Source organism: Callospermophilus lateralis, chromosome 6 (genome assembly GCF_048772815.1).
Source record: "Callospermophilus lateralis isolate mCalLat2 chromosome 6, mCalLat2.hap1, whole genome shotgun sequence".
NCBI lineage: Eukaryota > Metazoa > Chordata > Mammalia > Rodentia > Sciuridae > Callospermophilus > Callospermophilus lateralis.
Genome location: NC_135310.1, coordinates 126,676,715 through 126,818,847, shown reverse-complemented (window position 1 = coordinate 126,818,847; position 142,133 = coordinate 126,676,715). Strand labels below are relative to the sequence as shown.

Sequence of the window (142,133 nt, the reverse complement as noted above, 5' to 3'; positions counted from 1 at the left end):
ATCCAAGGCAATGAGAACCCACTACCTGTAGTCCCAGCTACTCTGGAAGCTGAAGCCAGCCCAGGGGTTCCAGGGCAAAGTAAGGAGACCCCCATCTGAGCGGGGAGGGGGAGAGTTCTCAGAACTCTGTGAATTCAAGATGGGCATCCTGAGATATTGTTAAATCCTTACTGTCAGGGGAGCTGAAATCCAAATCCTAAGGGAGATGGATGAATCCCAATGATGAGAAATTCCCACAAGTGGAAAAATATGGAAAGCAAATGAAACTTTCTGGTCTATGAAAGAAGGCAGAGTCCCAGCTGATAGAGGGGCTGTAGTAGTAGAGAAAACTGATCAACCTGCTAAAATAGAAACACCTGAAAAAAGAATCTTCACGACTTCGTCTGCTCCCCCTCCCACCTGTCATCCTGTTTTGGAAGACTCCGCCCTTCACTGAGGTTACCCACCAAATCCTGCAAAGAGCATGGTCCAGGGTCAAAGAGTCTCCCCAGGTTGCGGAGTCATATACCGCGACAGAAGCGCTGACCCTCTGCACCCCTCGTGTAGGCACTTCATGCTCTTCTGGGAGAGCTTAAATCCCAGGGACTGTGAAATCCGCTGCGCCCTTTCGCCACCACTGGACCTTTCCTTCCACCAACCTTCGACCTCTGATCAGTTCCTTGGTACCACTCCTTAGTGAAGTGACTGGGGACCAAAAGTAACCCCTACTGTTAGGTGCAGGACAGGCTGAATTATGTTGTCTGCAGGGCAGGCTGAACAAATGTTAGCTGCAGGATGACCCACGCACCCCAACCCCCTCTGTCTGGTCCTTTATCACTTGTTTGCCTCAAGGATGAACACTCAACTCCACTCAAGGATGAACACTCGACCTCCACTCGTCTTGTGCAAGGAAACCCACATCTGATCCCTGCCCTGTCTGCCTGAAGGCAGAAGATGACATCCTTAGCAACTACTGTATGATCCAATCATTGTCTGCCAACAAGGCAGCTTGCAGACCCAGAGACCCCATTAGATTTTGGCTATAAAAATTCCCTCTTGCCGGGCCCCCCCTCTCTTGCTCTCTTTCTTCTCTTGCTTTCACTCTTCCTCTCCCTCTCTCCTCTCCTCTCTCTCTTTGCTCTCCCCCACCTCCACCCCCATTTCTTCCCTGTTTCCCCGTTCTTTCTCTCTTTCTCTCTTTTTTTCTCCTCTTTTGCACTGCTGCAATAAAGATCTCCTGGTCCATCCAAGTGTTGTGGTCACTTTCACCTCCCACACATACCCTCTACACTGGGAGTGTCCAAGCTTCCAAGCTCTATTCCAGCCGCATTTTTTATTTTTTTCAATTTAAAATTAATATATTGTCTGTGTATGGAAAATAAGTTGATACATTCAGGATACAGTTGTATCTATGCATAAAATATAAAAGGAAATGGAGCATCATATGACACTTTCCATGAAAGTGACATTGCTAAATTACAAATCAAACTACATCTCAAATGCTCTACTGGAGAAGAGAAAAAGTCTTGCCAAATTCACTTTCCTTGCAGGATATAAACCTCCTTTAGGGAGAACCAATCAATCCATAAATGTAGAGACGGTGCAATGTTGGTTTTCTGTATAATAGAAAAAATAATAACCAACAAATTTTTTACTATATTGTCAAGGACAATACTTAAGCAGGATATTTACTGCGTGACATTTATCAAATATGTAAGAAACTGGCGATGTGGTTGTGGCTCAGTGGTAGAGTGCTTGCCTAGCATGGGTGAGGCACTGGGTTCAATTCTCAGCACTACATATAAACAAATAAATAAAAAAGATCCATCAATAACTAATCTAATAAAAAATTTTTAAAAAGTAAGAAACTATAAAATCAGCAAGAGATATCTTCTTGAAATGTGTATTTCTAGAAAGCACAGTCACAAAAACACATGCTATGCAGAATACAAATAAAGCAGAACCTGCCAATGTGGGGTATAAATATAAAAACATTGCTTACCAAAAATATATTCCAATGTCCTAATATGCAACATTGTAGTACAGGCAGAATATAAATAATTTGCTTCTAATGAATTACTCTAATTTACTCTAATAAATTAGAGTTTAATAAATTACTGATAAGGTTGCATTTGAGAGTAAACAAACTGGTGAGCTGTAGAAAGAATTCTGTTTATCAAAATGTGAAATTTAATATTTGTAATTTTTTTTTCAACCAGGTGCTGTGGTGCACACCTGGAATCCCAGTGGTTCTGGAGGCTGAGGCAGGAGGATCACAAGTTCAAAGCCAGCCTCAGCAACTTTGAGGTGCTAACCAAGTCAGTGAGACCCTATCTCTAAATAAAATACAAAATAGGGCTGGGGATGTGGCTCAGTGGTTGAGTGCCCCTGAGTTCAATCCCCAGTATTAAAAAAAAAATTGCAGAAGGGAAGTGCTTGATGAAAATAACCACTTTGGGGCTGGGGATGTGGCTCAAGCGGTAGCGTGCTTGCCTGGCATGCATGCGGCCCGGGTTCGATCCTCAGCACCACATACAAACAAAGATGTTGTGTCCGCCAAATACTAAAAAATAAATATTAAAAAAAAAAGAGTTTAAAAAAAAAAAAGAGAAAATAACCACTTTGGGCTGGGGATACAGCTCAGTTGATCAAGTGCTTACCTCAAATGCACAAAGCCCTGGGTTCAATCCCTAGCACCACCAAAAAAGAAAAGAAAATAACCACCTTAAGTAAAAACTGTTTCTTCTCACCATAAACAAAACCAAATAAACACTCCACTAGTTGCACCTCACCTTAGAATATATTGTTGGGTTTGTTTTTAGCAGGAAATGTTTCAAAACTCAAAATGCAGCAGACATCTTAAGGAGCTATAGTAAAAAAATTAATTTTTTTCAAGAACAAAAAGTGTTCCTAAATATTAATCACTAACTAAATATTAATCACCAACTCCTCTTGCTCTTAGAACTTCTAGTTGCCTCAGAGTTCAAGGGCCCATTTTGGAAAATGTTCATTTGCTACTGTAATTGATCTGTGAGTTGGTAGCTGCTGTGGATTTGCTCCATCTGACAGAGGTTTGCAGAATTTTTTGGAAAAATGATTACTATGATGCCTGCTACAGTCTTGTGCTATTGGTAATTGCATAGCTAGATGTGTCACTCTGTAGAGCCATCAGTGCTTCCCAGTCCAGGACAGTCATAAACACTGAGATGAGCCTCGTGGCTCCTGTAACTAATGAAAATGGACTTCACTGAAGTGTGCCAGGGCAGAAAAAAACATCTAAATTCTGCCACTGTGCCACAAATTCAGGATTCTCTATTCTCAGTGTGCTGTGGCTCTTGTAGAGAAGAAAAGCCTACACATTGTATATTACCTGTGAGTTTTCAATTATCTATTGCAATATATTCTTTATTCCTCCCATCCCAGGTCCTTTATTTGCTGCAGTGAAACTTTAGTGAGGGGTGCTAGGGGTCGAGGGATCCTACCCTGTTGCTGTTAGTTGCTGAGCTTTAGGGAATTGAGGGAACTGCTGTGGGCCATGGGTTGTTTAATGTGCCTCTAGGTTCTATGTGGGAAGGCAGATCACCTTCACCAGAGGAGTCAAGGCTTAGCAAGGAAGGAGAGGAATCAACATCATGGTCATTGTTCAATCCCCTAAAGCATTTGTCCACATAGGAAACACTCAACCTGTTATCAAAATTCTGCTTTATTTTTTGAATCATTTCTTGCATTGTTGCTGTTTTCTTGGCATGTTCTAGCATTTGTGTCATATCTAGATTGTTATGCATGTGACTGTTTCTTGGATTTTTCTGTCTCAGCTGCTGCATTTGAATTCTGCCCTTTCTTCTTGTTTTATTACTTAAGGATCTGGAAGCATTTCCTCAATAAAGGATTTTCCCATCGTTTTAGAATTAAATATAAATGGCTGCTGCATCTGGATTTAGGTTTAGGTGCATATAAATTAGGTGCTTACAATCCAAGCCTCTTAAACTTTTCCAAGTGCTCCAAAGTCATAGAAACCACAGCATTGGTCTTCCTCCAACCCAATTCATTTGAGAAAGATAATTTAAGGAGCTGGAGGTGTGGCAACATACATTTCCAGATGTTTTTTGCTAAAATGAATGATTCTGGAGTTTTGGGGGTTTGATGATGATGGTTATCAGGATGGATTCCACACTGACTTTGCTCTTTTTCCACCCTGAGAATGATCCTCATTAGGAGCTGTGAAGCATTTACAAATGTATTTTCCTGGACAGTTCAGTTTGTCTCTGACATAGAAAATCAAATCTACGTTGGGACTTCACGGGTTGTTGGATCTTGGGACTTGGCTATGGCAGACGCTTGTGCCCAAGCAAGACAGAGCTGGGGGATAATGAGGAGCAGGGATCCTTGCCTGCTCTTAGCCTTGTGGCCTTGCTCCAGGCCAGCAATGAGGGAGCAGGCGATTGCTGAAGTCTGAAGGCACCGCAGCTGCTCACTGGCTCGGCAGCGAGGGACTGACCCCGCCCGCAAAGGGCCAGAGCGCTTCCAAAGGTTGCGGTCCCAACTGGGTGTTGACAGATCAGTCACTCTGAGGAAGGGAGTTCCTTGAGCTCTGTATCCGCGCAATGCAGCATAGTGGCTGGCAAGTAGAGAATATTAAATGCCTATCAGTTGAAGGAAGAAATCCGATTAAGTACTGCGGTCTGCACTATGCAGCGGAGAAACCAATGCCACTTCCAGATCTTGCTCTTGCGGCTGCTGAGTTGTTTCTCTCCTCCTTTCTTTCCACTTTCCGGTATCCCTAGGACCTCCTGCTCTAACTCCCACCTGGTGGCCCCTCCCTTTGCAGAGCACCCCTACCCCACCTCCCGACAAACATGGACTCTGGACTCTTCCAGAAGTCTGCATTCTCCGGGCTGAGATGTTTCTTCCCAGGTTCTGGAAGTGTCAGAATCCTTCCTTGCCTCCCTAAGTGATGGAGAAGAAGGTATTTGACTAGGCCCTTCTTCTTCCTGGTGAATATGCGAAGAGTAGGACACTGGTCACTGAGAAATCAGGGGAAATTCGAGAGACAGCGTTTGCGATTTAATTTACTGGAGATTGCCACTTCTCAATAGGAGGACGTTCCCTCAAAAAGAGGCGCGGGTCGGGGGTGGGGGGCAGACAGACCAATTCAAGAAAGGATCTAAAGGAAGAAGAGAGGTCAATGGATTCTAGTGCTAGAAAACAGTTGATGAGAACCCAAATATGATGCAATCAGCGTAGGAAAAGTGGTTTTCCTCAAGTTCCTCGACTGTCGCATTTGCCGCGATCCCACCGCTCGCCCACAGCCCCTGCATTGGCGCCGCTCTGTGGCCGCTGTCTCCGGGCTGAGTTGAGGTTCCCGTCCTCCGCTCTGACTGAGCTGGCCTTGCTCTCCTCGTTTGCTCGCGCTCATTCCTCGTCCATAAATATTTAACATTTAATCCCTGCAAACCTGGTTTGCGCTACAGTATGCCAACCCAGGAGATCCACGTCTCCTTTCCCCCTGAACCTCTAAATGCTCTTAGCTCCAGCTTAGTACTCAGCTTTGCGGTCCTAGTCTCTGGCTTGGTGTTCTTTCCTACTCAGGCTTATGTAGTTGCTCCATCTTTGAAAGCTAATTTCAGATGAGAATTTTCTGATGAGAATTTTCTCCTTCAGAAGTTTGAAGTATGTGTTGGAAAATATCAGATCCTGTGATGTCTGATCTGAGACTTTTGTTTTCTCCAGAGGAACAGGATGGCTATATTGCCCTCTACAGAGCTTCAACACTTCCCCATCTCCAATCGCTCTAGGCCAAAAGTAAACCTTAAGATACCTTTGGATCTTTGTGGCTAATGTCTGCAACCAAACTTCTTATCCTGTTTCTCCATTAACCTCAGGGACTGTGTTTGGGATATTATCTATATTTGTTCTGTGATACAGCTCTGATTGCCCTCTCAGATGGCCTCTTTTCCCTTTAAAGCAACTGTTGCTGAGTTTCTTGGCTGAGGGTAACTTGATGACTCTGGGATGCTGGGGTTTGTTGTTTCCTTTTGCAGCCACCTCTGTGTTTACAAAATTCAATTTTGGAATCATATTCATCTCTCTTTGAGCACTTCTAAGAAATTACTTACAGGTTAGGCATGGTGGCCCATGCTTATAATCCCAGTGTCTTAGGAAGCTGAGGCAGAAAGATTGCAAGTTTAAGGCCAGCTGGCAATTTAGCAAGACCCTGTCTCAGTTGGATGTTTGAGTTGTGGCTCAGCGATAGAGTGCTTGCTTCATATGTGTGAGCACCGTTTGATCCCCAGCAGCACATATAAATAAGCAAATAAAATAAAGGCCAATCAACAACTAAAAACATAAAAATAAAAATAAAATTTTAAAAAGGGGCTGCAGTTGTAGGTCAGCAGTAGAGCATTTGCCTATCACGTGTGAGGCACTAGGTTCAATCCATATAAAAATACATAAATAAAATAAAGGTATTGTGTCCATCTACAACTAAATAAAAATTTAAAAGTTGGGGCTGGGGACATAGTTCAATCTGGATTCAATCTCAGAAAGAGAGAGGCAAACAAGAAAAGAAATAACTTAGATTAAAAACTACTTATGGGATTGGTTAATTAACATGGTAAAACACTGTCTATTTTTCTATATCTCACTGAAGTTTTATCCCTAAACTCTGAAATCACTTTAATCTTCTGGCTTAACTACAAATTGTTATACCAGGTCACTATAAACTGCATTCTGTAAGTCTCTAGAAAATAGTACAAAACAGCTTTTTCCAATTCATATGGGTAGTTCTGGCTGTATTAGTGGGCTTCTAGTAGTCTTCATTTTTTTTTTTTTTTCTTTTAAGAGAGAGCGAGAGAGAGGGGTAGAGAAAGAGAGATTTTTTTAATATTTATTTTTTAGTTTTTGGCGGACACAACATCTTGGTTTGTATGTGGTGCTGAGGATTGAACCCGGGCCACATGCATGCCAGCTGAGAGCGCTAAAGCTTGAGCCACATCCCCAGCCCTTAAATGAATCTTTTAAATATATCACTGGCTTATATCAGCTTTTGGAACCTTTGCTTTTCAATCAGGGGTCAGTCAGTTCACCTAAACTTCATAATATTAACCAATATTGCAGAATTTTATCTTATCAATTGGTAGCCTTCTTCTCTGCAGAAAAAAAAAAAAAAAAGATACAAAACATAGCTCCTAGAATCCCCTTCCCTGTTCAGGTTTTCCAGTGAAAGGTATTTGCATGAGATATAGGGCAGAGAAAAGGGGGAAAGATCTCTATCTACCTGATGGTTACAGGTAGAAGAGAAGGCAGATGTGAGATTCTTAGTAACTTCTCTACTAGGATTTGGAACTACCTGCTTTCCTTTGCAGACTGAGATGAAAAATAAGTTTAACTTATTCCTTCTCAATTTGCTTGCCTTTTATTGCATTTTCTTGCTTAGTATAGGCATGTGTGTGTGTGTGTGTGTGTGTGTTTGTGTGTGTGCGTGTTGGGAATTGAACTCAGAATCTCACATGTGCTAAGCAGCACTCAACCATTGAGCTACAATTCCAGCCTCTATTCTAATTTTCTTAAAACTATCCTATTCCCAGTGTTATTTTGTGTTTTATTTGGTAAATCATATCGTGGACCTGTCATTGATTTCACATTTTAAATATTATTTTATATATAATACTAAGGAATGCTGATTCTCCAGACCCAGATACTTAATCTTTCCCAGTCTCAGAGTCACAGCCTCTGAATTTCTCTGTCCCTGAAACTATGTTTATAGTTTCAAGAGCTGTTCTAGCCCTGTAGTCCTGGTTCTACCTCACATGCTGAGAGGTAGGGAGCTAGAGTTCTTAGCTGGATACAATGGGACACCATGGTCGAAGGTTTAAAATAAACCCTAATAGTCTTGGAATTGTGATTTCAAATGTAGTAAGTAATTAGTCTCAAATACTGCTTTCTCCCCACCACACTGCTACCCCACAAACTCCTTGGCTATTGATTTCATGATCACAAAAATAGAAGGATCTTTTTTTTTTTTTTTTTTTTTTTTTTTTTTTTTTTAATTAATTTTTATTGTAGGTTGTTCAAAACATTACATAGTTCTTGATATATCATAATTCACACTTTGATTCAAGTGGGATATGAACTCCCATTTTTACCCCATATACAGATTGCAGAATCACATCAGTTGCACATTGATTTACATATTGCCATTCTGGAGTCTGTTGTATTCTGCTGCCTTTCCCATCCTCCACTATCCCCCCTCCCCCCTCCCCTCCCCTCTTCTCTCTCTACCCCCTCTACTGTAATTCATTTCTCCCCCTTATATTTTCCCTCCTTTCCCCTCACTTCCTCTTGTATGTAATTTTGTATACCCCTGAGGGTCTCCTTCCATTTACATGCAATTTCCCTTCTCTCTCCCTTTCCCTCCCACCTCTCATCCCTGTTTAATGTTAATCTTCTTCTCATGCTCTTCTTCCCTACTCTGTTCTTAGTAACTCTCCTTATATCAAAGAAGACATTTGGCATTTGTTTTTAAGGGATTGGCTAGCTTCACTTAGCATAATCTGCTCTAATGCCATCCATTTCCCTCCAAATTCTATGATTTTGTCATTTCTTAATGCAGAGTAATATTCCATTGTGTATAAATGCCACATTTTTTTTATCCATTCGTCTATTGAAGGGCATCTAGGTTGGTTCCACAGTCTTGCTATTGTGAATTGTGCTGCTATGAACATGGATGTAGCAGTGTCCCTATAGTGTGCTCTTTTTAGGTCTTTAGGGAATAGACCGAGTAGTGGAATAGCTGGATCAAATGGTGGTTCCATTCCGAGCTTTCCAAGAAATCTCCATACTGCTTTCCAAATTGGCCGCACCAATTTGCAGTCCCACCAGCAATGTACAAGAGTACCCTTTTCTCCACATCCTCGCCAGCACTTGTTGCTGTTTGACTTCCTAATGGCTGCCAATCTTACTGGAGTGAGATGGTATCTTAGGGTGGTTTTGATTTGCATTTCTCTGACTGCTAGAGATGGTGAGCATTTTTTCATATACTTGTTGATTGATTGTATGTCCTCCTCTGAGAAATTTCTGTTCAGGTCCTTGGCCCATTTGTTGATTGGGTTATTCGTTATCTCATTGTCTAATTTTTTTAGTTCTTTGTATATTCTGGATATTAGGGCTCTGTCTGAAGTGTGAGGAGTAAAGATTTGTTCCCAGGACGTAGGCTCCCTATTCACCTCTCTTATTGTTTCTTTTGCTGAGAAAAAACTTTTTAGTTTTAGTAAGTCCCATTTGTTGATTCTAGTTATTAACTGTTGTGCTATGGGTGTCCTATTGAGGAATTTGGAGCCTGACCCCACAGTATGTAGATCATAGCCAACTTTTTCTTCTATCAGACGCCATGTCTCTGATTTGATATCAAGTTCCTTGATCCACTTTGAGTTAACTTTTGTGCATGGCGAGAGAAAGGGATTCAGTTTCATTTTGTTGCATATGGATTTCCAGTTTTCCCAACACCATTTGTTGAAGATGCTATCCTTCTTCCATTTCATGCTTTTAGCCCCTTTATCAAATATAAGATAGTTGTAGTTTTGTGGATTGGTTTCTGTGTCCTCTATTCTGTACCATTGGTCCACCTGCCTGTTTTGGTACCAGTACCATGCTGTTTTTGTTACTATTGCTCTGTAGTATAGTTTGAAGTCTGGTATAGCTATACCGCCTGATTCACATTTCCTGCTTAGAATTGTTTTTGCTATTCTGGGTCTTTTATTTTTCCATATGAATTTCATGATTGCTTTCTCTATTTCTACAAGAAATGCCGTTGGGATTTTGATTGGCATTGCATTAAACCTATAGAGAACTTTTGGTAATATCGCCATTTTGATGATGTTACTTCTACCTATCCATGAACAGGGTATATTTTTCCATCTTCTAAGATCTTCTTCTATTTCTCTCTTTAGGGTTCTGTAGTTTTCATTGTATAAGTCTTTCACCTCTTTTGTTAGGTTGATTCCCAAGTATTTTATTTTCTTTGAGGATATTGTGAATGGGGTGGTTGTCCTCATTTCCATTTCAGAGGATTTGTTGCTGATATACAGGAATGCCTTTGATTTATGCGTGTTGATTTTATAGCCTGCCACTTTGCTGAATTCATTTATTAGCTCTAATAGTTTCTTTGTAGACCCTTTTGGGTCTGCTAGGTATAGAATCATGTCATCTGCAAATAGTGATAATTTGAGTTCTTCTTTTCCTATTTTTATGCCTTTAATTTCTTTCGTCTGTCTAATTGCTCTGGCCAGTGATTCGAGAACTATGTTGAACAGAAGTGGTGAGAGAGGGCATCCCTGTCTTGTTCCAGATTTTAGAGGGAACGCCTTCGTTTTTTCTCCATTCAGAATGATGCTAGCCTGAGGCTTAGCATAGATTGCTTTTACAATGTTGAGGTATGTTCCTGTTATCCCTAGTTTTTCTAGAGTTTTGAACATAAAGGGATGCTGTACTTTGTCGAATGCTTTTTCCGCATCTATCGAGATGACCATATGGTTCTTATTTTTAAGCCTGTTGATGTGGTGAATAACATTTATTGATTTCCGTATATTGAACCAACCTTGCATCCCAGGGATAAATCCTACCTGATCATGGTGCACAATTTTTTTGATATGTTTTTGTATCCGGTTCGCCAGAAGTTTATTGAGGATTTTTGCATCTAGGTTCATTAGAGATATTGGTCTGTAGTTTTCTTTCTTTGAAGTGTCTTTGTCTGGTTTAGGAATCAGGGTGATGTTGGCCTCATAGAATGAATTTGGAAGTTCTCCCTCTTTTTCTATTTCCTGAAATAGCTTGAAAAGTATTGGTGTTAATTCCTCTTTAAAGGTTTTGAAAAACTCTGCTGTATACCCATCCGGTCCTGGGCTTTTCTTAGTTGGTAGTCTTTTGATGGTATCTTCTATTTCCTCAATTGATATTGGTCTGTTTAGGTTGTCAATATCCTCCTGACTCAATCTGGGCAAATCATATGACTTAAGAAATTTAACGATGCCTTCACTATCTTCTATTTTATTGGAGTATAAGGATTCAAAATAATTTCTGATAATCTTCTGTATTTCTGAAGTGTCTGTTGTGATATTGCCTTTTTCATCCCGTATGCTGGTAATTTGAGTTCTCTCTCTTCTTCTCTTTGTTAGCGTGGCTAAGGGTCTGTCGATTTTATTTATTTTTTCAAAGAACCAACTTTTAGTTTTGTCAATTTTTTCAATTGTTTCTTTCGTTTCGATTTCATTAATTTCAGCTCTGATTTTAATTATTTCTTGTCTTCTACTTCTTTTGCTGTTGTTTTGCTCTTCTTTTTCTAGGATTTTGAGTTGAAGTATTAGATCATTTATTTGTTGGTTTTTTCTTTTTTTAAGGAATGAACTCCAAGCAATAAATTTTCCTCTTAGAACTGCTTTCAATGTGTCCCATAGATTCCGATATGTTGTGTCTGTGTTTTCATTTATCTCTAAGAATTTTTTAATTTCCTCCTTGATGTCTTCTATAACCCATTGATCATTCAGTAACCTATTGTTCATTCTCCAAGTGATGCATGATTTTTCCTTACTTCTTTTATTGTTGATTTTCAATTTCATTCCATTATGATCAGATAATATGCATGGTATTATCTCTACTCCTTTATATTGTCTAGTAGTTGCCCTGTGACATAATATATGATCTATTTTTGAGAAGGATCCATGTGCTGCTGAGAAAAAAGTGTAACTGCTTGATGTTGGGTGGTATATTCTATATATGTCAATTAAGTCTAGGTTATTAATTGTGTTATTGAGCTCTATAGTTTCCTTATTCAACTTTTGTTTGGAAGATCTGTCCAGTGGTGAGAGAGGTGTGTTGAAGTCTCCCATGATTATTGTATGGTGGTCTATTAGACTCTTGAACTTGAGAAGAGTTTGTTTGATGAACATAGCTGCACCATTGTTTGGGGCATATATATTTATGATTGTTATGTCTTGTTGGTGTATGGTTCCCTTGAGAAGTATGTAGTGTCCCTCTTCATCCCTTTTGATTAACTTTGGCTTGAAATCTATTTTATTTGAAATGAGTATGGACACTCCTGCTTGTTTGCGAAGTCCATATGAGTGATATGATTTTTCCCAACCTTTCACCTTCAGTCTATGTATGTCTTTTCCTATCAGATGCGTCTCCTGAAGGCAGCATATTGTTGGGTCTTGTTTAGTGATCCATTCTGCTAGCCTGTGTCTCTTAATTGGTGAGTTTAAGCCATTAACATTTAGAGTTATTATTGAGATATGGTTTGTTCTTCCAGCCATATTTGTTTATTTATGTTACTAAACATGGTTTGTTTTCCTCTTTGATTATTCCCCCCCACCTTTACTGTACTACCTCCCGCTGTTGGTTTTCATTGATATTTTCCATTTCCTCTTCCTGTAATATTTTTCCGAGGATGTTTTGAAGAGCTGGTTTTCTAGCTGCAAATTCTTTTAACTTTTGTTTATCATGGAAGGTTTTAATTTCATCTTCCATCCTGAAGCTTAATTTCGCGGGATACACAATTCTTGGTTGGAACCCCTTTTCTTTCAGTGTTTGAAATATGTTATTCCAGGATCTTCTAGCTTTCAGCGTCTGTGTTGAAAGATCAGCTGTTATCCTGATTGGTTTACCCCTAAATGTAATCTGCTTCCTTTCTCTTGTAGCTTTTAAAATTCTCTCCTTATTCTGTATGTTGGGCATCTTCATTATAATGTGTCTAGGTGTGGCTCTCTTATGATTTTGCACATTCGGCGTCCTGTAGGCTTCTAGGATTTGGGATTCTGTCTCATTCTTCAAGTCTGGGAAGTTTTCTCGTATTATTTCGTTGAATAGATTGCTCATTCCTTTGGTTTGGACCTCAATACCTTCCTGTATCCCCATGACCCTTAAGTTGGGTCTCTTTATGTTATCCCATATTTCTTGAATGTTCTGCTCATGGTTTCTTAACAGCTTTGCTGAGCTGTCTATGTTCTTCTCCAGTTGAAATACTTTGTCTTCATTGTCTGATGTTCTATCTTCTAAGTGTTCTACTCTGCTGGTAGTATTCTCAATTGAGTTTTTAAGTTGGTTTATTGTTTCCTGCATTTCCAGGATTTCTGTTTGTTTGTTTTTTATAACCTCTATCTCCCTGTATAATTGATCTTTTGCTTCTTGGATTTGTTTGTGTAATTTATTGTCGAAGTGGTCGAAGTGGTCTTTCATTGTCTGATTTTGCTGTCTAATGTCTTCCTTGAGACTCCAGATCATCTGAAGCATGTATATCCTGAATTCTTTATCTGACATTCCATCTGCTGCAGATATTACCTCTTCTAAAGTTGAGTTGACCTGCATTGCTTGTGGTCCTTTCTTTCCTTGTCTTTTCATACTGATCGCGTTTCTTTCTGCTTGGTGAAACTGTTGTGTTATTGATTTTTCCCCCTATATATTTACATTGCTCTTGTATAGCTGCAAAGTCTCCCTCGCAGGCTTTGGCGGTGGCTCTGCCCCTCCTCCAATTGAGGCAATGTGCCTTCCACGCCAGGAGGCCGCTGTACCTGTACTTTCGATGGGCCTGTTCTTTCGGTGGTCACAGGTCCGCCTACCTTGCAGGCGTGAGCAGCGGCTTTGCCCCTCCGCTGGCCACTAGGCCTGTTCTGTCTGTCGGTTGCAGATCTGTCTACCTAAAAGGCGCTGGTGGCGGCTCTGCCCCTCCCCCGACCGTGGCGATGTATCTGGCGGGCCACTGGGCCTGTTTTGTCGGTGGTCACGGTTCCGTCTACCTTGCACACGCGTGGAGCAGCTGTTTCATTAGTGCCTGGGCACACTCTCCTTGTTTGCCTCCCTCAGGCCCTAAGTTTGTAGAGCTTGGGGCTGAGAACCCCCAGCAAATTTGCTTACCTTCTGGTAGCCACGCCCCCGTATCTGGTGCTAGAGACCTCAGTTGTCAGCACTGGTGGGGGCTGTAGCTGGGAGACCCGCGCCGCGCGGCTCCCGCCGGCTCCTGCGTCAGCGCCGCCTCAGCTCCCGCCGTGCCGCTGCCGCGGTTCCCGCCAGCTCCGTCCGGCTCCCTCGCCGCTCCTGCTAATTTAGAGTCCGCTGGGAAGGAATCTCTTTGGCCGATCTTTGGTGACTTCCCCTCTCTGCTATGGCGGGCCCCTGGCTCTAATTCTCGGCAGGTCTCCTTTCAACGGAATTTTGCTAGAAGATCCTCAGTAGGTAGAATGTAGCTGTTTTAATTGGTGTTTCTGATCCCGTTAATGTGGAGATATTGAAAGTGCAGCTTCCTCGCCAGCCTGGAATGCAGGAATGCCAGCAGCTTATCCAGCAGGTGAAATTTCCCACTTAGCCTCAATCAGGTGGTCTCCAAATACAAAAGGCTTTGGCTCTACACCATTTCCTGGCTTTCAGTATGCTTACTTCTCCCTGATAGTTTTTTTTTTCCAGCTCCTGTGTAGTGCAGAAACCTGGGGCTCCGGATCTAGGATTGGAAGCATAGAAATCCTCAAAGAATGGCGGACTCCAGAAACCCTTTTTTTTTTTTTTTAAGACAAAGAAGGCAGCTTCAAGCTAGTCTTGGCATGATTATAGTGAACTAAGAGGAAGAGATCTAAAAAAAAAAAAAAAAAAAAAAAAACCTGGAACCTAGTTCTGTGGCCTAACTCTTAATAACTGTCATGTGGTAGGTAAAATAATAGTTTCTGAAAGATGCCCATGTCCTAATCTCTGAAAACGTCACCACTTCCTAACTGGTAGATGGTGTGATCAGGAGAAGGTAAGTAAGTAAGGTGTTTATCTCCATTTGTTCATACTTAAGTTAAGAAATTTCCAGGTGGGCTGAGTTAAATATTCTGGTATTTAGTCTTTCCGCCACTGTAAACATCTTGATAGATATTTTTTTTCATAACTTGGCCTTATTCAAAGATTTAAGTGACTATTGCCCAGAAATAATTTATTCCTGGGCTCCTCACTCTCTTCAGATCCAATCCACCTTTCCAGGAACACGCTCTTGCCAGGCTACACTCCTCACTGTCCTTTGGTCATGCCCTTGTTCTTTCTACTTCTGCACCTTTGCTCTTTCTCACCCTCTTACCATTTCTCAAGGGTTAGCAGTAATCTCTACTTTCAAATAGAATGGACATTATTTATTTCTCTTAACTAGAGCATTCTCTAGGGCATTTTCCAGACACAGTTTTCCTCTTCAATGTGACTAATTTGGCCTAGATTATATTGCATTCTAGATCTAGAAACCAGAATCCAGATTCATGCCAAATCCCATGGAAGGCTTTAATAAACACCAGTATCCAGGGTCCCTTCCAGGTCTACTGAATCAAATCTCCAGAAGCAGAAAATTTTGGTCATTTAAAAACGCTAGGGAATCCTGAGAAACTAGTCAATGGACCTGTGACTCACATTCACCATACCATACTTCAGTACCTTTAAATATCTGCTTCCTTCAGTCAGTTAACCTCTGAGTTTCCTTTCTTCTCTCCTTCTCCTCTATGAAAGTCAGGCACCACATCCTGGCAGTTTTCCCAGATGTTCCTGTATATTCCCAGCCCACTTGTCCTTTTCCTCTAATGGACCTTTTTATCATTTTATCTCAAGGATAAAGACTTCCTACTTTTTTTTCCCTTTAGGCATTCCTCCACCCCTTCCAAATTATAACCTTTATATTTGCATTTTTAACAGGTGTTGACAGCTTATTAATTGGAGGAATTATAGTAGGTATTATTATTTAATCTCTCAAAGCATTGTCTTTCATGCCTCTACCAAAACAAACAAATACATACATACATCCATACTTAGGGTACCAACAGTACAGAATAAAGTTTTAAAATTCTGACATAAGATTGTCTAAATATTGTCTTAGTCTATCCTTCAATTTAGTTGGTTCATTGCCAGAATATAAAAATACCATCAACTTGATGTTTTTTCATATGTTTAACAGAGGGGGAGAGAAGCCAATAGAAAGGTCAGAGATTTATGTGTCCAGGAGTTCACTACTCTCACCTTGGACATTTTGTTTAACATTTTTAGTCTTTATTTATTTATTAGTAAAAATATAATAAATTCCTGTCTGACAACTATACAGGCTCATAAGGATCAAGTGAGTTCACGTGTATGAAAGTGTCACAAAAATTACATATACCAAATGTTATTGCAATAGACTAGATGTAGAATTAGAAATAATGTTTTGAAATAACTGATGATAGCAAAATATACTGAAAACATCAGTGCAGGGTGTTAGAAAGTTCAAGGTACTTATTTTTTAATTTTATTTGTTAATGAGTGTAGTTGGTTATGATGAGTTCTAAGTTTCCTTCCAGTCCTAAAATTGAAGATGCCTAGATACAGTCACCCAATACTTTCACTAAATGGCAAAGGGTAGCCAGGATTTCTATCAAATGCTTAGTTGTTTATGCTACTAAATTTTGAACTTAGTTTCTGGAAATGACTTTATTAACTTTCTTACAGACTCTTTCAGAGTACCTATGGGCATCTATGAGATCTCTGGCAATAGTTCCTAACAGACCAAATATATGTTCATCACATCTCTTATAAAAATTCTCTGGGACCTATAAACGTTAAGCTAAAATGTCAGGGTTTGCATACAAGATATATGTTGCATTCTGTCTAATTATCTTCTCACAGTTAAATTTAATCATATAGCGCTTGAAATTTGAGGGGTTTTATTTGTTTGTTTGGTTTTATTGTTGTTGTTTCATACCAGGGATTGAACCCAGGAACGATTAACCATTGAGCCACATCCCTAGCCAGCACTTTTTGTTTTTTTATTTTTAGACAGGATTTCGACAACTTGATGAGATTGGGTCTGAACTTGTGATCCTCCTGCTTCAGCCTCTCAAAGCAGCTGGGAAACTTGAGCTTTTCATGAATGAATTTGTGTCTGCTCTGCTCTGCTCTCATTTGACTGGAAGGATGGCATTATCTAGAGGTATAATATTACAGAGGCTTTTAAAGAAATTTTTTGGGAAGGTGGTACTACATAAGGCCTTTGACTGATAAAAACACAGTTATAATCAATGGCAAAAAAGCAAACATTTTAACTGTTGCAGTTAGCGTATTATTCTCTTCCTGCTAAGAAAGTTACTGTTCTGCCTTGCTTCCTGAACTGGAATTTTCTAAACTCTCATCCTCAATAAAATAAACTTTATTTGGAAATAATTTTTCCTAAAACACTAAGTATAAACATATCAGGACTCCAGAAGCGATGTCCCAAACAGGAATAGTATTTGGAATCAAAGGAAACCTGTGGATAAGATACTGGAAACTTGTGTGAAAGTTTGGCTGGGCTTGCCAGAGAAATTTCACAATCTCAGCAAATCTTAAAAGAAGTGCTGGTACTTCAAGTCTTAGAGATTCTGTATGCAACCTATAAAAAGGAAACTTTCTGATGGTATTACATGGAAAATAACAAAGCAACAGGATAATAATCATAATGGCTGCACTAAAAGGGTACTTGCTACATTCCAGGCACTGAATACTTGAGTTAAATACTTGAGTTATTTTTTGGTTCAATATTGACCACAATCATTAAAGAAGAATGATTTTTTTGGACAGGTGCGGTGACGCACGCCTTTAATCCTAGTGGCTCAGGAGGCCGAGGCAGGAAGATCATGAGTTCAAAGCTAGCCTCAGCAAAAGCAAGGTGCTAAGCAACTCAGTGAGATCCTGTCTCTAAATAAAAATACAAAATAGGGCTAGGTATGTGGCTCAGGGGTCGAGTACCTCTAAACTCAATCCCTGATATCCCCTGCAAAAAGATGATATTATCCGTAATAAATAAATGAAATCTAGAAAATGAAAGTAACTTGTTCAAGAAAATGAGGAAATGAGGTTAATGGAGATTGTATAACTTGACCAAAGTAACACAGTTATTAAGAGTTAGGCCACAGAACTAGGTTCCAGGTTTGTTTTGTTTTGTTTTGTTTTTTCTAGATCTCTTCCTCTTAGTTCACTATAATCATGCAAAGACTAGCTTGAAGCTGCCTTCTTTGTCTTTAAAAAAAAAAAGATCCTTCTATTTTTGTGATCATGAAATCAATAGCCAAGGAGTTTGTGGGGTAGCAGTGTGGTGGGGAGAAAGCAGTATTTGAGACTAATTACTTACTACATTTGAAATCACAATTCCAAGACTATTAGGGTTTATTTTAAACCTTCGACCATGGTGTCCCATTGTATCCAGCTAAGAACTCTAGCAACCTACCTCTCAGCATGTGTAGATCTGTCCATGGTTCTGAAAGGAATAAACTGACAGGCAGGTCCAACCAACACCATGAATGTTATTCTTTTTTTTTTTTTTTTTCAATATTTTTTTCAATGTCAATGGACCTTTATTTTATTTTTTACTTATATGTGTGCTAAGAATCGAACCCAGTGTCTCACACATGCTAGACAAGTGCTCTGCCACTGATCTACAACCCCAGCCTCTTTTTTTTTTTAATATTTATTTTTTAGTTTTAAATGGATACAATATCTTTATTTTATTTTTTATGTGGTGCTGAGGATCGAACCCAATGCCTCACACATGCCAGGCGAGCATGCTACCACTTGAGCCACATTCCAAGCCCGTAAATGTCATTCTTATTGTGGAAAACTGCCCATTGCAGAAAGTTCTATCTTCATTATTTACAAAGTTAAGGTCTCTGAAGTATGAGGACAACATACAAAGACCTACAGGATACTCTCTTTTTTCTTCTCTATATCAAAATGTACAAAACAAAACCAAAACAGACCACATATGAAAGAGAAGTTTATATCAAAAATTTTAATCAGAATATAAAGAAAAGAATTCAGCATTGGTGTGGGGAAAAGAGGAAAAAGTATTTATATTTCAACTAACTTTATTTATCCCCTCCCAACTTTATACTGTTATTTTTAACCTTGTCAACATAATTTCTCCGAAAGTTAACCTTAATTTCAATTTACCAATACATTTGCCTTTAGTTTTGTTCATATTTTCTTTTATCTCATACTTTCCACCAGGAATCTCCCCTTTTTTCCTGAGGTACATTTTTTTTCTTGGTACCAGGGATTGAACTCAGAGGTACTCAACCACTGAGCCACATCCCCAGCCCTATTTTGTATTTTACTTCAACTCACTGAGTTGCTTAGGGCTTCTAAGTTGCTGAGGCTGGCTTTGAACTCACAATCCTCCTGCCTCTGCCTCCCAAGCCACTGGGATTACAGGCATGAGCTACTGCACCTGGCCTGAGGTACATTCTTCAGAATTTCTTTTAGTAAAGGTCTGTTTACATCAAATTGTCCTTATCTGGAAAAATCAATCAAAATTTGATTTCAATTATTAGATTTTAATTTCTAAATAGATTTGTCTTTTCAAATATTTCTAGACATTATGTAGTTTCTTATTCACTGAGAATTATCTAAAGTTTACTTTTAATCATAAGATTAGCTATATTATATCCTATTCTTATTATTTTAATTTCTGAATTACTTAATTTAACTGTCATTTTTATTTGCTTCTTCTCTCACAGCACTTTTTCTCTAATTAACTTAATTTGTTGTTACTTTTGTTGTTGTTTTTAACTAAGTCTCTTTTCACTGCCAAAATCTTGAGACACTAACATACCCATTCCAGTTTCCCACACTGGTCTAGATTTCCAAACAAGCCTCCCTATTCCTCCATTCTCATCTACCTCCCCTGTTTTGCAGCAAAGTTTGGACCACCCAGCAGTGCCTTTGCCCTTTCGTACTGCCCTCAGGGATCTCTTCTTCTACTCTGGACTGTTCAGAGGGCGCCTGCAGAACAGCCTAAATGGGAGCCTGCCCCTTCCGCCCAATCAGCTCCAGCACTCCTGAGGCAATCCCTTACCAGGGATGCTCTTCCAGGCTCTTGGGCTACAAATGGTTCTTTAGAGAATTATTCTCCCATTCCTGATTAATGTGGCTTGTGGGATCACCAAAAGTGGAATTGCAGGCTGGGGATATGGGATCCTGTGCTGGGGTTTTTCAAGAAGTAGGGAGGTGCAGCTTTATGAAGTGAAGAGAGACTAATATGAACCAGAAGACTAGCTTTAGTGCTATCATGGTCACCCTTGGGACCAATTAATTGATCATATATATTTAGTAGGGGAAAGCAAAATAATATTTTTTTCTTTTTAAAAACTCTTTTCAAAGACACTAATATAAACTTAGGCTTTCTTCTCTGGGACCAGAGATAACCTCATCCTAGAATCTTCATCTGTGTAAGTAAAAATATCTCTTGGGCTCAGCTTTCCCTAGAAGCAGCCAGAACTCACTGAAGATAGAACTGAGATCTTTGACTGATAGGGAATAAAACTGATGGCACCTTCTTGTCTCCAACTATGGAAAGATGTTTTTATACCTTCAAAGTCCATAACTTAGTCACCTGTGGAGGCAAGGTTCCAGCTCCTTCCTGGGTCCTAACCTGAAGTTCCAAATTTCCCATTTCTCTTCACTGATCTCACTGTTCTTCCTCCTCCACATGCCTTTTTGGACCACTCTCTAAAAGACACACTGGTCAGGTAAACTCTGGCTATGTCCCACTTAAGAGAGACGGGGAAGGGGTAGAGGAAGGCTGGAAGGGTAGCACCTGATGCACAAACACAGATTTAGGGAGTCTAACTTGACTGGGAGCTGACCATTGCCATTCCAGGGCCTGCTGAGGGCTGGCCACTCCTCTTTGGTCCACTGTTGTGGGCTGGAGTTTTCCTTGTTACGTATCATGTCCCTTCCCAGTTGAACACAAGGAGAATGAGAGAACTAGACAGAAGCAATAAAATCCTCTCTTTTCAGGTTCCCTGTTTGGAAAAGTTGGGAGACCAGATGTAGAAACAGGGAGACCTGGGCTTGATGTAAGGCTGGTTTGAGTCTACCTGCCTATCCTCTCTCCTTCACAGTGATCAATCTCCCAAGAAAGCCCCAAGCATGCCCTCAAGGCAGAGAGAGGTTCCTCAACCTGGTCCCCTAAACGCTGGATTGGGGACCCAAGCTTGAGGGTGGGAGCAGAAGAGGTCACAGGCAGCAGAGCCCCATCTTCTGGTCACATTCACAATGTGGTCAGGGTCTTTCCTGTTGGTCCAGATGGGTTTCTGTGGGCAGATGGCATTAGCAGCTTGGTTTCACAGAAGAACCCAAGTGCTGGTACTCAAATAGCATTCAGTGAGTTTCAAGACTCCCAGAGAGGCCAGCCTAACTTTTGAGTCAGAAATGGAAGCTCAGCCCAGTTTGCTCACACTGCAAACTTTCCTTCACCAGGGGAAGATGAAGACCCTTGGGTCCCTGAGTCCAGGGCCACAGCTTGCAAGCCAGGGACACTTGAATTCCCGGCTCTGCTAAAGCCTCTCCATTTGTTCATCCTCTGCTAGCTGAGGGAAGTAAGTCCACAGCTTGGTTTAACTGTTTTGCTTTGGTGAAATAGTTTGGTTCTTTTGAGGATGGTTGTTGCTTGCAGTTTCTTGTTCTCAGGTTTGTGGCTAGATGATATCTATTTCTATTGCCAATTGAGATAGCAGCTTATTTCCTCCCGAAGTAGGGTCACATTTGCTATTTGTGATTCCGTTGCTCAGCAAACGATATTGTCTCACAGGAGTTTTCTAGAGTGCTAGGCCAAAAGGTTTTGTCCTATAAGAGAGCAGGGCCCAAGATAGACCTGAGCTTAGTAGGCAGATTTGGGGGTCTTAAAGTGGAAAGCCAGGCTTCCTACTGAGTGGGAAAGGAGATTTCTGATTAAAACAGGGTGGGACCTTGCCCTTAGTATTCAGGAATCTGGAGCATGATGGAGACCCTAAGCTGGGCACTGGGGATGGGAGTGGAAAACCTTTATTCAGATAATAAAGCCCTGTCAGGCTATGCTGGAGTTTTTCATCTATAAGCCCAGATGACTAACTGAGCTTCAGTGTAGATATGTCTGTCTCTTGTCCTAAAGACTAGAGTCTCATTACAGGAAAGGAAACTGTGAGCCTCAACTGTGGATGTGACTTTGGATGTGACTCACAGTTGAGGATGTGACTCACAGTTGAGGCTCACAGTTTCCTTTACGGAAGAATCCAGGTAGTCCATGCTTATTCAATGTTTCAAGTCTCTCCTAAGTGACCAGCTTGGATTCAGATGAGCCAGAACTGGAAACTCAATGCTCAGAAGAAGGGTTACTCACGCTGCAAACTTTCCTCTGCCAGAAGAGAAAGAAGAGCCTTAGGTCCCCAAGCCCAGGGCCATCACTCACCAGTCAGTGACACCTGAGGTCCAAGGTCTATTAAAGCCTCACCAGTTGTTCATCTTCTGCTAGTTGAGTCTGCAGGTCACTTGCAGTTTCTTGATTGGCATTTTTAATATATTTTCCTTTGTTTTTGAGTTGATGCTTAGATGACACTAGCTTTGTCAGTTTTATCATCCTCAGATTAATTTTTAGCCTCTCCAGTTTTTTGTTTGTTTGTTTGTTTTTACTGTTCAGCATTCACAGTTAATTATATCATCCCCAGTTTTGTCAATTTTTAGCGATCATTCTTCTTTGTAATCATTTTTCCATTTTTTTGCTTTCACACTCCAATTCATCTGCTGAACTATTCATATCAATAATTCTATGTTGTTCTTGTATATAATTTTATATACATGTGTCCCTCTTTCATAAATACTACCTATTTTATTACATCTTTTTTTTTTTTTTTTTGTGTGTGTGTGTGTGTGTGTGTGTGTGGTGCTGGGGATTGAACCCAGGGCCTTGTGCATGCAAGGCAAGCACTCTACCAACTGAGCTATATCCTCAGCCCTACATCTTTTACATATTATTGATAATAGTGATAGGACACCTGTTGGGTCTCCTTCTTATCTGTTTTCATGGCATCATGAAATTTTCTCTCATAATTCAGTAGTGATTTTACATTTATCTTGGTAATTTTTGTTAAATGTCCATCTTGCTCTTAACAATGTAAGCTCCATATCACAAAGGTCTTCCTTTACTTCTTCTTGCAGCTTTGGTGTCTAGATGATCACTTGATGTGTCAGAGACCTTGAAACTTGTTAGATGATGGATGTTAGTAAAATGTGGACAGTGAAGTCACACTGCTCCTTGATGTCCTCCTGAGCTCTGAGTCCTGTTACCTCCTCTCATAGCACATTTCAGAACAGATCACTTGTATGGGGTACAGAGTCACACCCACCAACTGATGGGCAGGGAATCAATGGAAAATGAGTCAACAGGGCCCCTGAGAGAAAATCCCCTGGTTCCAGCTAACTTCACCAGTCTTCTTAACCTCTCTGAGTCTTCTTTTCTCTGTCTATACAAAGGATCACATACTGGGTCCTCATGGACATAATAAGTGTTCACTACTGGGACATAATAAGTGTCTGGGACACTTATTGACTGGGAAATAATAAGTATTCACTACTCATAACTACTATCAAATTGATTATACATATCATTTAGGTTATTTTCATTCATTTGCTTTTTTTTAAGTTTTTTAAAAAATATTTATTTTTTAGTTGGACACAATATGTTTATTTATTTATTTTTATGTGGTGCTGAGGATGGAACCCAAGACCTCGCACATGCTAGGCAAGCGCTCTACTGCTGAGCCACAACCCCAGCCCCTCATTTGCTTTTATAAATCAAAATTCAAAGGCTATCCTTGTTACATATTTTTTAAAGTGTGTGTGATGTCGTCTTAGGATAAATTCCTTTTTTTTTTTTTTTTAAGAGAGAGTGAGAGAGGAGAGAGAGAGAGAGAGAATTTTTTAATATTTTTTTTTTTTTAGTTATCGGCGGACACAACATCTTTGTTTGTACGTGGTGCTGAGAATCGAACCCGGGCCGCACACATGCCAGGCGAGCTCACTACCACTTGAGCCACATCCCCAGCCCCTAGGATAAATTCCTAACAGAAAAATTTAAAAAAAAAATACTTTTAGTGGTAGAAGGACACAATACCTTTATTATTTATTTATTTATTTTTATGTATTGCTGAGGATAGAACCCAGTGCCTCACATGTGCCAGGCAAGCACTCTGCCACCAAGCTACAGCCCCAGCCTGTTAGTACAAAGAGACCAAGCTGGGTGCAAATTTCACAGATCATTTCAGCCTTTATTCAGGAATGGAGCTATACCTATAGGAATGGATCCACTTTCCTGGTGGAAAATGAGTCGTTGAACAAAGGAAGGGTCTGGGTTTGTGTAGGTTATACTGAGAGGTGACTTAATTAATGAGTGTGTCAACTTGGAATTTGGAATTTGGGGTCTGTTTTACTGGGCAAATGGGAGGGAGTCTAGGGTCAGCAGTCTCTGGGGTTTATCTTACTGGATCTGATGGAGGGCCTGGGATCAGTGGTTGGTATCTGGAAAGGATATGTTTATAGAAGGATTAATGCTTTGGCCCCTTCCCCAGACTGTCTTTCTGGGTTTGATGGACACCTCTTCCTTGGGATTTGTTTTATCACAGAAAAAGAATGTATTGGAAAGGATCAATGCTCTCAACGTATGCCTTTCCTTCTCACTCCCCTTTTCCCAGGACTCACTATTTTGGGGGTTTGTCATTTTCCATATCTAATACAGCCCCTAAGAGAAATTTTTGCTGGGCACAAAGCATGACTATATAGTTCCAGCTACTGGGAGGGCTGAGGTGGGAGGATCACTTGAGCCCAGGGGTTCAAGACCAGATTGGGCAACACAGCAAGACCCCATAGGGAGGTAGGAGGAAGGGAGAGAGAGACTGAGAGGGAAAGAGAGAAATTCTTGTGTCAAAATGTAAGCATAATTATATTACTGATACATTTTTAAAATATACTCTTTAGAAATTTAAGCTACTTCTCCCTATGGAACTGGAAATGCAACTCCTGGGATATTTGGAGTTAAGGAGCTAGAGGAGAAGGCAGCTGGGGAGGTCCCTCATCTCTGTCTCTTCCACTCTCCTGTGGCCTCCTGTCTCTGAAATAACTTTTCTTTTTTCTTCCTGGTGCTAGGGATTGAACCAAGGGCCTTGTGAATGTGAGGCAAGCACTCTATCAACTGAGCTATATCCCCAGCCTGGACTATGGAATTTAAATCATGTCACAACTGTGAAGATCTGGCACAAGACACAGTGATTTAAAAAAAAAAAAAAAAAAACTTTTTTTTTTTTTTAAAGTGACAGTGCCATGGTTTGGACAGTACCTTCAATGATTTAATAGCCTGTGTGTCCAAGTAAATGATCACTTTATTTGCTGTGGAGTGAAGTCCTAGGGTACTTTCAGTTTCTCTCTGACATATCTAAATTTTAACATCAATTCCTTTAAGGAAAAATCTGTATTTAAAAAAAAAAAAAAAAAAACAAACTTTTCTCTGCAGTAGATCTTGCAGAGGAATTTGTACTATTACACTTGAAAATTGTTATTTATAACCTTTTTTTGGCAGCTCAGTAGGAAAGCTTGTTTTAAACATGGTAGTGCTAGAAATTTTACAAGACTTTTACCGAGCACTTAAATAAGTATAAATGTGCATAGAGACAACTAGTAAGCCTGTCCTGGGGAAATAGTCAGATCTTGAATTGTGTTTTGGCTTAGGAAGTAACAAGTGACCAGAATCTGCAGTGGCAACAGGCTTTTTTAAAAGACACTTACTTATAAAAGATACTGTATCAACTGCAGCTAGCTATCTGTAGTTATCTAAGACTGAGTAAACTTTTTTTTCTTTTTTAATATTTTTTTTTTTTTTTTTTTTTTTAGTTTTTAGGTGGACACAATATCTTTATTGGTGCTGAGGTTCTAACCCAGGGCCTCATGCATGCTAGGCAAGCACTCTACCCCTGAGCCACAATCCCAGCACCCTGAGTAAACTTCTTATTTTTAGAAAGTGGAAGTCTGGTTTGTAACTTTCCTTGTACTTAATTGGGTAAAAGTCTTTTTCACAAACTACCATCTATTTGTGAACTTTGTTAATCATCCTTTTTTTTTTCAATTTTTTTTTTAGTTGTAGATATACATAATACCTTTATTTTACTTATTTATTTTTATGCAGTATTGAGGATCGAACCCAGTGCCTCACGCCAAACAGGCGTGTGGGGCGTCACTCTGAATGATCCACACCTGCCAGTCCTGAAGCAGGAGGCTCTGACCAATCATTACATTTTGTATTGACCTGGGCATTGTCCCAGCCTGGGAAGTAGAAGGCCTGTCTTCAGGTGTAGGTGTGTCACCCTTGGGGTTGAGCTATACTCACCTATTCTTTTGTAATACTAGACCTTTGCCCTGTTTGGGATACAATGTTCCAGGGTGTGTCCCCTTATGTTGTTCTGCCTTTGGGTGTGGCCTTCCTAGTTGTCAGTCAACCTGCTGACAGCTGAGGTCCCAAGGTAGACTCAACCCCCCTGAAACCTGATCCTCTGCCTCATTTGAATGACTTCTCAATAAAAGTGTTCAGCACATGCTCTCTCTTTCCGCAGACCCTTAAGGTCAGAGGAGCCATCACAGGACCCAAAGATGTTGTGCCCACCGAAAATTAAAAAATAAATATTAAAAAAATTCAAAAAAAAATTAAAAATAAAATAAATTTCTTATTTTATAGTTCAAGAAATATGGGGTTGTGAGGCACTGGGTTCAATCCTCAACACCACATAAAAATAAATAAATAAAATAAGGGTATTGTGTCCATCTACAAATAAAAAATTATATAAATATATACATATATATAATATAAAGAAATATGTCTTATAGGGCATTTGATAAATATCATATTCAATGAATAGTTTATCTTGGGATAAAGACTTATTTGACTCCTTACATTGATCAGGAAAAAACAAATAATGCAGAGTAACAGACTAGGATTAATACCAGCAATGGATTGTTACGTTCCACGACTAAACATTCAGGGTCACTCCAGGTGAACTGGGCTGCATTAAAATAATCACACAGAGACAGAGTAATACCTTTTTCTTTGTGTCCTGTGACAGCTTCTCCCACCTTAGGGGTCCCTGGAAAGAGAGAGAGAGGAGCACGTGCTGAACCCTTTTATTGGGAAGAAGCCATTCAAACGAGGCAAGTGGTAGGGTTATAAAGGAATAGGTGAGTGTAGCTCAACCCCAGTGGGTATGCCTATTCCTGAAGCCATGACTCATTATCCAAGCAGGAAAAAGATAGACCACTCCAGACTACAATGATCTTTCAGATCCCAGTGGTGCAGCAGGACTTAAAAGGTGCGTGCATTTGGAATGGCTTTCCACAATGGATTTTTTTTTTTTTTTTTTTTTTGGTGCTGGTGATTTAATCCAGGCCTCACATATACTAGTCAAATACTCTACTACTGCCCAGCCCAAAGATAAACATTTTTTAACACTTAGAACTTTGAGGTGATAAATCATGTTTTTATTAATATCTGTATGCTTTAGTTATTAAAATACATATCAATTAAATTTTATTAGACATGCTATATTTTAAGGATATATTTTAAGACTCACATAGACATAATCAAGATTTCCATATGAAGAAAATTTTAATATACTTCAATTTTAGAGTCTCACGGTATTAGGGGAGACTGAAAACTAAAAGCACTCTACATATGCACTGTCAAATATGATAGCTACTAGTTATGTGTCACTTTTGAGGTAGGTATTGGGGATTGAATGCAGGGGCACTCAACCACTGAGCCACATTCCTAGCTCTATTTTGTATTTTATTTAGATACAGGGTCTCACTGAATTTCTTAGTACCTCGCTATTACTGAGGCTGGCTTTGAACTCAAAATCCTCCTATCTCAGCCTCCTGAGCCACTGAAATTACAGGCATGTGCCACCTCACCTGGCTAGCCATGTCATTTTTAAAATTAATTAAATAAAATTTAAAATTCAAGGGGCTGGGTATGTAGTTCAGTAGTACAGTACATGCTTGGCATGTACAAGGCCTTGGCTTCTATCCTCAGTATCACTAAAAATTCAACTGCTCAGTAACATTAATCACATTTCAAGTGCTCAATAGCCACATGTCTAGTGGCTATCATAATAGACAGTACAGATATAGAACAATTCCTTCATCACACATAATGTTACTGGACAGCATTGCTCTTGCTGCTTTGTGGGTTTCTGGTCAAGTGCACTATAAGGAAGGAATCAATATTTTTTCTCCTGTATCAATTTCCCATTGAGATATGAATATATATTAAAGCGCTATGTAACAAAACCCAAAGAGTCATAATGAACCTGTCTGACGCCTTCAAATACAAAATGTATCCAATTCCAAACAGGAAACACCTATCTATCCACCCAGTTCTCTGACTGAGGAAACTGGCATCAAATTTTCGGGGAGTAAGTTCTCTTCTAGAAAGATCCAGAAGCAGAGTTCCACCCTAAGTTTTGGAAAGCAGTCCAGCTCAGAGAGAAGGATTCTGGAAATTGAAGAGGAAGCAAGAGGCAAGGGGCAATTAGAAGATTCTCTCTGGTTTACTCAGAAGAGTCATTCTCTGTTAAGAAACCCCCACCCCTGAAATCACTGAGATCCTTTCACAGGATCCACACTGAGGACAAACTAAACTCAGCATTACCAAGACAATAGTTACCTTTTCCCCAGTTTGACATTTGTAAGGTAATTCTACCTGCACTTTCGCAAGAAACAAAATTGTGGCACCAAACTGCAATCAGTTAATTTGTTCTTCACCACTATTTCTTATAGGAAGAAAAAGGAGAAAGAAAAGATGGGGAGGAAGAGGAGGAAGAGGAAGAAGAAGAGGAGGAGGAAGAGGAAGAGGAAGAAGAAGTTTCAAATAGCTTGTTGAAACTATAAAAATTAACTGTATTATATAATCATTCTTGATTTCCAAATATTTAAACTACTGGATGCAATAAAGTGGGATCTATGCATTAAATACTTATGCTATAAACCAAAATTCTATGCTTGTCTCAGGAAAATAATTTGCATGAACTGAAGTAGTCTCTTTCTTATGAAATGTCATTTTTACTTAAAAGAATGAGTGGTACACACAGACTGTGTAGTTCAGTGGTAGAATGTTTGCCTAGCATTTTAAATGAGGCCCTGGCCTAGCATCAGAAAAACAAACAAAAGACAACAATAAATGATATAGAAACTCTCTTGGATACTGGATAGATTGGGGGTATTTAGAAGACACTTGGGGTATTTGAGCGAAAGTCTGTCATTTCAAGAAAAGCAACCGACAGTATATTTCTTTCCTAAGATAAAATTTAAGCATTCTGAAAAAAATTGAATTTTTGAAATCTATCACTTTAAGCTTGACAGCTTCCACAAAATTGGGAATTTTTCTCATGGTATCTGTGGTGTTATTAACAAATGTAACTTTTTTTTTTTTTTTTTTTTTTTTTTGGCAATGCTGAGGACTAAACCCAGTGGTGCTTTATGGCAGAGCTATATCCTCCATCCTTTTTATTTTGTATTTTGAGGCAGGATCTCACAAAGTTTTCCAGGCTGTCCTCAAACTTTCAGCCTCCCCAGTAGCTGGAATTGCAGGCATGCATCACTGTGCCCAGCCAAATTTAACCTTTTGTTAATTTGTTGAGATGGGTTAACACTTGAAAGATTTGCATACTCAGTGAACCAACCCTTACTTTTAAAAAGTCATCCATTAGTACAAGATCCGTTCAATGGGCATTACAGATCAACCGATTTTAATGTAAGAGAACAGAAATATTTCATAATAAGGTTCCAGGTTGTAACTAACCTTTATGAAATTATCACTTGTATGGTCTTAGTGTAGTATCAAAGATGGATATACATAATTATTACATTGAATAAACTATTAAAACTAATCCTCTCTTTTTAAACTCAATATTTGTGTCAAGTGGATTTCTTTCTTTCCTTAGGTTTTTTGGGTTTTTTTGTTTGTTTTGTTTTGTTTTGTTTTGTTTTTTTAGTAAACATCAGTCAAAGCAAGAGAATAAGGCGAGGATATAGCTTAGTGGTATAGGGTTTGCCTAGGATGGGCAAAATCATGGGTTCTATCTCCATCACTGCAAAATTATAATTATAGTTTAAAACATAAAAATCTTCAGCACTAAAAAAAGAAAAAAACTCTAAGAGAAAGAATGTAGAAGCAAATATAAATGACACTTGCAAAAATGTAAAATGATCACACTTCTGTTTTGAAAACTAATTATTTTTCATAAAAATATTATTTCTGCTAACATACAATGGTTATTTATGTTATTCAAATGAATTAATTTTTTCAAAATTCTGTTTTAATAATTTCTAACATGATAAATATTGATATAATCCACAGGGGGGGAAAAAATCCCTTTGTATGTGTTCTAACTAGTTCTCTGAATATATTTATAGAGATCCTGAAACCTAAAAGTTTAAGAACTGAAAAAGCACACATTCACTGAGCCAGGGCTCAGAGAGGCAATGTAACAGAGTGCTCCACTCAGGATAGGAGTCAGGGTCGCGTCCCAGGTCCTCTGACATGGCTCTAGTCCTGCCCTTAAGTGTCTAGAAGGAGCAAGTCCATTGTTGACAACCGCCTGAGCAGTTTCGTTTCTTAGTCCTGGTCTAGTCCTTCTTCCTGGAAACCCATGACGCGGCCCCACTTCTTACTCCCATTGAGTGTAGTGATTCTAGAAAAGCCAATCATCGTCTCGACGAAGTTTTCACAGTTGCGATTTCGGACTATAGGATTATCTCTGAGCTGGGAAATGGAGCCCAGGGCGAGCCTAACCTTCCTCCTCCTGCTCTGTGAGAGCCTGCTCCTGACCGAGATCCGGGCGGGTGAGTGCGGAGTCCCGAAAGAAACAGCCTCTGCGGGGAAGGAGGGAAGGGATGGCCCCATGCGGGTACAGGACCCCGAGAAATTGATTCCACGCAGCCCCAGACCTCTTCCGTGGTCCCCGCCGCCGCCCGTGCCCTGCCCTCTCTCCTCGCCCCCTCTCTTCGCCTGCGCCAGGAGGAGGGTAGCGCCGTGTCTGAGCAACTCCCGGGTCCCCAGGTTCCTTCTCCCTGAGATATTTTCACACTGCGGTGTCCCGGCCCGGCGGCGGGCAGCCCTGGTACGTAGCAGTCGGCTACGTGGACGACACGCAGTTCGTGCGCTTTGACAGCGACGCTGCTGATCCCAGGATGGAGCCACGGGCACCGTGGATAGAGCAAGAGGGACTCGAGTATTGGGAGGAGCAGACTCAGCGCGCCAAGGACACAGCAAGGAGTTTTCGAGTAAACATGCGAACCTTGCGCGGCTACTACAACCAGAGTGATTCTGGTGAGCGACTGGGGCCCGAATAGCAGGTCATGATCCTCATCCCTCACGGATATGCCGAGGTCGTCCAGAGTCGCTGGGAAGGAGATTCACCCCTCCTCCCCTTGACCTGGCCCGGTCTCAATCTAGAGAAAGCCCATGGGGATGCGCTTCAGTTTCGTTTTGGGTTTGGTCCTATGGCCCCAGAGATCAGTGGGCGGTACTAACTTGGGGCAGGGCTACGTGGGTGTGGCTAACGTAGGGACCCGACCAGGTTCCCACACACTCCAGTGGACCTACGGCTGTGACGTGGGCCCAGATGGCCGCTTCCTGCGAGGCCATGATCAGTTCGCCTACGATGGCACCGATTACATCTCCCTGAACGAGGACCTGCGCTCCTGGACCGCGGCCAACACCGCGGCTCAGATCTCCAAGCACAAATCTGAGGCTGCCCAAGAGGCTAAGTACCAAAGAGCCTACCTGGAGGGGGAGTGCGTGGAGTGGCTGCTCAGACACCTGGAGAATGGGAAGGAGACCCTGCAGCGTGTAGGTAAGAGGGGCTACAGGAAACTCTCGCAGTTTCCCTCACGCTGGGGTTGTGCCAGCAGCTGAAGACCCTCAAGAAGGAGAGGAAAGGACCCGAGGTGTTGCGCAGTGGTAGAGCGCTGCCTAGAAGGCGGGAGGCTCAGGATTCAATCCCCAGCCCTCGAAAGGGGAAAAAAATAGAGAAAAATAGGTTCGAAATCAGAATTGAGAGACATAAAAGTAGCCTGGGTTTCCAGATCCTGTACCACGGAGTAACACAATAGGATGGCTACTTTTCCCTCAGGGACAGTTAGGAATCCAGTCTCTCCGGGATTAGAAGAAGACCTTTCTTGAAATAATTGATTAGCGGTTCTCTTTGAGTTGGTTCCTTGACTCTGTCAGAAGCTTTGGGAACACCTGGGGATACTTTTTCTCTGGCCTTATTCCCTCTCTGCCCCGAAGTCAGAGTCTTTGGAGGTCTGACTTCAGCTTTTCTGATTCTTTCAGCCCCTACCCAAGTCAGCATCAGAATTCCTTCCCTCTTGACCCACCCTCAAAGACCTAGAGTCTTCTACTCTGAACTATCTCACCCTAATTTTAGAACTTCTCAAGGAAAAGGAACTTAACCCAGATGCCTATGTCCTGGTAATAGGTTTTGTGCACCCTTTCCTCCCTCCAGTTGTACGTTCTATTGTCAGAATGTTCACACTACTCTATTCCCATGATAAATGCAAAGTGCCTACGTTTTCTGAATCTTCCTGTCAGACCCCTCAAAGACACACATGACCCAACATTCCATCTCAGACCACAAGAGCACCTTGAGGGGTCTTGGGCTTCTACTCGGCTGAGATCACCCTGACACTGCAGCACTTAGGTATGAGGGGCTGCATGATGTCTTGTAGATCTCCTCCCTTGCTTCCCCCAAGAAGGGGAGGAGAATGGCACCATGCTAGGACACCACCCTTGTCCAGAGGGAAGTGAGTGGACCTGGATTCCCAGATGCGGCCCCAGAGAGGAACTGAAGGCTACTTTCTCCTAGGACAAGTAAGCGATGCAGTCTCTTTCTCCCTGGCTGATGGGAAAGATAATAACTGACCACAGTTCCCTGGCAGCAGTCTTGACATCAAGGACACACTGTCAGGCCATTTCTGCCTAGTGTCTTTGAAGATGTGACTCAAGCCTTTCTACATCTCTCAGCCTTCACCCTGATCAGAACATGAAGTCCCTCTCAGAGCTGAAACCTCTTACACTGCATTACCTCAACCTGATTTTAGAACTTTCCAAGGAATAGGAGATTATGCCAGATCACAGAGTCCAGGCTTTGTCTAGGTTTTGTGCTCCCTCCCCACCCCAATCATGTTGTCCATTCTCCAGATGGTTATGGGAGTGGCTGCTTCAGTGGCCCAGGAGAGGTAATACCAAAATGTCTGAGTTTCCCTATTTTTTTTCTCAGAACCCCCAAACACACGTGTGACTCACCACCCTAGCCCTGAAGGGGATGTCACTCTGAGATGCTGGGCCCTGGGCTTCTACCCTAAGGAGATCACCCTGACTTGGCAACGAGATGGGGAGGACCAGACCCAGGACATGGAACTGGTAGAGACCAGGCCTGCAGGGGATGGAAACTTCCAGAAATGGGCAGCTGTGGTGGTGCCTGCTGGAGAGGAGCAGAGATACACTTGCCATGTGCATCATGAGGGGCTGCCTGAGCCCCTCACCCTGAGATGGGGTAAGATGAGGGCCCGGAGCCTGTTGTCACGAAGCAAGCAGGAGGCTTTCTGGAGATCCTCAGCAGGGTATGGACTGAGAGCCTGGGGATCAGGGCCCCTCAACTGACTTCTCTTTCCCTCACAGAGCCACCCCCTCAGGTCACCATCCCCATCTTGGGAATTGTTGCTGCTGTGATTGTCCTTGTTGTCACTGGAGCTGTGGTCTGTTTTGTCTTGTGGAGAAAGAAAAACACAGGTAGGGAAAGTGCAGGGTCGAATTTTTGTCCCACTGGTGGTCTCAAGTACCTGGTAGAAGTGTGCCCTGCCCTGGTAATGGGAAGTGATATCTACCCACATGTGCCTATTCAGCCTAGACTGATGGGGTGACCAGTGCCCCAGCAGAGCAGTTTCCTGCTCAGGAGGTGTGAGCTACATGGGAAAATGAAAATTCTGAAATGATCAGTAAGAAATAAAGACAAAGATTAGATTTAAAAAACGGGATTCCTTGGCATTGGGCTTGTGGCTCAGCAGTAGAGTACCTGCCTAGCACGTGTGAGACCCTGGGTTTGATCCTCAACAGCATATAAAAATAAATAAATAAAATAAAGTAAATTGTATCCATCTACAATGAAAAATTAAATATTTTTATTAAAAAAAAATGTGGAGTTCCTGATAGGTCTTCCAGCCCTGATAGGAACTGAACTGAACAAACGAAAAAGGCCCCAATTCTTTTTTTTTTAATTAATTAATTAATTTGTTCTAATTTGTTATACATGACAGCAGAATGTGTTCATAGTACACAAATGGAGCACAATTTTTCATTTCTCTGGTTGTACACAATGTAGAGTCACACCATTCATGTCTTTATACATGTACCTAGAGAAAGGATGTCCATCTCATTCCATCATCTTTCCTACCCCCATGCCCCTCGCTTCCCCTCCCACCCCTTTGCCCTATCCAATATTCCTCTGTTCCTGCCATGTTCCCACCTCCCACCCCCATTATGGATCAGCATTCACTTTTCAGAGAAAACATTTGGCCTTTGGTTTTTTGGGATTGGCTTACTTCACTTGGCTTTATATTCTCCAGCTCCATCCATTTACCTGCAAATGCCATAATTTTATTCTCTTTTAATGCTGAGTGATATTCCATTGAGTATATATACCACAGTTTCTTTATCCATTCATCTATTGAAGGGCATCTAGGTAGGCTATTGTGAATCGTGCTGTTATAAACATTGATGTGGCTGCATCACTGTAGTATGCTATTTTTAAGTCCTTTGGGTATAGAACAAGGAGCGGGATAGCTGGGTCAAATGGTGGTTCCATTCCAAGTTTTCTAAGGAATCTCCATAGTGCTTTCCAGATTGGCTGCACCAATTTGCAGTCCCACCAGTGATGTATGAGTGTGCCTTTTCCTCACATCCTCTACAACACTTACTGTTGTTTGTATTCTTAATAGCTATCATTCTGACTAGAGTGAGACAAAATCTTAGAGTAGTTTTGATTTGCATTTCTCTAACTACTAGCAATGTTGAACATCTTTTTATATATTTGTTGTTGCCCTAATTCTTTATTTAAGAGAGAGTACATCAAAGGCAGGGATGAGGTTTCAGTGTGGGAGGAGTCTTGTTTCTGGGTTTGGCAGTAAACAGGTTCTTTGGTGTTTGGCAGATTACGCCCATCTCCGGGAGGCTGTTTGATCCTAAGGCTGGGAGCTAAGACATGGCACCAGCATGATCTGGGCTTTCTTGAATGGGTGAATTTCACCCAGGAATTCCCAGAGAAGCAGCTTCCCTGCCTTAATGGCTCCAAGAAACCCATAATTTATATATGGCCTCCAATACTGGACTTGTTTACTCTTTTGTAAAGCACATGGGAAAAAAATGGAGAAAAATTTCCCCTGATTTTTGCAGTGATAGGGAACTGACTCTTACACCTCTGGCATTTAGAGGCCAGAGGGGAATTTCCCTGCTGAGGACAGACCTCCAGCAGAGCAGTTGGCTCTATCACTATACATCTATTTTCTTCTAGTCTCCTGGTCCTTCCCTACATCTGTAGTCACAGTTCTAGAAATGACCCCAGTGTCCAGGACTAGGGGGTACCTCTAAGACCTGTTTTTAACCTGCTCTCTCACAGGATGCTTTCTTCCCACAGGTATAAAAAAAGGGCCCTATGCTCCAGCTCTCTGTAAGTATGAAGAACAGTGAGCCCTGAGACCCTTGGGATAGTGGTGTAGTTGGGAGCTGATCCATCCCATAATTTCTCCATTATCCACATCTCCTGTGGGCTCTGACCAGGTTCTGTTTTTGTTCTGCTCAGGGAATGACAGTGCCCAGAGCTCTGATGTATCTCTCACGGCTTAAAAAGGTAAGACCCTGGAGGGCTGGAAGAGAGAGAGGGATTGGGAAATGGAGAGACTCCTGGGTTACAGGACTCTCCTAGGAATTTCTGACATTTTGAATGTTTAATAGGTTGTTCAGAGTGTCTGCATTACAGTGAGTGATGTGAATTTGTTCATAATACCTTCATTTATAGAGTGAGACAGGTAGCTGTCTTCTGTGGGACTGAGCAACACAGGATTTCTTCAGTTCTCTTCCTGCTCCCTACTACAGTTTCAAGAGGTCCCAACTTCTCTTTCTGACTATGTGTCTGTGTTCCTATCATCCTAATGTAAGGAAACTGAGAGGAGCGCATCCCTGATCACTAAGACCCCTCCCCATACTGCCCTGTTCTCTTCCTCAGTCAACTTTCCTGTGTAGCAGATGTGAGGCTAGAATGTCTTCATTTGTGAGAAACTTGAGTTAACTCCCCTGCTGGGCCATGTGGCCTCAGGCACCCATGCTGCTAGTCTGCCCCACTCTTCTAGGGTTTGAGTGACTGTCTTTGTGCCTGGGCGTGTCTTCCTAAAGCCCCATGGGTGGAGCTATGTTCATCTGTTCCTTTGTAATATAATCCCTTGCCCTGTTTAGGATAGAGTCTTCCATGGAAGTGCCTTGGGTGTGTACCCTTCTCTTACTGTGCACTTGGATGTGGCCTACCTAGATGTCAGTCAACCTGCTAACAGTGGACATTATGAAGATAGACTCAGGCCTGGGGATGTGGCTCAAGTGGTAGCGCGCTCGCCTGGCATGCGTGCGACCCGGGTTCGATTCTCAGCACCACGTACAAGCAAGGATGTTGTGTCCGCCGATAACTAAAAAATAAATATCAAAAAATTCTCTCTCTCTCTCTCCTCTCTCACTCTCTCTTTAAAAAAAAAAAAAAAAAAAAAAAACAAGATAGACTCAGCCCCCTGAAACCTGGCCCCTTACCTCATTTGAATAGCTTCTCCTCAATAAAAGGGGTTACCACATACTCTTGCTCTCTCTCTTCCTTCGGACTCCTAAGGTCGGAGGAGCTGTCACAGTGACCCCAATGAAAAAGTTATTATTTTTAAAGAGATGAAAAATAACTTGTTTAATGCTACATAGGTAGAAAGTGGCAGTATAGTCTTTAAAACCATTTCTGACCACAATGACAGACACTGTCTTCTGTTCTTATTAAAATATTAATAAATATTTAAATATTGCAGTACATACAAAATGTCAAAAATTTCCCCTCTAGCATTTACTACCTTTTCTGAATTTTGGATTTACTGTCATCACCAACAAAATATATATATATATATATATATATATATATATATATATACAAGTAAGGACAAGTTACTAAATTACAAAGCCAATATTCTGGATGCAGTACAAATGTTAATTAACTTAGTCATTGATACTTAACTACAAAACAAATTGCTTTATTTTTTTAACAATGAAAAGTGACAGCAACACTATAAATTACTTGTGACAAAGTCATCAATGGAGAATAATAAAAACAAAGCTAATTAACAGGCATTGTTTCAGTTCAAATTAGTAATTTCCTTTAAACAGGAATACTAACATTGATCTAGTGGTTCTCAACCCTGTCTGCACATTAAAGAAATGGAGGTCACTTTTCTTTATCCATTTTTGATTAACCATAATAGAGTTCAACAAGTATCAAATATTGGAAGTTATTTAAACTCGAATTGAAATTCTCACTACTTTTTACTTTTACAAAACTTAAAAAATAATACTAGCTTTCAAAGAATCCCCACATTTTAATTTTGCATAGATGTTCAAGTCAGTTATTTGTTCAACTAAAAAGAGTCAGTAAGATGTATTAGAAATTATTTTATTAATAAGTTATTATAAAATGATATTCATGAGCCACAAACTTTTTGGTGCAGATGAGAGAAAGATTTGAGTATTTTCCATGCATTTCTAAAACTTCTAGAATCCTTTTTTGTAAGATCAGTTTCTTAAAAGTCAGAACCTAAACAAAACTTGCTTCTTTAAAAATATATGCATAAATATTTTGCCTACCACTCTGCTATATTGTTGACAAATCCCTATTAGTAGATCAGTAGTAACTACAGGCATTTATCTTCAAAACAACCTTTTCTCGTTTTTTAGGTTTGGAAATCAAGTATAGAAAACAACTTTTTCCTAAAAAATACATGAATTCACTTAGAGATGTATCCTCAAATTCAGGAAATCCCATTTCTTCAGCTCTTTATGTCAGGACTCCACGTAAATCTCAACCACTTCATTCTTGCCGTCTAGTGTTGCTTCTTTCTGGTTGTTTTCACTCACATCTTCGATGTCTGACAGATCAACAAGTGGTAAAGGATTTCTCCAGCACTAGAAAGTATTATACAGCCAAAATTCTTCATTGTGCTGGAGCGGTGCGGCCCCCCAGTCTTGCCGCGGAGGCCCTGTGTGCCCCGCCCCGTGGTCACCACCAACCACAGGGGGCTGGGCGTCCTGGGGCTCCTCCCCTGGCCCCCGGGGGCCCTCCGGGCAGCAGCGACAACTGTGGCTCGCCCTTCTCCAGGCCGCGTCCCTCATGCTGCTGTCCCTGCTGTCCCGGCGCTTGCTGGACGAAGCCAAAGGCTCTGACATGGCCCCTGCGTGGATTTTGCGCTTTCGCGGTAGCCCATGATGCGAGGGCCCCAACGGCGGGATCCAAATCTAAGGCGTTGGCTCCTCCGTGAAGTCGCAGAGCTGGAGCCGCTTCCAAGGCACGTGGAAGGACAGCGGCTCAGCCGCAAGCCGCTTGGCCATGGGCCTAAGGGTTCCAGCGGAGTCGGCCTGCCAGCGCTGGTAGCCACAGGGTGGAGCGAGGGAGGGCGAGGCCCAGAAAAAGGTATTTGTGCCTCTTGTGTGGTTATTTTGGGCAGCCCAATTAGCCCAGTTCAATTGAAGTGACCCCTGAGCCTTTTAGTCCTGAACAGAAACTTGGCATTCACTCCTGATTTAGTTTGTTTCGCTGGGATGTAGCTGCTTCTTTTCCTAGGGAAAAACAGAATCTGGATATTTGTCCCATGAAATATGGTTGATGTGTTAATTAAATTGTGGGAGGGCTGGAGATGTGGCCCCCGGGGCTCTCCGGGCAGCAGGGACAGCAGTGGCTCGCCTTTCTCCAGGCCGAGGCCCTCACGCTCTCCACCGCTCTGGGAGCTGCTGTCTCTGCTCTCTGCTGTCAGAGTTGGTGTTCCTATGATGGCTCCTCTGACCTTAAGGGTCTGCAGAAAGAGAGCCCGGGAGTGCGTGCTGACCCCTTTTATTGAGGAGAAGCCATTCAAATGTGGCAAGGGGTCAGGTTTCAGGGGGCTGAGTCCAGCTTTGTGATGTCTGCTGTCAGCAGGTTGACTAACATCTAGGAAGGCCACACCCAAGGGCAGAGTAAGAGAAGGGGACACACAAAGGACGTTTCCAAGGGGTTAATATCACAAAGGAACAAGTGAGCATAGCTCCACCCATGGGGCTGCAGGAAGAGTAGCCAGATCACCAGGGATGAGTGCCTCAACCTGAAAGACCCTAGCCCAACAACCCCAAAGCCCAATTGCAAAACCATTAGGGCGTGTTGCAGACCCACACAAACACCGGAGATGTTTATCTGATAATCAGTTAAGGATAGCCAGTTGTGAAAGAACAGGATGGTTGGGAAAAAACAAAAAAACCAGGTCCCAGGGCATTCTTAGGCAAATAGGAACTGATAAGCAAGAACAGAAAAAAACAGAGTGCAAATATGTGGTTTTTCTAATGTGTTTTTCCGGGAACATATATGCTGGGTTCAAAATAACCAATAAGAAACCTGTTGCTTACCGCGCGCACGAAACCTGCCCCTTTATCCTATAAAAAACCTGTACCCCAAAGCCCGGTGTGCCAGTTCACCAAAGCTCCAGCTGAGGTTTTGCTGAGCACCCGCAGGCGCCTGTGTATCAATAAATTGCCTCATGTTTTTTGCAGCCAGTGTCTCGTGCGTTCTTCCTTGGACAGGGAGTCGGAGGGTCTTTCATGTGGAGGTTCCACCGAGATTCCCCTGTACCCCCATCCGGGTCCCTGCCCGAGGAACACCCGGCAACCACTGGGAGGTGAGCTGGCCAGCTCGTGTCATTTTGTGTCTCTTTTGTTCTATGTTTGCAGTCTTCGTCGTTATCTGTCTGTGCGCGGCGTCCGTACGATTACGCATAATCGCTCTGTTTTCTGGGCAGCTTGAGAAGGAGTTGACGAACTCGGACTTCTCTCCTGCCACCCTGGGAGACGTCCCAGGGATTCCTGCCACCCTGGGAGACGTCCCAGGGTTCTGAGTGGATTGCCTGTAGTAAAGTATTTGGTAAAGTATTTTGTAGCTGATGGATCCGTCTGAGCCTTTAGTTTCTGGGTAGCAATCCACGACGTGCTGCGAATTTTGTGGCCGCGCTGCGAATTTTGTGTTATGTGTTTCTATTGTCCTGTCTGTCCCCAGCCCAAAACCCTGGCAAGATAACTAATCTCCCAATCTGGGGTTGTCAGACCCAATCTGAGGGGGATGCTTCTCCAATCCGTTTGTCTGAAGGGAAGGCCCCAGTTGGCTTGGGGCCAGCACCCACTTTCATTTTTTTGATAATCTGAAAAGGGAATCTATGTCTTTGTGTGTCTCTGTGTGTCTTTTTATGTCTCTGTTTAGTGTGATGGCATTGTTTTACTTTGGACTGATGCAGAATCCCAAATTCCAATCTGCCTTAGAGGTGTGAAGATAACTTTAGCTAAATTTTAACCTAAATTGTAAGCGAGATTAGGGAAGCAGTGTTTTCTTTTCTTCCCGTAGTTGGCTTGCGTGCACCCACTGCAGTTAAGAAATGCCTGCTGGGGATCTAAAAACTTTGATATCTCGCTTTAACTTTTCTCAAAACCCTGTCCTCATTATTAAATTGGCATTAATTGGCTTTGGGAATGGGAGCCGAACTTTCAGTCATAAATTCTGTCCCAGACCAAGATCCTACACCGAGGTAAGTGCACGCACCCCATGTCTGTTTGAGGTGCATCTTTCTCTCTCTTTCTTTCTGGAGGTAAGGTGGGCACCCGACGGCTACTTAAACGCAACTAGTGCAGCCGCCACTCTTCAAGACTCGGGTGAGAGGTTTCTCGGCCTAGGCAGCTCTTAATCACCTGTTCAATACAGAGCAGGCATGTTGGGTTCTGCCAAAGCCGCTTCCAACTTTTCTGTCTGGGCCCGAAGAGCAATTGGCATGAGTACACAGTGTCTGGAATCCCGATCTGCCTCGGATGCGTGGAGGTGGGGGAAGGAGTTTGGAACAACTGCGGAATTCTGGTCTGGGCTACTCTCAGACGATTCTTAAGGTTCCTTTCTCTTGAGCCTCCTCCCGACAGCCCTCAGGGGTATCTAGGGTGATCGGTAGATGAATGGCACTGAGGGAAAGCCCCAATCACATTTGCCTCTCTATGGGCTACGCAACACTCCCAACCTCGCATCCATTCCTCCTGGATGCTCCCCTACCTTCGCAGGTCAGAAATGTTAGCAAATCAGGTTGCAGGACTAAGAAAGGCACGGGATAATTAGCAAAATCTGCCCAGGTTCCCTAAGACGCATAGGTGACTTTCAATAGTCTGTTTTACCACCCCAATGTTTAAAATGAGCTGTGGGGGCTGGGGATGTGGCTCAAGCGGTAGCGCACTCGCCTGGCATGCGTGCGGCCTGGGTTCGATCCTCAGCACCACGTGCAAACAAAGATGTTGTGTCTGCCGAAAACTAAAATAAATAAATATTTAAAAAAATAAAAAATAAAAAAAAAATAAAATGAGCTGTGTTCTTTAAGCTGCTAGAGAGGCATTTTTAGAATCAACTCCTCCGGTAATCTGCTACCTTAAAACCAGTAGATATCCCTTAACACTTAGGTGGCTCCTTTAGTCTACAGATCTGCCATGAAGAAAAAAAAAAATCTTGGACTCACTGAGTAAAAGAGTCAAGAGAGAAATTTGAGCCGATCAAAGTACATACCCTCTTCCCCCTTCAAGACCTAAGGCAGATAAAAACTGACTCTACTGGAAAGTTAGGAGATATGCCAGATTGCCTGGGATTGGGTCTATCCAAAGAAATTAATCCTGTAAGTAAAGGGGAGACTGAGAAACTCCCAGCAGCTGCCAGAGCCATCTTCGCTCTGGGGAATTTCCTCATTCTTTCCCTGCACTGCAAGGATTACTCCACCTGAATGCAGTAAAGTCAGTCACACTGAGACCCTTAATTTTACACCTATAGTTGCCCCTATGTGAAAACATCTGGTCCACTCATGGGGAAATCTATGGTGCCACTGATAGGAGTCATAATTAAATGGAAGTTCAAAACCTGGAGAGATATTTTCTTATCTAGTTGTCTGATTGTTTCTTGGGGATAATCTAGGCTAAATGTGTGTCTAAAAGATGATGTTTCATTGTAACATCTGGTATCTAAATGAGTTTGAAGCATTGCACAATCTTGCAGTTAAAAGTTAGGGTTAGGTAATTGTTTAGTTTGTGATTTCAGATAATTCATGCCAGAGAACTTAAATACTTAGGATAAAGAAAATTAAAAGAACTCTACTTCCAAGTTGGCAAGTAACTTCCAATCATTCAGTCTTATTTTTTCATCAATTTTGAACTGGGTAGCCTGAAAAGATTTCACTAGGTGTACCAGTGCATTAATTTGGGCAAGGATAGTAAATTATGATTTGGTATCTGTCCCCCTTAGTGTGTAAGATTCAGGAAAAGAAAATGTTGGATTGGGACATTGGTCTGGCTTATTGAAATAACATTGAATAGCAACAGTCTTGGAAATTTTTAAAGCTTAATTTTGGATATACATGGTAGTGTGTAGTTCTCTTTTAAGATTTTCTCCAGGTGATTTAATGAAACTTAATACTACTTTAGGAACTTCAGAACAAAGAAAGTGACTTAATGATCCTAAAGAAATTTCTTCTGATGGTAGAGATCCTATTTTCAGTTTTGTGTGAGCAAGTTTTTCTAATGTAGGATAATGTAAAAGGTATGAAATTTTATAAATTGTATCTTAAACTTGTATCATAATTTTCAACATCCAAACCTGGAAATTATGACTTATGGTTAAAATGCCTTAGGCATGAGGTTTGTGCTCAGAATTCCAGTTTTCCCAGATCTCAGTCAGGGCTTAAGCTGATATGCAAATAGAAGAAGCCTGGAGCACTCAGTAGGAGATAGATCTGAGGCCCAAGAAGGAAAAAAAAAAAAATGGTAAAAGTGTCTTTTTACCTGAACTCAAACTAGACTAAACCAAAAAGTAAATTATATGGTGTTTACTAATTACTGGCCAGTCATCTTTTTAAGCTCATGATTTTGATCCTACAGACAAGTTAATGTTTTTCTGATAAGTTCTATTTTTGATCAACTATGGAGTTTTTAAACATTGCAATGAGATATCACTTGAGAAAGCAACAAGGCCTTTACTATTGTGTTGTGTTACACTTGTGTTACGTGTTGTATGTCAGTATGTCTGTATGTGTGTATGTTCATATATCATGCAGTGATATAACAATTGGCAGGTGAGGAGCACTCATGAAAAATTTTAAAAATGGATCCAAATATCTTTGACTCACGTAATTCAAATGGTTCAATTTAAATTAGGTAAACAGATGAAAGTAAAGATGTCTTTAAAATTAAGCTTATAAGTTTTTCTAGGTGTTCAAAAATAAAACCTAACAAAATGTTTATGTCTATAAAATAATCTGATTAAATTCAAAATTTACAATATTGTTTCAAAATGTGAACAGAAGGAGGTTAACAGATAAAAAAGAGAAACTAGAAGGTTCTAGGTATGGATTTCATAGAGGGAAAATGTGTTTCTGGATAAGAGTCTATATGATTAAGTAATTAAGAGGGTTTAAGTAAATGATATAAAGAAGGTCTGTGTAAGTTGCTTACAAGTATAAGTTTTTGAGCAAGTAATCTTAAAGAAATTAAACAGTTGGTTAAACAAGTGCTGTTGTTTTAGAGAATTGTGCTAGGTTATTTCTTTAAAAGCTAAACTTGGTTAATATAAAAACATCAATGTAATTGGTGCTATTAATGTGTTCATATCTTCCAGGTATACAAGTCTGTAAGGTAAAAGCTTCAAAAGAACATTGTATCAAACTGGTGTCCTAAAGTTGTATGGTAATTTTGGGCTTAAAAAAAGACATGTTGGAGATTTATTTATATCATTTGTATTCTATAACTGGGCTTGTTATCAATAAGATATGTACAGTTCTATGTTACCTTTTTACACTGAGATACAACTTAAGTGTATTTTTAAGTTAATGAGGGCCTAATCTGTGTAAAGGTTTTATTGTAAAACACAAAAATACTTTGCTACTTTTCCATAAAAGGTTAGAAACTTTCAGCCTTTCTTTAATTCATGTTTTAGGTGTGATATTATGTTCATGTAAACTTGAGCAGCAGTTTATGTAAACTTTGTAAAATGATGTCTAAAAAACAAAGATCAGCTTTAGAACTATAGTACTTGAGATTTATAAAGAGCCCAGCCTTACTTGAGATAAGGCTCTATGTCCCATCTCGCTACATGTAAAAGTGAGTATAAAAAAGTAGGCTAGATTTCAGTACATTTAAAGTTGTGTCCAGAAGTTGGTTTTTGTCATGACTGCCAGGATCTCAAACAGGGGATTATAATTTATAACTCCACCAAAATTCAGGTAGCTATTACATGAACTAAATATGTTTTTACTCTTGATAATTTTATCTTGTAGTTTTTAAAATGGCTTAAAGATTGCCTGTTAATGTTTTGCAGAGGTACTGATTTAAGAACTCACAACCTGGGTTAATGTAAGATAAGGAGTTATCACCTACAGGATAGAGAGATAGACAAGGGGGACTGCCTTTAGGTGACTGTCTGGTCGAGATGGCTGAGCCAGGAATGAATGTTCCAAGAGAGAGCAGAGCAAGCAGGAAATCCTACTGTCATCATAATTGTCATATCCCACCCCCGCATCACCAGAGATTGAAACTAGGGGCTATATCCCCAGATCATTTATTTATTTATTTAAATTACTTTTATACCTTTATTTTATTTATTTTTATGTGATGCTGAGAATCAAAACCAGCTCCTTGCACATGCAAAGCGAGCGCTCTATCGCTGAGGCACAATTTTTATTTATTTATTTTTTATTTTTAAATTTTTTTAAAGAGAGAGAGAGAGTGAGAGAGAGAGAGAGAGAGAGAGAGAATATTTTAATATTTATTTATTTATTTTTTTAGTTTTCGGCGGACACAACATCTTTGTTTGTATGTGGTGCTGAGGATCGAACCCGGGCCGCACGCATGCCAGGCGAGTGCGCTACCGCTTGAGCCACATCCCCAGCCCTACACAATTTTAATTTTTAATGTTTATTTTTGAGAGAGGGTCTCACTAAGTTGCTTAGGGCCTTGCTAAATTGCTGAGGCTAGCTTTGAACTTGTGATCCTCTGCCTCAGTCTCCTGACCCACTGGGATTACAGGCATGTGTTCCACACCCCATACCAGTCTTTTTATCTGTGGCTGCACACCATAAATTTTGTTTCATCTCTTCACTAAGTCCAGCCACATTCACGGGGAGGGGAACTAGTTTCTATTCTTAAATATCAAGGAATTTGTAGTCATTAGAAAACTACCATGGTCATCTTTCTGACACAAATTATTAATATTTCTTCCACATGTACTGCTTTCCATCCAAGGCCTCCAAAAGACTCATTTTATGACCTAACCAGTGTCAACTCCAGAGTCTCATCATCTGAATCAGGTCCAGCTACAGTGAAGCTCCTTGAATGAACTGAGGTCAATGTAGCTCTCCACATGCAGTCCATGAAAGCTCACCCTGTGAACTAAAGAGAAGAGCTAGCTGCACCCTGACAATCCTAATTTACAATGGTGAGGCACAGATGCTGGTCCCAGGAAGTTCTGACTCTTTTTGGTATGAGGAGAAGGCTTCAGGGACTTGAAATAGGCAAAACCTGTAAAATTTCTTTGGGCCACAGTGACTCCTAAGGAGGTAAAACCTGTGAAGTTTCTGTCTTTCTTCCTAATGAACTCTCCCACTTTTAGAAGCTTTCCTTGTCCCAGGGCTTTTCTGACATGGAACTTTTGAAACAATTATATTTCATCCCTCTTCCTTCAAAGCTGAATTTGAATAAATTCCATTTTTCTACTGTTATGATTTAGATATGAGGTATTCCCTAAAAGCTCACGTTGTGCAACGCAAGAATGTTCAGAGGTAAATGGTTAGATTATGAGAGTTGTGACCTAATCAGTGGATTAATTCACTGATAGGAATTAACTAGGTGGTAAGTGTAGTCAATTAGGGTATGGGTGGAGGAGGTAGGTAACTGGAGGCATGTGCCTTTAGGATGTATATTTTGTCCTAGGTGAGTGAAGTGCTTTTGTCCTGTCTCTGTCTCTCTCTCTGTCTCTCTCTCTCTCTTTCTCTCTTCCTGATTGCTATGTCCTGAGCTGCTTTTCTCCTCTACACCCTTTTGCTCTGATATTCTGTCTCACCTCAAGCCCAGAGCAATGGAGTTGGCGGTCTATGGACTGAGACCTCTGAAACCTCAAAACACAAATAAACTTTTTCTCCTTTATGTTGTTCTTTTTTTGTTTACAGTGACTCAAAGCTTACTAAAACACCTTCCGATTTTGAATTAGATGAAGTTTGGGGGGCAACACTTCAGCATTTTCTGGAGCAGAGAGCATTATGGTCTGGTCTCTTTCCTACCAGGTGATATCAGAGCTGCCTGATAATCTCTTCTTCCCAGGGCAGGATATTGTGCTGCCTGGTAACAATCTGGCCTTTTTTTTTTTTTTTTTTTTTTTATTGGTTGTTCAAAACATTACAAAGCTCATGACATATCATCTTTCATACATTTGATTCAAGTGGGTTATGAACTCCCATTTTTACCCCAAATACAAATTGCAGGATCACATCAGTTACACATTCACATTTTAACATAATGCCATATTAGTGACTGTTGTATTCTGCTACCTTTCCTATCCCCTACTATCCCCCCTCCCCTCCCCTCCCATCTTCCCTCTCTACCTCATCTGCTGTTGTTCAATTCTCAATCTGGCCTTTTTTGTATAGGGTTAATGCAGAGAGAGAGGAGAAGGAGAAGCAGAAGGAAAAGAAGGAGGAGGAAGATCTTTTTTACTAATCTTATAGGGCACCAGTTTTACTGGTTTTTGACTCCATCATTTTTTTGTTGTTGTTGTTGTTTTCTCCCTTTCTATCTTCCCTCCTTTCCTCTCTTATTTAGCCTCAATCATCTCTTAAAGATCCAATCTCCAAACACAGTTATATTGGGGGTAAGAACGTCAACAAATAAATTTTCATTGGTGGGAGGCAGGGGTTGTGCAAGCATTCTGTCCTACCTCAGGCCCTTGTTGCATGCAGAATACATTCATCTATCCAATACCCCCCAAATCTTAACTCATTCCAGCATCATTTCTATGTTTTATGTTCATAGTCTCTTCTAAACGTTATTTAAATTAGATATGGGTCAGACATGGTACAATTCATCCTGAACAAATTTCTCTCCAGCTGTGATCCTGTGAAACCAGACAAGTTATATATGTTTCCCACATACAGTGGTGAAATGGTACAGGATGGACATTCCTACTCAAAGGGAAGAAGCTGCAAAGAAGAGAGGGGTGATGGGTCCAAGCATGTTCAAAACCTAGCTGGGCAAATTCTACTAGTTTTAATTCTCAAGAATAATTCTCGGGCTGGGGTTGTGGCTCAGTGGTAGAGCGCTTGCCTAGCATGTGTGAGGCACTGGGTTTGATTCTCAGCACCACATACAAATAAATAAAATAAAGATCCATCGACAACTAAAAAAATTAAAAAAAAAAAAATAAAAGAATAATTCTCTTCAGTTTGATGCTCTGTCCTCCAGGGGCACTGGGGAGGTGGTCCCACCTTCTGAAACCACTGGGGAAGCAGCTTGTCCCCAGGGCTCAGCTGGGTAGCCCTACACCCAGGCTCCAGATAGCAACAAGTCTGGCCTGTTGAAATGACAGTGGGGTCTCCCCCTGTGAGTTTTAGCTGGAGGTAGTCTTGCCCTTTTACTCTGAGGAAGTTGTGGCCTGTGGTGAGTATGGCATTCCAAATTTTCTATTGTAATGGAAATTCCCTTAGTTAATTCCCTTTAAAGTTTTTCACGGTAGTTTTTTAGTGGTTGCTCTAGGACTTATTGTCCCAGAAACTACTTCGGATTTGTACTAACATAATTTCAGTGAGATATGAAAATTCTATTCTGTATAACTGTATTTCCTTTTCTTTTTGTGCTGTTAAAACACATATCTGAATATGTTAAAAACCCAAAAATATATTGTAAGAATTGATTTGTGTCATTTTGAAAAGTTTCTATTTCTTTTTTGTCTTTAAGCTCATGTATCTTTTATTCTCCAGTGCAGCTTCTAGGGTATGTAGGGCTCCTCCTTTCTACCTTAAGTCCCACCTCACATCTCTGAAACTTTCATCTTTGGAAGTTTGATTGTGAACTTTTATGAACCCTCTCTTATTTATTTATTTGTTTATTTTTTTGATACTAGGGATCAAAGCCAGGGCCTCATGCATGGTAAGAAAGCACTGTAACCGGGCTGGGGATGTGGCTCAAGAGGTAGCGTGCTCACCTGGCATGCGTGCGGCCCGGGTTCGATCCTCAGTACCACGTACAAACAAAGATGTTGTGTCTGCCGAAAACTAAAAAAATAAATATTAAAAAATTTCTCTCTCTTTTTTTTTTAAAGAGAGAGTGAGAGAGAGAGAGAGAGAGGGAGGGAGAGAGAGAATTTTTAATATTTATTTTTTAGTTATCGGCGGACACAACATCTTTGTATGTGGTGCTGAGGATCGAACCCATGCTGCACGCATGCCAGGCGAGCGCACTACTGCTTGAGCCACATCCCCAGCCCCAATTCTCTCTCTCTCTTAAAAAAAAAAAAAAAAAAAAGAAAAAGAAAAAAGAAAGCACTGTAACCTAGATCTTTGTATTTTATTTTGACACAGGGTCATGCTAAGTGTCCCAGGCTACAATTGAATTTGCAATCTTGCTTCAGCCTCCTGAGTAGTTGGGATTATAAACTTGTGTTACCATGCCTAATTTTTTATTTTTGTCTTTTAGGTGTCTTATGGAACCCTCTGAATGTAAGGAATTAATTTACAATAACTGTCTTAGTGTTAAGTTAATCTGTAGTTTTTTTATGTTGTAATGTGTTGCATTTTCCTGAATATTTGGCAATTTCTTATTTGATGCCATTCATTATTCACTGATAAGGTCACAGACACTTCCAAATACTCTGTCCAATGTCCAGAAAATGTGTCTTTCCAGCATGGACAGTGGGAACAGACACTTTTTCTGGCCCTGGGTAACCCTAAATACCATTGTTCCCTCTGGTGATTTTGGACTATCTTTTTGTTGTCCTGGGATAGTGTTCTTCGTGTGTGTACTGATGAACTGAGGACTCAAGAGGTGCCCTCTGGATCTCCAGTGCTGTTATTTTCAGCTACCTTATCTATGTGCCTTCATCTTGAATATTCTTCTGTTGTATCCTCTCCAAATACATGTCTGTCCCCTCAACTCCCTAAGGCTTCTAGGCTTTGTAGGGCTCCTCCTCTCTGCACTGTGTCTTGGGAATTTCCAGGAAAGAAGATGGACCCCTTTATGCCTCTCTTCTTTCATTCCCTTTCTATCAGATTGCAATCTCTGTCATATTGCTCTATGTCTGAATGTCTTTCTATTTTTTCATGTTTATATGAATTTCTAGTGTTTCCTACTCCATTGTGGCTCAAAGGAGAGGTCAATGAACCTAATTTTTGAAAGAAATTTGAACTCACTTTATAATTAAATGTGGTGTTTTTGGAAAACAGCTAGGTCATTGTTACTTTCCTATATTCTGTAGGCAAGTTGAAGGTTGACATACTTTTCTTTATTCGTAATACTAGTTATATGTTATTTTCTGTTTTAAAATTCAAATATGGACATCTTATGAGCCTCTTTTTCCTATGTGTTGTTTCTACTGATTTTGATCCTATTATCATTTTCCACTTGTACTTATACATTTCTGCTCTGAGCTTCTCGTTTCCTTTTGTTATAAATTGTGTAAATTGTTAAACCCATTGGTTTAATATGGATTCCTATAGAAATCTTTATTTCCTCCTTCAAATTTTGAGTCAACACTGACCCAAGACATCTATTTAAAAAAAAAATCATGTTTTTTGACCCTAACTTATAAAGCCAATCAGGACAACAAACCTATAGGAGTATGGGGTGGCAACTACAAATTCTCAAGATCAGTTGCATTTCTACCTTTTTTTTCTTTTTTTTCTGGCTAAAGTTAATTTCCTAAGAATAATTTTGGGTGGTAAAATAAAAAATTTTCATTTCTTGCTCAGAGGATATAATTTTTGTTCCCGAGATTTAATGGAAAGCCAAATTATCTCCTATTCAAACTATCTCTGAAGATCATACCTGTGTTCTTGTTATGATTAAATGTATGGTGTTCCTAAAGCCCATGTGGTAGAAACCTGGTCCCTGGGTGGTGCTATAGGGAGATAGTACAATCCTTGAGAGGTGGGGCCTAGTGGGGAGGGGTCCTGAGGACATTGTGGACTGTGCCCTCGAAGGGACATTGTTGAACACCCACCCTCTTCTTGTTCTCCTTCACTGCCTGGGGAGGAGGTGAGTGGTTTTGGTCTGCCCAGTGCTCCCAGCATGATGTGCTGCCTCACTACAGGTGTAATGTGACAAGGTCAATCATGGACTTCACCCTCCAAAACTGTGAGCAATAACAAACCTTTCCTTTTTACAAGTGAATTGACTCATGTGGTTGGTCACACTGATGGGAAACAAACATAGTAGTATACCTTAAGTAAGAAAAAGCTAAGTTTTTTCCAGATTTGGCAAATGCCTTCAGGATAAGATAAACTTTTCTCCATGAATTCCTGCACATTTATATTTTCAGCTAAAGGATTGCTATCTTTCTTATACTTCTCTACATTGAGATTCTTCTTCCATTTTATGTCTTCTTTTTAGGTAATTGTCGGGAGCCATTCTCACACGTGACTGGGTGACTCCTGGTTAGGGTCTGAGGCGCTCTGGCTGTGTCGGAGCTTTCCCGGCCCTCTCCTGTTGAGAGAACCTGTCCGTGTGGGGGTGTAACTGACCACTGACCCCGGAGGCCCAATCACTGACCCTGACCTTGGAGTGCAGCCCCCCTTCAACCTTCATTGGATGGAATTCTCCCCTGAATTTCTTGCTCCCCAATAAAAGGCTACTCCCTGGCGTGCTCGCTCTCTCTCTCTCCTGTTAGCCCTGAGTAATCCTAGCTGCCCTGCCGGGCGGTTAGAGGAAGAAACCAGAGAGGGGAGCCGTCTCAGACCTGGTCATAGAAAAAGGTAACTGAGTCTGTGTGTTTATTTCGATCTCACTAGCTAACTTTTATGCCAAGAACCTCATTAATGAAACCATTGTGCTGGCCACATGGTAGAGGTAATTTTAGTGGAAGGGGCAGCCTTAAAACCACGTTACTGAAAATAGAATCACCATGAACTACTGATTCCTTCCTGCTGTTGATCTGACACTACGCAGATGCTGGAATACTATTTCATATAGAGCAATGTTCCTAAAAAGTGTACTGTGTACACCAGGACTGGACTGTGAAATGTTTGTTAACAACCCATAAGACACATACAGAAAGTGAAAGAGGGCAAGGAAACCTCTACCATACTTTGTGCCAGATTGACACCCGGCAAGCAAAAGATGCATATTTGCATCAAGCCCTTGGGTCTGCTGAAATCAGTTGATTATCAGCTGTTGGTATAGCAGTTTGAACACATCAGTTCAATATCTAAGGGCCTGAAAAAGTCTTCTCTTCAGACATGCCTTTTCCAATCTTCTCTTCTTCATTGATGCAACTCTTATCTTTCTGATTACAGTGTCACAAATTTGTGGTGTTCTTCTTTCTCATACCTCAGTTAACTTCATTAGGAAGTGCTGTAAAGTCCATCTTCAAAATGCATATGACATCCAAACACTTCCACTATTTCCCCTGCTCATACTCCAAGCGAAGTGATGACATCACCAGCATAGGACTGATTAGTTCCCTACAGTCTCCCTGCTGACTTGCTAGTCCTCCCATCTCAGTTCTTTTCTCAGTGCAACAGTTAAGAGTGATGATTTGAAAAGATTCACCATGTCTGTCTCTGCTCAAAACTGCCTCATTCAATGCAAGATTCTTTCCGTCAACCTCCAGGTCTTGTGACACTGGCTGTGCCTCTGGGCTCTTCTCAGTGACTCTGCTCAGGATATTCTAGATTCTTGCTCTTCCCAGAACACACACAGGGGATCCTGTAAGGGTCCGGCGAAATGTCAGAGAAAGAGACCACAAGAGACCAGCCTCATGCAACACGCAGAGGAAGTTTATTAGGATCTGGTTCAGCGCGCTGAGGCTCCAGGCAGGCTCACACACAAAAAAAGGAGAGCAGCCCAGAGCCCCGAGCAGAAGTTAAGCAGAGCTTAAGTACACTTTTTGGGGAGGGTGGGGGGGGGGCTTTGCATACATCAGAACAAATCATCACGGTGCGCGGGAAAATTGAATAACAACTCTGAGACCTGATTAGTACATTCATTGGCGGGAACAGATTGGTCAGTGGTGATTGGTTATTCCTAAACGGGTACACATTCAAACTGATTGTTCAGGCCCTGTATGCTCTAGGCTATGAATCAGCAAAATAGCCTAGTAGGGCGGTTGTCTTAACTGCCTCAGGGTGTAGCAGAGGAATTTAACAATACCTGGTCCTTCACTTTTTAACTTCAATTTCTTTTACCCTTACAATCCCACTGAAGCCAGATTTAAAGTTAGGTAGTCAGTGTAGTCAGGTAAATCGGGTCTAATATCGAGTGAAATCTAAAATGGAGGCCATGCTGGGAATGACTCAGGGAAAACGCAGGACAACTCATGGAGCCCGGGAAAACAGCCCCAACAGACTTGGAGATAGCCCATCCCAAAAGGTGATAATTAAGCCCACCTGTGTCCCACCCCTCTGGCCTCCAACCTACATTCCATCACTGAAAGAACTATAAAAAGGGGAAAGAACAGCCCTTCCACGGATTCCCACCTTTTGGGTCCCCTTCTTCCTCCGGGAGAAGTCTTTTCTGCTGTCCTTTAATAAACTTCTAATTTCTACTCTGACCTTGCCTTGGCGTGTGCTTTCTGGTGTTATTCTTCAACATTGGGGAAGCAAGAACTCGTCACCGGTCAACAGCGGTTTCACCACCCTGGTGCATTTGCACTGGAGTTTCTTCCTACCTAGAAAGATCTTCCTCCAAACATCCTGACAAATTCCTTCATGTCCTTCAAATCTATCCTCAAATGTCACTTTGCTAACAAGTCCCTAGTAAAACAGCCATCTTCCTGTTCCGCATACCCACTCTGAGATTGTTACCGCTGTTGACCAGTGACGAGTCCTTGCTTCTCCAATGTTGAAGAATAACACCAGAGAGCACGCCAAGGCAAGGTCAGAGTAGAAATTAGAAGTTTATTAAAGGACAGCAGAAAAGACTTCTCCTGGAGGAAGAAGGGGATCCAAGAGGTGGAATCCGTTGAAGGGCGAATGTGTTCCCCTTTTTATAGGTTTGGTGATGGAATGTAAGGGGGAAGGGTTGGGACACAGGTGGGCCAAACAAGTAATCTGGGCAGGAAGGACTTCATTATCACTTCTTTGGGATGGGCTTATCACTTCTTTGGGTTGGGCTATCTCCAAATCTGTTGGGGGCTGTTTCCTGGGTTCCATTAACATTTCTTTGGGGTGTACTTTGGCCTAGGGCCTTTCCGGGACTTCATTAATATTCCATGAGTAGTCCTGCATTTCCAGAATCATTATCAGCATGGCCTCCATTTTAGATTTCACTTGATATGATATTAGACCCAACTTACCTAACTACACTGACTACCTAATTTTAAATCTGGCTTCAAGATCTGCCTTGCAACACTTACCATCTAACATGAACATTGTCCTTATTTACTGTGCTTAGAGTATTTCCCCTTACTCTTTCCTATAGAACATAGGCTCCACAAAGTTGACAATTCTGGCCTGTGTTCAATTCCCTCATGTATCCTAGATGAAAACTGAGTGTCATCTATTCAGTACTCAACAAATGAGAGCTGAAAGAATGATCAGTGTCTTCCCCTCCCTCCTCTTACTAATAAAGCCTTAGACCACATGCTGTGTGGCATCTGCTGCACACTAAAGTCAGAACAGCTCTGATATCACCTGGTAGGAAAGAAACCAGACCATAATGCTCTCTGCTCCAGAAAATGCTGAAGTGTTGCCCCCCAAACTTCATCTAATTCAAAATCGGAAGGTGTTTTAGTAAGCTTTGAGTCACTGTAAACAAAAAAAGAACAACATAAAGGAGAAAAAGTTTATTTGTGTTTTGAGGTTTCAGAGGTCTCAGTCCATAGACCGCCAACTCCATTGCTCTGGGCTTGAGGTGAGACAGAATATCAGAGCAAAAGGGTGTAGAGGAGAAAAGCAGCTCAGGACATAGCAATCAGGAAGAGAGAAAGAGAGAGAGAGACAGAGAGAGAGACAGAGACAGGACAAAAGCACTCCACTCACCTAGGACAAAATATACATCCTAAAGGCACATGCCTCCAGTTACCTACCTCCTCCACCCATACCCTAATTGACTACACTTACCACCTAGTTAATTCCTATCAGTGAATTAATCCACTGATTAGGTCACAACTCTCATAATCTAACCATTTACCTCTGAACATTCTTGCGTTGCACAACGTGAGCTTTTAGGGAATACCTCATATCTAAATCATAACAGTAGAAAAATGGAATTTATTCAAATTCAGCTTTGAAGGAAGAGGGATGAAATATAATTGTTTCAAAAGTTCCATGTCAGAAAAGCCCTGGGACAAGGAAAGCTTCTAAAAGTGGGAGAGTTCATTAGGAAGAAAGACAGAAACTTCACAGGTTTTACCTCCTTAGGAGTCACTGTGGCCCAAAGAAATTTTACAGGTTTTGCCTATTTCAAGTCCCTGAAGCCTTCTCCTCATACCAAAAAGAGTCAGAACTTCCTGGGACCAGCATCTGTGCCTCACCATTGTAAATTAGGATTGTCAGGGTGCAGCTAGCTCTTCTCTTTAGTTCACAGGGTGAGCTTTCATGGACTGCATGTGGAGAGCTACATTGACCTCAGTTCATTCAAGGAGCTTCACTGTAGCTGGACCTGATTCAGATGATGAGACTCTGGAGTTGACACTGGTTAGGTCATAAAATGAGTCTTTTGGAGGCCTTGGATGGAAAGCAGTACATGTGGAAGAAATATTAATAATTTGTGTCAGAAAGATGACCATGGTAGTTTTCTAATGACTACAAATTCCTTGATATTTAAGAATAGAAACTAGTTCCCCTCCCCGTGAATGTGGCTGGACTTAGTGAAGAGATGAAACAAAATTTATGGTGTGCAGCCACAGATAAAAAGACTGGTATGGGGTGTGGAACACATGCCTGTAATCCCAGTGGGTCAGGAGACTGAGGCAGAGGATCACAAGTTCAAAGCTAGCCTCAGCAATTTAGCAAGGCCCTAAGCAACTTAGTGAGACCCTCTCTCAAAAATAAACATTAAAAATTAAAATTGTGTAGGGCTGGGGATGTGGCTCAAGCGGTAGCGCACTCGCCTGGCATGCGTGCGGCCCGGGTTCGATCCTCAGCACCACATACAAACAAAGATGTTGTGTCCGCCGAAAACTAAAAAAATAAATAAATAAATATTAAAATATTCTCTCTCTCTCTCTCTCTCTCTCTCACTCTCTCTCTCTCTTTAAAAAAATTTAAAAATAAAAAATAAATAAATAAAAATTGTGCCTCAGCGATAGAGCGCTCGCTTTGCATGTGCAAGGAGCTGGTTTTGATTCTCAGCATCACATAAAAATAAATAAAATAAAGGTATAAAAGTAATTTAAATAAATAAATAAATGATCTGGGGATATAGCCCCTAGTTTCAATCTCTGGTGATGCGGGGGTGGGATATGACAATTATGATGACAGTAGGATTTCCTGCTTGCTCTGCTCTCTCTTGGAACATTGATTCCTGGCTCAGCCATCTCGACCAGACACTCACCTAAAGGCAGTCCCCCTTGACCCAGAACTGAGGGCTGTAGCCAAGAGCTAAAGGAATGAGCTGTGAATGAGGTCCTTCCCTGTTCATCAGCCTTCCAGTTCTGACCTTGAACATTGCCTAGAGGAAAGGGGCAAATTAATAAACATTGGTAATTTTAAGTTGCTGTGTTTTGAAGTGATTGTTCTGAACCAGTAAGTAACAAATGCACAGGGAACAACTATGCAATCAAGGGCTTTTTTCCTCTTTAGAAACAAACAAAGGAGTCCAGAAGAGATTGGAGTGATACATGGAAATAATTGGTAGAAAAAGACTGCCAAATGACTTTTTTTACTTAGCGCCTTACTTTTGCTGAGGCTGGCTTTGAACTCACAATCCTCTTGCCTCACCTTCCTGAGCTGCTGGGATTACAGGTATGCACCACTGCGCTCGGCCCAAATGACTTTATATCCACTGAAACTGTCCTTCAAAACTGACCTCTTGGCCTGGGGTTGTAGCTCAGTGGTTGAGTGCCTGCCTCACATGCATGAGGCACTGGGTTCAATCCTCAGCGCCACATTAAATAAGTAAATAAATAAAATAAAGATATTGTGTCCATCTACAATTAAAAAACAAACAAACAAACAAACAACAAAAAAAAAACTGACCTCTTAGTCAGGCACAGTGGCTCATGCCTGTAATTCCAGCAGCTGGGAGGCTGAGGCAGGAGGATAGTAAGTTCAAAGCCAGCCCCAGCATCTTAGCAAGGCCCTAAGCAACTCAGTGAGACCCTGTCTCTAAATAAAACACAAGAAAGGCCTGGGAATGTGGCTCCGTGGTTGAGGGCCTCTGGATTCAATCCCCCTTCAGTCAAGAAAATGCTTGAATTACTTCATTTGTTTTTAGAATACCATTTTTATTTTCTTTCTAGCTTTATTTTTTGCACCACTTTCATAGGGGTTTTCCTTAGGATTACAGTGCTCATCTTAACTCTTTACACTACATCCAGTTAACAGTGTCTTAGTTCATATAAATATAGAATTCTTGCAACCATTCAGACTTCTAAACTGTAACCATTGTTATGTTATAGTTATCATGTTTAATATCTGATAATTCAGGAAACAGAGCGCTTAAGAAAAAGCTATATTTGTATTTATTAAGTAAGTGCAAAAGGTCAAACAGAAAGCAAGAGAGAAGGAGAGATCAAAGATAGTATTGAGCCAAACATTTGCCATTTCTGATACTCTCACCTTTTCTAGGAGTCTGAGTTTTCCATAGTATCATTTGCCCCCAAACTGAAGAAATCCTTTACCATTTCATATAGTGTGGATCTATTGGTGATGAAATAAAATTTAACTTTCATCAGAAAATCTGTTTATTTTCTCTTCATTCTTGAAGGACACTTTTGCTAGATATTATGGATTGACTTTATTTTGCTCAGAACCTTAAAGGTTTTTGCCTTACTTTCTTCTTGTTATAAAGTCATTAAGCAGACAATGAGGTTATGGAGAACAAGAAACAAGAAAAGCAACTGAGTAGGCCCCAAACCTTTGACATTAACAACTAAAACTAACCTTAGGAGTCACCCCTCCAATTAAAATGCTGATAGGTTGACAGGCAGTTGTGTGCTGTTTGCAAGATATGCACTCATAGCATAAAGATGAAAGTGAAAGTAAATTTATGGGAAAAGATATCCCATGCTAACAGGAAAGTGACCATGATACTATTAGAAAAACACATTTCAAAATAAAATGTGTTACTAGAGATAAAGAAGCATGCTTCCTGAGGATAAAAGGATCAACAGGAAAACATAGCACTCAGAAATGTACATGGTCCCTACAACACTGCTTTAAAATTCATGAGGAAAAAGAAACAGAATTACACAGAGAAATACACAACTCCAGAAATTACACAGAGAAATGTACAACACCAGAGACTTTTATACTCTTCCCAGCAATTTATACAACAATGAGAGGAAAAAGAAAGCAAAGAGAGAGATGTGGAAAATACGAAAAGTAACCTAGACTTCACTAACATTAATAAACTGTATACAAATATCAACAACAGCATACATATTATTTCAAGTGCAAATGTACATCTGCCAGGCTAGACCTTTTGTGAACCATAAAACAATTCTCAACAAATCTGAAAATACTGTACCGATAACAAAGTATATTTTGTGACCATAATAAAGTTGAATTAGAAGCAAGTCTCAATGAGATAACCAGCACACCTTAAGTATTTGGAAGTTAAATAATAAGATTCTAAATAATCATTGGATCAAAGAAGAAATTGGGAAACATTTTAAACTGATTAAGGAAATGTACCATATTAAAACGTGTGGAATATCTCCAGTTAATAACTTCAACCTTAAAACACTACATACCCAAGGCAAGCAGAAAAAAGGAAATGAAGACAAATATGAAATAAAAAAAATTTTAAAAATTGATAAACTAAAAAGCTGGAATTTATTCTTTATCAAAGATATTATCTTATGAGCCTAGATTGATTTTATAGGAAAAAAGAAATTACCAATGCTGAGAATGAAAGAAAGTATATCAGTGTGGGTACTCCAGATGTAAGAACGATGATCTAGGAATATTAGTAAATTAATGATAACACGTTTGACAACCTAGAATAAATTAACAATTTATTGTGAGACATTAAGAAATAATGGAAAATAATAATAGGTAATATTCCAATCATACATTTTATTTTGTGATTGGAAACCTCTCCATAATTTAATATCCAGAAATTTTCATTGGTGATTTAAGTTAAACATATAGTTAAAAATAGTATTAATTATACATATTTTCTTATAAATAAGAACATAAAACACTTTCCTAATCACTTTATAAGAAAAATATTATCCTGATTCCAAAACCAGGCAAAGACATCACAAGAGAACAATACCTAAAATCCTTCATGAACCTAGACTCAAAAATCTGCAAAAAAAAAAAAAAGGTAGAAAATCAAATACAAAAAAATGTTTAAAAAAATCGGCATACATCTGTCCACACTTGTTTTATCATCTCATAGGAAATCAAGATTGGTGTAATATTCTAAAATAAAAACCCTTGTCATCACATTAAGAGAATGAACTGAAGGGCTGGGGATATATATAGCTCCATTGGTAGAGTGCTTGCCTTGCATACCCAAGGCCCTGGGCTCAATCCCCAGCACCCAGGAGAGAGAATGAAGTTGAAAAGCCATAGGGTGTAACATTAAAGTATTCCGTGTGTGCGCAGCTGCTGAATCTGGCAGGTTGGATCCAATTCACAATAAAGACACTCTCTTTATATAAAATAGTGTTTATTTTAGTAATAATTTAAGAGTAAAAACAAAACTGAAAAGGCAAAGGAGAAGAAAATATATCACTAGATGGGAGAGACACCAACACCTGAAGTCATGTAGCCAGGGAATCCCAGGGCAGCTTTTCAGGGTCCCAACTGAGAAGTTCTGGGTAGAGCATCCTCTCCATGGGTGAGACTCCAAAGCCTTATTCCCGGTGATGCTCCCTGAATGCAAGTTAGGACAAAGAAGTCTCCCTTCTAACAATATGCATGATCTAGTGATCCCTCAAGGATTTTATCTTCCCAAGGTCGGGTCAAATTTCAGAAAGAAGCGAGTGTTTACCTTGAGATAAGTGAACAATCCTAAGATTTCATGAGTGAACCAAACCCAATAAGTCAACATTCTTCAGATGCTCAATCAAGGATATGCAAAGGTCATGGCAGGCATATAGACAGGAAAGATCTTTAATATTTTCTTTAGCCCTTTAAAGGAATGCAGGAAAGGCATTTGTCCAAATTGAACATCATTTCATTGTAAAATTTTTAGCAAACTAGGGATTGAAAGGAACTTTCTCAACAATATTAGGGAGAGTAATAAAATTCTTTAGTTAGCATCTGTCTCAGTGATCAAAGGCTCAACACTTTTTATAATTTTTTTGGAATTCACAACAAAATAAGGTGTCAGATCTCACCATTTTTATTTACATTATTGAGGATGACATAGCCAGTACAACAGAAAAAAATGAAATAATTTCTTATAAATAGAAAGGAAAGAAGTAAACCTGTCCTTATTTGCAGGAAACACAAGCATTTGTATAGAAAAGTCTAAAGAACTCTCCAAAATTTCCTCAGCTAATCAATTAATTTAGCTAGGCCATAGCATACAATCTCAATAAACCCAAATCAATTTTATTCCAGTATCTTAGGAATAAGCAATTAGGAAAGGTTGATTTTATAAACTCCACTTTCAATAACATCAAATATACTTAGCTAAAGGAAATTCAATATTCTGAATTGGATCCTGGAACAGAAAAAAGAACACATTAGCTTGAAAACTAACAAAATATAAATAGTAAGATAAACTAAAATAGTTTAGTCAGTTTTAATAAAACAACTTTTGTGTGTGGTGCTGGGGACTGAACCCAGGGCCTTGTGCAGGCAAGGAAAACACTCTACCAACTGAGCCATATCCCTAGTCCATAATTTCTTAATTATAATAAACATGCAATAATCAACCTAGATGAAGGATAAATGACAACTTTCTGTACTTCTTTGCAACTTTTTGTAAATCTAAAATGAGTATAAAACAAAAAAAAAATTTAGGAGTGTAAAAGAATTCCTGAATATAAATTTCATTTAAAGGATGTGAGTGTTTTACTCTCAAAACTATTAAATATGAATGAAGGGAAATTGGACTCAGGGACTCTGGACCACTGAGTCACATCCCAGCCCTATGTTGTATTTTATTTAGAGACAGGGTCTCACTGAGTTGATTAGTGCCTTGCTTTTGCTGAGGCTGGCTTTGAACTTGCGATCCTCCTGTCTCAGCCTCCTGAGCTGGAAATCTCAATATCCTTAAGGTGAAAAACCTCCCCAAAATCAATTGATTGGAGTTAATACAATCCAAAGAAATCAAAACAGGTTTAATTGACATGTTGCTCTTTTTAAATTGTTTTTATTTTTATTACATGAAGCAGAATGCATTATAATTCTTATTACACATACAGAGCACAATTTTTCATATCTCTGTTCATATATAAAGTATGTTCACACCAATTCATGTCTCCATACGACATGTTGCTTTTAAAATGTGTAGGTAAAGGTATAATACTCATGTTTGTCAGTGTTCCATAATTGTGACTAAATGTCAGAGATAAAACAAACAACATATGAGGGGAGAAAGCTTTATTTGGCCTCAGAAGTTTTAACCCATGGTCAGTTGGCTCCATTGCTTTTGGACCTGTAGCACAGCAATACATCATGGTGGGAACACATGAAGAAGGAAATCATTCAAATCATGCCAGCCAGGAATCCAACACAGAAACAAATAAGGGTTAGGTTCCCAATATCTCCTCCAAGGGCCCACCCCCTAGTGATCTAACTTCCTTCTATTAGGTCCATCTCCTAAATGTTCCAGCTCCTCCCAATAGAACCATGGGTTGAGGATCAAGCCAACATGTCGGGGAAATTCACCATCCAAACTATAGCAACCTAGAATAGCTAAATCATTTGAAAAACATGAACAAAGTTGGAAGGCTTAAAATATTTTATTTCAAAACTTAGGAAATTACAGTGTTATGATTTAGATATTAGGTGTCCCCCAAAAGCTTAGGTACAAGACAATGCAAGAAAGTTTAGAGATGTAATGATTGTGTTATGAGAGTCTTCACCTAATCAGTGCATTAATCCCCTGATAGGGATGAACTGAGTGATAATTTTAGGTAGGCAGGGTGTGGCTGGAAGAGATGGGTCACTGAGGACTGGCTTTGGGGGTTTATATTTTCCTGTGGTGAGGGAAGTGCCCTCTCTCGCTCTCTCTCTCTGATTCCATGTTGCCATGTCCTGAGTTGCTTTCCTCTGCCACACCAAATAAACTTAGCAAAGAAAAATTGATTAAAACATATAGTAATCAACAAAACATGGCATAGGTATAAGAATAGACACATAGATCACTCCTAACATAAGAGTCCAGCTATGGGACCACACTTTTATTATCAGTTTTTCTCCCTCTCTCTCTCTTTCCACATTTCATTTATTTTTTGACAAAAGTGCCAAGATAATTTGTTGGAGAAGACACAGAGTTTCAACACATATTACTGGAACACCTTGAATGAGATCCATATGAGAAAAGGAAATGGAGCTCAATCCTTACCTCCCATCAAAATCAAGAGTTAAATCACAATATAGCTAATGCAAAAAAGTTATTAAACATCTTTTTACAAACCCAGGAGAAAACTTATTGAAATTAGATTAACAAAAAAAAAAATTTGACTACATGAAGTGTAAAGCAAAAAGCATAAAATATAAAACAAAAATATAATGGATTATAACCCTTTTAATAATCATGGTAAAGGAAATTAAAACATGAGCCACTGAAAGGGAGAGAAATTTTGCAGGAAATATATTTGTCATATAGCCAATATCCAGAATATATGAAGAATATTTACAATTCAATGAGACAAACAATCCTTACCTTCATGGACAAAAGATGTGGAGAACAGTTCACAGGCTAAGACATGCAAGTCCCTAAAAAGCTTTTTTGTTTTTCCTTTTTTGGTACCAGGGATTAAATTTAAGGGCGCTTAGCCACTGAGCCACATCTTCAGCCCTTTTTAATATTTTATTTAGAGACAGGCTCTTGTCGAGGTGATTAGGGCCTCGCTAAGTTACCGAGGCTGACTTTGAACTCATCATCCTTCTGCCTCAGGTTCCCAAGCCGCTGGGATTACAGTTATGCACCATGTGCCCAGCCCTAATAAGTATTGAAAAGATGCTCAACATCAGTAGTCACCAAAGATATACAAAACCACAATGAGATGCTACCTCACCTCAACTAGAATATATAACATTAAAAACACTTGTGACAATTCTGCATATCAATAGCATATAAAACACATTACTGTTACAAATGTGAAAAAATTACAACCTATTTGTAAAACAGTATCACAAATTCTGATATCATTAAACACAATGACCCTGTGACCGAACAACTCCAGTCTTGGGCATATTATCTAAAAGGCTGGAAAACCTACCTACACAGATAGACTATACTCAAATGTTCATAGTGGCTTTACTTTAACAGACCCACACTGGGAATAACCCACCTGTTTAACGTATTTTCAGTAGGAAATCCAAAGGATAAATTAGTATTTCAACAATACCCAGTATTAAAAATGAATGAAATATTGCTAGGTGCAGCAGTGCATTCCTATAATCCTAGCAGCTCAGGAAGCTGAGACAGGAGAATCACGAGTTCAAAGACAGCCTCAGCAATGGTGAGACACTAAGCAACTCAGTGAAACCCTGTCTTTAAATAAAATACAAAATACGGATGGGAATATGACTCAGTGGTTGAGTGCCCCTGAGTTCAATCCGAAAGGAGGGAAGGAGGGAGGGAGGGAGGGAGGGAGGGAGGGAAGGAAGGAAGGAAGGAGGGAAGGAAGGAGGAAAGGAAGGAGGGAAGGAAGGAAACAATGAATAAAATATTAAAACACACACAATAAAGCAACATAGCACAACAAAGCCTTAACATAACTATGTTGTAACAAAATTATATACTGTATGGTTATATGTACATGAAATTCTAGAATATTTAAAACTGCAATCAGAAAGGAGATTGGTGGTCATCTAGAGCTGGGGTGGAGGAGAGGATCAAGAAGGAAGGCAGATGAGGACAGTTTAGAGCAAAGGTAGCTAAGAGCATATCCTGGTCATAGCAATGGTTAATGATTCTGAACAATTACCAATACTCTTGTAGCTTTACACCTCAAATTAGTGAATTTCCTTTTACATAAATCTCTTAATAGACAAAAGAGGGGGAAACAAGGCAAAACCAAGTATCTGGTAAACAAAAATGGACCAGATTCCTTGCTAGAAGTCCTTCAGCACAAGTTATTTGAAATGCCGAAAAGCCTAAAGTGTAATGATGTTAGATGATAACTAACTTATACAGAAAGGAATAACTAACAACAGAAACATTACATATACTTTTTTAACTTTACATATATAATTCTTTAAAAATTTTAATGCCTCTACTAGCTATTAGTTGTATGCATTTGCATTCATTTCTCACCATAGTTGAGAAATTGAAGTCTGCATCTTTAACATTTCACAATCTCCTTAAGGTAACGTTGAACTACATCCAGTAAAGTACCAAAAAAAAAAAAAAAAACAACAACAACCTTACAACATCATATTTTCAGGTAACTACCCTTCTGGTATTATCACCATGTGCATGACACCAATATTCATTGCAAACCTAATCAGAGAGTGTAATACATTGTGCTACACAAAGTCACCATGCCCAGTGGCACACGCCTGTAATTCCAGTAACTCAGGAGGCTGAGGCAGGAGGATTGCAAGTTCAAAGCCAACCTCAGCAAATTAGCAAGGCCCTAAGCAAGACCCTGTCTCAAAAATAAATAAATAAAATGAAATAAAAAGGGCTGGGGATGTGGTTCAGTGTCAATGAACCACTGGGGACACTCAAACCACATCTAAGCCATAAAAATCTGTCCCTGTTCCCTAAGGGTTCATGTCCATCTCATAATGCAAAATGTATTCATTTCATCCTTAAGAGCTCCAAAATCTTAACTGTTCCAATATCAGTGTAAATGTCAAGATCAAAGCCTGAGAGTCCAGGAAAACTTTCAGCTGTGGGTCCCTATAAAAATAAAAACAAAATCAAACAAACAAAAGAAAAATGATTTACATATTTCTGAGATACAACCATGGGACAAGCACTGGGTAAATATTCCAAAGAGAAGTGTAAGATTTGTCTTCTTTTCTGTCAAAGTGAAACCTGTAATGCAACACATGCATGTTTACTGTAACTGAAGTTTCACGTGTATAATGGAGCCATCCTAAGTTAGGAAACCATGTGGTCAGGATGGAGCCATTTAAAACTTTCCCTAGGGCTGGGGGTGTGGCTCAAGCGGTAGCGCGCTCGCCTGGCATGCGTGCGGCCCGGTCCTCAGCACCACGTACAAACAAAGATGTTGTGTCTACCAATAACTAAAAAATAAATATTAAAAACTTCTCTCTCTCTCTCTCTTTCTCTCTCTCTCTCTCTCTCTCTCTCTCTCTCTCTCTCTCTCTCCCTCCCTCCCTCTCTCACACTCTCTCTTTAAAAAAATAAATAAATAAATAAATAAATAAAACTTTCCCTAACAGGTATCCACTTGTACCCCCAAACTCTTCCTATCAGGAGCAAAGGGCAGTGCTTCCTTGGGGATAAATATTGGCAGACTGTGCTTGCTTGTCAGATTCCCTTTGGGGGTGCACCCTTCTGCAGAAGTACAAATTTGCCTTGCTGACCCACTTCTGAACACATCTTGAATTTCTTGAAGCACCTCTGTATTTCTAACAGAAGGAATAAGCAAAGAAGAAATTGGCCAAAGCAAGACTGAAACCCAGCAGAGCAAACATTAAGTTCTAAAGCTCCAAGCTCAGCATCCAGAACTGTGGCAGATGATGGGCCCCCCGGGCTTTGGGCAGGTAACATGACTGCTCTCTGAGGCTGCATGTGGACCTCTGTAGCTCTCCAGTGCTGGAGTGGCACACTGCTAGTTGCTGTACCTTCTTGGAATCTCCTTTGCAGTTCCAATTCTATATCTCCACTAGGCATCACTCCATTGGGCACCTCCTTGAAGGACTACAATCCAGGTTTCCAGGCTTTCCTTTGAAATCTTGGTGAAAGCTTCCATGACCCCACAACTCTTGCGTTCTGCACAACTGCAAAACCAGCCATACCAAGGTCTGCATCCATCATATGCTACATCTAGACCCACTGTGTAGCTACAGCAGCCACAAAGTATTTCAGAAGTAAGAGAATTCCAAGTCTGGGCCACAGGAATCTTTCCTGAAACAATTTTGCCCTGGAAGGTCTCTGAAACAAATTTGCACTTCTGGGCTTCTAATTGAGCCTGGGAAGAGAGGAATGGTCTGAAGCTTTCTTTCCTATTGTACCAATGACTTGCATTTCTGCTAATCTCTTTGGCAAGAGGTTGCTCAACTGCCATACTTTGCTGTCCCAAACAAACTTTTTTACTCTATCCCTGGCCAGGCTGCAAGTTTTTCACTCTGCTTCTCTTTGGTCACTATAAATTTGACTAAAAGAAGCCAGTAATACTCATGGCTTCAGCCTGAATGTTTTGCTGCTTTGAAATCTCAGCCAATTCAAGCCATTCTTGATTTTGACCTTCCACAAAATTCAAGTTCTTTGCCATGTTGTAACAAGAGTCACTTTTTCTCCAATTCCCAATAGAATTCTCTTACCATCTGAGACCTCATCAGCATGGTCTTTACTACCCATATTCATATTGTTACTCAGCTGGGAACTTCTGGAAAATTGATGCAGCCCAAAGACCCCCCTATAAATCCTATTCTTGTGATCAAGTCAGAAAGATTTCAGACAAATTGCTCAGTTATAGGCATGAGTTTACTAGAAGGGATAGAAAAAGAGAAAGGGGACACTCTTAAGAAAGAGAGTGGGTCCTCTCAGAGAGGAGAGAAACACAGTGCCTCTCCTGTCCTCCAGTTTTTTTGGTGGTTCCAGGAAGTTCCCAGAGAGTTCCACCCAGTTCCACCTCTTGACTTTTCTTTTGGTACCGGGGATTGAACTCAGGGGCACTCAACCACTGAGCCACATCCCAAGCCCTATTTTGTATTTCATTTAGAGACAGGGTCTCACTGAGTTGCTTAGTACCTCTACATTGCTGAGGGTGGCTTTAAAATTGCCATCCTCCTATCTCAGCCTCCTGAGACACTGGGATTACAGGCTTGTGTGTGCCACCGTGCCCAGCCCACCTCTTGATTTTTGACTGACAGCAGGATGACAAGTTTCCAATAGCCATGACAATTCTCGGTCACAATTAGAACCATGCTGACTGGTTCTAATTGAAAACTGTTCTTATAGATTTTATGGTTAGGGGGAATTATCCTTATCTCTCTGAGTTCCGGGATCTGGTCTGTGTAAGGGTCATAAAATTACCCGATTTAGGGTAACTTGTATTCTCCTTATTGGAATTTCAGGCCCACATTTTTCCTGCGGACAACAGGCAGTTTGCTGAGGAATGTGCAAATCTTGTCCACTTAAGCCAGGCAAGGCTACAGGTAAATTGCTTCTTGGAAAAGAAAGCATGGGGGTCAGCACAGTGGGCCTATCTTATCAAATTATTCCCTTAACATCATGTTCCCACCACTCACATATTTCTGTCACCTATCACCATCAGCATTCTGGTCTTCTGAGCCCTCACTAGAATTATCTGTAATGCTCCCTTTAGAGCATTCTAAGTTTTTTCTAACCTGCTCCTCCAAATTCCTTTAACCTACTCCTATTAAACAATTCCAAAGGCTCCTCCACATCTTCAGATATAGATGTGGTTATGACCCCACTCTCAAGTATTGCATGTGTGTGTGCTTTCACAAAAATAGCTTACTTCAAATCAGAAACAACAAAGGTCAGAGGCAGAAGCAAATTCAAATCACAGGAAATTTATTTTAAAAAAACACCTGTCAATTAATTTCTATATCAAGCACAACTCCCCTTCAAAGCCTAAGGCAAAATGAAGACATTCCCAGATAAATAAAGACTGAAAAGACATATTTCTAGCAAATATGTTATATGATATATATTAAAGTAAGTTCATCAGGATGAAAAGAAATGACACCAGAAAGTAAAACCAATCTGATGAAGAAATTTTAAAAATGTAGATCATTATTTTTAAAATACCACACATTTTAATCTTCTCTTAACTAATATAAAGTCAATTACATGAGCCAGGCACGGTGGCGCACACCTGTAATCCCTGCAGCTCTGGAAGCTGAGACAGGAGGATTGTGAGTTTGAAGCCAGCCTCAGCAATGGGGAGGTGCTAAGCTACTCAGTGAGACTTTGTCTCTAATAAAATACAAAATTTTATTTTGTATTTTTGGGCTGGGGATGTGGCTCGGTAGTTGAGTGCCCGGAATTCAATCCCTGGTATCCCCCCCAATAAATAAATGAAAATAAATTACATGAAATAATAACTGTAAAATTATAGTTTGGGACTTGTGGCATCAAAATATGATACATGTGTACATACACATTCACACAAACACATATGAGAAAAATAGCAAAGAGGATGGGGAGAGGGGATAAAGCTATAGTAGAATGAGGTAGTAATATGAAGTAGTAACTCCAATCTACAAGAAGAAATGAAGAGTGCCAGGAAATGGTAATTAACTTTAATATAAAAGAATTAATTAAATGTGTCTTACTCCTTTCATCTCTCAACTTTTTTTTTTTTTTTTTTTTTTTTGGTACCAGAGATTGAACTCAGGGGCACTCTTCCACTGAGCCACAGCCCCACCCTATTTTGTAGTTTATTTAGAAACAGGGTCTCACTGAATTGCTTAGTGCCTCACTTTTGCTGAGTCTGGCTTTGACCTCGCAATTCTCCTTCCTCAGCCTCCTGAGCCACTGAGATTACAGTCGAGCACCCAACCTCAATTCCTTTTTGAAGGCATAAAATTATATAAAGCAATATATAAGTTGCTATATTTTTGGGTGTGTAACATATGGGTGTGATAGGTATAACAGTAGCACAAAGGGGAGGAGCAGTAACAAAACCATAAAGAAGCAAGATGACTGTGCTTACTGGAATTAAATTAGAATTTATCAAAGAAAAATGTGACAATTTAAGGGGCAGGCTGTAACCTTTAGCAAAACCACCATAAAAGTTAGCCAAAATATAGACAAAAATGAAGAAAATTACATGGAGCTTACTATAAAGTATCTATTTAAAAATCCTAATATTATGTTTAACTCAAAGGAATTAATTTTAAAAAAATTTAAAGATTTGCTAGAAAGCATGAAAAAAATGAATGAAAGAACACATATGCAAAAAAAATATACTTAATATTTCTTTAAATAAAATTTAAAAACAGGCAAAATGATCGATGGCCTGAACAGAGGAATGAAAGAGAGTAACAGGAGTGGGTTGAACCTTGAAAGTACATGCCCTCTCTCTCTCTCTCTCCCTTTTTTTTTTTTTTTGATACCAGGTATTGAACTGAGGGGCACTTACCCTCTGAGCCACATCCTCAGCCCCTTTTATTTTTTATTTTGAGACAGGGTCTTGCTAAGTTGCTTAGGGCCTCCCTAAATTGCTGAGACTGGCCTCAAACTTGCAATCCTCTGGCCTCAACCTCCCAAGTTGCTAAAATTAAGCTGAGGGCCACCACACCCATCAAGCACATGCTGTCTTTAGAGGCAGTGATATAGGATGAGGCTGGATACCCAAGGAATTTTCAGGAAGCAGGTTTATTTAAGCTGCAGTGGTCCAGAGGGACTAATGCCTAAAAGTCTCTGGACCCTGAATCTGGAAATTCTTTGAACTTTTATACCCTTGGGAATTTTCATAATAGTGGGTGGTACTTAAAAGTTCCTCTTTTTTTTCATATTTTAGGCTAGACAGAAGTTTTACACATTTTTACCAAGAAAACAGAGACAGTATCTTTTGTACAGTAACAAGGTTGATTGGAGACTTAGCTTCTACAGGAAAGAGAAACCTAGCCTTCACAAGACAGAGGAAGCTTCCAACCACATTGAGCTCTGCAGAAATCCTGCTAAAATTCTTTGTAAAAATCTTTCAGACAAGAAGAGAAGCTTAATTGTGGGGGTGGGGGTGGGGGGTCCCTGGAGAAGGTTAATTATTACAATTATGATGTGTGTGGGGGGGTACCTGGTCTGCTTCAGCAGCAGAGTCACAGTGGAAATCTGCACATTTGGAAACAGTGTTGTTAGATATTATACTTTTTCCCAAGAGATGTCACAAATCTAAAGCTTTATATAAAAAGAACTGGTTTGTAAATTTTAACTATTACCTTAGTTGTTTGCTAAGAGTGTGAAAACATATATGCATGCAAACTCTAGATAACTTGAGGGACACAAATTTGTGACCTCTTTTAAGCAATTAGAAGATTAAATCTTTATGGAAAAAAATTCAAAAAACTATTTAATAAAAAAGAAGCAACAGAAGACAAATATACATATATACATATATATGATATATATATATATATCATATATATATAACATACAGCAAACATAAACCCAACAGTTACAGTCAAATGGAAAGCCAAAAGTCCAAGCCTCAGTTCTTGTGTTCCGACAAGAGAAACTTCAGAGACAGATATAACAAATCAAAAAAGAGAAGCTTATTACAAGTGAAAGTAAGGCTCAGGTAAAGAACACACTTGAGAGAGTGGGTTGAGTACAAGCAGAGAAAGGAAACATAATGCTACTTCCAAAATTATTACTGTTTGATGTTTTCTAGAACTGAGGTCCACCTTCTGCAGCCTTCACCAATCCAGTGTTTAACTCCTCCTTCACATTGGGCAGGGGAGTTTCTGACCCTAGTTGGTCCTTTCTAAGACTGTCTTGGCAACCCTCCCATTCAGGGGGGTTTCATTCCCCAAGTCAGTCCTATGTTAATGCAGGTGCTGAGGTCCAGGACCAGGCTAACTTCATCTTAGTGTGTCTGGCTAAGTAATATTCCTTCTGAAATATATTGAGAAACCCCTTGGAGCAGACCAGGAACCCCCACTAAGTTGACCCCCTACCTATATTTGTAACATATAAGCTTCTCCAGGACCCCCTCATCACAATTGAGCTTCTCTTCTTGTCAGAAAAATTTTTACACTGGATATCAGCAAAAACTTCTGCAGAGGGTATTTGGTTTATGGCTTCACCTTTTTTGTAAATACCAGCTTTGCAGGAAAAAAAGAAAAAAAACAAAAAACACCTTGTGAAACCTCTGTCTAGCCTAAAAAATGAAACAAAAAGTACTTTTCAGGTAAACCTTCAAACCTCTCCTCCTAATGGGTATAAAGTTCAAAGAATTTTCAGACTCATGGTCCAGAGAATTTTAGGCAATAGCCCACTCTGGACTGCTGTAGCTAATAAAGCTGCTTCCTGAAAATTCCTTGGGTGTCCAGCTTCTTCTGTCCTACATGATTCTGACCATTAATTCTAGCTTTATAATGATCTTCAGTTGACCCTATCAGAAGTTAGTCCCATTGATCTTGCCTTCTTATTTCTTAATTATTTATTATTTTCAATGACTATCAATTATTTCTTAGCTGGCTTCCTTTATTTCCACATGTTTATATACCTGTTGTTCTCCTACAAGTTACTCGATTATTCATTAGTCTTAAAGGCAATTTAAAGAAACCTGTGAACCAACTACGTTATTGGATTGCATTCCATGGACGGAGTACTATTTCACAAAACAACTATTTGAAAAATAACATTAAACATGAATGTACTGCACATACTGATCAACAGGCAGAGATTTTATGACTCTAATTAATTTTTTAAAAAACTAGATCCTCTGGGCTGGGATTTGGCTCAGAGGTAGAGCGCTAATCTAGCGTGTGTGAGGCACTGGGTTCAATCCTCAGCACCACATAAAAATAAAATAAAGGTATTGTGTCCATCTACAACTAAAAAATAAATGTTAAAAAGAAAACCAAACTAGATCCTCTGATATGTGGTTGCTAACACATGATAAGGGGAAGAATAGAAGTTCAGTGGATTAGACAAAGGGGAATGAAGAGAAGGAGGGGGCAGAAATAGGAAAGACAGTAGAATGAATCTGACATAACTTTCCTATGTTCATATATGAATACATAACCAGTGAAACTCCACATCATGTACAACCACAAGAATGGGATCCTAATGAGAATAGGATATACTCCATGTTTGTATTAATATGTCAAAATATACTGTCATGTATAACTAAAAAGAACAAATTAAAAAAACTAGATCCAACTATAGGCTCTCCATAAGACACACTTCAGATTCATATACAATAGATGAAAGTTTTTTTAAAAATGGAAAAAGATATACCATGTAAATTGTAATCATAAGAAAGCTCAAGTAGCTGGGCATGGTGGTGACTGCCTGTAATCCCAGGGGCTTGGAAGGCAGGAGGATTAAGAGTTCAAAGCCAGCCTCAGCAACTTAGCAAGGCCCTAAGCAACTCAGCAAGGCCCTGTCTCTAAATAAAATGTTAAAAAGGCAGCGGTTATGGTTAAAGACCTCTGGGTTCAATCCTGGTACCAAAAAAAAAAAAAAAAAATATCTCAAGTAGCTATACTAATATTGGACAAAATAGATTTAAGATGAAAAATGTTACTAGAGAAAATTAGGGACACAGTAATATAATAAAAGGGTCAACTCATCAGGAAGGTAAAATGATTATAAACATATAACTATCTGAAACAAAACTGATAGAATTGAAGGAAGAAATAGTTCAATATTAATAATTGGACTAAATACCCTAATCTCAATATAGAACACCTAGCTAGAGAATTCTTTTTTTTTTTAAAGAGAGAGAGAGAGAGAGAGAGAGAGGAGGGAGAGAGAGAGAGAATTTTTAATATTTATTATTTTTTAGTTTTCAGCAGACACAACATCTTTGTTTGTATGTGGTGCTGAGGAACGGGCCACACGCATGCCAGGCGAGCGCGCAACCCCAGCCCTAGAGAATTCTTAAGGGTCATCAAATATGTAGAAGGCTAAATAGTGAAAACTGACTTAACCTGACATCTATAGAACATCTCATCCACCAATAAAGAATATATATTCTTGCCGAGCACACCAACACATTCTCTAGGATAGGTCATAACCTCAGAAATGAAGTCTTGAAAGATGTAAAATGTCTGAAATCATACAAAGTGCATTCTCCAACTTCAATGAATTAATAAAAATCAACAATAGAAGAAAATTTTGAAAATCCAGAATTATTTGGAAATTGAATGCCACAGTTCTAAATTATCAACAAGTCAAAAGAGAAAGGGGAAAATGAATATATTTTGAGCTGAGTAAGCAAAAATGATAACATAGGAAAGTATATGGAATATAGCTAGTATCATGCTTCAAGGGATATTCATAACAGTAGATGTCAACATTGGAAAAGTACTATTTAAAATTAATAACCTGGGCTGGGGCTGTAGCTCAGCAGTAGAGACTTTTGACTAGTGTGCGGGAGTTCCTCAGTTCCATCCCTAGCACTGCAAAGTAAAATAAAATGAAAAAACTAAACTTCCACATTCCAAAACTAGAAAAGGATGATCAAGTTAAAACCAAAGCAACAGAAAGAAGGAAGGAGTAAAAATAAGATTGGGAATTAATGAAATAAAAAACAGAAAGACAACGAGGAAGATCAATGAAAGTAACAGTAAGTTCTGGGAAAAGATCAGCAATATTGATTGATAAATCTTTAGCTAGACTGACCAAAAGAGAAAACACACACGCACAGCCAAAGTCCCAAAGTCAGGATGGAAAGATCAATAATGTCCTCACTGAAATTTGAAAGATGAGAAAGGGAACACTATGAACAAAATAAAAAACAAAATAGAGGACATTATCACTGACCTTGCAGAAATGAAGTTTAAGAGAATATTTTGGGGCTGGGGTTATGACTCGATGGTAGAGCACTTGCCTAGGCCCTGGGTTCAATCCTCAGTATCACATATAAATAAATAAAGGTATTGTGTCCGCCTACAACTAAAAAAAAAATTTAAGAGGAGAGAATGTTATGAACAACTATATGCCAACAAATTAAACTGCTGAAATCAACTAAAGAAGAAACAAAATCTGAATGGTCTTTGCTATGGTTTGAGAATTTTCAACGTGTCCCCCAAAGATTCAAGTTTGGAAGCTTGGTTCTGAGTGTGTAGACATTAAGATGTTGTGGGACCTTTAATAGGTGGGGCCTAGTGGCAGGCTGTTAGAGCCTGGGAACCCTGCCTTCCAAAGAGATTAAAGTAGTTATCGGGGACTCAGTGAATTCTAAGAGGGGGGAGAAAGGGGAGAAGCAAGGCAGGCTGCTCTCTGGATTCCTATCTTAAGGGTTTGAACTCCTGGGCAAGTTGTTTACTACGGAGTTGGCTGCAGTTGGGTGCCCAGGGCGGACTTTTTTTTTTTTTTTTTTTTTTACTTCTTGCAACTGCATCCTTCTGTTCCTCTTTGCAAGAAAAGTGCGGCCGCCTGAAAACAGAAGAGCTAGACGCAGAATATGTTTGTGCTCATATGCTAAAGGCTCATATTCCACAGCAATCAGAGGAGTGCAAATTGCAAATTTAAAATTACTGTGGCCAGGCTGGGATTGTGGCTCAGCGATAGAGCGCTCCCCTAGCACAGGCAGGACCCGGGTTCGATCCTCAGCACTACATAAAAATAAAGGCATTGTGTTGTGTCCATGTACACTTAAGAAATAAATATTTTTTAAAAAATAAAATAAAATTACTTGGTCAGAGAGAAATGTAAATAATTAGTTGAAAACATTTAATGACCCCGCTCACTTGAGTCCACACACTAAACAGCGCTGAAATCTTCCTGGCCTCCCTAGAGTTGGGAGAAATAGTGATCCTGAGTGTTCTTGGTTCTGAGTTTCTGCAGTTGTTGGTTGTGGGTTTTTTGTGGGTGTCCCTTTTACTTCTCGTACTGGAGTAAATACCAGCCCCACCCACCCACTGCTTAGCGAGCGTTCTTCCACTGAGGAACACCCCCAGCCCATAATTGAGATATTTTAATGAAAAGAAAATAACTTTGTGGGTTGCTGAGACTAAGCAAGCACTCTACCAGCTAAGCCCCAGACCGCAACTGAAGACTGTAAAACGAAAGTTGGTATGTTCCAGTTAGAAGCAGGATATCATCCAAATTCAGAACACCAAAGCAGAATCTTATTTCTGTGAATTTTCAGGCTTCCCCCCACCCCGCGTGTAACGTTGTTAACATAGGCATCATTTGATCTTCATGTTTAATATTTTCCCCTCATTAAACATTCATATCTACAATTTTCCAAAAGTCCCTGGTTTTTTCCTAGGTAGGTGTAATGACATTTGCATTTGGTGAGGAAGAAGCCATAGCTCAAGGCTTCATCGTTTCTGAAACCACCCTACTTAAACCTCTTCTCTACACACCCCACCCACAGCTTCTATCTGACTGGTCCTCTTAACTCTCGTTTCTCTCGGAGCGCCTCCCTCCACTTCGAGCTTATGGCGGAACTGAGTTTCGCAGTGTGGGTCTGGACTCCCGGGTGACGTGGTCAATCAACAGCACAGCTGAGAAAATGCTATCGACTTTTGTCCTCTTGCATGTGTTCCTGAGCTTCCTGAAGGGCACCCGCGCCCGTGAGTGGAACAGCAGGGGCGACAGGGGCGGCGGGCTGTCAAGAATTGTGGGAGAAACTCGAAGGGGAGAGAGAAAGACCCTAGCCCGAAAACTTCAGGGCATTTTGCAATTCCGGGGTAACTTTCCAAAATCTTAGCGATGGTTGCAGGTCCTTACTCGCCAGCCTACAGCGTCTGGGAAACAAGGGCTCTGGCAAAGCAGGGCGGGCGGTGCAGACTAGTAGGAAGCTGGCGCACCTCTGAACGCTGCACCCTGTGTACTCAACATTGACGGTTTTGGAGCTTTAAAGTTACATAGAAGGGCTGGGACTGGGGCTCAATGGTAGTGCACGTGCCTGGCACGTGTGAAGCACTGGGTTCAAGTCTCAGCACTGCATATAAATAAATAAAATAAAGGTCTATCAACAACTTAAAAAGAAAAAAAAAGAGCTACATAGAAAAGAGTCACCTGGTAGAGTGCTTGCTGCGCAACAGTAAGGCCCTGGGTTCAATCCCCAGCACCACACACCCACATATACACAAGAACAAAAAAGAGGGCTTAAGGAGGCTGATTCATAGTGGGGTTGGGAGGGAGAGAGTAGGAAGATTAGATCAACTCTAGCTAGGGAAAAGGGGAGGGAGGGGGAAGAAGGGGGAGGAAGGAAGAGGGAGGGAAAGAGGAAGGGAGGGGGAGGGGAGGGAGAGGAGGGAGGGGGAGGGGAAGGGGAAGGAGGGGGGAGGGGAGGGGAGGGGGAGGGGAGGGAGCTCTATATATGTAATATAAATTGTAATGCATTATTCTGTCATAAGTAACAAATTAGAATAAAAAAATTTAAAAAAGAACCCCAGAAACTGGGTGTCTGAACCCACCATTTTCTGCCAATGTTTTCAAAGTATCTTCCTTACTTTATTTTTTTTCTTCCTTACTTTAAAAATATTTATGTATTTATGAAATAACTGTACATCAATACATTGGCACATTATGAAATATTTAAAAATAGAAATTCAAGCTGGGCTCGGTGGAGCACGCCCTATAATCCCAGCAATTCAGGAGACTAAGGTAGGAGGATCCTAAGTTTGAGGCCAGCCTCAGCAATTTAGAACCTGTCTCAAAACAAAAAGGGATGGCAATGCCATTTAGTGGTAAAGCACCCATGGTTCAATCCCAGTACCAAAAGTAGATATTCAAAAGGATGGGATAAAAATAAAATAATTTAACTAACAGCTTTTAAAAAACCTCATAAAATTATTAATTATAATATTTTCAAGTGACAGCAATGTAACTATGCTTAATTATTTTTGAAAAGTATACTTTAAGGGCTGAGGTTGTGGCTCAGCGGTAGAGCGCTTGCCTAGCATGTGCGAGGCCCTGGGTTCGATCCTCAGCACCATATAAAAATAAGTAAATAAAATAAAGCTATTGCATCCAACTACAACTAAAAAATATTTTTTTTTTTTTTAAAGAAGAGTATGCTTTAGTTGAGTGTGGTGGCACAGGCCTGTAATTCATGCTACTTGGGAAGCTGAGGCAGGAGTATGGCAAGTCCCAGGGCCAGACCTGGCAACTTAGTGAGATCTTGTCCCAAAATAAAATAAGAAAGGCTGGGGATGTAGCTCAATGGTAGTGTACTTGCCTAGCATAGGCCAGGTCCAGGGTTCAATTCCCAGCACTAGAGGGAAAAAGGAGAGAGAGAAAATTATGCTTTAACAATTTGTGATACTGGGGCTGAGGATATAACTCAGTTGGTAGAATGCTTGCCTTGCATGCTCAAGGCCCTGGGTTCAATCCTCAGCACCAAAAAAACAAAACAAACAAACAATTTGTGATACAGGTATTTGTTCTGAGTTCATTTTGATCCTTGGTTTTAAGGGTAGTTAGAGCTGAAAGAGATTCACTCACATACACTCACACACACAAACACACACAATATATTCATGTGGAAATGCATCATTAATATACTCACTTGATTGTGTCTTATCCAGGAAAATTCTATCACGAAATTTATATAAAAATTTTTTTCCCCTTAGCTACTACATTTCCATTCTCCCTTAAACAAACTAATGAGAAGCTATTGTCCCAAGCCTGGGACAATGCAGATTTTTAGTCAACCATTATTCCAGATGTTTCTGTAAGGGTATTTTGGATGAGTTTTATATTTAAGTCAGTGGATTTTGAGTAAAACAGATTGCTTTCCATAATTGTGGTTGGGCCTTACCCAGTCAGTTGAAGACTTTAAGAGAAAAAGGCCCCTGAGGAAGAGGAAATTTTGCCTCCACAGTGACTTCAGACTTGAGCTGCAACATCAGATTTTTGTCACCAGCCTGTCTCCCCTGCAGATTTTGAATTTTCCCCCACCTCCACTGCATGAAACAATTCTCACTTGTTCCTAGAACTGCATGAGGCAGTTCCTTCATCCTAACTTTTTTTTTTCCCTCTGGTTTTCTTTCTCTGGTGCTAACTAATACAGTAGTTATAGGAACTAAGAATACAATGAGTGACAAGAAAGAAAAGTTGCTATTTCTGTGGGATTTGTTGGTAAGCTGAAAGTGAGTCCATAATCGTGTGATGTCCCTTGATCCTGGAGGCAAAGTAGCAGAAAAAGCTCACCTTGCCAGCAGAGAGAGGTGGGGCATGAGGTGGATTCTCCCAGAGGAAGTGACATTTCAGCAAAGACCTGAAGAGGGCAAGACCTAAGGTAGCCAGTAGAGATTCCAGATGAGGGACAATAAAGGATCCAAAGTTTGGGGAACAGAAGCCAGACCAGGAGCTGGGAGAAGTAAGGCTGAATACTGTCTGTTGTCCACTTTTTATAAAAATAAGCTGAACTATAAGAAAGAAAGTGGCCTACAGTGAGGGAAAAATGGTCTAGGGAAACACTTGCAAGACCCGCACTGGTGCCTAAACCTGAAGTGGGGGGAGGGGCCTCTGCCTCTGCGGTTGAACTGTTGTGGCACTATAGCAGGGACCTGGAGGAGAAATCTATTTCAGGCATTGTCATTCCCCGCCCTCATTGCCCGCCCTCGGAGCTATTTTTAAACCTCCTGGTACTCCGGATCCTTCTTCCCAAGCCCTGATCAAGAATTTCTTCATAAAAACTTTTTATTGAGATCTTGCACTTAACATTTCTTTGTTAATTCTTTGAATTCTCTCTGAGTATAGAATGTGGAATTTGAATGCACTTGTGCTGGTGGGTTCTTCTGCACCATTATTTCCATTGTTTTATGCTATATGTCCTGTCTCTTCTATTACACACACACACACACACACACACACACACACACACACTCATCCCTCACATACTGTGAGCTAGATCCTCAACCAATACCAAAGCTTACCTGAATCCATGATCTCTGCCTCAGGAACACACTCTCTGGAGTATTTCTACTCAGCTGTGTCTGAATCACGCCCAGGCGTCCCCAAGTTTACTGCCTCTGGCTTCGTGGACAACCAACTCTTTATTCACTTTGACAGCGAGGGGATGAAGGCATATCCTTGTGTTGACTGGTTGAAGGAAAAGCCAGAATACTTTGATGATGAGACTAAGATCTTCAAGACTCGGATGAAGATTTTCCAGTTAAGTCTGAGAAATGTGCAACAGTACTACAACAGCAGCATGAATGGGAGTCAGAACAAAGAGCTCCCACAAGAGCTGTCAGGTATGTGCCTGGGAGAAAGCAGGGCAAGCAGCCTCACCCCAGCCCCACAGCCCGGAGGCCCTCGGCAAGTATTTTGACAAGTTCTCACTTGAGAATAAAAGCTAGCTCAGTTTGGTCCCTGGGGACAAGGTCTATGGACATTCTTAGTTCAATATTCAGCAGACTCACTGGGTTGCAGATATATACCTAGCATTTATCTTTCGGTGCTAGAGGGGGACAACCAGAAAACATGACCAAGTGTTTGTCCTCAAAGCACTTACAATTACTATGGGGAGGCATTCATAGGGCTGGAAACATGTTATTGACACTATAAGGCATCCCAAAAGATGTCAAAAGCCAGTACCTCCTTAAACGCCAAATGAGAAGCAGAAAAATAGTTTAATGAAGTAGACAGACAAGACATCCAGTGGTCAGGGAGAGATTCATGAATGAGATGGAACTTTAGATAGAACCTATGGGATGTGTATGGTTTGGGCTAGGAAGATAAATACATTTCATGCAGCCAGAAGTTAGGGCACAGCCAAGGGTGGGGTGGGATTGGGCAGAGTGCATTCAGGGAACAGAATGTAGCTTACTGGTCTCTAGTGTCTCCTGACTGCTTGGGATTATTGAAATAAGTTTGTAAAGGGCCTTTAAATCAGTGAGAGGTATAATGAAAGCTGAAGACTGAAGCTTTTTACCAGTTGATACTGGTAGGAGAATGTGTTCCACAGGGTTTGCCAGATCACTGGGACAGATATCAGCGTAGTCACAACCTGAAAGGGCTCATGACATGGAAGGGAAGAGACAATGCACAAAGTTTGGTATACTGTGTGAGTGTTGATTTAGAAGCTTGATCCTATGGACTGTGGACCCCAAGGGAGGGCACAATTAATCCAAGCTGGGTCAGTCTCAGAGTTATTTATATTTGACTTTGAAATTCATTATGTTTTCAGCAGAAGTTGGTGCTTGTTAATGCTAAGTTTGCCTTCTCTGGAACCTTCTCTAGCACAGAGGTGTATCCTCTGACATTAATGCTGTGTACAGTGATCCTGTTTTCAGAAAGCTGGAAATGATATAATTGGAATCTGATATGATTGGAATCTGATACAATTAACACAGAAGGAAATCTATGTGGTCATGCTCTAACCTTTCCATGTACAAAAGATAGAGAGCTATGGAGGTTGAATAATTTGTCCAATTGACATAATTCATGGCAATGCCAAATCTTTTCCAAGACATCCTGGAACCCAGCATAGACCGTTCACTGCTGCAGAGCTAATGGCAAATAAAAGAGACCAGTATCAGGGACCAAACTAAGTTGTCCAAAGTGTGAACTTCACATAAGGAGAAGCCAAGGGATCAGTTGTGGAGGGAGCAGGGACCATGATGGGGTACATCTGCCCTTACTGACATGCCTGTCTGGGGGATGGGTAGGCCTGCACACCCTTCAGTTCACCTATGGCTGCGAGCTGCAGGAAAACAACAGAGTCTGGGGGCATTGGCAGTATGGCTATGATGGCAGTGACTACCTGATCTTGGATTTGGACACTCTTCAATACACTGCAGTCTCTTCAATTGCTCGCCACACCAAGCAGAAGTGGGAGGACAATAGATATTTGGTAGAAAAAGACAAGAGCTATTTGGAAAAGGAATGCATCTTGTGGCTGCGGAGATATTTGAAGCTTGGAGGGAAGAGCTTGAACCGAACTGGTAATGACCTCCCTCAGCCCACCCATTCGGTTCTTTCTTCAGAGTTGATGGAAAGCTCCCCAGGACTACTTGGGCATAGGGATATAGGCTCTCTTGTGTAGGTGAGTAGGGCCACTGTACTGAAGGGGGCTTCCACGCAGCAGGAGCTATGGATTTGAGCAAGTCTCCTGGAAAATGCTGTCTGCCCCTTTTCTAAGTCCTCCCTGGGGCAAAACTGCTCTCATGACCTCTGGGCATGTTCCTAGGCTGGGGGTGGGGCGGGGGTTACACTTTTGCCCCTTTTCCACTAGAGATATGGCAACTCTGAGCACCTATCAACATTTATCTGGAAACACTGACCAGTGGCTTGATGAGAAGATGGAGAGTCTTAACATGGCTCTTGCTCTAAAAAAGAATGTTGGGACTGAGCTCTTAGGACAGTTCCTTGGATCCCAGTTTAGCATAGTACTTAGTCCACACCTGCCTAGCTGACACCCCCTGCCTTGCTCTGGTTGGTAACCAAACCATCATGAGTTGCATTTTCCTTGTTATTAGAGTAGCTACTACAATAAGTCTTTGCATGGGTCCTCCCTGCTTTATCCACAGAGCCTCCCTCTACACGTGTGACCTACCATCCCTTCCCTGACCAAAGTAAAATTACCTTGAGGTGCTGGGCCATGGGCTTCTACCCTGCTGAGATCTCCCTGACCTGGCAGCGGGATGGGGAAGATCAGAGTCAGGACATGGAGGTAGTGGAGACCAGGCCTGCAGGGGATGGAAACTTCCAGAAATGGGCAGCCGTGGTGGTGCCTGCTGGAGAGGAGCGGAGATACACCTGCCATGTGCATCATGAGGGGCTGCCTGAGCCCCTCACCCTGAGATTCGGTAAGGAGGAGTTGAAGGTACAGGACTTGTTTATTGGGGAAAGCAGGGGGCATTCCAGAAACCTTCAGCCAAGTCAGGGCTGAAAACTGGTGGTAAGAGTTGCTCACCTTCTCTTCTCAGATCTACTTTCTCAGGCCAACGAACACACCAGTGAGAAATCTAAAGCTGTAGTCACTGTAACTTTGATTGCTATGATACCTCTGCTGCTCATCGTGGGAATTGTGTAGTGGAGAAGATGTCAAGTGGACGAGGTCAGGCTTTCCACATACTTGTGTCCTAAGAGTGCCTCACCCCGAAGGGCTGAGTTACGACTTCTGCCGCTTTTACTTCTAGGGTTAATGTGGTAACATCCTGTGGTGTAGCAGAGCCTGGGAGGGACCTTGCTGGAGGGAGCACAGGCTGAGAAGCTGCTGGTGAAGAGAGATGCTAGAGACTCTTGCAGGCCCTAAGACTGTGTCCCAGTTCAGAGGCTGTCCAAGTCCCATGGCTGCCTCTGAACTCCACAGTCTTGATCTGATGGACCTCCTGCTTCTCTAGGAGGGTTCTAGGAACAGGGATACATAAGGCCCAGAAAGTCCCACAGTGCCTGGGAAGTGAGTCTACTTCACCTGGGTCAAAATTTCTCTGGTCCTTCTCCCTCAGGTGCCTAAGTTTCCTAAAGGAGATTGAGTGAGAATAGATCAGACCCCAAGGCTGAGTTGGTAGATCTGAAGGGTGTATGTAATGGGCTTGTCTGTGTACATGCATATGCATGAATATTAATAAGCAACTGTATGTATGTGGGTTTGTGTGAATGTGTGTGTATAAGCATGTATGGTTTTTTGTGCACATTTATGAACATACGTGTGTTTGTGTGTATGTGTGTGTGTTACTTTAGGACTTCCTCATACTGGTTGTTCCACCAGGTTTAAAAAAAAAAAAAAAAAAAAACTGTTCTCCATTTTCAGGGCACCAGGATAAATGTTGGAGAGAAGAGATTCTTTGCTGTACTTAGAATAATTATGGCTTAGCTTTAATAAAACACATAATAAGGGGCAGAGGAAATAGAATTGGATTCGACAAAGGGGATGAAGGGAAGGGAAGGGAGATGGGAATAGGAAAGACAGAATAAATCTTATATGCAGTTCAATTCACAATAGCCAAGCTATGGAACCAAGCTAGGTGCCCTCAACAAAGGAATGGATAAAGAAAATGTGGGAGTTTCCTGGTGTGCTTCAGGCCTGCCAAATGGGAGGGAGAGACACAGATAAGGTAGCCCAAAACTCCAGCTCCAGCCTTCCACTGTTCAATTGCCCAACCTGGGCAGGTAAACCCCCACCTGGTTTACATCTGGATGTAGTCAAAGGAGACAAATTAATTGAGAAACTCATTATTGGTGAGAAAAAATATTACTTATTTGGGAGAAAACTTGATTTGTGTGACTTTACCATTGACCACCAGTCTTGCTCTCAGGTTCATGCTGCATCAGTCTACCATAAGAATCTGAAGAGAGTTTTCGTGGATATCAATGCAGAATGGGACAACAATGACTGAGATTGAGGGTCTCTGATGACTTCATGACTGTGGCATATCTGATGCCTGGGAAAGTTTCTATGCAAGGCATAGGATGCGTAGCTGCTATGGTAACACCTTGCTTGAGGAGGCTCTGTGCAAGAGTCTTATCAGCTCTGGGCTGGGGATGTGGCTCAAGCAGTAGCGCGCTCACCTGGCAGATTCTACCCTCAGCACCACATACAAACAAAGATGTTGTGTCCGCCGAAAACTAAAAAATAAATATTAAAAAAAAAATTCTCTCTCTCTCTCACACACACTCTCTCTTAAAAAAAAAAAAAAGAGTCTTATCAGCTCTGCAAGTTTGGCCACACAGGATGTAGCACTTAACAATACACATGCTGAGGGGTGGGGGTAGGGGGGCGCTGGGGTTGTGGCTCTGCAGTAGAGTTCTGTCCTCCCAAGTGCTGGGTCCTGGGTTTATTTATTTATAAGTAAGTAAAATAAAGGTTTTGTGTCCAACTACCACTAAAAAAAAATATTAAAAAATAAAAAACAGTACACATGGCATTTTCTTAGGTCACACTCAATTGGAACTCACAAGCCACAACAAATTCCACGGTCTCATTTGGCACTTCCACAAGGGCACACACTGCACAAGAAACCTCAGACATTGCCATCAGCTGTGAAAGGAGAGGAAAAGATGAATGAAGATTATGAACTCAAGGACCCATTGGGACTTCCAGAGAAAGAAACTGAGCTTGATAACCTGACAGAGCTCAACACTGTCCACAAGAAGTGGATTTCTATCCTCACATTAAGGAAGGAAATAAGGACATTCAGAGACTAGAGCAGAAAAGGAAGAACTCATGGGAGACTTTCAGTGAGATGATAAGATCATCAACTCAGATGATGTGGATCCCTCAGTTGGGCAATTCCGGAACATGGTGCAAACTGCAGTAGTCCCAGTGAAGAAAAAGTGAGTAGAGGTCCCTGGATCCCTAGCCTGGAGGAATGAGGGAGCAGGCACATGCAGAATTGTGCCTTTAGTGGAGGATGCTACGGGGGATTTCCCCCAACACAGTGAAGCAGGCTCCCAGCCGCATGGCATTCACGGGACAGCACTTGTGGGTGGCTTGCCCATGCCATACCCAAACCTTGCTCCTGATATGGACTTGACTCCCATCGTGCCATCAGCAGTGAAAATGAACCACGCACCAAATCCTGCAGTCTATAACCCTGAAGCTGTTCATGAGCCCAAGAAGAAAAACTATGCAGAGGGACTTGGCTGAGCAAGAAGACCACACCTTTCTTTCTTATGCAGAGAAAGGTTTCATAGTCATTTTAAATAAACTGCCTTGGCTCTTTCCCTGGCCTTTTATTGCCTCCTTCTTCCTTCTCCTTTCCAAGATCATTTTTTATGTGAGGTCACATACCCCAGGTTGAATCCAGAGTTGTGGAGGTAGCAGTAGCCTCACCAGTCTCAGGGTCCCCACAGTTTCATTTATATTCACTGTCTTTGCAAGTCCCAGGTAGCAAAAGGGTTGCCATGAATCCCAGTGTTATCAAAAGTGTTTAGCATTCTTTCATTAAGCTAAGATTTAAACTCAGAAGTGTTTCCTCAGGTCTTAAGTTTTGAGATCCAGTTTGTCAAAAAAGAAAAGAAAATGTGGTATGTATACACAATGGAATATTACTCAGCTCTAAAGAAGAATGAAATTTTGGCATTTGCCAGTAAATAGATGGAACTGGAGCCTATCATGCTAAGTGAAATAAGCCAGTCCCCCCAAACCAAAGGTTGAATGTTCTCTCTGACATGTGGATGCTAACCCACAACAAGGGAGGGTAGGGAGAGGAAGTGCAGAAGTTCATTGGGTTAGACAAAGAGGAATGAAGGGAAGAGAAGGGTTGGGAATAGGAAAGGCAGTAGAGTGAATTGGACATAACTTTTCTATGCTCACATATGAATACACAACCAGTGTAACACCACATCTTGTACAATCACAAAAATTATATTCAGCTTTATATATTATACATACCCCATGTATGTATAATATATCAAAATACATTCTTTATCACGTATAACTAAAAAAGAACAAATAAAAAAATTAAATTTTATATGCTTTAAATTTTCATATGCTCTAAAAGATTTGCATGAATTAATCAATTGAACTTCATAAGAGCCCTTTGGGACTGAGAGCTATCAATCCCATTTTACAGATAAAGAAACAATCCACTGAAGTTGACTCTCAGGGAACCAGGACTCTAGGGAAACTCTAGCCCAAATACCACCCTGTTATGTTGATTCCTGTACCTGTCCACCTGCCCTATTCCAGGTCACCTCTTGCTGTGGCTCTGCCCAATTTCCCTTTCCCTACCAGACACCAATACCAGATGGAATCTATTGCATTTCTCACCATTCTTACAGTTGGTTGTCTAGTGTGAAATGACACATAAGCTGATGGAATGTGCTTGCTGGAAGAGGTGACATTGGCACTGACATTGGAATCAATGGCATTTACATCAGGATGTGTGAGGCGGACTGTCTGGAATGTTGACGGAGAAAGACCACAGTGGCCAAGTAGATGAGTCATCACTGCTTTATTTCACAGCCCCAAAGCCCAGCTTCACATGGGTCCAAGAAACATTAAGTGCCCCTTCCAATCCCAGCTGCACTCTAGGATGGACTGGAAGGAGCAACCTAACCACACCCTTGCCCACCTGCATGGCTTCAATCAGAGTGTCAGCCACAGCTGGGGTCTTACCCAATGGATGAAATGTAAGAGGATCCACTTCTAAGCTCAGGTGATTGTTGGTAGAATTCAGTTCTTATGCATTGTTAGGCTCACAGCCTCACTTAGTTGTTGGCTGGTGACCAGACATGGAACTCAGTTCATTGCCATGTGGACACGGAACTCAGTTCAGTGCCATGTGGACCTTTCCATTTCAGCAGAGCTTTCAAGCAGAGAAGGCAGAAAACAACATCAATACCAGGAGTGGTGATGCATGTCAGTAGTCCCAGCTACCTAGGAGGCTGAGGCAGGAGGATTGCAAGTTTGAGGCCAGCCTGGGCAATTTAGCCAGATCCTGTCTCAAAACAAAACAAACAAACAAACAGAAAGAAAAAAGGGCTGGGGATGTTGCTTAGTGATAGAGTGCTTAACTAGCATATGCAAGGATCTGGGTTCAATGCCCAGCACGGGGCGGGCGGGTGGCGGGGGGGGGGGGGGGGGGGGAGCATCACCTGGCAAGACAGAAGTCACAACCTCACATGATCATGACACTTTTGCCATAAAAGCAAGTCATTGGTCCCACACACTCCCAACATGAGATTTCACAAGGGCATGAAAACCAGGAGGAAGTTCACTGGGCAGCATCTTACAGTTTGTTTGCCTCAGGAGGTTCTTGGTGAGAGACAACAGGAACAGGAGTAGTGAGGCTCAGGACAGTTTTGCTCACCTTAGTCCCACAATAGATTCTGAAATGTAATCCCAGTGATTCAGGAGGTTGAGGAGGAGGATCATAAGTTCAAGACCAAACTTAACAACTTAGTGAGACCCTCAGCAACTTGGAGACCTTATCTTAAAATAAAAAGGGTGGGGGATGTGGCTCAGTTGTAAAGCATCCCTGGGTTCAAACCCCAGTATCAAAATCATACACAATGGCCCTGTAACTCAGCTGCAGCCTCTGCTGGGTGTGGTCTGAGAGCAGTGTAAGATATTTGGCCCATCTTATTTTTGTATCTGAGAAACACAGGTGGAATACAAATAGACAAAAATTTCCAACCTTGTGGAATATATATTTTATTGGGTAGAAACAAGACTTTATACTACAAACTTAGTGTATTTGTTCCTTTTGCTGATATAAAAACATCGCCACAAGTTTAGTAGCTTAAGCGCGCGCACACACACACACACACACACACACACACACATTTATTCTCTTACAGCTAGCCCTAGAGGTCAGAAGTTTAAAAGCGTCCACAGGCTTCCTTAGTGCATTGATACCAGAGGTTCTGGAGGAGAATCCCTTTTCCTTGTTATTTCCGGCTTCTGGAGCCTGCCAACATTCCTTGGCTGGAGATCCCTTCCTCCATCTTCAAAGCCAGCAGCACAGAATCTTTTCTCCCCTCTGAACCTCTGCTTCCAACTTTTCCTCTTTTTTTTTTTTTTTTTTTTTTTTTTGAAACTTTGACTTGCCTGCCTCCTCTTTTTTTATTTATTTTTTAAGTTTTAGGTGGACACAATATCTTTATTTTATATTTATGTGGTGCTGAGGATCGAACCCAGTGCCTCATGCATGCTAGGCGAGCACTCTACCACTGAGCCACATCCCCAGCCCCACTGCCTCCTTTTATACAGACTTTATGATTACATTTTATACTACAAACTTAGTGTATGCGTTTATGATTACCTAGCTAATCCAGGAGACCTTCTCCATCTCCATATCCATAACTACTACATCTGCAAATTCCCTTTTGTCATATGAGGTAATATATTCATAAGTACCAGGGATTAGGATGTGGACGTCTTTGGGAGCTATTATTTTGCCTACCAAACATACTTTAAAAATTCAAGTTTTATATTAGAAGCTGATAAGAACTAGAGGAAAAAATATAGCAGAGAACATGATCCAGGGTGTGGGTTTATGGCGAGAGAGAAGATGGCTCTTTTATTAGAATGACCAGTATGGAACTCATTTAGGAGGTGACTGGTTTGTAAATGGAATCCTTAAGGATCATTCCAACACAACTATGTAAATTACTCAGAGAGTCATATGAAATTGAAGGAGTCATCGAGTTCATAGATTCTAGGAAAGACAGGCATGGCGCACCAACAGAAGACCATGGGAGGAGCTCCCAGAGAGCAGGCTCATCCAAGCAGGTGGGAAGTGAGAATGAGAACCCAGAGTAAGTGCCCCTCCTGGGATTCAGGGTGAAGTCACAGCAAAAGGAATGAGGGAATTTTGCTGGTTTATTTGAATGTTTTCAGGTCATGATTAAGGGAGACTAGCTGAGGAACTTGTGGCAGGAACCAGCCTTATCACACTGGTGCACGTGGTTCCCTGGGTGGGGGTGTGCATAGTCTGTTTGTGGTGAGGTTAAATCATCAAGAAAATAAGAACTCTTAAAATTTTATGATATAGTGACCACTGAGGAAAGATTCAAAGACCATGAAGAATCATCCCTGGTGTCAATGCACTAAGGAAGAAGCATGCTTGTGTGTTTCCAGAAGAGCAAGGAGGCCTGGATGGCTGAAACAGAGAGCAAGGAAGATAAGTTCAGAGCTACAGTCAGAACATGTAGGCCTTGAGTGAGTTTCTCTGAGTACACAGAGAAGTTAGAAGACAGTTTTGAGAGCCAGGCAAGGTGGTGCACACCCATAATCCCAGAAGTTTAGCTGGCTGAGGCAGGACAATTTCAAGTTCAAAGCCAGCCTCAGCAACTTAGGGAGACCCTATGCAACTAGAGTTGAGACCTTATTTCAAAGTAAAACCCAGAAAGGGCTGGGGATGTGGCTCAGTGGTAAATCGCCCCATGTTAAATCCCCAGTACCAAAAAATAAAATTAAAAATCAACAAAATTGACAGAACTTCAGTTAGATTGACTAAGATTTAAAAAAGGGAAGACAAAATAACTAAAATCAGAAATGAAAGTGAGAGAATTACTACCAATTCTAAATGTAAAAAGGATTATCAGATAACAAGTATTATGAACAAATGGTATACCAACAAATTGGATAACCTAGATGAAACTGACAAATTCCTAGAAGTACAACCTACTAAGAGAGAACCATGAAGAAATAGAAAACTTGAATAGACCTAAACTAGTAGGAATATCAAATCAGTAATCAAAAGCATCCCAACAAAGAAAATCTCAGAACTATATGGCCTCATTGGAACATTTAAAAAAATAATTAATATCTATTCTTTCAATTTTTTCCCAAAAATTGAAAAGGAAGGAATACTTCCTAATTATTCTATGAGTCCAGCAATTCCATGATTCTAAAACCTGACAAATATACTCCAAGAAAACTACAGATTAGTATCCCTTATGAGCATTGAACTATACACAAAGGGGCTATGGTTGTAGCTCAGTGGTAGAAGGCTTGCCTAAGCATGTTTGAGGCGCTGGGATTAATTCTCAGCACCACATAAAAAAATAAACAAATAAATAAAGGTATAAACTTTTAAAAATTATAAAGAAAAAAGAAATGTATAAACAAAAACTCACATTACTGTGAGTAATGGACACAGTGGCACACACTTGTAATTCCAGCAACTTGGGAGTCTGAAGCAGGAGGATCACAAGTTTGAAGCTAGGTTCAGCAAAATAAAACAAAAAACAGGGTTTGGGATGTAGCTCAGAAGTAGAGCACCCCTTGGTTAAATTCCTATTACCTTAAAAAATCAAACTGAGGGACTAGGGTTGTGACCCATTGGTAGAGTGCTCCCCTAGCACGGGTGAGGCCCTAGGTTCAATCCTCAACACCATATAAAAATAAATAAATAAAGGTATTGTGATCATATACAACTAAAAATATTTTTTTAAAAAATCACACTGAACTCAGTAGCATATTAAAAGATTTGTGTAACACAACCAAAGGGTATTTACTCATGGAATGCTACGATGTTTCAACATACAAAAATCAATCAGTGTGGGCTGGGGGTGTAGCTCAATGGCAGAGCACTTGCCTGGTATGCAGGCAACGCCCTGGGTTCAATCCCCAGCACTACAAAAATAAAATAACACATTTAATTTTTAGTACATGATTATCTGAATTAATACAGAGAAAGCATGTGACAAAATTCAATACCCTTCCAAGATACACAACACACACAATCAAAACACTAGGAATAAAGACACTTCCTCAATATAATAAAGGTCATATATTCAAAATCCACAGCTAAGATCATAATAAATGGTAAAAAACTAAAAGATTTTCCTTTAAGATCTGGAAAAAGGGCTGGGGTTGTGACTCAGTGGTAGAGCAATCGCCTCGCACATGCGAGACCCTGGGTTCAATCCTCAGCATCACATAAAAATAAATGAATGAAATAAAGGTATTGTGTCCAACTACTAAATTAAAAAAAAAAAAAAAAGATCTGAAAAAAGACAAGGAGGCCTGCTTTTACCACTTCTATTCAATATAGGATTGGAAGTTCTGGCCAGTACAGTCATGCAAGAAAAGGAATAAACATCATCCAAACTAGAAAGGAAGACTCGACCCCCAGGTGCTGGTGAGCACTCTGAGAATGTCACTTAGGTTACACTGGCTGATACTGCTGCTCAAGTCTTCTGTATTCTTCCTGATCATTTGTGTTATTTATTCTATCAGTTCTGGCAAGAAATGTTAAAATGTACAACCATGAGCTATGAAAAAAAAAAAAAAAAGCAAAATTATCTCCTTTTGCAGATGACAAGTAGAAACCCCTAAAGCTTCCCAAAGAAATAATTGTTAGAGATAATGAGTTCTGTAAAATTGGAGAACACAAAATCAACACACAAAAACCAGTTGCCTTTCAACGCACTAACAATAATACAAAAAAGAAAATGAAGAAAACAGTTCCAGTTATAATACCATAAAAATGGTAAAATACTTCAGCATTAGATTAATCAAGAAAATAAACGACTTGTACAATGAAAACCATAGAGCATTACTGAAAGAAATTTTAAAAGACACAAATAAACAGATATCTTGTGTTCCTGAATTTGAAGACATAAATGTTGTTAAGATGCCAACACTTCCTGTGTTAGCTTTTCATTGTTGTAAAATACCTGACACAAACAACTTAAAAGGAGAATTTATTTATCTTGGCTTTTGGTTTCGGAGGTTTCAGTTCATGATCAGCTGACTCTGTTGTTTTTAAGCCCGAGAGAAGCAGAACATCATGCAAAACTATTTAGTTCATAGCAGTCAGGAGGCAGAGGGAAAGAGGAAACTGTTCAGAACAAAATATTCCCAGGTCACAGAGCCTCCCCCCAAGCTACTTCCTCTAACTAGGCCCCACCTCCTACAGCTTCTACCAGCTCCTTATGATAATCCATTCAATTTGTTAATCCATCAAATGAGTCCATTAATGAGGTTACAGACCTCATGATCCAGTCATTTCCTAAAAGCTCCACCTGTGAACATTGCTGCATTGAGGATCAAGTCTTCAAGTATATGAGTCTTTGGGAGACATCCCAGATCCAAACCATAATACCACCTAAAGTGATCTGCAGTTTCAATGCAGTCCTTGTAAAAATCTCAGTGACTTTTTTTTTTTTTTTTTTTTTGGCAAAAATAGAAAATGCCTTCTAAAATTCACATGTAATCTCAAGGTATCACAAATAGTCAAAATAATCTTGAAAAAGAAGAATAAAGTTGAGTGACTTCAAAACTCATTATAAAGCTACAGTAATGAACATTCGGGACAGGCAAGGCAAATCTGTATTCAGAATATGTGTCTACCCTTGTGAAGACAAATTCAATGATGCAACGAGTCTAATCAACCTGCCACTAAGTGACTTGATTTTTCCAGGAATTCTGGCCAAATTGGAGACTCAACCTCATCCTTCACGATTGACTGGTTAGGTGCTAAACAGTGATGGAGCCTGACCTACTTCAGTGAGGGGAAGTCTATGTTCAGGAGCTCATGTTAGTCTCTGTTCTTGGAGCCATGCTTTCTTTGAATAATCCCTAGAGGAGCTGGGTAAAGAGGCTGATATCTCCTGGATAGATTCCTTTCCACTGACTGTTGAGTCTTCTACTCACAGAATGCCTTCTAGTGGGCATTCAGGAGAATCAATATCTTTGTACCCATGGCAATCCACACTTCTTTATCATGAATCTTACAATCTTTATCTTTCCAAGTCCCAAGACTACTCACTCAGTCAACACATTTGTATCTTAATGAATTAGTACAAATCTGTACTCGATTATTTCTTCTTCTATTTGAAGTGGACAAGCAGATATCCTGCCTAAAGTTCTGCCTGTTTGGAAGATTTTCCTTCACCAGCGTCTCCTGGCACCACAGCTGAGAATAGCTATAAAGCAACAGTTGTCCACTTTCAGTTGATGTCAGAGTATCATGCAGGAAAAACCCATAGAAACTACCGTGAATTCAAAGAGATTACATTTATAACCAAACCTTAATAAGTCCCCACTCAGGGCTGGGGTTGTGGCTCAGTGGTAGAGCACTCACTCAGCACATTCGAGGCCCCAGGTTCGAGTCTCAGCACCACATAAAAATAAGTAAACAAAATAAAGGTATTGTGTCCAACTACAACTAAAAAGTAAATATTAAAAAAAAAAAAATAAGTCCCCACTCAGAAAATAAATGGTCCAAGATAGCCATATTGGGTTTCTAAATGATACATCAATTCTGAGATAGGTTCTAATAAATCCCACAAAGTCTGAGTATTTTCATTTTTTATTGTACAGTTGCTCTCAGGGAAAAGCTTGAAGTGAGAGTCATAGTGAAACATGCCCCCATTACAGTTTTCTAGTTCAAAAAGACTCCCCATCAATCTAGAAGTTATGAATCAGCTGGTTCTGATTATGATTCAGCTTAATTAGGGAACTAGATGAGAGTTTGTAAATTCTCAACATGGTGACTCATCAAATTTATGCCCATCAAACCTAGAACACTTCCTGGGTGGGGGTTGTGGCTCAGTGGTAGAGCACTTGCCCAGCACGTGCAAGGCCTTGGGTTCCATCCTCGGCACCATGTAAAAATACATAAATAAAATAAAGGTACATTGTGTCCAACTAAAAAAAAAAAACCTAGAACAATTCCACCTATATATATCAAGCAGCACCTTAGTAAACTGTCCGTCTAATTTATTTTTATTTCCTAGGGACCATGATTAACTGTCTCCACAGAACCTCACATGATTACCACCACTCTAATCTGAGGCTTGTTATGGTGACTATATCTCTCTTTCACTGGATGATAAATGCCATACCCTGGCTTCTGCCACTCTGACATCCCCTTAGGTTTCCATTAATATTAGGGAACCCAGCTGCATTCCTGCATGCCTTGATGAAAAGAGTGAACAATGGGCTTTCTTGAGGCTATAAACATAGGTAGTAACTAAGCAGATTGCATATAATAGATGATTTCTCACATCTCCCTCTCCTCAAGCTTCTCTGTTATGCTGCAGAAATTCTGGTATTTCAACCTCACTGACCTGTCAAACGCAGACTTTAATTAACCAATTCAGCAGACAGGTGCTCAAGGTAACACATTACATTTTATGTCTAAGATGAGGGCACCCATAGTGACAAATTCAACTTGACCTAGTCTTATATTTTGTCCTTAATTAACACCCTGGAAATCACTCCTCTACATGTTTCCAAGACTGTGTCCATTCAAATTAGTGACATCCTACTACTCTTTGGTGTAGGGCTGTCTCCTGATAGAGCAGGCCCGTCCTTCTATGTCTGAGAAGTACAGTAATCTACCTTTCATTACAAGCTTAGAGGTAATGAGAGATGATGAGGGGGATTCCTGAAGAGAATCAGATCCTCTTATGAAGCAAGATGTTATTGAACATTTAATATGCAGGGAAAGGGCGATTTCTTGAGAAAGGAAAGGAAAGAGGGATAGGAAGTTTCAGAGTTCTTCCTCAGTGTCTTTAGCTTGGCATATTGACATATGGGGTTTCGTATTTAACTGATACTGCGACACCACCATTGTTAGACTGAGAAAGGGGGTTTGGTTCTCAGCTGTATAACCTTTGTACCTACAGAAGGCATGAAAAGTTTTCAATTTATTCTTGTCACTCGATCCTCTTTGGAAGTAGTTATTCCATACCACACTATTTGTAATCACAGTACCGAAAGCTACGGCTGTATGATCTTGAAGTATCTTGCACTTCATTCCAAACCATTACTGTTGAATACCAAACAAAAATGTTATCTGGGCACTTTTCCAATATGTGTTATGCTGAGATTGCAATAAATCACTGAGTCCATCTTAAAGCAAGAGGTAGAACCATTTTTATTCACCAGCTATCGGCCAAGGGACAGGCTACAAGTTTATACTCTTCAACCTCCCCTAGGGGTTAGAGTACACCTTTTATACCACTAGGAAAGCATGTCAGTACATTAGTCATAAATGGCTGTTGCTATGATTCAAAACCATGAACAAACATCATGAGATTTAAAATCATAAGCAGAAGTGGGTCAAAATAACCTAGTTGAGTACAAGTTAAAGAATGGTTACTAGTCCGGACAGTCATTCTCTGACAGGGTACATTATCCAAGAAAAATGGGAACCAAAAAGAGAACAAATTTACATTGTGTAAGAAGTGCAGAAACATTTGTATTTCTAAGCAGAGTGTCCTAAACAGGATCAGGATGTCAGAGGCAAAATTTTCTCATGGGAAAAGCATGTTTTACATGACATGGAGTCTCAGGGTAAAACGGAGTCTGTTTGTATATATATATATATATATATATATATATATATATATATATATATATATATATTAGCAACCCAATCCTAGACTTCCATTAAACATCTGTTGCCCTGGGGCCACCCTGATACAAAGTACTGTTAGTAGTCAGTGTATCAGCAGGAGGTAAATAATACATTCAAGTAGGGACACCAAGAAGAATCTAATGAAATTACTATTTACAATGGTGTGAGCAGTGTTAAGGAACACAAACAAAAAGATCCTGAGGCACCCTGGGAGAAGCCAGTGCCTTACCATCCTCAGACCTGAAGGAGAAAGAGGAGGGAACTGTTACCAGACCTTGACACAGAGGGGTAACCTGATAGGAGGACAGAACCAGAGACTGCAAGCTCTGACTGAGGAATTTCACAGTCTAGCAGGCTGGGATGTTATGCTCTCTTAGTCTCCAAACTCTTGCCCATGCCTCCCATTGGCCAAATCCCTTGGGCAAAGGAAATTTGGTACAATCTGTAAAGTCCTGCCTAAATAGGGTGGAGAAGAATGATCTGGAAGAGCAAATCATGTAGCCAACACAGAGGACCAGCTTGACATGATTTCCAAACTCTTTTTCTGTAGGAAAAATATAAGTTGCTGAGAAATCCATCCACTCTAATGTTATTACTTCAATTCCAAGCTCTTTAGATATATTATTAAATTTTCTATGCTTAAATATATAGTAATTCATTTATGAACAAATGATTTAAAATAATTTATACAATCTTAAATGTATATCCTCAATCGCATGTTTTAATTTGGTGAATTAGATAGTTCCAATTTAAAACATTTAGAGGTGGGCATTGTGACACATACCTGTAATCCCAGCAACTCAGGAGAATGAGGCAAAAGAATTACAAATTCAAGGCAAGCCTCAGCAACTTAATGAGACCCTAAGCAACTTAGCAAGACCCCATCTCAAAAAGTACAAAGGGGTCAGGCACAACAGCACACGCCTATAATTCCAGTGGCTCAGGAGGCTGAAGCAGGAGGATTGTGAGTTCAAAGTTAGCCTCAGCAAAAAAGGCGCTAAGCAACTCAGATCCTGTCTCTAAATAAAATACAAAAAAGGGCTAGGGATGTGGCTCAATGGTCAAGTGCCTCTGAGTTCAATCCCCGGTACCAAAAAAAAAAAAAGTAAAAAGGGCTGGGATTTAACTCAATGTTTAAATGCCCCTGGATTCAAAAAAAAAAAAAAGCTAAGGACCCATGATAGGGCTGAGTGTGTAGCTCAGTGACAGAGATCACTTGCCTAGCATGCCCCAAGTCCTGAGTTCAGTCCCTAGTACCACAAAAAACAAACAAACAAAAAAAAAAACCTAAATAAAACCAATCAAGTATACACAATAAAGTGGGCTATATTATTTCGGATACTGTTTCTTCTACTTTCAATAGATCAAACAAAAGCAATCATTAAAGTATTTTCAAGGTTCTGCATCTTATGTACGTTATTAAAACACTTGTAAATAAAATTCCTGGACTTTCATTGATAATGGTTAACCTATAATCTTTTTTAAAAAAAATTTTCCTCATTTCAGTAGACACACGTTCTCAACAAGTTATTATTTGATTTATTGATATATATTTATTTTTTAGAGAGAGAGAGAGAATTTTAATATTTATTTTTTAGTTTTCAGAGGACACAACATCTTTGTTTGTATGTGGTGCTGAGGATCGAATCCGGGCTGCATGCATGCCAGGCGAGCGCGCTACCGCTTGAGCCACATCCCCAGCCCTGATTTATTGATTTTTTTGCTCAGTTTGAACTATATAGGCGTGTGTGTATATACATAATACACACATATATTTTTATTTTACTTATTTATTTATTTTTGTAGTATTGGGTATAGAACAGGGCCTCACACATGGTAGTTAATCATTTTACATGCCCAACTCTTGAGCTATACTTTAGATGGTGTTTAAATTCTGCTACTAAGGCTGGGGATATAGCTCAGTTGGTAGAGTGCTTGCCTTGCATGCACAAGGCCCTGGGTTCAATCCCCAGCAGCATTCCCCCTTCCCCCCCCAAAAAAAAAATCTGCTAGTACCGACTTCTGCTTACAGGTAGGATATATGTGACTGTAAGAACAGTTATAGAAAAACTGGATTGATTGCAGAAAATAAAATCACATCTTTAAAGATGACAGAGAGAGGGAGCAGGGCATGGTGGTGCACGCCTGTAGTCCAGATACTCAGGAGCCTGCTGCAGGAGGATCACAAGTTCGAGGCCAGCCTGTGCAAGTGAACAAGACCCTATCTCAAAATGAAATAAAAAGGAAAAATAAAATAAAAAGGGAGTAAGAAAGACCAAGGTGAAAAAGGCAGAAACGAGGAAACCAGGCAGCGAGAGGGAGTAGCATCTCTCGCTAGGTCCTAGAGCAGGTTTTGGTTCCCGCACATAAACCCAGGGTCATGTAGTTCCTTGAAAGCCTCTGCCCTTCCCTTAGCCTCCTGGACAGAATAGCAAGGGCCCGGCACGCTAGGGGTGCTAGAGCTGGCCATGGTCCTGAAGGTCTGTGGGCACTGCCAAAGGTCTGCGGGAAAGCGCGGCTGGTACCTGCTGCTGGACTGGCGCTTCTTCAAGTTCAACGCTGGCCACATTGCCGGCTCCGTTAACTTATGTGGCTCGACATCTAGTGTGACGCCAGGCCTAGGGCGCCTTGGAGCTCGTCGTGCCCAACGCTGAGCTGCGCTGCCGCCTACTGGCCAACACCTACTACGCTGTGGTGCAGCCGGACCAGCGCAGCGTCGCCCTAAACAACGCCAAGCGCCACTGCACAGTGGCCCTGGCCCATCGCAAGGCACGGGCTGCACAAATCCTCCTCAAAGGAGGATATGAAGTTTTTTCAGCTTCCTGCCCAGAATGGTGCTGTAAACAGTCCACCTCCATGGGGCTTAGCCTTCCCCTGAGTACTAGTGTCCCTGACAGTGCAGAATCCGGATGCAGTTCCTGCAGCAACCTGCTCTAAGATCAGAGTGTCCCAGTGGAGATCTTGCCCTTCTTGTAACTGGGCAGTGCCTACCGTGCTTCCCATGAGGACATGCTAGATGCCTTGGGCATCACTACCTTGATCAATGTCTCACCCAATTGCATTAACCATTTTGAAGGACACTAGCAGTAGAAGAGCATCCTTGTGGGAAACAATCACAAGGCAGGTCTCACAACTCCTGATACAATGAGGCAATTGACTTCATAGATTCCATCAAGAATGTGGGAAAAGGGTGATGGTTCATGTCAGGGGGGCATTTTCTAGTCAACCACCATCTATCTCACTAACCTCATGAGGACTAACCAGGAAAAAAAAAAAAAAAAAAACTAGAAAAGGCTGTGTTTGTGAAATAGAGAAGCTTCATTTCCCCAAACTTCAGCTTCATGGCCCTACACCACTAGGTGCTTGGTCCTGCCATGCCTGTGCTTAGTCAAGGCGCCTTCACCACCACCATCTTCAACTCCCACTCCTCCATCCCTGCCCACTCTGTGAACAGTGCCCTCAGCTACTTTCAGAACCCTATCATTACCTCCCCCAGGTGCAGAAAGGCCATGGAGGTGAGGACCTTCACATCCCACCAAGGACTGCAGACTCTTCCTTCAGAGAAGGAAATGCATTCACACCAGGGAGGGGCTCATGAAGTCAGATCCTTATTTAATTTCACCAGAATTCCAATGGATTCTAATCAGTCATAATGCTAACATATCATCAAGACATTTGCTGAACTCAGCATGCTTTGAGGATCAATATATAGTGGGTACATCAAGTCCCTCTGACAAGACAGAAGAGAAAGGACGTGGCATGTGAGCCAATTTTTGTGTTTGAGTACTGTACTATCTTGTAAATAAATCCTAAGCAGGTATGTTTTCAGCATTAATGAAAAACACCAATGTTCACTTATTTTTTAGATGTCAACAGTTGTATGTTTGCTGATTATTTATGACCTAAATAATATAATACTTCTAAGAAGAAATTTTGTTACTTAAGGATGACTTTTTAATACAGCAGAATAAACAATGGCATTTCTATTAAAGAAAATATGAAATGGCTAGGGATGTTGATCAGTGGTAGATGCCCCAAGTTTCAATCCCCAGCACCACAAAAATAAAGACAGCAGAGAGTTGCAGAGGTAACCAGACTAAATGAACTAAAATTCTAAGGAGGAAAGAGTTCCCAGATAAGCTATGGAAACTGGTCAATTTTTCCTGAGGCAATTTGCTGATTCTGCCACAGGTTATGGATTAAAATTGGTCTAGAATCTAATTTAGAAAATTGAAACAAAATACAAAGGGAGAAAGGAACAAGTTAAATGACATCATAGAAACAATGACACAAATCTAAAATGTAGAGCATTCTTATAAGACACTGACCTAGTCTCTTCAAATAGTCAATTCCAAGAAGAAAAAAGATTGGAATGCTCTAGATTAAAGAGAAAAGGGGAGAGGAGAGGACAGTTTAAATAACGCAGTGTGTGGAATTTGAAAATCTTATATCTCAAAACATATTGAGTGCTGTAAGAATTTTGTCAATTAAATTTTAATAAAGCTCAAAAAAAATTGAAACCTAATAAAATCAGAAAAAATAAATAAAAAATGTTTAGAAATGCATTTAAGTTCATAAACTGTTAGACTTAGGAATTAATTCATTAGACATAATTGTACTCTGACTGTGTAAGAGGTCTATATGAAGTTATTTAGATATGAATGATCATGATGTCTGCAACTTGCTTTCAAATGTTCAGAAAAGAAAAAGAGTAAATAGGCAGGTGAATAGTAAGATGGGTAGAGGTTAGTGAGGCAAAATGGCAAAATGGCAGGGCTCACTGAATCTTTATGTTATGTGTTTAGGTATTTTTTTTAGAGATAGAGAGGAGGGGGGAATTCCTTCAACATTTATTTATTTTAGTTTTCGGTGGACACAACATCTTCATTTTTATGTGGTCCTGAGGATGGAACCCAGCACCCCGCGGACACCAGGCGAGCATGCCACATCCCCAGCCCGTATTTAGGTATTTATTGTCCTTTTTCACTGTGTGTTAGGAGATGTTCAAAATAAAAAGCCAGAAAGAATTTCCAAACTATTTGTGGATTTTTTCATGATAACAGAAGACATTCCAGGCTGCAGCTCATTAACGTGATTTTTTCTTTGTTCTTCTGAGAAACAAAAATATTCTCATTTATAATATTTCAAAAGGCACATTAAGAAACATATCCAAACTTTGTTGTCTCCGTTCAAGTTCAGCTTTAATATTTTATTAAAAATTCTTGAATTTGTAAATATTAAAACACTGAAACTTGCTACTGGCACAAGAACGACAATGTACTAGCAACAAAATCAAGAAAGAAACTAAATTGTTTAGAAGCAGTAGCAGCTCCACAGTTCAAAGGTAATTTAAAACAGGCAGTTTTAGTGTTTCATAAAGAAAGTGCAAAGCAATCTCTCAGCCTGCAATGATGCTGCCGCACTGGCAGATGGTGCTGCAAAGCTTCTCAGGTGCAGCGGGAAGCCCACTTACGAATTATTTTTACTGCTTATTGCAGTTACTCTTACACTACTTACTAACTGGTACAGAAGTGTTTTAATAACTGGTTGAGTGGTACCAGTGCAAGACGGCTGAATGTCAGCGCTGTTTCCTCCTCTTATGACAGAAGCTACCCAGCTCCTGCCTGAGGCTATTCCTGCACTGGGATTCCAGGACCACCCTGCCTCTCTCAGAGGCTTGTTCCATCACCAATCCCCACCTTCTTGAATTTTCAACTTTTCTCTTCCACTGTGCTTTCTGCCTAAAAGTTTAAAAACTCCAAACTCAATGTTCTGTTTCCCTATTTTTTTTTTCATCACCATCACAATCAAACTTCTTGAAATTTATATCCCCACTTCCGATGCCTCAACTTTCTTTCTCCAATGGAACTTAATTCATCCTTTGCTGCCAGTGAAAGCTCTTCATTCTTTGTGTCATCACCATCAGCATTCTGTGCCCAATCTTTGTTCTTCCCTTGGTTTCATGGCTCTCCACTTAATATGTTTCTTTGGTCTCACTGGATCCTCTCCCACCCACCCCTACCCCCACCCCCACCCTGCCCTTTCATACATTATGCACTTTCTTCCTCATGCTACACTCTCTCTGTACATGACCTGTTACTCTCCTCCCACCTACATCTTGATGATACCCAGATCTCTGCCCGCAACTATGACCTCTCTCCAAGCTCCACTTACATGAACCCTGTCTCAGGAATCAGCCTACCCATCCAGTTGCTAAATCAGAAACAGAATGTGCACTCTTGACTTACCCTCCTCCTTCCCCACACACAAAACTATCCCAACACCCGTCAATTCCGCCTCCCAAGCGTTTCATAAACTATCTTCTTTTCATCTGCCACTACCTTGTTTCTGGCTTCCATTCTCTCCTCCTGAAATGGCTGCAAAAGCTTCTGATCTCAAACCAGTTACCACACTGCACCCAGTGAGCTAAGGCACAATTAACTCTCTCCTTTTTAATCTTAGGGTTAAAGTTCTTGAATGTTCCTCTAGGTAGTCTACATTTTAAACATGGCTGGAAAGGCTCCACAGAGATGAACCAAACCTTTCACTCCATCTTCACTTTCCCCCACTTCTCCAGGCACACTCTGCCCCAGCCATGTTGAACATGTTAGCCTCCCCAAGTAGTTACGTTCCTCAACCTTTGCTGTCTCCTCAGCCTGGAATATTTGTCTCTCCACATCAGCCTAAGTCTTGCCCAATCTTCAGGGCTCAACTTGGAGCTCTCTGTCCCTGCAGGTGGCTTCCTCTGACTCACCAAGACTGGCTAATCTGCTCCTATGGTGGTTCTCATAGAGCTTTTTTTCAGTCTTATGAAGACACCACTATCCCAAGGGATCTTATGTGAGACGGGATCTCACCCGTCTCACATCCCTTTTTTAAAATTGTCTAATTTTCCCCCACATTAAAATTGTCTATTTGTCTTTATTTTCCAATAAATTGTGAGTGCCACAAAAGATTCCTTCTACCCACTTACCAGTAACTGGCAAACAGTAATTGCTCAAAAAATGGTCAGTGGGTCAATGAATCCTTGAGGTGATTATTATCCATTATGTCAACTATATGACAGTACAATGGATACATGACAAGTAACACTTTCATAACTTATACAGTGCTATAAAATTATTTTACTATTTAGTGTCTGGCAGTTCAACTCCTTGAGGGTAAAGTCAATACTTTGTTCAATTTTTTCTTTTGTCCCAGAACTCAGCATGTCTGACAAGACTGTTCTCAACCAGTTTTTGACTGTATTAATGAGTTTAAGAAATGAAGAAACAAGAGGCTCAGATAATTGAACCTCCCTGGCCCACACACATACTTGTTTCAAAATCAAGACAGAATCCAATCTGCAAGAAGGGAAGATTGGGAAAAAGTTTGCATCTAAATGAAATTCCAGCATGGATGAGAGAAGCCCTGGTTTCTCTCCAAGAGACTGGCCAGCTGTGGGTATTGCCAGAGCTTCAGATCTCTATGGTCAAATAATCCACTTAGTGGACATGACCCAGGCAAGAGGGGTATAAGGACAGGGGTTCTAGGAAGGTCAGCATAGAAGGGAGACTGGACCCTGGTTTCCTTTGTCCTTTGCATAAGTTTTAACCTCAGTCTTAGACACTAACATTGGAGCACTATCTATCCTTTTCCCTGACCTGATTGTCCCTAATGTAACTACCTTTTCCTGGTGCTACTTTCCTGTGGAGTGAGTCACTGACAGAGCCTCAGGAAATCACATAGTCGAGCCATTAGATATATAAGGGTTGCCTCCTGCCAGGTCCTCAACACAAACATCCTCCTCCACAGTTCCCCAAGCCCTGCCAGCTCCTGATCACAATTCTTTGTGTCATCACCATCAGCATTCTGTGCCCAATCTTTGTCCCAGATGCTCCTGGTGAAACTTATGAGATGGCAAAAGACCAAGACAAGTGAAATTAATCCAATGTCTCCACCACATCTCCTGAAGCACTGAAGTTGCCTGACTATCTCTGTATATCATGAACTCAGTTAAGTTAGAATCACCTTTCCTTCATTAAAAGACCTATTTATGAGGCTGAGCCCCTAGATAAGACAGGTGGATTGTTCTTTCAAATAGGACTTTTTCTCTTTTCTAGCACATCCTGGGTAGCCTTCAAGCACATTCATATGCTGGTTTTATTTAAATTTTGTACTAGAATGCAAATTCCAGGACTTTTGTTCTCACTGGACTAAAGGAGCCTGTCAGAATGTGTGGCCCAAACACCTTGGCCTCTTCTCAATGTAGTTTCCTGCATTGATGGTCTCTGCTGGCATTAAAGAAACTGCTCCATGACCCAGCACCTCAATGGGATGCTTCTGAGTTAAGAGGATCTGATCCTTCCATTTCTCCTCACCCCTGCACTGAGTGGTTAACTCATAAAACTACACTTTTTTGCTACCACCCAACCCAGAGGACACTGTGGCAGTCAATAAAACACAGCCCAGTCTCCCTTTTCTCCAGGAATTCAAACTAAGAGTCTAGCTGCTTGCTTAGCAAGGGTGAATCCCAGCAAGGCCTAAGTACCCCTAACTCACAAAAGAGCAAATCTCTGCTGAAATGCAGAAATGACACCCTAAGATGGCTCTGGCCACCTGCTAACTTCTATCTCAGACCCTAACTGGGTCATCTTTGGTAAATGGACTACAAAGGCTGTTTCTGTGCCCTCCCCCCTATATGGCATGTACACTGTTAGCTGCCAAGCTTTTAAATAATGAAACTTAACATTGTACTTTAAGGGCTGTTCTGCTCAAATCATAAATGTGCACATCAGTTTTTTGGCAGTAATTCTCTACTCGTACACATTTAATCAATGTTTTCACAAGCATTTTGTCTTAACTAAAAATCTATATCAATAGAAAGTCCTAGAATTATACTGTGTGAGCCCCCAGGATTATATAACATGCTTAATCCAAAAACTTGGGTGCCCAATGGGGTCTTGATTGTGCCCAGGCTTCAAATTTAGGCCAGGCACTGCTTGTGCATCTTTATATGATCAGTGCTTAGCACATGTGCAGATTCATGGTAAATCCTCAATAAATATTTGTGGACTCTGAAAAATCCCTGTAAAAACCTCACTTGGAGATGATAGCTTATGACACCTCTTACTGCTTCTCCCAGAAGCTCCCGGTATAACCCAGGACTGGCAGCAGGGGGCGCACAGGGCTGCAGCTCAAATCAGGTTGAATGGCACAAACTCCAAAGGAGGTTTGAATTTAGACCTCTTTTCTCCATGAGGAAAATGGATTCTTAAGGTGCAAAGAGGGAAAGTGGGCAAAGGGCCTAAGAACCCACTGAACTAATTCCTAAGAGAAATTTCCTTTGCAAAGGGAATGCATGAGAATAGAGGGGAGGAGATAAATCTCCCACAGCTGTCAGCCCATAACTACCGCTTTCACCTCAGTTCACTTGGGGAAGGGGCTACAAAGCAGACAATCTTTATTCACAATTGGGGTGGCAAAGGGGAGATGCCTCCAGGTCAGTCCAAAAGCAAAGATAATGGGAAGTTGACACTAGGCGGGGACTCAGCACTCGTCCTCACCCAGTAGGGCATAAGGGTTTCGGGCAGCCAGACAGGACCCTGGAGCTGAGGTTGGGGTGTCCTCATCCCCTTCTCCCTCCTCATCTGCATCCCGGTCCTCCTCTCCCTCCTCCTCACAGGAGCTGCTCAGCTCTTCCTCTTCCTCCTCCTCCTCGTCACCTGATGGTCCCACCCTGCCCTGCAAAACCACCAGCTCCATGGTTTCTGGATGAGACTCCCAGGTGCCTGGGGAACCAAAACAAGAAAAAAAATGTAGAAGAATTTGCACAAGGAACTAAAGCCAGAGAAAGATGGGAAAGAGGCAAAGACCAGGAATAACAATAATTCTTATAGCTGCTGGAACCCGTTCATTCATTCAACCTCCCACATACAGAACCCTGAGCAGACACTCGGGCATATCAATTTCAATCTTCACAACCATCTTGCTTGAGGGTGATTGTTATTCTCATTTGCAAATGAGAAAATTGCCTCAGAGATGTTAAAGAGTACAAAGCTGGCCAACAGGTACAGAACCAGGTCTGACCCCCTGGCCACTTTTGTCCACCCCAAAACAGGAGCTAGGGAAGAATATCTGGGTTCTGACCTTTCTGTTCATTGTAGCCTGGTGGATGGAAACACAGGCTGAGGCGGCCATCCACTGCCAGCCGCAGGAGGCTGTTGGCAGCTCTGTACACATCATTCCGAGCTGCCTTGGCTGTCTTGTAACCACGTTTCTCTGCCCAGGCTGGAGGGATAAAAGAACAATAAGAAGGGAAGCCTGTGTATCAGGTACCAGTCACCCACCACCCAAAACATTCCAGGCCAGAGATCTTGGTAGACCTGTCCAAAATCCTAAGAATAAGTGGACAGCCACTTCACCCCGGAAAATCTAAGGACAGGACAGCAAGGTAAAGGGAGAGAGGAGGAGACAGCAGGCAAGGGAGGACAGCTGTACCCAGGCATGAAATTCACCTTCACAGATGTCCCAGGCACACCAGGGGTGCTCTGCTGAGGGATCCTCAGCCTCTGGGTGGCGCAGGTGAAGCAGGGCCTGTACAGGGATCCGGGAGGCCAGGTAGCCCACAGCAGTGTAGGGCTCCTGAATCTGGGCGATGGGGTAGATGCCAGCCAGAACCTGCAGGAACAGCACTCAGGATCTTCCTCAGCATCCTGCCTTCCATACCCTCCCCCACCCTTGGCCCTCATACCTGCAACTGCCTGGGCAGCAAGGAGGGGAAGATGAGGCCTGGGCAGTCACAGAGCTTCACAGAGGGGGTTAGAAAGTAGGTCTGAAAGTATCGGGTGTGGCCTGGGGTTCTGGAGACACTCACAACCTTCCGCCCCACGAGTCCATTGATCAGTGAGGACTTCCCCACATTGGGAAAACCTGAGGGAGGCAAGGAAAGTGAATGTCTACTAGGCCCTTGCTCAGTGGCAGGCAGGACTCAGTGACTACAGATGAAAGGGGAACTAAGGATCAGAATTTAAGGAAGTGGTATAACACTGCAAACTATAAATCAGGCCCTGGGCTGCCAGCTGTGAATCCCAGCCTCCCCACTTATGGCTCTGTGACCTCAAGGCAATTTACTCAACTTTCTGAGCCTTTTTCTTCATTTTATAGGACAGATAGCTCCTACCTCAGAGTGGATCTGGGTAACATTGACAACAGATACAACTGCACAGGTCTAGGCCTACAACAAAGTACTCAACACAGGTGAGATTTGCATTTAATAATACCTATCGTGACTTATCCAAGAAGATGACTGGCAGCCCTTGGGCTCACTGCCCCTCTCTTCACAACCACCACCACCTTCTTTCTGGTCAAGTCCACTTTCTATACAGATCTCTTGTCCAGAACTCTGATTCCTCAATGCCTGAATCTCACTCTCAAAGTTTGTTTCCTTCACTCTACCTCAGCTACCCACACCCAAGGTCACACTAGGCCCTGTCACTTTATACCTCCAAAGTCTCAATTCCCCAAGTACTCCTCATCCCATGTTTCAAGCTAACTTATTCTGGCTCCTCCATCCCAATAGTTCTTTGCCCCTGACTCTATCAGGGTAACACTATACAACACTGATTCATTACCCCACTTTCTTTCATATCCACCTTAAAGTCCATGATCCAATTCTGCACCTAAACATCTTGAGTTCCCAGGTCCCACCTCTTCCCCTCTATTTTACGCTCCAGGCAAAACCCCAACTCTGTAAAATGCCATTGTCTGCCCATGCAACACCTGCTGCTGGGCAGTTAGTTGACAGTGGCTGGGAAAAGCCACACTGACAAACAGACTGAGCTTCTCAATAAAATGAAGTATCTTCTTTTTTTTTTTTCCAATATTTATTTATTAATTTTTTTTAGTTATAGGTGGATACAATATCTTTATTTTTTTATTTTTATTTTTTTAGAGAACAAGTTTTACTTAAAGGATAGAACAGAAAGAGACTTCTCTCATCACAACATCATACATGTATTCTGTATAACGATGAGGGTCTCCTTCCATCTTCCATACAACTCCCCTTCTCCCTTTTTTTCCCTCCCACCTCTCTTCCCTTTTTAGTGGTAGTCTTCTTCTCATGCTCTTCCTCCTTATCCCATTTTGAGTCACCCCCCTTATATCAGAGAAGACATTCGGCATTTGTTTTTTAGCTAACTTCACTTAGCATAATCTGTTCTAATGCCATCCATTTCCCTGCAAATGCCAAGATCTTGTTATTTTTTAGTGCTGAGTAATATTCCATTGTGTATAAATGCCACATTTTTTAATCCATTCATCTATTGAAGGGTATCTAGGTTGGTTCCACTTTATTATTTTTATGTGGTGCTGAGGATCAACCCAGTGCCTTATGCATTCTAGACAAACGCTCTACCTCTGAGCCATAACCCCAGCCTCTGAAGTATCTTCTTTTGAAAGGAGAGAGAGAAAAAACAATTCTTTGACAAGCCCATTTCCCTTAACTCCTTAAAAGACTTACTATTTCTTATTACCACTTTTATATGCCAACTTCTTTGTGAGTATACACTTTTAACATACAAAAAAACCCCACACAGAACATGGATGTGCAGCCCAAGGAGCTCCATAGCACCCAGCCATGAGCCCAGAGTGTGACATATTTGCTCAAAGGCCCCATGTGTCCCTCTCCATTATAACCCCCTCTCTCTTATTCTGACTTTTGAGGGATTCCACTTCTTACATTTCTTGTTAATTTATGACCTGTGCATTTCTGGACAATGTGATTTAATTTTGTAGTCTTTGAACTTTATGCAGATGGAATTGTGCAGCATGGATACTGCTGTGTCTGGTGCCAACCACACATTACATGAGTTTCCCCATGTTGTTGCAATTGGGGAATCTCACATATTCTTCCTTCTCCTCCAAACCACTGAACACATCACCACACCTACTGAACAAGACTGCATTCTCCTCTCACTCCTCCTATTAGACATATTTGATACAGCAGAACCCTCCTTTCTGTTTCAAGCATTCTTTATTTCACTTCCAGACATTTCCTTGGTTTTCTTTCCTCTCACTCTCCTTTGCTGGTTCCGCCTCCTTTTTCCAACCTCTAAGTGCAGGCTTGCCCTACAACTCAGTCATTAGCCTCCTCTTCTTTCACATAACTTCTCCACTGTATTTCATCTAATCCCATGGCTTTAAATACCACCTATATACACCAGTGGCTCCCTAAACTTAAAGACCACTCAAATTCAAATTTCAAGTCTTCTTCTTTCCTTTAAGATCCAGATTCCTATACCCATGGCCTAGTCAACATCTCTGCATGGGATATTTCAAAACAATCTCAAATTTAATTTCTGATTCTTTATGATTCCTCTCTCCCTCCTCATCAGTCCTCCAAACCTGTTCTCTCCAGTCTTCCCAGCTCAGTATTTCCAGCTGCTTGGGACAAAAACATGGAAGTCCTTCTTTATTCCTTGCTTTCTCTTATGTACCAAATGCAAGGCATCAGCAGTCTCATTTTCTCTGCCTTTCAAATATATCCTGTTTCTGTCTCTGTCTCATCACCACCCCTTCTTCTTTCCTCCCTTCTCTCTCTAAGCAATTCTTATTTTTCTCCTAGACTAATGGAGTAGCCACTGATTGCTTTCTTTGCTTCCTTTCTTATCCACCTCGTACCATTCATCTTCTCAAAGGTAGAACAAACTTCTAAAAAAGGATATCAAATCCTGTTATTCCCTGCTCAAAACCCACCACTAGCTTCTCATTAAGACTGAGAATAAAATTCAAAATGCACTTCATAGCCATAACACCCTACATGATGTGGTCCCTGGAAATCCTGCCTTCGTCCTTATCTTCCCTGGCTCTCATACTGCAATCTCCCTATCAGTCTTGCTGGTCCCAGTATCACCAAATCCATTCTTACCTCAAGACCCTCTCACTCACTAACACTTCTGGCTCCCAAGCCCCTTTCCCCAGAACTCTGAATGGCTTACTTCCTTTTTTTGCCCAACTCTTTCTCACCTAAGTCCTCTCACCTGAGAACCTTCCAGAGGACCTTTCCTCTCCCAGAACTCTCTATCCGAGAGTTCTGGGAGAGGAAATAATATGATTTCAGATTTCTATACATTTACTCACAAAAAAACAAGCTCCATGAGTTTTAGATGCTTTCTTTTATCTTCACATCAGTATTCCCATCCCTAGAACAGTACCTGGCATTTGGTAGGTGCTCAGTAAATATTTGTTGAATGGATGAATAAATGAAAACCCATAGATATACCCACACCCAGCAAAAACTCTCACTATCATGCCACCCTAAAAACAAGTTAGTGCAGAGGCTACTGAGAGGAAAAAGGGCCCCTGAAAGGGAAAGAAGTCAGTACAGGGAAAGAGGAGTAATCACTCAACAGTCAAGCATGTTTTTCACAAACACAAAGGACACTGAGAGATAAATCAGGGGTTCTTTCTATCTATCTACTAGCCACTCCATGCTCCTAGATTTATGGGCTAGGTCCTTTATGGTTCCAATGGTATCTCAAATACAACTTTGCCAAGGTCTCTTCTCACCCAAGATGAACCCAAGATGAAAGGGGCCCTGGAACCTAATCATATATCCATTTTCCCCCACTAGGATCTGAGACAAAGCTCTAATCAAGAAGAGACTCCCCCCATCACAGACTTAAAGAGTTAAAACGAAGGAGAAAACTAACACTGTGACCTGCTATGATTTAATGATCCCTGTATTAGAGGCTAATAACAGCTGAACAATGACTATGTATAAATCACTCAAACAATGCCTGGCACACAGTAAAAGCCACACAAATGCTAACGTTTAATAATAATCACTGCAATTGTTAATATTACTATTGCCAGACACCACTGGACTCTCTCAACACTACTCCTTTATATTCCTCACATTCATTCTTTGAACTGGGTATAAACATCCTCATTTTTGAAATCAAAGTAACTGAGACTCAAAGAACTTGCTCAAAATCATACAGCTGAAAAGAGATGAAGTTTACATCCACACTAGTAGATGGCCTCCTCTGCCTTGCCTAAGACCACTGGCAGAAGTCACCCCTCAAAGATCCTGGGGCCTAATAAGGACAGATCATCCCTCCTTTACAAATACTGAAACTTAGCACTTCTGGGGCCTTTGTGAGCAGATCGCTGCTTCCTTACCTACACAGCCGATGGTCACCACCCCATCCTTGTAGTGTTCCCGTGTTGGGCCAGTTGGCTCCATTGCTGAGTCAGTCTGCTGTTCCACCAGGACTATAGGCCCATCCTCTTCTTCCTCCTCCTCCCCAGAGCCATTGCCCCAGGTGGCCCCAGCCACATCTCGAGCAATCTTCTCCCGCCAGCTGCTCAAGTCCACTGTTCAGAAAAAAGATAAAGAAGGTTTCCTGGGGCCTCTGTGTATGATGGCATAGCTGCATAGCTGGTGTCACTAGCATATTCTGGAGTCTCACAGTGACAACCTGCACAACTGCAAACCACAATCTCCCCAGACTTCACTTGATCCCACCCTTGAGCCGTATGCATTTTTCAGAGTTTCTGAAAAGAACCAGAAAAACTGAAAGCAGCAATGCACTAAGGATTCTGCCTATCTCCTGCCTCTCTTGTCCCACCAAGCCAATCTGTTCTTTATTCTATCCCCCTTGTGCCCATCCATAATAGAGGGTAACAAAATGATTCTGGATCTTAGATCTCCCCCATGACCTCCAAGGATCACACACCTTTACCCACAGTGATGGCTTCACAGGCTCTCAGCAACTGTTCTGGCCCCAGGGCCCGAGTCCATCCTCTCCCCCGCCTCCGACTCTTCTTCAAGACTAGGATCAGAATGCACAAAGCAGTTATGCTTAGGCTTTTACACCTCATCTCTCCCACCACCCTCAGGCCCCCAGTTAGGTACCACCTTGCCAACAAGCCTCTCTGTTTTCCCCTTTGCCCCCTGTCAACCATCTCTCCCATGCTGCCCTCCTCAAAGCCCACTCACCACTTCTAGGGTCCTGTGGAGTGCGGGGGTCCCGAGGGAAAGAGGTAAAAAGGACGATGTGGAGTTGAGGATAGTGTTGGTGAAAATAATGCTTCCAGGCAACCACAAGAGCTGGTGGAGCCAGATCCACCTTATTCAAGACCAGCACGAGGGCCAGACCAAGTTCTCCAGTCACATACTCATAAAGTGCTGGTGGAAAATTCACAACCTGGGATAGAAGAATGAGAGGTCATCCCAGAATTCTCTGTCTCCAGCTCCCCACTCATGAAGCACATTCAGAGACAAAACCCTGGCAGTAGCAAATTCTGGGGTGAAAACAGTAAATCAGCCAAACTGAACAAGAAGGACAAAGCAGGAGTTAGTGATACCTGTGCAAGTCTCAGGGGGCTTCCGACAGATCATGATTAGCATTTGAAGTGAACCAAAAATAAGATAAGGAAATAGCAACACCTTACATACTGAAATAAAGACTAGAATCAGGAATAGAAATGAGGGTCAGGGTAGAAGTTATTATGTATTGTGTGCACATACCTATACAAGTGTGTACACATGCATATGAGCATGCATCCAAGTATATGCTTATAGATGCAAGTTTATGTGTTAAGTATGTATGACTACAAACATGAGTATGTGTAAATGTGCCTCTGTGTATGAATATACACATGCATACATGTATTTGTGAATATGTGTGTACACATTCGTTAAGGACTTCCAACCTAAATGTCCCCACAGACCTCCCTTTCTCCACTGGAGGACCACAATGAAGTGGCAGAATCAGGAATCACAGGGAAGTCCAGCAGCACAGCCTACAGCCTTAACTACTACCCTAACATTCCAGGTAGTTTCTGCAGCAACCGAGGTAGACAGGCTAGAGAAATGAAATAAGGAAGAAAAGGCATCTTTGGGCTGGGCAGGAGGAAGCCCCCAGTTGCCTTCATTAGAATCCCTGGAGCTTCACACTGGAATTTTTTTTCCCATAACATTTTTATTTTATTTACTTTTATGCAGTGCTAAGGATCAAACCCAGTGCCTCACATGTGCTAGGCAAGCACTCTGCCACTGAGCCACAACACAGCCTCACACAGTGGGATTTTCTATTGGTCTAGCTCTGGTGATGCTGTAAGACAAGACATGCAGCTTCTCATTAGAGGACATAAAAAGGAGTCAGCTAGCCAGGATAAAAGTAACAGACTATAGCAAGACGCAAACAGAAAAATTAGTTCCTGACTGCAGATATCAGCACACAGTAGAAAGGGTAAAAAGAAAGGAAGGACAGCTCTTTGTTTTTCAAATTTTACCTCTGACTTTTACCCATAAGAACCTGACCCTCTTCCCCCTTGCCCACCCTCATCCCAAGTACTCACTGGATGGCGAATATCAGTGATGAGCAAGACAATATCAGACATCTCTAAAACTCGCCATAGCTGCCTCCACGTCTGAAAAGACAAGATCAGAAGAGAATCTGAACCCAGAATTCCTTTCCAGCCTGATTCCAGAAAACTTTGTCCATGGATCACACTATCCCATTCCTGTCCCCATTCTATTGTCACCTCTAGATTGTGCTCAAAGTAGCTGAGTTTCTCTGAAGTATAAGCCCCGTGTATCTTCCCAAGATACTCCTGAAAGCTTCGTTCCTCCTGGCTCATTAGCTGCTCCTTGGACATCTCATAGCTCCAAGGAGGACGCCGGGGAAAGTCCAGGACTGAGAAAACAGTAAGAAGTGCGAGTATGAGGATGTTTTCAGTATTAAAGTGTGTATCCCAGACCCCTCCTTCCTCACTGTCAACCCTTACCCTTCCAAACTCTCCAAGCCCCTTGCGTGGGAAACACCGGTCTTGTCTTGTCCTCACTCACCTGAGCCAGGCTGATAAACCTCCCGTATGTCCAATTCCAACACCTCAGCACTGAGGGGCTGTAGCACTTGCTCCCGGGCTGCTCTCTTTCTCCTCTCCACCTCCTCCCGACTGTCCCGCTCAAAATGAAGCCGGTATCTAAGGGAAGAAGTATCATACATCCATCAAGACCACAACCCCTACCCCTACCCCATCCCCCACAGAAAACAAAGTTTCTTCTCTTCAATTGTTCAAATTTCCTTTTAGTCGGCCTCCCTGAAAGTCCCCCTTTCATAGAAGACAGGGTCAACCCCTTTTAAAAGCCAAACTCTCGGGTCGCTCTAGAAGGGAGAATTATGGCCTGCTCCGGGAGAACAGTGGCATTCTGGCCTCATCCTCTCCACTTTCAAATGTCCACCAACAGCAGCTAGCTTTCCCTCAACACTCCCACTCTCAAGAAGGCAGGCAAGCCCGGGCCAGAGCCCCACTGCCTCCCTCACCCCTCCCTCACCGATTTGGATCATAGCCTCGTGGACCCAGGCCCTGGGAAGGCTGTTGGTTGAGCCTGCGGATTTGATGGGTCACAGATTCCCCATCAGAGGTATCGGTCTGCTCCTCCCGCCGTTCCCGGCTCCCGCTGCGGCTGTTGGAACTGGAGCGCAGCCCATCTTGAAGCCCTGCAGAGAGGAAACAGTAATGCCAGTGCAGGCTAGCTCTCAGGGGCCAAAAGACCCCCTACCTGGACCTCCTGGCTCTCCTTCAGCCCATCCAACTACTTTTGAAGCTCCGTCCTCGGGGCCTCCCTCTCCAGGACCCTCCCGGTGTGCGTGGGGGTAGTCACTCTTCCAGGGAATTGCTGGGATGGGTACCCGTTTGAGCTGGAGGGACTCCCCTCCCCCAACTCTTCATCCTTTCCCATCCCTTCCAAACAAGGGGGGGCGCGCTGGAATGGGGGAATCCCCTCCGCGGTTGCCCACGCAGATCCGCGCGAGCCCACTCCCCCTCCCACGCCCCCCAGAGGTGCAGCAGGCACACCCCTCCTTCCAGATGTGCGGGAGCCCGAGTCCCGCCCCCTCCTCCGCTCCCGCACTGACCTCGCTTCCGCTCCCGTTTGTCCTGCAACTGCTTCTTCTTCTGCTTCACGCTGAAGGGCTTCTTCCTCGGCATGGCCCGGACCAGTCACCTGGCCCGCCCTTCGCCGAGCTACAGCCGCCTCAACTGACTCCCCCCCCACGGTAGTCCCAGCCGCAAGGGCCCGGGACCCTTGAGGAGGCGGAGCTATCAGGTGACGTCAGCGGGAGGGCACCAGCGACTTGCCGCGGCGGTCGGGATGGAAAGCGCACAGGGGAAACAGTCACTTCCCTCTAGAAGTGAGGCGAGAGGGTGATGCGAGTGGGCTACCGAAACATGAGAGCCAGGGGCACCGAGAAGGCGCAGCGGCGGCGAGGAAGGAGGCGCGCGTGGGAGGATCGAACTAACTCCGTCACGGACTCTACCAATGAGCGCCCGGTGAAAGGGGGACGCGTGTCATCACTACCTTGCGCTCCGGGGAGAAGCTACCACTCACCTGGAGGGGACGGCGGAGAGGAGGAGGGCGGAGAGGAGGAGGGCGGGTCCTACTACCCTGGGGAAAGGGAGGCGTGGACACGCTGAAGCTACACTACCAACCCGGGAACTTGACCTTAGTGGAAAGCCGAGACTGCGCGTCCAAGGAATAAAACCAGGTTGCTGTGTTACACTGGGGGCACGGTCAGAGGTCTTGAGGGACGGGTGGAGGTTCTGGGTGCCGACCTTCTGGGACCCAAATTCCCTGTGGGAACGACGAGAAGAAGCAAGCTTATAGATTCTAAGTGCAAGCGCAGGCCAGAAGAGAAATCCAGTTGGGACAGGACTTTTGGAGACGGGTCCGAGAGCACGAAGTTGTGCCTGCAGCCGTTACCATAGTAACCACGGACCGGATGTGGCGATTTTAAGACGCGACAGGCCTTTCGACTCAGGCTTTCTGGCCCGAAAGCTTGCCGACTCTGTGACACTGTGAAAGCTACTTTTCACCGTGGAGAGAGTTTTTTTAAGCACTTGTAGAAACGCGGCAAAGAGAAGAGTTAGTGTTTTCGCCCTGCCTGGCAGAGATATAAGGAGGCGGTTTACAGGAGAATGCAGCCACAGCAAAAAGTTCTCAGCTGCCTTCCGGAAGTGGAGTGGCGGGAACCTTGGCCTCAGTGCCCACCGCCCCCCGGAAGCGGAAACAGAATCTCAGTGTGCCCCTTCCTCACTGCCCTCCAAATCCCGCTGCAGCCATTGCCGCAGCCACGATGCCGAAACGAAAGAAGCAGAATCAGCAACAGCAGTCGCCGCCACAGCAGCCACCACTGTCCGAGCGGGAAGAGACTGGAGATGAGGAGGATGAGAGTCCCATAGGTGAGGGGCCTGGGAAGGTGTGCACATGCTTGTCAGCCATTCCAGACGAGGGGCTAGGACTGCTAAAGTGCGGGGGAGGGGGCTCTAACGGAAGGAGGAAGGGCGCACGCGCGGGGGTGGGGCAGAGGAGGCCTGTTGATGGTAGAACCTTTAATGAGGAGTTCTCCTACTTCAACCCTCAAGCTCAATCCCAGGCCCAAACCTTTCTGGACCAGGCGGAGGAGGAGAGGGCAAAGAGCCCGTTTGCGCAGCCGCCGAATGGCAGGGGAGAGGGGCAGTAAAGATATCACATTGCAATGACAGGGTTGACAATTTGTGACCACATTTCACAGGGAAGGTGGAAGTACAGCCTTCTGTAAACCATTCCCCTGAGGAAAGGTCTGATTGGCCAGCAACTAAAAGTTGAACCTTTGAATTATCTCTGAAATCACCTGGGATGTTATGGATAGTAGCAGTGTAAGGCAAAGATAAATTGTCAATGCCCTTTGATTGAGTCTCCACTTTTTGCCAAACCTGAAGCAGCTTTACAAAGGGCAGATAGACGAGGTGAGAATTTGCAACACCGTTGAGAACATAATTGATCTTACAGAATGAATTGAGAAATGAGTAATAGAACAAAAACACATAAAGGAACATCAGTTCTTTAATCTGTTTTGGTGACCATATTTTCGTGTCTACTCTTAGGACCACCCAGCCTTCTGGGCCCTCCTCCCATGGCCAATGGAAAGCCTGGTGACCCCAAGTCAGGTGAGGAGGAAGGGCCCTGATTCTTGTTTGAGGCCCAGAGGAAGGGAGAAGGGGAGGGAGTAAAACTCATCAAAGACTTAAAGTAAAAAAAATTGAGGATTCTGTATCTGATGAATGGAGAAAAGTTGTATATTCACGTCTTTGAAAACTCAATGTTGTAAAAGTTGTCATTTCTTCCTAAAGTAATCTCTAGATTCACTGCATTTCCTCTCAGAATCCCTGTCATGTTTTTGTGGAAATAAATATTTGACATTATTATATGAAAATGCAGAGGATATGGGTGAGAGACCACCAAGACATTCTTAAAGTAGGAGGGCTTACTATGAAAACCAAGACTTAGAGTAAAGCTCCAGTAGTTATAAAAGTGTGATTTGGGCACAATAATGGATATATAAGTCAATAGAACAGTTTAGCATCCAATAATAGGCCCACAGATCTAGGAACACTTCATTTATGTAAAAGTAGAACTGAAGAAGTAGTATTTTCAATAAATGAAGCTGAACTGATTGGACATTCATGTGGAAAAAATTAAATCTGACTTCTTCAGATTTCAGTGATCAGATGCAAATGTCAGTCCAAGTGAACTGAAGTGTGAAAAGTGAAAATCATTCTTTTAGAAAGTAAATTTGAGAAAAGCTAAGAGTTTAAGAAAGATTGATTAATTGAACCTCAGATAAGCATGTGTTAATCATGGCATCATTAAGAAATTAACAGAAAGCCTTAGAGTAGAAGATATTTGCAACAAATATAATCAATAAAGAGTTTAAGGCTGGGGATGTGGCTCAAGCGGCAGCGTGCTCACCTGGCATGCATGTGGCCCGGGTTCCATCCTCAGCACCACATACAAACAAAGATGTTGTGTCTGCCGAAAACTAAATAATAAATACTAAAATTCTCTCTCTCTCTCTCTCTCTCTCTCTCTCTCTCTCTCTCTTTAAAAAAAAAAAAAAAGAGTTATATATAAGATATATAAGGAACTCTGAGACAGTCCATTAGAAAAATTGACAAAAAAAAAAGAAAGGCACCTTATAAAAATGGAGATCTAAATACAAGGACGTGTGAACATGTACTTAATATCCTTAATTATCAAATAAATGCAAGATTAAAACATACTACTTTGAAATTAGAACTTCTGCATTGAGGGGACTGTGAGATGGTACAACCATCTTTCATAAACAGTATGGAAATTCCTCAAAAAGTTAAAAATAAAGCTACTATATGATCTAACACTCCTATTTCTGGATTTTTTATGCAAAAGAATTAAAAGGAGGGTTTTGAAGAAATATCTGTATTTTCATTCACTGTAGCACTATTCATAGTACCCGAGAACCAGAAGCAACCCAAATTTTCATTGTCAGAAGAGTGGATTCAAAAAAAAAAAAAAAAATGGTGTAAACAAAATGCTGTCATATACTACAGCTTGGATAAACCTTGAGAACATTATGCTAAGAAATAAGCTGGTCACAAAAGATGGTATGATCTTACTTCCATGAATATCTAAAATCACATTCAAAGAAACAGAACTGGGTACTGTAGTATGCATCTGTGATCCCAGCTACTCAGGAGGCTGAGGCAGGAGGAAGGTATTTGAGACCAGCCTAAGCAGCATGGTGAGATACCTATCTCAAAAAAAAAAAAAAAGAAGGAGGAATAGAAAAAGAATTGGTGGGATGGTGGTTAGTAGTAGCCCAGGGGAGGGGCAGGGAGTTGTATAAAGTTTAAGTTTTGCAAAATAAAGTTCTGGGGAATTGTTTCACAACATATGAATATACTTAACACTACTAAACTGTGCATTTAAAAATAGTTAAGATGGTAAAATTTTATATTATGTAGTTTTTACCACAAACAGTCTGCCACTTCTCACAACAGAAAGACACAAATTAACAAGTGTTTTTGAGGCTATAGAACTACTCCTTGGAGTGTAAATTGGTACCACTACTTTGAAACAAAGTTTGACAATATCTATTAAACTTGACTATCTGTTACACTTGAATGTGCATACGCTCTTTGACCCAGCAATTCCTCTGCTACCTATATACTCAACAGAAATACATACGTATGTGTAACAAAGACATATATAAAAAATGTTCATAGCACCATTTCTTGTTATAGCCCCAAACTGGAAACCACCCACGTGTCCATCATCAGTAGCATGGATAAATCAGTTGTTTGTATGTATGCAATGGGATACTACACTGCAATGAAAATGAATGAACTACTGCTACAGGCAACCTGGATGAATCTCACAAACATGATGTTGTGCGAAAGGAGCCAGACACAAAAGAATACAGACTATATGATTTAATGTATGCAAAGTTCAAAAACAGGCAAAAACTAATCTGTGATGTTACAAGTCAGAATGGTGGTTACATTTGGGGAGGGGGAAGGGATACATGGGTGGGTCTTTTGAAGTGCAAGTAAGGCTCTATCTCTTCACCTAGGTGGTGGAAACACAGGTGTGTTTGTTTTGTGATAATTGAGCTGTGCACTTAAAACTGGTTTATCTTTGTCTATATGCTGTACTTCAGGGGAAGGATCAGGCTTCTGTGTCAGGATTAAGCTGCCCATTGGTCATCTTTCTGTGTCTTTCTTTGTCCAGCTCTTCACAGAGGTCCTCCAGGATCAAGGGGACTGATGATTCCACCACTGCTGAGTCTCCCACCTCCTCCCCGGGGCAGAGGCCCAATCCGGGGAGGCCTCGGCCCCAGGTCTGGCCCATATGGTCGTGGTTGGTGGGGGGTCAGTGCTGAACCCCCTTTTCTGGGGCCAGGCCATGGGGGTCCCTCCAGGGAAAGCTTTCACAAAGAGCAGAGAAACCCTCGAAGGCTCAAAAGCTGGTCTCTTATCAAGAATACCTGCCCGCCTAAGGATGGCCCCCAGGTTATGGAAGGTGAGGTCCACTTTGTTATGCCTGTGCATATTTCATACCCATTAAATCCCAGTGGCCTAATTCACAGGATTCCCACGACTCCTCTCTTTGGGGCTGTATTTATTTACTTACTTATTTTATTTTTTCCCCCTTTTGTGATTCTGGGGATTGAATCTAGGGCCTCGGGCATGGCAGGTAAACACAATACCACTTAACTACACCCTCACCCCCTGGACCAACTTTTTTTTTCCCCCTCTAAGTACTGGGGATTGAACCTGGAGTGTTCTACCACTGAATTATTACCCCAGCCCTTTTTATTTTTTAGAGACAGGGTCTCTTAGTTACCCAGGCTGGCCTCAAACTTGACCTCCTGCCTCCATCTCGAGTCACTGAGATTACAGACATATATCTATACCTAGAAGAACTAGTCCTAAATATTCTTTCTCCCAGGAGAAAGACTACCATTTCAAAATCCTAGAGGGCTAGGAGTTTAGTTCAGTGGTAGAGTCTGCACGTAGCACACCCAAGGCTTCTGCCAAAAAAAAGCCAAAGTACCTGTAAGTAGTAGAAGGTAGCAAATCTGGCTTTATCTCTGCTTTTCATGGCATTTGTTTTCTGTCTTACTCAGATTTAAATTTACCTATTTTTTACTTGTCCACAGACAAATCTGACCGCCCCGTCTGTCGACACTTTTCCAAAAAGGGCCACTGTAGATATGAAGACCTCTGTGCCTTCTACCACCCAGGCGTCAATGGACCTCCTCTGTGAGACTGTGCCTTCCCATCCAGGCTGGAAGGAGCCCTCTGTGACCCTGTGGCCCTGTGATGGCTACTGTGAGGCTCTTCCACCCAACACCCTCGGTCAATGACACGTCCACCCCCATCCACCACCTCCCTGGTTTGGGGTCCAGAGTTGTGTTTCATCACTGGTGTGCAGTGCGCTCTGTATTCTGATCCAGCCTCCAGAGACCTGCCTTCGGGACCCCTTCTTGCTCCCTTCAACTGCCTCCTGGATCTTCTTCCCTTTCGCCAAATGACTGCTGAACAGGAAACCTCTTTGGTGCTGTTTCTCGTGCATCTGTCCACCTGTCCCCAGTACTGCCCTCAATTCCTGAGAGCCCTGGAGCGGTTTCCTACCCACTTTAGCTGCTTATTTTAAGTCCTTTTTATGTGACATCCCAGTGTTTTCAGCTGCTTGGGAAACTCGCCAGGTTTTCTGACCTGGGGTCAAGTTTGGGTGACTGGTACAGAGTTGCTCCCTGAAAGGCAACTGCCCCTGCTTTTGGATTTCGTAGTTTCTCTGTCAGTAGCATGATCCCCACCGCTATGGTCTGTGATCACTGTGCTTTGTGAAACTGTGCATCCCCTCGTAGCCTCTCTCAGTATCCGTGGCATTTTTGTGATTTCCCAACACTAGAATAAGTTTTTCTGCCAAAATGAGTGAGGCTCTTGGTACCCTCTAGACTTTCCCCACATCCCAACTTGGGAGAATCGTGAAACTCCACAAGACTGCCTCCCTGGTCCTCCCTGTACTTCTCCTGGTGTTGATTATTCTTGGTCTGACACAGGCCAATGATGTCTTGTAAAGCCTCAGATGGACCTCCCTACCCAGCTCCTTTTCAGCCTGTTTTAGTTAGACTGTCATTGTGAAGCCACCAGCCCTTTCATTTGAATTCTGTGAATCTCCACCTGGCCTATCTATGGGTGGAACCTGGACAGTACTGTTGCTCTCTTCTGACACTCTTCCCTCACATCCCTGGCACTGGTTGTTTTCTGTGAAAACGGCAGTGAACAGGTTCAGTTTTGAGCTGGCCCTGAGGAAATGGGTCAGGAGTTGTGTGGGCAAGAGGGAGGGATGAGAGCGTTGGAGAACTGAGAATGAATTTTTTTCTTTTTAACATTTTTTTATATTAGTAATAAACGCAGTGGAAACCAGCATTTCCTTAATCCCTGTGTTCTAGTCATTCAGATGGTGGTGATGGAGAATGCAAGTCTCTTCCAGCCCAAGAGAATTTTGGGGGTCCCTTTAGCCAACAAGCATCAACCAAACCAGGCTACATTGTGGTCAAGGGCACAGAAGAAATGAAAAACAGGTGTCTGGGAGTAATTTTTATTTTATGTTTGTCAGTTTGTGTATATGAAGTAGAAATGATGAAGCAGTCAAATGCTCTATGACTGAGTTCCTGTGGGCAAGGCAGTATACCGGACACTAAAGCTAAAACCAGTGCATTTTAAATCTCCTTCCAGGAAACGTGTTCAAAAATCACAAATAGCCAAGTACCACATTCTTGTATTCCCTTGCTACTCAAGAGACTTGAGGCAGAAAGATCACAAGTTCAAGGCCAGCTGGGCAGTTGAGTGAGACCCTGTCTCAAACAGTAGAAAGGGGGCTGAGATTGTAGTTCAGTTTTATATTGTTTGCCTAGCACATGTGAGATGCTGAGTTCAATCCTCAGTACTACATGCAAATAAAATAAAGGTACTGTGTCCCATCTACAACTAAAAATGTTTAAAAGAAAAGGCTGAGGGTATAACTCAAGTGTTAGAAGTGTCTCTGGGTTCAATCCCTAGTAGTGAAGGGGGGACACACAAATACCTGTGAAATTAGAGAGACAGTGAAAGGGGAGAGTATAATATGATAAAGAAAATCAGAAAGGGAAATGATACCCAAGATAAGTTCTGAAAGAAACAAAGAGGTGGGATGGGAGGGTAGTCCCAGTAAAGGTGTTTGATAGAGATGAAGGATGTGGTAAAGAAGGTAGAACAATGAGAAATTGACCACTCAGGGTTGCAGAACATAAGGATTTAGATCTTAAAGGAATTTTAAAGTTTTGCATACTGGTGAGGATCATGAATCCTTTGGGTTTTTCCAAAACAGATCCATTTGTAGCTGGGTGCAGGGCACGCACCTATAATTCCAAAAGCTTGGGAGGCTGAGAATCATGAGTTCAAAGCCAGCCTCAGCAATGGCGAAGCACTAAGCAACTCAGACCCTGCCTCTAAATAAAATACAAAATATGGCTGGGGGTGTGGCTCAGTGGCTGAGTGTCCCTGAGTTCAGTCCCAGGTTTTCAAAAGAAAAAAAAAAAATCCATTTATATGGAAATGGCTTGGCTAGAAGGTTGCTTCAGTTAGTACAGATGAGCTGTGATGGTGGCGTAGATTTGGGTAGTCAAGTTGGAGAAAAGTAGACATTTGTAAATAACAGGTCAAAATGAACATACTTTTAGATTTTCTCCATGTTATTCTGGCTTACATGTCTCTGTTTAAAAAAAAAAAACATTTTACTGTATGTGCAGTTTATTGTAGCTGAATCATACTGGGAGAAAACAGGCAGCCACTAATTTTGGCTTGGTTAAGTTGTCTTAAGACATCCAAGCATAGTTAAGTACTTGGATGGATATACAGGTTTTGATAGATTACTAGAAACATTGATATGTGTCATCTGCATATAGGTGATGGTTGAAGCCACAATCATGCATGTATTCTAAAGCACCTACCATGTCTCAGATAACTAGTTGTAATACCTTAAGTTAGTCTTAAGTAAACAGTTAATTTCTCTCACAAGAGATAGTCCAATGCATATGTGACAATCATGCCACCACAAGGCCCTTAGGTATTCAGAACACAGAACTGCTGGACATGGTGATGCATATGTGTAATCCCAGCCACCACAAAGCCTGAAGCAGGAGGATTGCAGGTTTGAAGATGGTCTCAGCAACTAAACGAGGCTGTAAGCAACCTACTGAGACTCTATCTCAAAAAGGGCTGGGATGTGACTCAGTGGTTAAGCACCCTTGGGTTCAATCCCTGGTACAAAAAAAAAAAAAAAAACCCTCAGTTTTCAGTTCTATGGTCTACAAACTCATTCACAGTCCTAAGAAAGCTCTAGCTTCCTCATCCATGGACAGACATGGCATAAGCCTATATAATCCCTGCAATTTAGGAGCAGAGGCAGAAAGATTGCAAGTTTGAGGCCAGCCTCAGAAATTTAGTGAGACCCTGTCTAAAAAATAAAAGGGAGAAGCCAGTGAGATGGAAAGCAGTTACCAACTACTATCAAATGTTGCTGGGAAAGTGAGGAGGATGAAGTCAAAAGACTGGCCCCTGCCTGGAATAGTGATGCATGCCTAAAATCCCAGAGTCTTGGAAGGATGAGGCAGGAAGATGACAAGTTCAAAGCCAGCCTCAACAACATAGAGATACCCTCAGAAACAGACCCTGTCTCCAATTTTTTTTAAAAGCATTGAGGATGTAGCTCAGTGGTAAAGCACCCCTGGGTTCAATCCCCAGTGCCAAAAAGAAAAACTGGCCCCTGATCTTCAGGAGCTGACAAGGCTATACAATCAGTTTGCTCAAGCTCCCATACCTACTGTTTTGTTTTGTTGCAGTATTGGGGATTGAACCCAAGGGCACTTTACTACTGATCTAAATCCCCATTCCTCTTTTTTAGAATCTCTCTCAGTTGCCCAGGCAAGCCTCGGAATTTGCTATTCCTCCCTCAATCTCCAGAGGCACTGGGATTAGAGGTGTGTAACACTGTGCACTGGGCCCTTCATCTATTAAACAGTAGTTTGAAATCAACCCGCAAATTAATTGTGGTGATGGTTTAAAGGGTGTATGGATGCCAAAACTTATCAGTGTACACTTTGCATTGGATGTCATTTTACTGTATGTGCAGTTTATCGTAGCTAAATCATACTCGGCAAAGTAATCATCTAGGGAAACAAAAATAGTGAGCTCAGGCTTGCTGCACTATGATTTATGTGCTGGAGTTCCTCGTTTACACCCGTACATTTCGGGATTTTGTTACACATGTCAACAACACTGGACCGACAAGCCTATTTCTTAGTTGATGAACTCTACTGTCTTTTTTGCCCCTGATCAGTCACACGGAAATGTTAGAAGATAGCATTCACTTTTTAATACAAAGTATGCCTCAACTACTTAATACTACCTAGAAATCCTTATGTAAATTCTTTGGGTCTGTCAGTGTCACGGGGACACTGGGTTAGGCTTCCCCGGCAGTCATAAACGCGTCGCTGACGCCAAGCCAGCTGGGGGACCACAGCCCCGCCCCGAAACTGCAGACCACGCCCGCTAAGTGACGGGCGGCGCGCACGTGGGCCGCCGCGGGCAGGGGTGGAGACGACCGAGCCGGCCTGGAGAGCCCACCCCGTTCGGGGGAATCCACGCCACCGGAAGCGGAAATAGCACAGGGCGCCGCCAGGGTAGGAGTAACTGCCACCGCAATGCCGAAGGGACCCAAGCAGCAACCACCGGAGCCGGAGTGGATCGGGGACGGAGACAGCACAAGTCCCGCAGGTGAGGATCGTATGTAGGAAGGAAAGGGGAGAAGAGAGAGGAGAAGGCGCATGCCTTAGGAGGGATTACTAGGCGCGAGAGTCGTCAGGCCCGTGCCCGGGGTCGTGCGCATGTGTGCTATGGTGCTGGGAAGTGTTTGCCCCGGCAGGAGAGTGTTTGGAGTAGGGAAAGGTAAAGTGCCAGAATATCGTTTGTGAGCTTACAAAGGACTAGGCACGGGACAAGGAGGAACATATGGTATCTAGGGAGATTTGGAGAGAAATGAGAAGGTCCTCCATTCTTTTATTTTGGACATCTTCTGCATCACTCTGTATAGCTCAGCAACATAGAAACTCCGCCTCGAGCTCCCTTGCCCCAGCGCGCGAGCGCACATCGCCTAAGTCCATTATCCCTCTAGTTTTTCAGGAAAGGATGACTCCTTGTATGCTTTTTCTCCTTCTGGGCCTTTTTTTGTGACAGCTCCATCTAAATCAACTGGAGCAAGGCTATAGATTTTGGATGTTAGAATAGGGTTTAAGATTTACTTAAAGCAAAGAATGTGGAGCGCTTGTTTTCAGTTAGGAATGGTGTATACTGCTTTGGGAGTAGAAAGAAAAAAACATGAAGACATCTTCGCAGACTTGAAGTGACTTCAAAGAGTAGATAAATGGACACAAATAACCACAATAGGTACACAGTGAGTAATGTTACAAGCATTTATTGGATGCCTACTGTATACAGGTATTGTGCAGAGTAACTGGGAATCTAGAGATTAAAAATAAGCTTTTTTGCTGGAAGTAGAGATGCAGATGCATGTAGTCCCAGCTACTCAGGAGACTGAGGCAGAAGGATCACTTGAAACTAGTAGTTGGAGACCAGTCTGGGTAACATGGTGAGACCCTGTATCAAAAACAAAAGAAACACAAAAAACATGCCTTTCCCTCAAAGGGCACCCAGTCCAATAGAAAGGATAGAGCTTTCACCCCAGTGACTGAGGAGTGTGGTGAATGTGCCTGAGAAAGCAATGGGACTGTAGAGGAACATTTCAGACAGGTAAAGTAGGTATGTCAGCAAAGCCTCCTAAGAATATGAAGTAGCTAAGTTTATTCTTGAAAGATCAGATAAGTTAGCAAGGGGAAAGAGCATTCCAAGTAAAAGTAGTTTGTGTAAAGATAGAAATGTAGGTGAGCCTGACTGGCACCTTGTGACTCTTGTGGAGGGGTTGAGAAGATGTGCAGGTGAAATATATGAAAGGTTTCAAGTGCTCTTTCAAGAAGTTTAATCCTAAAGGCATTAAGAGGGAAGTGAATTAAATAACTGAATGATAGGATCAAGTTTATCCTGTTGACACTGATCAGTCGAGAATGGCCTTGAATTGGTTGATAGAAACGAACCTATTTTGGAGGCTCTGACAGTGATTCAGGTAAGAAGTGGTAAGAGAATGAACACTACAAAGAGTTACTGAGGAAGTGACATGGACCAGAACTAGGATGAAGGGTAAAAAATTAAAACCTGGGCATGGTGGCAAATGCCTATAATTCCAGCAACTTGGAAGGCTGAGGCAGGAGGATTGTAAATTCAAAGCCGCCCTCAGCAATTTAGTGAGGCCCTAGGTAACTTAGCAAGACACTGTCTCAAAAAGGGCTGGAGATGTGATTAAGTGCCCCTGGATTCAATCCCTGGTTTAAAAAAAGGAGGGACATAGTTTGATTGTATTAGTCTTTGGAGGAAATTAGCATGTTGTCAGGGCAAGCTGATCACATCATTCCTTCTTATGTACTTGGGTGGGTCCTCCCTTTTAATGTATTTAGGATTGAATTCCTTGGGCTGGCATGTAAAGCCTTTTGTTATTGATTTTACTCATCTTTCCAATCCTATCACACTAGTGTCTAATACTGGGATCAGATTTTGAAATGTATTCTGGATGGGGGACACAGAGTAACTGAAGATATAAGAATTTCAGGGAGGTGGGGCTGGAATTGTGGCTCAGCAATGGAGCGCTCGCCTAACACATGCGAGGCCCTGGGTTGGATCCTCAGCACCACATAAAAATAAAGTAAAGATATTGTGTATCCAACTACAACTAAAAAATAAATATTAAAAAGAAGAATTTCAGTGAGGGCCAGGGTGGGTGACTCAGTGGTAGAGCGCTTGCCTAGCATGCATGAGGCACTGGGTTCAATCCCTGGCACCACATAAAAATAAATAAAATAAAGGTTATTGTGTCCATCTACAACTAAAATATACATGTATATGTATATGTATGTAAAATTCAAGGGACTTCATCAGGGATCAGGGAGATGCCAATGTCCAGAGCATAGGTGGGAGTAGGAAACAGAAAGGATAGGAGACTATGATTGCCCTTCCTTGTCTCTGGATTTTCAGCAAAGTAGATGTTCAGTAAAACTTTCCTAACTTAGCTTGGCTTGGTTTCATGTGTCTGTAATCCTATCAATTTAGGAAGTTGAGGCAGGAGAATTACAAGTTAGAGGCTATCCTGAGCAACTTAGTGAGATCCTATCTCAAAGAATAGAAAGGATTGGGGATGTAATTCAGTGCTCTGGGTTCAATCCCTACTACAAAAAAAGAGAGATTTCTGTGGAATTCCTGGAATTCTGGTTTTGAGAATGCAAGCCTAAGAATATTTAAGCTATTGTGGTTAGTTGCTTTGTTTGTCATTATTGTTGTTGTTTTTGTCTTGTTAAATGATTATAGGAATGCTTTAGATGAATATATGGTTTCTATGATAGTGGATAGGCCTGGCATAAAGAGAAGTCAAGAGGCTGTTAACTATCTCTCAATCTGATGGGTGGCAGAGATTAGACATAGTCCTCTACCTTCAGGGAAACAGATGGACTGAAGGGAGGAGCTGAAAGTAATCCAGTCGGCAAACTTTTTTTTTTTTTTTTAAACAGGTGATTGACTCAGGGACACTCAACCACTGAGCCACATCCCCAGCCCATTTTTTTAATTTTATTAGAGATAGGTTCTCACTAAGTTGCTTAGTGCCTCGCCATGACGGAAGCTGGCTTTGAACTCAAGATTCTCCTGTCTCAGCCTTCTGTGCCGCTGGGATTACAGGCATGTGCAACAGTGCCCACCAAGTCAGCAAACTTTTATTGACCTCCCACTTTTGCTCCCTTTGAATACAAATTAAATGTTCAGGTGACTTTTTAGAATGAAAAACTAACAAACAGGTAAATATGACATTGTGATCTGTGTTGTTAATGTATGAGCAGAGCAGATGGGGCATGGACCCAGCTGTTTTTCACTTACCAGATAACTATTTACATGGCCTACATACAACATATCATACACAGCATCCCAAACTGAATTCATGAAATCTTCCTATCATTCCCCGCATGGAAGTTGAAATTGGGGGAAGGGATCTTTTCCACTATCTCCTAAACTAGTGAATGGAACCAATAATCAATTAATTTTGGTAGCTAAAAAGATAAGAATGGCTAGGTGTGGTGGCTCATGCCTATAATCCCAGCAGCTCTGGAAGCTAAGGCAGGAAGATGGCAAGTTCAAAGCTAGTCTCAGCAATTTAGCAAGGCTCTAAGCAACTGAGACCCTATCTCAAAATAAAATATAAAGAGGGTTGGGGATGTGGCTCAGTGGTTGAGCGCCCCGGGTTCATTCCTAGTACCAAAAAAAAAAGAAATATAGGAATGGTCTCTTGCACGCTCACTTTTTCTTTTATTTTTAAAAATCTGTTTGTTCTAATTAGTTATACATGACAATAGAATGTACTTTGACCCATTATACATAAATGAACTGTAACTTCTCATAATTCTGGTTGTACGTGATGTAGGATTACACTGGTCTTGTAATTATATATGCACATAGGGTCATACTGTTCTCACTTTTTTTTTTTTTTTAACCACTGCCTCCATCCTATGAATTCTTTTTTTTTTTTTTTAGTTGCAAATGGACACAATACCTTTACTTTTATTTATTTATATGTGGTTCAGAATTGAACTCAGTGCCTCACACGTGCTAGGCAAGCACTCTACCACTAAGCCACAACCCCGGCCCCTGAATTCTTGTTTCTCTTTCTCTCCTTGCCACCACCCTTAATCAAGCCACTGTTGTCTGTCTCCTGGACTGCTATGATGGACTCCCAACAGATTGCCCAGTACTCTTGTTCACTCCTGTCTTTGCTCCACTTGAAGCCAGAGTGGTACTTCCAGGGACAAAAGTGATCATATACATAAAGGCCTCATTCATGATTATAAATGCCTATATATCCTCACCCATGATCATAAACCCTTACTCCAGCCTTACCTTTGCCATTCTACCCTTCAGCCTCTAAGCTTTAGCCATAGTAAGCCTTTCTCTGTTGCCCAGTGGATATGCTTTCTTATAGCTGGACTTGTGTGTAGCACTGGAATCCCACCATGTGCCTACCAGCTACTCATGCTTCAGGTGTTAGTTTATAAGCCATCTCCACAGGGTGGATGGCACCAGAGATGAGGACAGTGGGGTTGATCCCTCTGCATACTGCCAAGTAGGCTTTACCTTTTTAGTTTTTTGTTTTGTTTTGTTTTTGTACTGGGATTTGAGCCTAGGGTCACTTTATATCCCCAGCCCTTTTTTTTTTTTTTTTTTTTTTTTGCTTTGTTTTTGAGAGGGTCTCACAAAGTTTCCTCATTGAGTTGTGAATTCTGGCCTCAAATTTGATTCTCCTGCCTCAGTCTCCCGAGTTGCTGGGATTACAGGTGTACACCACTGTGCCAAGCTTGTAATTGCTTTTAAAAAATCTCTCCCCCAAGCTGAGCACAGTGGTAAATGCCTATAGTCACAGTGGCTGGGGAAGCTGAGGCAGGAGGATCAAAATCAGCCTTAGCAACTTAGCCAGGCCCTAAGCAACTTAGTGAGACCCTGTCTCTAATAAAAATATAAAAAGAGTTGGGGATGTTGCTCAGAGATTAAGTTCCTTTGGGTTCAAATCCTGATACCAAGGCGGGGGGACAAAGAAATCTCTTCCCAAAGCCTACACACTCCAGAGGGAAGCACAGTTGTCTCATTTGCTGCTTTGTTTGATGCATGGTAGCTGTTTAGTAAAGAGATACTTGTTGGGTGGGATAGGAATGCTAGGAATTGTGGGGCAGCACAAAGTCTAGGGAGTAATACTTGAGCTGAAAAATATCACAGAGGTGTGAGGGCCACTGTAATTTTAGCAGGGGAGATCAGGCAGCTTTGGAATTTGTAGCTGAGCATTTATGATGTCTGCTTAACCTTCCAGACAAGGTGGTGAAGAAAGGGAAGAAGGACAAGAAGACCAAAAAGACGGTGAGAAAATGAGGGTTGAGGAAGAGCAATGACTGTAGGTGTTTCCAGGCAAAATAAATGGTCATACTGGGTGTGGTGGTGCACGCCTGTATATCCCAGCAACTTGAGAGGCTGAGGCAAGATACCATAAATTCGAGGCTAGCTTCAGCAACTTAGCAAGGCTCTAAAGCAACTCAGCAGGACCCTGTCTTAAAATAAAAAATAAAGAGGGGCTGGGATGTGGCTCCGTGATTAAGTGTACCTGGATTCAGTCCCTAGTACTATAAATAAATAAATGGCTCTGTGAAGGTGGGTGAGAAGTCTGAGGGAAGGAAAAAACTTTTGTCGAGAGGGGCCAGAGCCAGGTACATGTAGTACAGCTACTTGGAAGGCTGAGACAGGAGGCTTACTTGAGCCTAGGAGTTTGAGGCCAGCCTTGGGGCAGTACAGGTGAGATCCCCATCTCAAAACTACAACATTAAAAATAAGGTATCCTCTGTTTTTTGGGTTTTTTGTTTTGTTTTGTTTTGTTTTTTTACATTATTTTTTTGTGTGTGTGGTAGGGAGGTGGCGTATTGGGATTGAACAAAGGGTGGTGGTGCACGCCTATATATCCCAGCAACTTGAGAGCATTTACCACTAACCTATGGGTGATTTAACTTATTGGAGTGCTTTACCACTAACCTCTACCCCCACTCCTTTCCCCGCAGTGTATGCCTTTTTTCCCTTCCTGGCCCCCAAACAGGGTCTTGCTAGTTGCCCAGGTTGGCTTTGAACTTGCAGTCCTCCTGCCTTAGCCTCCAAAGTTGATTGGGATCACAGGCATGCACCACTGTGCCAGGCCTTTTTTTTTTTTTTTTTTTTTTTTTTAAGAAAATTGAGAAGGGGACAAGATGAGGGTAGGATGCAGGGCCTGATTGTTCTTGGAGCCACACTGAATCATATCTTAACTCCTTTATAGTTCTTTGAGGAGCTGGCAGTAGAAGATAAACAGGCTGGGGAAGAAGAGAAAGTGCTCAAGGAGAAGGAACAACAGCAGCAGCAGCAGCAGCAACAGGTACAAGTGACAGGGGCCCCTAATCCTGGAGCATCTGGGGTCCACCTCCAGCCAACTCATCTGATGGGGAACATTCCTTGGTGCAGAGAAATAGCAGGGGCCTTCATCCTCCCCTTTTCATTTTCTTTCAGCAGCAAAAGAAGAAGCGAGACACTCGAAAAGGCCGGCGGAAGAAGGATGTGGATGATGATGGAGAGGAAAAAGAGCTTATGGAGCGCCTTAAGAAGCTTTCTGTACCTGCCAGTGACGAAGAGGATGAGAGTAAGTGACCTGAGGGAAAGTAGGTACATGGATTCCTTGCGTGATGTGGAATGCCTCATGTTTTGATTGTGGATGTGGATAAAATGGAGGAGCCAAGCAGAATTCTCTTATCAACCTCATCTTTTCCCCTTGTCATTTCAGTACCTGCCCCAATACCCCGAGCAGGAAAGAAGACCAAGGTGAGCCATTGATGTGGTAACCAAAGACCCTAAGCATGCAACTGTGACCATCACATTGACTTTTTTTTTTTTTTTTTTTTTAATATTTATTTTTTGGTGGACACAACATCTTTGTATGTGGTGCTGAGGATCGAACCTCGATCGAACCCGGGCAGCACGCATGCCAGGCGAGCGTGCTACCGCTTGAGCCACATCCCCAGCCCCATCACATTGACTTTTGTGTCCCTTTTTTTAGGGTGGTAATGTTTTTGCAGCCCTGATTCAGGATCAGAGTGAGGAAGAGGAGGAGGAAGAAAAGCATCCTCCTAAGGCTGCTAAGCCAGAGAAGAATCGGATCAATAAGGTGAAAGTGATGCAGTTATACCCCATTCTGGCCACAGTGTGGTAGTTTTCTGCTTTAAACTTAGCTGTTCTAGATTTATCTTATTTAAACTATCAAAGCCATCTTTTAAAAATACTCTTTGATCAACTGTCCTGGTAGCACATGCTTATAATCCCAGTGGCCCTGGAGGCTGAGGCAAGAGGATTACAAGTTCAAAACCAGCCTCAGCAAAAAAGAGAGGCGCTAAGCAACTCAATGAGACCATGTCTCTAAGTAAAATACAAAAAAGGGCTGGGGATGTGGCTTAGTGGTTGAGTGCCCCTGAGTTCAATTCCTGGTACAAAGAAATACTCTATCATTTAACAATCTTCAGTGATTCTCTTGCCTTAAATTCAAAATCTAAAACAAGGGCCCTGGCCCTTGCTTTTTTACTTGGGACTCTTCCTTTTCCCATCAGCCTGACCACATGTTGGCATTCACTTTAACAATGTCAGTGTTGAAGCCTTTGTACTTCATGTTGCTTCTTTCCCTTCCCTGGAATCCTCCAAGCCCAACATCCAATACCTCTTCTCTAGATTCATCCTTCCAAGGAAGCCATCTGTGCTGCATTGGTACCACCCACCCACTTTGTGCACTTGCCTGACTCAGTCCCTTAGCTTTATTGATGTTCTCTCACATCCCCGAACCCAGGGATGCTTTACCACTGATTACATTGCCAGCCATTTTTAATAATTTTTAGAATATTTTTAACTGTAGATGGACACAGTGTCTTTATTTTATTTTTTTAATGTGGTGCTGAGATTGAACCCAGTGTCTCACACATACTAGGCAAGCAATCTACCACTGAGCTACAACTCCATCCCCTTTTTAATTTTGAGACAAGGTTTTCCTAAATTGCTGAGGCTGGTCTCAAAACTTGTGAGCCTCTTGCCTCATCCTCCTGAGTTGCTGGAATTGCAAGCATGTGCTGTCCTGCCCAGCTTTTCTGATGTTCTCAAGTTCTCTTGTGGGGGGGCTTTTCTGGGTCTCATTTCTCCCGAGTAGTACTCAGTATCATTAACTGGAATACAATAGGCTCCCTAAAAATGTTTGTGCTCAGCAGCAGAGCAACAAACTAATTTCTGTATGTGCTTGTATCTCCTTCAGGCTGTATCTGAGGAGCAACAGCCTGGGCTCAAGGGCAAAAAGGGAAAGGAAGAAAAGTCGAAAGGGAAGGCCAAGGTGAGAGTGACTGACAGGAGGGGATACTGGGTCTCGAGAATTAGAGCATTTCACCATTCCTGTCTTTTCTCAATTAGCCTCAAAATAAATTTGCTGCTCTGGATAGTGGAGAGGAAGATGAAGAAGATGAAATAACAAAAGAAAAGGAGCCTCCCAAACAAGGAAAAGAGAAGGCCAAAAAGTCAGAACAGGTATTTATCGTGCTTGGGGGAGGTTTGGGGAAGGACTGAGGCTCTGGCCCTTCTGTGAGAGTTGTGATGCGGGGCATTGTCACTACCAGAGCAGGAGTCTGCAGACTTTTCTATAAAGGGCCACATAGTAAATATTTTTGCCTTTATAGTTCACAAATGATCTCTGTTGTGTATTCTTCCTTTTTGGTTTTTGTTGGTTTTAATTTTTTTTGTGTGTTACTAGGGATTGATCCAGTGGTGCTCTGTCATTGAGCTACATCCAACTACCATTTTTATCTCACAGGCCATATAGAAACAGGCATCAAGTCAGATTTGGCTCATGAGCTTTAGCTTTTGGCTCCTGGTGGTGCTAGGGATTGAACACAGGGCCTCAGACATGCTAGGCAAGCACTTTTATCACTCTACTACACTCCCCTAACCCCACTAAGTAGTTTCTAGTTCTGAAGTTCTATATTCTTCACTGGTTGTACATTAGGGCTGCCTGATCCTTTCTTTGCATGTTAATGTATAAACTACAGAAATTTATTTGATACAAATGAATATCATTTAAAACTCATTTATTCCACCCTCAGTTACATTTTCTTAAAAATTGTATCTCTAGGTTCATAAACATTGTTACACTTCATATACTCATATTCATACCATCTGTGTTGTCCTATACTTAGTGGCAGAGACTAACAGAGTACTACATGGAGAGCAAGGGGCGGGAGTGAGAATAAGATAGGATCCCAAGACCTCTCAGGATTGTGGGTGAAGGAGGACAGAACCAGCTGTGGAACTGGGGCCAGGTGGGAGGGGAGTAAGGTGGGTATGTATGATAGAAATTCAAGTTATAGAAGGGTCTTTATTTTTTTCCATCATCCACTGCTTTCCACAGGGTTCAGAGGAAGGAGAGGAGGAAGAGGGAGAGTCTAAGGCAGATGATCCCTATGCTCACCTTAGCAAAAAGGAGAAGAAAAAGCTCAAGAAACAGGTAACTCATTGGTTCTTAGTGGTCAAAATAAAAGTTTTTTTGTTGTTGTTTTTAATGATTTAACTAAGGTATATGTGAAGTTAGGGACAAGGCAGCAGAGCTTTGGGGACTACTTGAAGTAAAACAATTAGAGCAAGGAAAGAATTATGCTCTGAGCATCATCTTAATGCCTGATGACATGGGATTGTATCATGATAACAGGAAACTGGCAATGTTACAGATGACCTCCAATGTAGTTTTTCCTTCTCAGATGGATTATGAGCGCCAGGTGGCTTCATTAAAAGCAGCTAATGCTGCCGAAAATGACTTCTCTGTATCCCAGGCAGAGGTGTCCTCCCGACAGGCCATGTTAGAAAATGCATCTGATATCAAGGTGAGATCTGAGGAGTCCTTGTCCAACCTGATCACCTAGGAAGGAGTGGGTTCTCTCACCTGCCCTGAGTGGCTGTGGCAACCCTGGAAGTCAGGGTGTGAAAGGGCTGCTCCACCAGGTAGAAAATGGGGAGGTATTTTTTATATCTTGGGTTCTACCAACCTGAGCAAGGAGACAATACACAGTGGAAGCAGAGGGGTCCACCTGGGGAGGGAAAAGAACAGGGTACACCAACCTGGCTAGAGATGGGAAGACTCCAATAAGAGGCATTAGCCTGCTATGGTGAGAAAAGGGTGATCCTGTTGGAAGGAGGGGTTTGTCGATCTCCCCTGTGGGGCCAAAGCTGTAGTTCCTGTCCTAGAATGAGACTTCTTATGTTTTTGACCTTCCCCTTTGCCCCCTGTCCCAATGGCTGTAGCTGGAGAAGTTCAGTATCTCGGCCCACGGCAAGGAGTTGTTTGTGAATGCAGATCTGTACATCGTAGCTGGACGCCGCTATGGGCTGGTGGGACCTAACGGGTGAGGAGATGGGACTGGAGGGGAAAGAAGGGATTTCTCCATGTTGGCCTGATCCTCATAGTTCTCATTCCCCAGCAAGGGCAAGACCACACTTCTCAAGCACATCGCCAACCGTGCCCTGAGCATCCCTCCTAACATTGATGTGCTGCTGTGTGAGCAGGGTGAGCCAGTGTGGAGAGGGAGACAGGGTGGGCAATTAGAGCAGAAGAGCCAGTCAAAAATAGAAGTTGTGGTTGTGGAGTTGGGAAGGACATGAAGGAGGCTGGGGCCTGGGAAAGGGTTGCTAGAAAGACAGGAGAGGAGGATAAATGAAAGATTTGAGTATATTTTATTTGGAATAAGTACAAAGTGCTGGGAGAGGTTAGGCAGACCAGCACTGGATCTAAAGGGAAGAGAAAAATAGGTTCTGTGGGCCCAGAAGTGACCTGACTGTTGTCCCCCTGCCCTCCAGAGGTAGTAGCAGATGAAACACCAGCAGTGCAGGCTGTTCTTCGAGCTGACACCAAGCGATTGAAGCTGCTGGAAGAGGAACGACGACTTCAGAGGCAGTTGGAACAGGGGGATGACACAGCTGCTGAGAGGCTAGAGAAGGTAGAGGAGATGGCACAGGGGACATGGCTCAGACTTGGGGGGACGGGTCTCTAGGCCCTCAGACATGAGTCCTCCTCTTCCTCCCAGGTATATGAGGAATTGCGAGCCACTGGGGCAGCAGCTGCAGAGGCCAAAGCGCGACGGATCCTGGCCGGTCTGGGCTTTGACCCTGAAATGCAGAATCGGCCCACGCAGAAGTTCTCAGGCGGTTGGCGCATGCGTGTCTCTCTGGCCAGGTGGGCCATCTGCCTCACCACCTCCCTTCCAACCCCAAACGATAGGGCCTTCTCATTTTTCCCACTCTTTCAAGGCCAGTAGGGAGGTCTGAGGTCAACCTCTCTCTTACTATGTACATTTTGAGACCTTGGAGTCTTTCTCCATTTCTCTCCCTACCTGATGATATGTTCTTGTCAACATCTTCTGCCCAAAACCGTCTCTGAAGAGAGGTTAGGAGGGAATGTTTGTTTTCTTGAGCTCTGCCTCCCAGAGGCTTCTCTGGGGTTTGCTGAGCAGGGATCTTCTTCCAGCCCTGACAGAGCTGCCATTCTCTGCTCTAGGGCACTGTTCATGGAGCCTACACTGCTGATGTTGGATGAACCCACTAATCACCTGGACCTCAATGCTGTTATCTGGCTCAATAAGTGCGTTGCCCTGGGTTATGGCCTTGGGTCATTGGTTTCCATTGTGTACTTTACCCCATCCCTCCCTGCCCTCATTTCCTCTAGTTGTTGTCTGCGATGCCCTTGACAGCTCCTGGTCCAGTCCTCCTCTTTTCCGGTTCTCCTCATTGCCTGTTTGCTTTTCTGGACTTGTCTGTCCCTTCACTATTGTGACACTTCCCTACTTCTCTGAACCCAGCTATCTTCAGGGCTGGCGGAAGACACTGCTGATTGTCTCCCATGACCAGGGCTTTCTGGATGATGTGTGCACTGATATCATCCATCTCGATGCTCAGCGGCTCCACTACTATAGAGGCAATTATAGTAAGTAGGATTATTTGTGAAGGGCAGGGGGAGAGATTGACCCTCAGTAGGTGGCCTGGGTAGCAGGGCTGTAGGGGCATTGTGATAACTGAATCTTTATAGATTTCTTAACAGTGATAGTCTTCCCCATCCTTGTCTATCCTCGGTTGTCCCTCTGCTAGAGAGAGGGGCAACCATTGAAACTGCTCTCCCTTTTGCATGCTAGTGACCTTCAAGAAGATGTACCAGCAAAAGCAGAAAGAACTGCTGAAACAGTATGAGAAGCAGGAAAAAAAGCTGAAGGAGCTGAAGGCTGGTGGCAAGTCCACCAAGCAGGCGGTGAATACCACTACCACTCTTCTCCTAACAGTGCAGGGGGTCTGTGGAACACCTTCCAAGAACAGTGTACTGGGTAGCATACAGATTTCTTTATTTTCCCTCCAGGAAAAGCAAACAAAGGAGGCCCTGACTCGAAAACAGCAGAAATGCCGTCGGAAAAACCAAGATGAGGAATCCCAGGAAGCCCCTGAGCTCCTGAAGCGCCCGAAGGAGTACACTGTGCGCTTCACTTTCCCAAATCCCCCACCACTCAGCCCTCCTGTGCTGGGTCTGCATGGTGAGTACTACCCACTGCCAACAGGAAGCATAAGCGTGTGCACCCAGACTCCAGCAATGCAGGGACCTTTCTTTTTTCTTTTCTTTTCTTTTTTTTTTTTTTTTCCAAACAGGTTTTTTTTTTTTAAATATCTTTATTGTTTAGTTGTAGATGGACAATACCTTTATTTTTATCTTTATGTGATGTTGAGGCTTGAACCCAATGCCTCACATACGTTAGGCAAGTGCTCTACCACTGAGCCACAGTCCCATCCCCAGCAGGGACCTTTCTTTTCCTCTGAGGCCAGGACATTTAGGGTCACCTTTACAGTAACTGAAATGATTATAAATTGCTTCATTTGCTGACTTTCAGGTGTGACATTTGGCTATGAGGGGCAGAAACCACTCTTTAAGAACCTGGATTTTGGCATTGACATGGACTCAAGGAGTGAGTTGGTATAGGGTGGTTTGGGTGTGGAACAGGAGTCACAGGGAGAGTTTTGGAGATCTCCTGGTTTGGTCATTTCTTTCTTTCAGTATGCATCGTGGGCCCTAATGGTGTGGGGAAAAGCACACTACTCCTGCTGCTGACAGGCAAGCTGACACCGGTGAGTCCTGGAGCCAAGAAGGGAGAGTATGAGAAGTGTGACGGCCCCCCTGTCCAATGGAGGCTAGAGTCAGGGAACCTCCTTAATAGGGTGGGTTGAAAACCCCATCACAGATGATTCATTTCCCTAAGGGGTAATAGAGGAGGAGAGTGTAAATCAGTTTAGGGAAGAGAGAAAGGAAAGCCTGGGTTGCAGTGGGGGCACCTCTCCATGTTGAAGAAGCCAATTTTACATGTTACAAAAAAAATTCATATCGAGGCTGGACATGGTGGCACATGCCTGTAATCCTAGTGGTTTAGAAGGCTGAGGCAGGAGGATTAGGAATTCAAAGCCAGTGTCATCAAAAACAAGATGCTAAGCAACTCAGTGAGACCCTATAAAATACAAAGTAGGGCTGAGCATGTGGCTCAATGTTGAGCGCCCCTGAGTTTAATTCCCGGTACCAAAAAAAGAAAAAAAAAAAGTACATAAGCTATGCATGGGTTTGGATTTATGCTGGGCCTGTCCCCTGGGCCTCTAGCATAGTATCCCATGCCAGAGCATACTCCGACCCTAAACCATTGCCTGGCCTCTGTGCCTGTAGACTCCTAGTGTTGAAGCAGGTTGCACAGTGGCAAAAAAAGAATTGTTTGAGCCAAGAGGAAAGTATAGATATGATTGGTATTTTTAAGTCTTTCCAGCAGCTGTCTTAAATCCCCATCTAGAGTAGAGGCCTTACCCTGTGCTATTCGTAAGTCTCACCATATGGAAGTTTGTTGCAGTTAATCCCTTCCTGGTTGTCTTTTTTTTTCTTTTTTCCTTCTTTCCTTTATTTTCCTTCTTACTCCTTTTGCCCCTTCTGATTTCCTGGGTGTGTGTTCATCCTGTTAGGAAGTGTGTGTGTGCACTTGTTCCCAGCCCAATTATGGTGTTTTCTTTCAGAAAAGTTGGGATCTGGGGAGCCGGGGATATAGCTCAGTTGGTAGAGTGCTTGCCTCACATGTACAAGGCCCTGGGTTTAATACCCAGCACCACAGAAAAAAGAAAAGTTGGGATCTGGAAGTGCAGCCCCTTTTACCCTTTCCCTACCCTTACCACTTGCTTTTTCCTTGCAGACACATGGGGAAATGAGAAAGAACCACCGATTGGTAAGTTGACTTTGGAAATCAGGGACTGAAAATTGGGTAGAGGAAGCACCACTTTGATTGGTTACCTCCCTTTCCTCTTGGGCAGAAAATTGGCTTCTTCAACCAGCAATATGCAGAGCAGCTGCACATGGAGGAGACGCCCACTGAATATCTGCAGCGGAGCTTCAACTTGGCCTACCAGGATGCACGCAAGTGCCTGGGCCGCTTTGGCCTTGAGAGTCATGCTCACACCATCCAGATCTGCAAACTCTCTGGTACCACTCCAGGGGCTGGGGAAGATGCCCTCCTCATCATGCATGTACACACTGTTCCTAGAGCAGAAAGGAGAAGGAACCAAGAATTGGGGAGCCTTAGGGCACACATGGGCACTCTTTGAGGGTTATCTTCAGCAGTGTAAGATGGTGGAAGATATGATAGACTTCCTTTTTCTTTCTTCTGTTTTAATTTTTTTTAGTTGTAGATGGACACAATACCTTTATTTTATTTTATCTTTATGTGGTGCTCTACCACTGAGCCACAACTCCAGCCTTAGACCTCCTTTTTCTTTGTGACAGGTGGGCAGAAAGCCCGAGTTGTCTTTGCAGAGCTGGCCTGTCGGGAGCCCGACGTCCTCATCTTGGTGAGAGAACTGAATGGGAATGGGAAAAGAGTAACAGCAATGCAAGGTAGGAGTTGTAATGACATTCTTCCTCCTCCATAGGACGAGCCAACCAATAACTTGGACATAGAATCTATCGATGCTCTGGGGGAGGCCATCAATGAGTACAAGGGTGGTAAGTCAGTTCTGAACATACCTTCCTTCTCCCACTAGGGACCAAGCTGTAGTGTCCTTTGGCTGGAGCTCCCTTCTGTCCATGTTCTGATTCTTCTTTCTCCTTTCTCCCTGCCTTCTGTTCTCATCGTCTTTCTTCAAGCTGTGATTGTCGTCAGCCATGATGCCAGACTCATCACAGAAACCAACTGCCAACTGTGGGTAGTGGAGGAGCAAAGTGTTAGCCAAATTGATGGGGACTTTGAAGACTACAAGCGGGAGGTGTTGGAGGCCCTGGGCGAAGTCATGGTCAACCGACCCCGAGAATGAGCTTTCCCTCTTGGAAATCTCCTGAGAGACAGGCTTATGTGGCCTAGAAGTACCCCATTGTCTCCCTCTCCTTGGAAGCCTGCCTCTGCCCTGCAGCTGACCCAGCAACCACTTGGGCACATGAAGGTGGAGCTATGACCAGGATCTGCTTTGATTGCTTCCTTTGAAAGATTTGTGTGTGCCACTTTTCTTCAGATAACTGAGCTGACTTACCCTCAGCAGCCCTCTACACAAACAGAGGTGACCATCATTATCGTGGGGTTCCATCCAACCAAGCTTAGGTGGCCTCTTGTCTTGAGACTCATTCCTCAGAAGACTGCCTCTGATTACCCTAAAGCTTCAGGCCTAGCTGCTCCCACGGGTTTTGAGTGGCGCTTTTCTTTTTTGATGGATTTAATGCTGACTTACACAAATATCCATTTGGACCTCAGAATTGGAGGCAGATGTCTGAGGCCTGTGCTGTTATCCAGCCTAAGATTTGGTGCCTGTGGTCACTTGTCTGATTGGGGACCTGAGGGCAGGAAAGGAAAGCTGCAAAACTTGAATTTCCTTTTACACAAGGAAGAAATAAAGGAAAGGAGTTGCTGCTGCCTGTCACTGTTTGGAGATTCCTGGGTGTTGGAACTGTTTTTACTCAATGTTGATTTGCTTTATTTGGTTTTCTAAAAGTTTTTACTATCCCCCTTTCCCACTAAGACAGATGGCTCTATCTTGAGGTCTTTGTTCACTTCAGATAGAGTCTTACTGTTTCAGGATTCTCCCTCCCTCAACCACCCTCAGAAAAGACAAACTTTGCCAGGCATAATAGTGCATGTGTGTAATCTCAGCAACTAGAAACTGAGGCAGGAGGATCCCCAAGTTCGAGGCTAGCCTGAGTAACTTAGAGATGGGAATGTAACTCAGCAATAGAGCACTTCTGGATTCAGTCCCCAGCACCAAAAGAAAAACAACAGTCTCTGCCTTTGTTGAATAGACTTGAAAAATAAATCATGGGCATATATAATATGATATGATAAATTGTCAAATGTATAATACTCTAGAGTCAAAATTGCTGCATGTTCCAAGAAGAATAGAATTATCTAGGTATTATTTGGCAGGATCACTTGAGGGAGGGTGGACCTTTAAAAATTGTAAGGATTTGAATAATCTGAGAACAGGGAATCACTTTTCAAAAATAAGGAAAACAGAACAGATCTAAGACTTGAAGAAAACACTTTGGGAGTTGAGGGAGCAGAGCTGGTGTGGGCATTTTCTTTGAGTTAAGTTGAAGAGAGAGATTTAGAAAACAAATATATTGGTGGTGGTGTTAGATAGTAATGTCTGCTGGGTATGGTGATGCACGCCTGTAATCCCAGCAATTCTGGAGGCTGAGGCAAGAGGAGCACAAAAGTTTGAAGCCCACCTCAGCGATTCAGCGAGGTCTTGAGCAACTTTGTGAGACCTGGTCTCAAAATCAAAAAGGGCTAGAGATATAGTTTGGTGTTAAAATGCACCTGAGTTTAGCTCCGAGTATCAAATAATAATAATAATAATAATGGTAATGTGTAAATTGGGCTGTAGGAATTTATGAGGTAGACTTTGTGTGTGTGCTGCAGGATGAGGTCACATCTACACCAGTGTAAGAGAGGGAAAGGACAAATGAAAATAACTAGTTGTGGGGATTCTGGGGAGAGAAGAGAGTGTCAAATATTTAAAGAGATATATGGTTAAGATTTAGGGGACAGAGGAGCACCATTCTTTTTAACTTTTAAAAATTATTTTTAGTTGTACATGGACACAATATCCATATTTTACTTATTTATTTTTATGTGGTGGTGAGGATCAAACCCAGTGCCGCACACATGCTCAGCAAGTACTCTACTGCTGAGCCACAACGCCTGCACCAGGAACACCACTCTTAAGGAATTTGAGGGAAAAATCAGGCACTTGGGTCAAGCAGCTGACATGCAATTTCCACAGTTCTGTGAAGTGGAGTATCAGACTAGTGGAATCCAGGCTTCGGATTCATTTACTAATGGTGTGCCTTTGTTCAAACTGCTTGGCCTCTTGGTACCTATTTCCTCATGTATAAAATGAAGCTTATAGGGCTGAGGTTGTGGGCTTAGTGATAGAGCACTTGCCTAACATGTGAGACACTGGGTTTGATTTTCAGCACCACATATAAATAAATGAATGAATGAATGAATGAAATGAAGCTGATAAACGTCTGTCAAAGGATTAATAGGGACCTAGATGTGTAATTACTTACATTAATGTTTTAAGTTTTTCTTTCTTTATATATATTTCACATTACCCTTTAAGTGTTATGTTTACACATTTTTTTATGTGTACATTTTAGTTCACTAGAGGAGATACTACATAAAATACATAGAAATATTATTTATAGAGCAATATGAAAATTTTGCATTTGAAGATTTTGTTTGTTTGTAGTTGACAGCATGCCTTTATTTTATTTATTTTTGTGTGGTGCTGAAGATCAAATCCAATGACTCACATATGCAAGGCAAGCGCTCTGCCACTGAGCTATACAGCCCCAGCCCTACATTTGAAGTTGTTTTTGTTTTTTTTTTTAATTTTTGAGTTGTAGCTGGACACAATCCTTTTATTTATTTTTATGTGGTGCTGAAGATCGAACCCAGGGCCCGCATGTGCTAGGCGAGCACTCTACCACTGAGCCACAACCCCAGCCCCTGCATTTGAAGTTTTTATCACTGACTTCACTGCAAATACTCAAGATGTTCCTCAGTGATTTAGAGGCACAGATTTAGTTCTCTTTCTAATACTGTTATGGAGTTAGTGATTCTTCATCTAAATATGGGCAAAAGTATGCCCTTCAAAAAAGTACAGCATAAGGACTGGGATTGTGGCTCAGTGGTAGAGCGCTTGCCTTGCACGGGCAAGACCCTGGGTTCAATCCTCAGCAACACATAAAAAAATAAGTGAAATAAAGATTTTGTATCAAAACTACAACTAAAAAAAAAATGTTAAAAAAGAATCAGCATAGAAATGGAACATACCAAAAATTTACATTGTAGTATATGCTTAAGTATAAGCCTAAATTAACAGGATTATTTATTTTTATACCAGGGATTGAACCCAGGGGTACTTAACCACAATGCCAGCCCTTTATTGTTTTTTATATTGAGACAGGGTCTTGCTAAGTTGCTGAGCTTTGAACTTGCAATCCTCCTACCTCAGACTCTCAAGCTGCTGGGATTACAGGTGTGCATGCCACTGTGCCCAGCCCCAGCCCTTTTTAAATTTTTATTTTGAGAAAGTCTCATTAATTTGCTGAGGCTGGCCTCAAACTTGTAATCCTTCTGCCTCAGCATTCCAGGTCGCTGGGATTACAGTGTGTCATCACACCTGATTAGAATTAATTCTTTTTATTCATAAACAATGTTTACTACTTA

General features: G+C 41.9%; 5 protein-coding genes, 2 non-coding genes and 3 pseudogenes across 16 annotated transcripts; 8 read left to right on the top strand and 2 right to left on the bottom strand.

The window, feature by feature from the left end:
• Positions 1-30,556: 30,556 nt before the first annotated feature.
• Positions 30,557-48,918, top strand: LOC143401497 (saoe class I histocompatibility antigen, A alpha chain-like). 8 transcript variants are annotated; one of them, XR_013091655.1, is made up of 9 exons: positions 30,557-30,681; positions 30,899-31,168; positions 31,419-31,694; positions 33,123-33,398; positions 33,524-33,634; positions 35,535-35,567; positions 35,700-35,747; positions 39,707-39,831; positions 43,833-44,138. XR_013091655.1 is itself a non-coding variant. In XM_076859052.2 (8 exons), the coding sequence occupies exons 1-7, from the start codon at positions 30,609-30,611 to the stop codon at positions 35,741-35,743; spliced, it is 1,083 nt and encodes a 360-aa protein (XP_076715167.1). In that variant the 5' UTR covers positions 30,557-30,608; the 3' UTR covers positions 35,744-35,747; positions 48,896-48,918. The 8 variants fall into 8 exon arrangements, 7 of the variants coding, with proteins under 7 accessions (XP_076715167.1, XP_076715165.1, XP_076715163.1 ...); XM_076859052.2 differs by lacking the exons at positions 39,707-39,831; positions 43,833-44,138 and adding an exon at positions 48,896-48,918; XM_076859050.1 differs by having other exon boundaries at positions 39,707-44,138.
• On the bottom strand, positions 37,973-38,577 carry LOC143401499 (uncharacterized protein C9orf40 pseudogene; annotated as a pseudogene).
• Positions 48,919-74,922: 26,004 nt separating the features above from the next.
• LOC143401495 (HLA class I histocompatibility antigen, B alpha chain-like) lies at positions 74,923-83,164 on the top strand. Its single transcript, XM_076859047.1, has 6 exons — positions 74,923-75,081; positions 78,421-78,717; positions 80,134-80,409; positions 80,995-81,273; positions 81,394-81,524; positions 82,726-83,164. Exons 1-5 carry the CDS (start codon positions 75,021-75,023, stop codon positions 81,498-81,500), a joined length of 1,020 nt encoding a protein of 339 aa, XP_076715162.1. The 5' UTR covers positions 74,923-75,020; the 3' UTR covers positions 81,501-81,524; positions 82,726-83,164.
• Positions 83,165-83,204: 40 nt separating this feature from the next.
• On the top strand, positions 83,205-84,132 carry LOC143401496 (nuclear inhibitor of protein phosphatase 1 pseudogene; annotated as a pseudogene).
• A 12,009-nt stretch (positions 84,133-96,141) lies between these two features.
• Positions 96,142-96,219, top strand: Trnaa-ugc (transfer RNA alanine (anticodon UGC)). Its single transcript has one exon. It is a non-coding gene; the product is annotated as a tRNA-Ala (tRNA).
• A 482-nt stretch (positions 96,220-96,701) lies between these two features.
• On the top strand, positions 96,702-100,476 carry LOC143402046 (dual specificity protein phosphatase 1 pseudogene; annotated as a pseudogene).
• A 3,182-nt stretch (positions 100,477-103,658) lies between these two features.
• Positions 103,659-113,992, bottom strand: Gnl1 (G protein nucleolar 1 (putative)). Of its 2 annotated transcripts, none has more exons than XM_076859043.1 (13): positions 113,615-113,992; positions 113,142-113,411; positions 112,559-112,724; positions 112,070-112,206; positions 111,766-111,917; positions 111,580-111,651; positions 110,216-110,423; positions 109,953-110,048; positions 109,396-109,590; positions 104,966-105,144; positions 104,730-104,892; positions 104,362-104,502; positions 103,659-104,003 (listed from the first exon to the last, which is right to left on the bottom strand). In XM_076859043.1, the coding sequence occupies exons 2-13, from the start codon at positions 113,212-113,214 to the stop codon at positions 103,762-103,764; spliced, it is 1,824 nt and encodes a 607-aa protein (XP_076715158.1). In that variant the 5' UTR covers positions 113,215-113,411; positions 113,615-113,992; the 3' UTR covers positions 103,659-103,761. The 2 variants fall into 2 exon arrangements, with proteins under 2 accessions (XP_076715158.1, XP_076715159.1); XM_076859044.1 differs by having other exon boundaries at positions 113,839-113,992.
• Positions 113,993-114,030: 38 nt separating this feature from the next.
• Positions 114,031-120,010, top strand: Prr3 (proline rich 3). The gene is made up of 4 exons (XM_076859046.1): positions 114,031-114,465; positions 115,150-115,212; positions 117,812-118,102; positions 118,743-120,010. The coding sequence occupies exons 1-4, from the start codon at positions 114,360-114,362 to the stop codon at positions 118,847-118,849; spliced, it is 567 nt and encodes a 188-aa protein (XP_076715161.1). The 5' UTR covers positions 114,031-114,359; the 3' UTR covers positions 118,850-120,010.
• A 3,259-nt stretch (positions 120,011-123,269) lies between these two features.
• Positions 123,270-139,737, top strand: Abcf1 (ATP binding cassette subfamily F member 1). Of its 2 annotated transcripts, none has more exons than XM_076859042.1 (25): positions 123,270-123,405; positions 128,636-128,682; positions 129,623-129,718; positions 129,853-129,979; positions 130,121-130,158; positions 130,394-130,501; positions 131,627-131,701; positions 131,779-131,892; positions 132,770-132,865; positions 133,116-133,238; positions 133,657-133,757; positions 133,833-133,918; positions 134,209-134,348; positions 134,436-134,584; positions 134,906-134,989; positions 135,207-135,331; positions 135,537-135,649; positions 135,755-135,926; positions 136,278-136,352; positions 136,442-136,512; positions 137,607-137,639; positions 137,725-137,893; positions 138,194-138,258; positions 138,340-138,412; positions 138,554-139,737. In XM_076859042.1, the coding sequence occupies exons 1-25, from the start codon at positions 123,333-123,335 to the stop codon at positions 138,718-138,720; spliced, it is 2,520 nt and encodes an 839-aa protein (XP_076715157.1). In that variant the 5' UTR covers positions 123,270-123,332; the 3' UTR covers positions 138,721-139,737. The 2 variants fall into 2 exon arrangements, with proteins under 2 accessions (XP_076715157.1, XP_076715156.1); XM_076859041.1 differs by having other exon boundaries at positions 129,850-129,979.
• Positions 136,989-137,125, top strand: LOC143402675 (small nucleolar RNA SNORA42/SNORA80 family). Its single transcript, XR_013091748.1, has one exon. It is a non-coding gene; the product is annotated as a small nucleolar RNA SNORA42/SNORA80 family (small nucleolar RNA).
• Positions 139,738-142,133: the final 2,396 nt, after the last annotated feature.

Bases quoted from the DNA above. Each gene is read 5' to 3' on its own strand.
- LOC143401495 (XM_076859047.1), top strand. From the start codon at position 75,021: ATGCTATCGACTTTTGTCCTCTTGCATGTGTTCCTGAGCTTCCTGAAG. The intron at 78,718-80,133 runs GTATGTGCCTGG...GGGGATGGGTAG, and splicing joins GCTCCCACAAGAGCTGTCAG to GCCTGCACACCCTTCAGTTC. The intron at 81,274-81,393 runs GTAAGGAGGAGT...TTCTCTTCTCAG, and splicing joins GCCCCTCACCCTGAGATTCG to ATCTACTTTCTCAGGCCAAC.
- Abcf1 (XM_076859041.1), top strand. From the start codon at position 123,333: ATGCCGAAGGGACCCAAGCAGCAACCACCGGAGCCGGAGTGGATCGGG. The intron at 132,866-133,115 runs GTAACTCATTGG...TTTCCTTCTCAG, and splicing joins AGAAAAAGCTCAAGAAACAG to ATGGATTATGAGCGCCAGGT. The intron at 134,585-134,905 runs GTGGGCCATCTG...TCTCTGCTCTAG, and splicing joins ATGCGTGTCTCTCTGGCCAG to GGCACTGTTCATGGAGCCTA.
- Gnl1 (XM_076859043.1), bottom strand. From the start codon at position 113,214: ATGCCGAGGAAGAAGCCCTTCAGCGTGAAGCAGAAGAAGAAGCAGTTG. The intron at 111,918-112,069 runs GTGAGTGAGGAC...CTGTTTTCTCAG, and splicing joins GGTTTATCAGCCTGGCTCAG to TCCTGGACTTTCCCCGGCGT. The intron at 111,652-111,765 runs GTGACAATAGAA...TTGTCTTTTCAG, and splicing joins ACTTTGAGCACAATCTAGAG to ACGTGGAGGCAGCTATGGCG.
- Prr3 (XM_076859046.1), top strand. From the start codon at position 114,360: ATGCCGAAACGAAAGAAGCAGAATCAGCAACAGCAGTCGCCGCCACAG. The intron at 115,213-117,811 runs GTGAGGAGGAAG...TTCTTTGTCCAG, and splicing joins GCCTGGTGACCCCAAGTCAG to CTCTTCACAGAGGTCCTCCA. The intron at 118,103-118,742 runs GTGAGGTCCACT...ACTTGTCCACAG, and splicing joins TGGCCCCCAGGTTATGGAAG to ACAAATCTGACCGCCCCGTC.
- LOC143401497 (XM_076859052.2), top strand. From the start codon at position 30,609: ATGGAGCCCAGGGCGAGCCTAACCTTCCTCCTCCTGCTCTGTGAGAGC. The intron at 30,682-30,898 runs GTGAGTGCGGAG...CCGGGTCCCCAG, and splicing joins CCTGACCGAGATCCGGGCGG to GTTCCTTCTCCCTGAGATAT. The intron at 33,399-33,523 runs GTAAGATGAGGG...TTTCCCTCACAG, and splicing joins GCCCCTCACCCTGAGATGGG to AGCCACCCCCTCAGGTCACC.